The following is a 109005-nucleotide window of genomic DNA, read 5'->3' as shown; positions in this document are numbered from 1 at the left end:
TAAAAGAAAAAGCCCCGATATTACAGTAAGATGCTACTCGGTGCCCCCCTCAATTTTCTTAATGCCCCCCAGTTAATGTTGCCTGGCGCCGACTCTGGTACACAACCTCATAGTGTGGCCCAATAAGTGTCAAGACATTCTGATGTGGAGTTACAAAATGAAAACCCACCAAATATTAATCTATGAGACTGATTACATATGATTTTGGATTTATTTAAAATGAAAAGCCCTGATATCAACGTATTTTTCCACTTCAGGATTATAGTACACGGCCCCATTGTGTGACCCAATAAGTTTCAAGACATTCTGATGTTTAGTTTCAAAATAAAAGCCTGTCAAAGTGTCAAATATGAGACTTGTTAGATAGGATTTTGGATTCAATTTAAATGGATACGCCATAATATTACAAAATAATTCCACTTCACGGCTATAGTACACGACCCCATGGTGTGACCCAATAAATTTTAAGACATTCTGATTTGTAGTTTCAAAATAAAAGCCCACCAAAGATTCAAAAGTAGGACTTATTGCATATGATGTTGGATTCAATTTAAAAGCAAAAGCCCTGATATTACAGAAAAAATCCAATTCAGGGTTATAATACACAACCCCATAGTGTGACCAAATAAATTTCAAAACATTCTGATCCGTAGTTTCAAAATAAAAGCCCACCAAAGATTCAAATATGGGACTTATTGCATATGATTTTGGATTCAATTTAAAAGTAAAATCCCTAATTATACAGAATAATTCCACTTCAGGGTTATAGTACATGACCCCATGGTGTGACCCAAAAGTTTCAAGACATTCTGATCTGTAGTTTCAAAAAAAAAGCCCACCAAAGATTCAAATACGGGACTTATTACATATGATGTTGGATTCAATTTAAAAGGAAAATCCCTGACATTCAAGAAAAAATCAACTTCAGGGTTATAATACACAACCCCATAGTGTGACCCAATAAGTTTCAAGACATTCTGATGTGTAGTGTCAAAATAAAAGCCTGTCAAAGTGTCAAATATGAGACTTATTACAAATGTTTTTTTAATTCAATTTAAAAAGAAACGCTCTGATATTACAGAATAATTTTACTTCAGGGTTCTAGTATAAAACCCCATGGTGTGACGCAATGAGTTTCAAGAAATTCTGATGTGTAATTACAAAATAAAAGCTCACCAAAGATTCAAATATGGGACTTTTTACATATGATTTTGATTTCAATTTGAAAGGAAACGCCCTGATATTACAGAACCCCCCCACCCGCACCAACACCCCCGCACCCAACCCCCCGAGAGGATGGCCCAAAAACCCCTCCGCCCGAGACCGTAGTGGACGAGCCAAGGCTTACGCCCAGCAGACGATCAGAGCCGCACCGCCACACCGGCATATGGCGTGTGCAGCCCCGAGGCGGCAGAGCAGCAGACCCTGGCCTCGCAAGGGCACCGCCCAAGCAGGGGCCACCCCACGCACAACCCCAGACGGTGCACCTACGAGGCGGGGCCTCCACCGGCGTGCGAGCAACTGGCGGCCACCACCGCGGGGAGGAGGCACTCCAATGGCATACATCCGGTGCGGAACAGCAGCCCCCAGCCAAGGCCGGCTCGGACCCACCCACCGGTCCGCAGGACAGACCTACCCGGCAGCCAACAGCGACCTCAACCACCTTAACAGCTAGCACTGCCCCCCAGCAAACAGCATCATCCTGAAGCACCGAGCAACCCCACCACATCCCCGGTACAGATGCCAGCAACCCCCAGCGCGCTCACCCCACACACCGGCACAGCAGGCCACCCTGGGCCCGCACACCGCTGGGACCACCTCAGGGCAACCAGGAGACAAGACAAGCACCAAGCCACACCCAAAAGGGAAGAGGCACCCCCATTCACCACCAGGCCAACACTGCCCGAAGAGACCCCCCAAAAAAGAGCCCCCAGCAACAACCCCCCACGCATCCCTGAGACCCACCGCCCCGCCACACCCGACCATCCTGATATATTTGTACTCTACATGGTGGCCCAGGCATCAACAGAGGGGCCGGGCCCCCACCCAACAGGCCCAAATGTGTACACCTACTCACCACCCTGTTATCCCCTGTGTGAATGTGTGTGTTTAGTGAATGTATGAGGTGCAATTAAAAGAAAGGGGATGGAGGGGAGCAACGCTCCCCATCCAACCTTTGTGTATATATGTGTATGTGGTGCAATAGTTCCGGAGGGTGGAGGTGGTGGTCATACCCTCCGGGGGTGGTATGTTGAGATGTGATTAAAATTGGAGGAATTGATAAGGCAACGTGAAGTGGGAGTGCTGTCCCTGTGCCACTACTCAGTAGCACAGGCGGTGGCCCCCTCTACCACCAGCCCCACCATCCAGCCCCCCAAGGGTTGGGTATGGGTGTGTGGTGCACCAAGTGAGTGAGCCAGACCAGCTGGGAGTGAAGTGTCCATGTAGGGTCAGTGAAGAGGGTAGATGGCGCAAATGGGCACACGGCAACGCAGTTTCCAGGGACGGACTAAGCAGCACAGCCCACCCCGCACTCCCCCCCAAACCAAGTACAGTAGCACCCCCACCCCCCAGACGCACTCAGGCACCAGCCACACCCGCCGCAACAGGGAGCGACCAAGCAGGAGAGAAGCCCGCACCCGCACCAGGGCCAGCACAGTGGTAGTGGGTCGTCTTCTGATCGAGAGGTTTGGGGTTCGATCCCAGTCCCTGACTATGTGTCGAAGTGTCCTTGAGCAAGACACTGAACCCTAAGTTGCTCCCAGTGGTCGACTAGTGCCTTGCATGGCAGTCCTGTCCCACTGGTGTGTGAATGTGAGAGTGATTGGGTGAATGAGCTGATTTGTAAAGCGCTTTGAGACTGCTTCAATGTGGTGATAAAGCACTATATAAAATCAAGTCAATTTACCATTTACCACAGTCCCGCACGGCGCCTCATTACAACATCCTCCACAGGGTGAAAAGAGAGGACGCCAGAGAGGCCACTCCGCCAGCCACGGGCCGATGAGCAGGCGAACCCAAGCACTCCCAGCCAGGCACCGTCACCCCACATTAATGCCGCCAGAAGAGCCCCCTCCATGGAGTCCACCCCCGATCACCCACACGCCGACACAAGACCACCCCCGATGCCAGCACAGCGTGGACAACAGCGGGCCCCAGACCACCAACCCCACCACACCAAAGGCTGCCCATGTGAGGCCACCCACAGCTGGAATTCCTTCATGTGGAGGCATCCTTGGAGACCACTTTCCTGGGCATGACGGTGCCTATAGGCATTCCTTCCGCCAGGAAAAATGGGACGCGCAAGCGTGACAGCCCCGGCGCACTCGGTGTTGGTCACACCACTGGGACATGTGTCGGGACCATCACTCCGTGCGCCATGACGAACAGGGTTCAGCCCGCATGAGTTCATTCACAGTTGAAATATTTCCCTCTGATGGTGACCAAGGCAGATTTTGGGGATGGCAGATGACATCACCCTGGGTAACCGAGGGCATAATCTGAATGAAGACTTTTCCCAGGTGTAAAACCGCAAGGCATGCCCTGAAAGCTTTCACCTGGCTCACCAAGAGGCGCGTTGTGAAAAACATCGAGTGCAGAGATAGCCCCATGAGGATAATCTCCTACGTTGGGGACAATATGCTCCATCCTGCCTTTACCATGAAACCTGCAGTCAGGCAGGTGACATAATAAATTATCATGTGCACTCTGGCCATCGCCTCCAACTGTGCTAAACTCCCACCAAGGGTCAACAGCAGGTGCCGTCACCGTGCAGCTTATTGTGGAAGAATTTGCTTTCATTTGTTGTGCCCTCGGCCTTTGGCCTTGGTGCCACACTGGGACACACTTTATTATTTCTAATAAAATGTGTGTATGTGTGCGTGGTTGTGGATTGTGCACATATGAAAGCCGAACAAGAGTAGCTGGGGGACAGGGAACATCCAGCTGCTTCACCAGAGGAGAAGAGAGTGGTCAGGCTGTTCTCTTCTTTTATTTAAGCCTGGGTGTGCTTAAGTGGGCTGTGCCAGCGAAGCTGCAGCTGAGGCTGAAGGTTTTCCGGGTCAGCCGGATGAACGGGGTGATTGAAGAAAAAATTAAGAAACTTACGGAAGAATACGCAGCTAACCCATCTGAACTTTGATGGAAAAAACTCCCAAATACAAAACTTTATCTGGACATCATTTTATAAAAAAAAAAAAAATATTTTATTTTGCAGCAATTACGGTACACAAACTTTGGCTACAATAATAAATCATGCAAATATTTAACAAATCAGCTTAAACACAACGAAGAAAACTATTTCATCGTGGCAATTTCTGATAATTCAGGTCAAACTTTAAACTTACCTCAGGACATTAATAAGGTTTTTCATAAACATTATCAAAACCTATACTCATCAAACTTAAACCCTGACCCTGAAGATATTGAAACCTTCCTCAATAACTTAAACCTACCACAGCTCACCATAGATCAGAAAACCACCTTAGACTCACCATTAACCTTACAAGAACTACAAAATGCTTTGGATAGCATGTCGACAGGCAAAGTACCAGGTCCAGATGGATTCCCTGCTGAATTCCTAAAACACTTCTGGTCAATGCTGGCTCTGCTTTTTTACTAGAGTAGTGACAGAGATTAAAGATAAAGGTTACGTAGGAGGCCACATGAATACAGCAAACATTAAATTATTACTTAAACCAGACAAAAACCCCATGTTACCCTCAAGCTACCGTCCCATCTCACTTATTAACACAGACATAAAAATTATTTCCAAAGCACTCACTTCCAGGTTAGAGAAAGTAGTACAGTCAATTATATACCAAGACCAGACAGGATTTATTAAAAATAGACACTCCACAGACAATGATAGAAGACTGTTTAATTTGATCAACATGGCATAGAACTCTAAAAAGAAAACAATATTTGGCTTTGGACAATCGTTCATACAATAGATCTCCACCCTATACTCTAAACCTAAGGCCTCAGTAACCACAAACAAAATAACATCCCAAAGCTTCACACTACAGAGGGGAACCAGACAAGGTTGCCCACTCTCACCCTTGCTTTTTGCAATATTTGTTGAACCTCTTGCAGCAGCTGTTCGTCAGAATACTGTTATTAAAGGAATCCACTCATCCATTTCAGAACACATAATTAATCTATATGCGGATGATATTTTACTCTGTTTGGAAGAACCCCAATCCTCATTAGAAGAAGTATTTAAGCTAATAAACAGACTATTCCATTAACTGGTCAAAATCATCAATCCTTCCATTAACAAAAAATTAATGGAACCCAGCAATCCAAAACCCACAATACCTTTCCCCCACAAATACAATTAAATATCTAGGCTTAAATATATCACCAAACCTAAATGAATTAATTAAACTGAACCTAGATCTGCTGTTGGATAAAGTCACAGAAGATCTGCGGAGATGGAACAATCTCCCCATCTCACTCCTTGGCAGAATAGCTTCAGTTAAAATGAAAATCTTACCTAAAATAAACTATCTGTTCTCTATGATCCCGCTGAAACCACCAACACAATGGTTCAAAAGATTAGATTCTGCAATTACAAAATTCTATGCTAGGAATAAAAAACCATAAATAAGCCTTTCAACCCTTCAAAAAAATAAAAGCGAGGGTGGTTTAGAAGCCCCTAATTTCATGCATTATTACCTAGCAAACCAAATTCTATATTTAACAGTATGGCTATAACCAAAAGAATACAACAACACCCGGCTAGAAATAGAACAGCTAGACTGCAAACACATTAAACTCTCTGATCTCCCTTTTATCACTGTGACCCTCAAACGTCATAACTGCTTTAAAAACCCACTGATTGCCTCCACCCTGACTGTGTGGTGGAAAGCCCTGGACATTACGAATGTTCAATTAAAAACTAGCATGCTCTCTCCAATCTGGCACAACTCCAACTTTAGAAACAGAAAAACACCGCTTTATCTAAAAACATGGGAAGAAAGCGGAATTATTCATCTCCAAGACCTCTTCGAAAATGATAAGCTCAGGACATATAACAATCTAACCCAAACATTCAATATACATAAAAGTTATTTTCTTCAGTACTTACAAGTAACAGAGACAATTAGGAAAAATACGGCAATAGATTTAATCACCTTGCAACCTCCAGAACTTGCTATATATATGAAATAAATCTCAACAAAAACAAAAAAAACTCTCAAAAATATACAGAGCACTCTTAAACACTAACTCTAATCACTTACCAATGGCTAAATGGGAAGCTGAACTTTCAATCACTACGAACACTGATTTCTGGACAGAAATTTGTGTTCGTGTAATACCTTTAAGATGACTAAAAACACAAATCTTCAGCTAATTCAAAACAAGGTCCTCCACAGATCCCACATTACCCAACAGAAAATGTATAAAATGGGCTTCTCCGTAACAGACATCTGCTCTCAGTGCACCCAGGGAACAGCTGATTCATGTTTACATGCTGTATGGCTTTGTTCGCCTTTTGGTTTCTAATCACTGAAAAACTGTTTTCCATTTTGGACTGCAGGGTTCCTCTATCTCCAAATCAATGTCTGTTAGGAGACCTGACTATGCTTGATATTCCAGCAAACCAATCACAATCCATCCTCGCGGCACTCGTCATAGCAAAAAAAAAACAATATTAGTGAAATGGAAAGATAAAAAAATGTTAAGCATAAACCAATAGCAAAATCTCCTCATAGAATTTATTTCCATGGAAAAGATGTCTGCTCTCAGAAAAAATAAAATAACCTGCTTTGAGGAGCGTTGGACTCCTTTTCTAATTGCATTGAATCATGATTTTTCATTTTTAGCCTGACGATCTAGCCTGCAAGCAACTTCTGCTGGCGACGTTGGTGTGGGGTTGCGGTGCCTGGCTGGGGGTGCATAGGTTCGCCTGCCTATCAGTCCGTGGCTGGCGGGGTGGCCCTGCTTGGGTGGTTGGTGGCGACCTCTCTCGTCTAGATGGTGGGGCTGGGGGTGGAGGGGGCCGCCGCCTGTGCTACTAAGTAATGGCACGGGGGCGGCACTCCCACCCCTGGCTGCCCTACTAATCCCTCCAATTTTAATTACACCTTAACACACCACCCCCCGGAGGGTGGGACCACCACTTCCACCCTCCGAAGCTATTGCACCACATACACATATATACACATAGGCTGGATTGGGAGCACCGGCCGTGGGGTGTTGGCCTGGGGCTCCCTGGCCACCACTCTTTCTGCTGGCCTGGCTACAACTGCAGGCCCGGGGCAATTCCTGGGTTTGCGGTAACGGTTTTTGCACATATACTGGTATACAATGCACTGGCACACCTTGGGATGTGGGATAGAACTCATACTGGGCTTAACTTTAGACACGTCCCAAATACCTGCTTTAGGTACTACCACTCACTCATTCCCCCTGTCCACAGCCACCACTATTATAGCTAAGCTTCACACTTGTCACTATATTGGCTTGATTACACAACATAATAAGCACAATATATTCTACAACTTCACATCTCACCCTCACTGTAAAACAATCTATTCTTCCCCACCCTTTCTATTTCCTACCTTCAGTTTCTCCTCCCTACTCCCCCCCCCCCCCCTCCACTTAGGTGTAACACTGCTCTCCCTTTTTATATCCTCCCTATAATAAAAGATTTCTTACCCTTCCTTAGGAAGAGCTGGTGATGGTCACAATTAAACAATAAAATAAATCAATTTATTATATTGCAATAACAAAACATGCATTGCTGTCTCATAATGATTGCACTTCTTGTAGTGTTGACCTTTGACAGTATGTGCAGACAAATAAAAAAAAAAAAAAAACCTATTGGGTCACTGAAGTGGAATTATTCTGTAATATCAGGGTGTTTCCTTTTTAATTGAATCCAAAATCATACGTAATAAGTCTCCTATTTGAATCTTTGGTGGGCTTTTACTTTGAAACTACACATCAGAATGTCTTGAAATTTTTTAGGTCACACCACGGGGTCATGTACTATAACCCTAAAGGAAAATATTCTGTAATATCAGAGTGTTTCCTTTTAAATTGAATTCAAAATCATATGTAATATGTCTCATATGAATCTTTGGTAGGCTTTTATTTTGAAACTACACATCAGAATGTCTTGAAACTTATTGGGTCACACCATGGGGTCGTGTACAATAACCCTGAATTGGATTTAGTCTGTAAATCTCATTAAATTGAAAAAAAAAAAAATGAAAGAGAGAAATTGAGATGGAGACAAATGCAGATTGATTGTGTACATAGACTGACATAGAGATAGATAGGTAGATCATAAACCAACCATGTAGTGTTCTGGGACTTGTGAAGGGTAACGAGCCTCTCTGCCAAACATAAAGAAGTATGGGGAGTATTTGGTGGTCATCTGTTACTTGGTTCTGAGACCAAACATTACCGCATCCAGATAATCATCCCAAGTATCTGGATGATCACTGACCACTTTGCTCAGGGCTCTGAGAAAATAGGTGATTTTAAAGAAATGACATTCATCACTGAGAACAAAAATATAAAGCTGACTTTGACATAATATTTCTCCTCTTTTGAAAGCCACACAATAAAACACATATTTACATACATGATTTATGTAACAAAGTTTAAAATGTTACAATTGGATTTAATAGACACTCAAAGTGAAATGAGTCTTGGAATAACACAAGCAAATCAGAAGGGAACATCGCAATGTGCCATAAAGCTGTGAGAGTAACTCAACGAGCAAGCTATTCAACAGGAAATGCAGAAGCAAATTTAGAGTCATCAGTTTAATATTATAACAAAGAACTCACCTTTGGATTTTCTCCACCAACCCATTTGTTTGAGGATGATAGGGAGAGCAGAGGCTTCTTTTGATGTGGAGGACTTCACACACTTTTGAGTTGATCTACAAGCTAAAGTGTTTTTGACAAAATATATTATATGACATTAATAATAACATCCTGCAAAAAAATCAATTCATAAATACGGCTATATTACAGTAACAGAATTAATCTGCAACAAAATGAGAGGTTACCTGTATTAAAATATAATCGTAGAAATTGTTGCTGACTAATATTTAGGAAAGAGAAATTCTGCCAAGGATTTGAATACTTCCTGGATTGACAAATTATTTCTCCTGGTCTGTCAGAATTATTTTTGGGGATTCAAACTGATAGACAAACTTCATTATACACTGGGCCACTTCCTTGGCTGTCTTTGAGGTCAGGGGGTGAGCCTGTGGCCATTTGGTGTAATAATCTATCATCACACAAATATATTTATGTCCATTGTTTGTCTCAGTCAGTTTGCCAATAAACCTTTGATAGCAAAACATTTTCATGTTATTGTTACAGTATATTCAACAAATTGCAATGATGTATATTGTCTTATATGTTGATATACAATAACTTTGTGAACAAACTATTCTGTGATACACAACATGCACTCAGCATCTTTTTTGTCATTTTTTCAATACTGAGAACACTTTTTATATGGTTTCTATCAATTAAAAACATTTTCGCCTTCTTTGGCTGAACTCACCTTGATGGGAATGCATTCTGTGGTATTTTTAATTGAGTCACTGCTTGCCTGGCACACTGAGCACTGGGAAACCTTATAATGACATATTATGCATGAGAAGCACTTTTTAAATAAGCACATTTACAGTTAATACCATGATGATTTTTTTTAACTATGCAATTTCAGCAACAGAAAAAATAATTTATGAGAAACTGTTTTTTTTTTTTCTTCTAACCCTATTTTATAATAATTACACAAGGTTTTAATTTAGGGCTGACATACCCACTTGCTGATATCCCAGGCCAATAAAACCTCTTGGAGATAGCATATCTTGTTTTCATCTGGCCACAGTGGGCCCCAGTGGGACTTGCATGAAAATCAATAAAGATTTGATTGGCCTCATTAGCCCCACAGACCACTTGAATTTTTATTGCTTTAGGAGTACCTTTGTATCACCTATAATAAAGCTCACATGCTAAATAAAAGCCGGAAGCCAGAAGGGTGTGTGATTGGGTGGTGGAGCATTGGAGGCGCTTGCAGGTGGCTATGGATGTTACTCAGAGTTGGATGAAGGCTGCAGCAAAGCAAAGGAAGGAGAGGCATTAGACACTGTGTGAGTCACTGATGGAAGACCAAAGAGTGTACCTCTGGGGTGTGGGCACAAGACACAGAAAAATCCATGATGCCTGGAGTTCTACCATCTACCAGGTTGTAAAGGCTCCAACCCCTGGAGGTGTGGTCTCCTCAATTGTCCCAGTTGACAGGCTCGACCAAGTAAGGCAAGTGCACCGTACCGCCTTAAAGCCTGTGCTCCCTCCTCAAGACACTAACCAGTAGGTCTGGCCACAAGGACTACCTGCAGATGAGGATGCCAGTGATGACGAGTTTGAGTCAGGGCCTTGGCTGATGGTCAGAAACGGTCAGTGCTTCATCTCCGCCGGTTGAACCACTCACCCACGAACTGCCTCCTATTCCAACTCCTCCTGTTCTCGTCGTGCCTCACAGCTCTGGGTCTTTAACAAGGAAGTCAATCCGGAAGACTGCAGGAAAGCACTCAAACACACCCCTGTCCGGAGCAAGGAAAATGGGGTTGCTGCCTCTCGAACCCAAGGTGCTAACAGCCTAACGACTGTCATATTTCGCCCATGGTCATAGGTCATTTTATTAATCGGTAGGCCACCGATTCATTTAGGGGAGGTAGATGTAACCACGCAGTTAAAGTGTGGTAGTTTCCCACTGTCATATATCCCGTGAACCCATCATCCCCGTCTACCGGACGCTTTCTGAACCGCACCCTCTGATTAGAAGGACTATAAGCAGGTGTCACCCCACCATGACTGATCCAAAGACGGGCTGGAAAGAACAGGCCATATCTGACCCCCTCCATCCCGCGCAGCTGCCTCCGAACATCGTTAAAGGTCGACCGAGCATGGGCCACCGTTGCAGTATGGTCGGGGAAGACGGAGATCCTTGCACCACCGACAGCAATATGTTGAGCCTCTCTCACGCACCGTAGCACATCCACACAATCACCGTAGTAATGAAACCTGGCAATGATGGGACGTGGTCTATCCCCCGGTCGTCGCTTAGGCTGAGTGGTTCGGTGTGCGTGGTCCAGAAGTGGCTCTTTATCCAACTTGAATGCCTCCATGAGGAGAGCAGTGACGGTGGTGGTATCCGCAACCACTTCCTCCGCGACATCCACGAGCCTGATATTATTCCGAAGTGACCTAGACTCCAGCTCCTCACACTTACTCCCCAGCCTGGAAACCTGGGCTGCTAAACTCGCTAGCTTGGTGTTCAACTCAACAACATCATCCGTGCAGCCAGAGAGTGACACCTCCATGTTTCCCACAGTACCTTTGAGCGTGGCTAGTTCTGTATGCGTAGCAGTTTTATCATTTTCAAGTTGCATTTTCACTGTAAGTCAGTTTTTATCGTAGCCAGGTCATCACCTAATGCAGCTCGCAGTTCGCTTTTAAAGATAGCCGCAATGTCTCATCTCAAAGACGTTAATATCTCCAGTTTCAGTGCATCCAGTTGAGGAGGCGGAGTCCTCAGGTGAAGCAGGCGCACTTGGGGTCTTAGTGTGCACAGCAGGCCGCGTCTGCCGGGTAGTTTTACGAGGCTCAGTGGAGTCTTTCTGCATATCGACTCGGTCAAAAGTTGCAAACTACAAAAGTCAGTTCCAAAACTCACTGTGGCTTCAAAAATATTTAAAATAAAAGGCCAACAAACAAGGATTTTAAACAAAGTATGCGGGAGCTTCTACCCACTCTTCCTACTCCATTCCCTGCTCTCTGGCGCCCCCCAGTGACCCACTAGTTGAGGAGTTCTGTGGTGTGCTACCTCAAGTCTCTGCAGAGACCAACTCGCTGCTGAGCTGACCTCTACAAATGGAGGAGCTCGCTGATGCACTGCAGAACATGCAGGAGAGGCGGGCCCCTGGCATCGAGGGCCTGACGGTTGAGTTTTATAAGGCCTTCAGGGTCTTATTAGCTCCCAACATGTTGGATGTGTTTAATGAGAGTCTGGCGTCAGTCTTGCTACCACTTTCCAGTTGTAGAGCTGTTGTTACCCTCCTGCCAAAAAAAGGCAATCTGCAAGACTTAAAGAACTGGCACCCTGTGTCCCTCCTATGCACAGATTATAAAATCTTGTCCAAGGCTATGGCGAACCGGTTGAGGAAAGCTATGGAGCAGTTCATCCACCGAGACCAATTTTACTGTGTTCCCGGCAGGTCCATGGTGGTCAATGTCTACCTAATTCGAGATGTTTTGGAGGTGTCCAGCTCATCAGGTATAGATACTGGTCTTGTTTCATTGGATCAGGAAAAGGCTTTTGACCGTGTTGACCGTGTTATGGAGAGGTTTGGGTTCAGCACTGGATTCATTGCCAAGATCAGGGCGTTGTACTGTGGCATTGAAAGTATACTGAAGTTTAATGGCAGACTGTGTGCACCTTTCAGGGTACATAGGGGTATTAGGCAGGGCTGTGCTCTGTCTGGGATGCTCTATGCACTCTCCATAGCACCCCTCCTCTGTCAAATTTGTATGAACATCGACAGTTTGGTTTTACCTGGCTCCGGGAGGATCATTGTTTTATCGGCTTATGCAGATAATGTCATTATTTTTATTAAAAATCAAAAAGAAGTGGACACTCTATTTAACACTCTGTCTTCAGCACATGTGAATTGGGACAAAAGTGAAGCCCTTGCTGTCGGTAGATGGCTTGGCGGTCTTCCAGTTCTTACTGGGAGCCTATCGTGGAGGACTGATGGCCTAAAGTATCTTGGTGTCTTCCTTGGCAACGAGGCAATGACGAGGAGGAACTGGGATGGCGTTACTGAAAAAGTAGTACGGAAGCTTCAGAAATGGAAATGTTTGCTGCCATACATGTCATACAGAGGCAGAACCCTGGTGGTAAACAACTTAGCAGCCTCACTCCTCTGGTATCGTTTGGCCTGTATGGACCCTCCATCAGGTCTTTTAGCCCAACTTCAAACAAAAAAAAATTCTGGGATGGTTTACATTGGGTGCTGCAGGGGGTGTTGTTTTTACCTAAAGAGGAGGGGGGACATGGCCTCGTCCACTTGGCTAGTAGAACAGCTACCTTTAGATTGCAGTTCATCCAACGGTTCCTAAATGGATCAGTAGATCCAGTAGATAGATGGAGAGGTGGTCAGCTGCATTTTCAGACGGGTGGGGAATCTGGACTGGATGCTGCACTGTTTTTAACTGATTCTAGTTTTTTAAAGCTAAATTGGTTGCCTCGTATTTATCAGAGTGTTTTCAAGTCATGGGGTGTTTTAAATGGAGGTCCAGGAAAAGCTCTTCCTCTCTGTTCTGGCTGTTGAATGAACCTTTGATTTATGGGGCCGGGCTTAATGTTTGCAGTGCAGCCACGCCTGTGCCGAACTGGGACTCTGACTCTTCGGCAGTTGGTGGACAATGCAGGACCAGCGTTGTTGGCCTGCACACTGAGCATTCGGTCCACAAGGGTGGCTAATAAGGTGCTGGAGCTCTGGAAGCAAAGACTCTCTCAGAGGGAGAAGAACCTCCTTATGGATTACAGCCATGGGACCGAACCTGGCCACAGGGATCCTTTCCAGGAAATCTACTTCAATCCATTTCTCGGTGAGCTGAATTAACCCCTTTTAAAATACTGCAAGGACACTGACCTCCAGACCACTGGAAAGAACTTTCTCTACCAAAACTGTGTGAAGGCGATAAATAAAAAAGGGCTGTGTAACAGAGCACCCACCGTATGGACTGACAAACTTGGAGGAGATGGACTTGGTCCACAGTGGAGGGTGTTCAACAAACTCCCCCTCATGAAAAGAACAGCCGACATCCAGTGGAGAATTTTACATGGCGCAATTGCTATTGGTGCTTTTGTTTCTATACTTAAGCCTGCTGTGTCGAACCTGTGTCCCTTCTGTCTTGCTCGCTGAACAGTTTTCCATGTGTTCACTGAGTGTAAGAGACTTGCAGTGCTCTTCACTCTCTTAACAGACATTTTTGTTCTGTTTGGTGAAACTTTTAATGAAAAGAGTTTCATTGATGGTGTAGTCTACAAAAAAAGTAATCAAGAAAAGGGGAAGATTTTGAACTTTGTTTCTGGTGAAGCCAAACTGGCTATTTATGTGACACAAGAAAACAAAGTGGAAGGTAAAACAGCTTAGTAGGCAGCCATGGCACTCTGCTGCAATATCAGGTGTCGACTGAGACTAGAATTCAGTTTTTACAAGTTTACAAAAAGTTTTGATGATTTCAGGAACATTTGATGCTATGATAACATACTCTGCACTGTAATCAGAGACAAACTGAAAATTTCTAAGATTCTGTTGCACTGAATGTTTCACTAATGTATTTTTGGTTTTATTTATTTTCTAAATTTATTTATTCCTTTTTCTAGGTATGTAAATGTGAATAAATGCAAATAATGTAGTTGTAAATAAAATGCGTTTCGAGTAGTTTGTGTGGAAAAAACAGGCTCATTGAGCCCCCCCGCTGCTCCTGCAGCTTTTGGGAGATTGACAGAATGCACTGCGACCGAGCAAAAATAACCAATCAGAGCTAGGATTGTGTTTGATGGACTGTCTGACATCTGTTGCTCACAGTCCCCGCCTCTTTCCCGGGGCTGGAGCGCCGTCTTTTTTACAGTGTATGGTCTGGAGGAGTAGAAGATGGAATTAGCAACTTTTCTGCTTGAAAGGTAATTACTGTTGCTTGAGTTACATTATGTTTGATTTGTAATTGTTACACTAGAACTCTGTAGTGCATGTGTTGTTCATGTGTACACAGAATTCTCCGTGTGAGCTGCTGTAAGCGACACTGTGTTGTTGCTGCTGCTGATGAGGTGTGTGCACATTGAGAGAGAGAGAGTCGCTGCAATAATATGCTTTTAACAGAGCATTACTTTGATGTTGCTGTTGGGCTAACGTTAGCTTGTTAGCTCCTCTGAGGGAGGTACTTTGGAGTGTTTGGAGGCATGGCAAGAGAGCAGTGGGGAGGGAGTGGAGAGAGGGATCTGAGAGTTGCGGACTGCACCTTTAAAGACATGAAAGCAGAAGAAATACATAGTATGCTGACTGATAATCATGAGACAGGGTCCTAGTGAATTACGTAAGACCATGATGGTTCTTTATATTGTACAAAGGAATGCATGGAGTTTAATTGCAAATGGACAAGAATTCAAGAAATATATAACAGAAAATAAAGTTATGCCTGACATAGTCTGTATCGTCCTATTCTTGATTTTGTAATTCATTGATATGAGTCAGTATTATTAGACAGAAGTGAAAATTATGGTGGAGGATGTGCAACATTTGTAAGAGGAGGGACACGGTTTAGAAAATTAACAAGTTCAAACATAAATATGTAGTGTGTAATGTGTAGTTATTGAAATTTGTCAACCAAATGGAAATATAACTATTGTTTACATATACAGTATGAAAGAAATGCCCTGGCACCTCTCCAGTTACCAGAACAACTTCCGTTGTAAATAGGAAAATAGTTCCATGGTGGAATAATAAATGTACAGAAGCAAATAAAGAACGGAACAGAGCTTTAAAAAAGTTAAGAAATAACTTAAATTAAGAAAATGTGATAAATTATTAAAAGAAAAAGGCTCTTGTTCGAAGGATTATTAAGAATAGTAAACAAAAAGCATGGAGGAAAAACTGTTCAACTATCGGATGGGACGTCATAATAGGAGATGTGTGGTAAATCAATATTTTCTAAAAAAAAACCGGTAATAGAGGGAAATGGAAAAATGGCAATTACTGAAAAAGAAAAAGCAAATATGTTGGGAGAAAAATTTACAAGAATGCACAGCGGTGATCATCTACATAATAATAATAATAATACATTTTATTTGTAATGTACCTTACATTTGAGACCAAATATCAAAGTGCTACACTGAACAACAGAGTAAAAACAGTAATACCCAACATATACTAAAAAGACAGGACTAAAAATAAGCCGTTTGAGTTTGAGCCATGTCCTGGGCATGACCAGACTGTTGGCCTGACCGGGTCCTAGTTGAGGTGTGTGGTGTGAGCAGTTCACTGAGGTACGTGGGGGCCACACCATGCAGACAGTGATGGGTGTGCAGGAGGATGTTGTATTCTATGGGGGACTGAATGGGGAGCCAGTGCAGTGTACGGAGGATCGGAGTGATGTGCTTGTGTTTTTGCATCCTCATCAGGACCCTGGCAGCACTGTTCTGAACATACTGGAGCTTTTGGCTTTTGAAGACTCCTGCCAGGGATCTTGATGAAGAGCTCGTTACAGTAGTACAGCCTGGAGGAGACAAAGGCAAAATAGACAAATGAGAGAGAGAGTTTTTAATGAAAATTAAGATATGCTTAAAAAAGTAAATGAGGAAAGTGTGATGGATGTTGATATTAACATGAATGAATTATTAATAGTAATAAATGGAATCAAAAATAAGGCCACAGGAGAAGACCAAATGAGTTATGTCATGTTTCAAAAACTACCAGATAACATGTTAAAGAAGATTTTGCAAGAGAAAAATGCTAAAATACTGGAAAACAGCTATAGTTTTGCCATTTAATAAACCTGGTAAGGATCCCAAATATGCTGAGAATTATAGACCTATTGCTTTAACTTCCCATCAACAGTATGTAAGTAGATGGAGAAGGTTGTAGTCAGGAGACTAAACTTTCTCCTCGAAAGTCGTGGATTACTAGCAGCATATCAGTGTAGTTTTAGGAAAGGACGATCAGCAATGGATGCTGCTGTAGTGAGAATAAGTAATGAAATTGAGAAGACTCTCAAAATGAAGGAAATATAGATTGCTGTATTTCTAGATATCGAAAAGGCTTATGACTCTATTTGGCGAGAAGGCTTTTTAATTAAACTAATAAGGATGGTAATTAGAGGTAGGTTTTATAATTGGGTTCTTGATTTTCTAACAAATAGGAAATTTAAAGCTAAGATTGGAACAGAAATATCAGGTGAATATGTGGTGGATAATGGTATTCCACAACGGAGTGTCATTAGTCCAGTCCTGTTTAATGTGATGATTAATGACATTTTTATGAATATAAACAGAAGCATCGGGTCTGCGTTGTATGCAGATGGAACCATATGGGTTAGGGGAAGAGATCCCGTAAATGTGACAAACAGAATTAGAAAAACAATAAGAAAACTAGAACAATGGTCATATGATTGGGGATTTAAATTATCTACCAAAATAAGTATTGTTATATGGTGTTTACCAGAAAGAAAATAACAGGTAATCAGAACTTCCAACTATATGGACAAAATATAGAAAAAGTTGACCATATCAAATATCTTGGTATGTGGTTGGACCAAAAAGGAACTTGGAAAATTCATGTTGGAAAAAGTAGAAACTAAATGTAAAAAGGTTTTAATGAGAGCTATCGCTGGGAAAAATTGGGCTGCAGATAGACAGTCACTAATATATACTGTATACTGTATTAAGAGCCATGATGAGACCATCTATTGATTAATTAGGGGGCTGCAGCTAAAACACATTTAATGAAATTAGACAGGAATTTGTTTAGGCTCAATACAGGAGCAATGAAAACAACACCAATCAAAGCACTGGAGCTTGAGGTTGGAGAAGTACCATGGGATCTCCGAAGAGATAAGTTAATGCTAACATACTGGAACCGAATCAAGAGATGTGGCCATGAAAATATAGCTAAGCGTGTAACTCAGGAAAGCTGGGAATATAATACAGTTTTGGATGGATAATTAAAGACAAAAAAGAGAAAATTAATACTTAAAAAGTAAATACAATAGGTATCTTGGCATATCTACTGACTGGTCAAAAAATTATGAAGGGAAGGTAGGAATAGGAATGTATATACTGTTAATTAATTGTCATTGAGCAAGGAGATTGCCAGATCAAATATAAGTGTATACAGCAGAAATGACAGCTATCATAATTGCTTTACAATGGGAAGAGGAAACAAAACCTGTTAGGGTGGTGTGCTGTGTAAATTATCTTGCAGCTCTACATAGTATTAAAAACATGAAATCAAACCAAGAAGATTTAATGTTAGAAATTCATCAAAGTTTGTTTCAATTATGAATGCTTGAAATAAAAGTAAAGTTCTGCTGGGTATCAGCTCATGTTGAAGTGAAACGAAATGAGGTGGTCGACAGTATAGCTGAGGAAGCAACACGAAGAATTGAAATAATGAATGTACCATTTGGAAAAAGGAAATAAAAGCAATTTTAAAAAAAAGAAAGAAATTATGAACAAATGGCATATTAGATGGGATAATGATTATAATGGTAGGACGTATTATAATATACAGAAATCAATCAATGCACAGGGAGTGAAGAGGAAGAATAGAAGAGGAGGTTTGTCTAGATTGAGGTTTGATCATACAAGATTAAATTAAACACTGGCTTTAATAGGTAAATTTCAATCAGATGTATGTGAAGAATGCAAAGTTACTTTAAAATGTAAAAGATATAGTACTATCTTCAGTCTATCTTCAAATCTATCAGATTTGAGGGGGGGAAAGGTCTGGTATTACTTTGATGACATTAAAGTCACTTCTGTGTGTTGCCTGAGATCTGGGTAAAGTACACAAAAAAGCATATGTAAAACAGTTGAATTAGAAGTTGTAAATAGAACAGGAAGTAAAGAAATTAGTTCTTAGTTAGTAAAGTGTTGTTAAGAAAATTTAGGTACAGTCAGTTATCAGTGACTTAGAAAAATGTATTTTTAGCATATGTTTTTATGCTGTATTTTTGTATGTCTAATGTATTTTGTCCATGTATGTCATGTAATTGATTCATACCTGCATCCAATCTGTTCAACTACAAAATATTTTTGACTATACATCAGTCTTAGTATTTATATTGTATGTTTACTTATCATCACAATATTTGAACCTCATTACCGAAACCCATGTATCATTCCCGCAACAGGTGTTGATTTAATGTCAATTTAATTAATAGAAATTTAGTTGGAGCTTTAAAATGTGTGTGCATAATATATACTTTATGCCTTTCAGGTTTGTCAAATCATTTTGAAAATACTTAACTTACTGAAATAACAAAACTTTTAGGTTGCAGATTGTGGAAGGTGCTGCGGTAATGAGAGAAATCAGTCTAAATCATATAAAAGTGTTCAATAGTAACTGTGCAGGACTGTCAGAAATCAACCCTAAACAATTTGAAAATGTATTGTTTTTTCTAATTATCTTGATGTTTTTTGGACTTCTTTTGGAAAATATGTTCTAAATGGTTAGTAAATATTTTAAAATGAATGCCCACAAACACTTAAGACCTTGTTAATAATGCCTAAAAAAGAAATGTGTTTATTCTTGTCTTTTTAAAATTTCATGTTGTAACGCAATGAAATTAAAATTTCAAGAGAATCACCCTATTGGATTAGGGAATAGGTAGAGTTGAAAAGTGAAGTGGGAGAGATAGAGATAGTAAGGTTTGTGAAGGATGGGAGTTTGCTGATTGTTTGTAAAACAAAAGTACAAAAACATAAAGCAATAAGAATGGAGAGTGTGTGTGGAATTAAGGTGTTGGATGGGTTTGTGATTGGAGAGAACAGAGTATCAATAGGAGTAGTGTCTGGGATTGGATTTGAGGAGAGTTTGGAGACGCTGGAAAAGGATATTAGAGGAGTGAAAAGAATAAAGAGGCCCCCGCTCAGATGTTACAAGTGTCAAAGGTTTGGACACATGACAGCGGTGTGCAGAGGGAAACAGAGGTGTCCAAAGTGTGGTGAGGATCATATTGAGTTATGGACAGGAAATGTGAGGTGATGAAGGAAGAAGAGGAAGTGGAGAAAGTTAAAAGATTTAAATTACATCAGCTATGCGGAGGCAGTGAAAACTTTCAAGTTAGATGGGTCCTCTTAGTTTTTAAGGATCGCTCCGATACAGTAGGTGTCGGTAGTGCAACTGCAACACTAGGTGCCACTCGCCAAAAAACAAAACGAAGAAGAAGAAGGGTCTGAAAGGATTCGGTAGTGACAGGTTACACCAATAGTACATGTTTGCACAGCAGCAGGTTCTCCGTGACGCTGGGAAATAAAGGCAGAGTGATACGTCAGTTACTCCGTTATGGATCCTAACGCAACAGTCCTCCGAGTCAAGAGGAAACGGGGCACCGACCCCGCCGACGCGCTGCTGTTGGCCTGCAAACGTATTCGGCCTGAAACGTCACAGAGCTCCAGTGAGACCGTACCAGAACCCAACGAGGCGGAGGTGGAAAACTCCGTCTTTAAACTTGTGGCGACCGTACCGACACAGGTGAGAGGCCGCTCCGCCGCTTGTCGCCCGGACATTAAGAAGGCCGACCGTGCTCAAGGCTCAGGATTAGAGCGGCGACGTGGTGGTTCTATCCAGGGGTTTCATTAGAACTCCAGTACCGATGTGTCTACTCAAAATGTAAGGGAGGTTATTAAAATAAAGGCGTCTCTTCGAAAACAATGGGCCCTTTATGCTAGTTGTTGTTAGCATGTAGCGGAAACAAGCTAGTTTAGCTCACAACACGCAGCACTTGGCTCATTATGGTGATGCAACACTTAGGAGTCTGTAGTCTGCTATATCAATGATTTTAGCCGTTTAATCAGGTGTCTATTCTTGCTCCTGAGACATCCGTTCAGTTTTGAGATGAAACACCTTTATTCCACCCACGGTAAGGAAATATGGGTTATTACAGCTATACGCGACAAGAAATTAACCTTAAAAAGGTGAGAAAATTGGATTTTATATTGGCTTCGCGTATCATTATTAATACTAGTGTTCTAATTGTGTATATAATAGATGATACGCGATTCTAATATAAAACACGCATGACGTTCTCAGCTCACATGTCAATCCTAAAACTGCTGTTTCTTCGTTAACTCTTACTATTTCACTGTACTTCGTTTGTCTCAAGGTGTTAGATATGTTTGTTATATAGGTTAGTCATCAACTCTATGGCTTTTAGTATTTTGATACAAAATAAGCTATAATATATATATATATATATATATATATATATATATATGTAAAATATTTACAGTTCATATACAAGTCAACACATTGTATATTTACTGTTAATTTCACATTGCTTGTCATTAACTTTTAATTTTATTGCATATTTTCTTATAGTTTCTCATGCTCACTCATGTGGTTCTCTGGTATTCAATAATTAATTATTAGATAGATTTGTTGCTGACTTTACATCCTTTATTTACACAAGTTCTTTGTTTTTTTTCACTGGAACGTCTTCATTCATCCATCTCTCTTCTGAGTTTTTTCCGGGTTTGTTGCTGCTGTCGAGAACTGCCATTCAGGCCATTTCGGGGGGTAGTTCTCGCAAGGCTCGTGATAGCGTTCAGTTTAGTAAGGCATCTTTTAATTATTACATTAAAATACGGGACATTTATGAGTAAATACTAATACGGGACAATGGTGGAAAGAGGGGTAAAATACAGGACTTTCCCGGCTAAAACGGGATACTTGACAGGTATGCTTAAAACATGATGTGTCCTGAATTTCAATTTCTTGCGCCGCAACTGCCATGATAACGCTTGCTCCACCGACTGTAAATGATAGGCTAGCCTACACCAATCGTGCTCTCCTGGTGCCGACGCTCACGTCACTTGTGAGTAACGTAGTTCAAACAAGAGAAGGATAAATAGATAGCACCCTCTGCTTCTGTTTTTTTTTTTTTTTTTAGAAATATTTATCATTTTTTAAAGAATACATTAGTTTTTAACACTTGTGAGGAAACAAAATAAATACTAATAAAAAAAAACTAAATTAAACAAATGTATGTCAAAAATAAAGTAATATAAAATTAAAATGCAGATATAAATTGTACTGACATGGATTATTCTGACTGCTCCTTTTTAGTTATTTATATGTCGTAAATATGTATGAGAACGGCATTAATGTCACCCAATTTCCTCTCAGGGATCAACGGTTTACTGAATCTGAGCAGGTTTAATGATTAAGTTTTGATCAACTTAGTTTAAAATAACCTAATTTAAATGATCCTATCTTCTGTAGCTCTGATGAGATGTTGTTCGAATGTAACATTCTAATAACATTGCTCCAATGGATTTTTATTTTGTAAACCGAAAATTCCCACTAAAACAGTTGTACTTGAGGTAGCTTGCTGACTGTGAATGTGTAACAAAAGGCTGGAATAAAAGAACTAAAGGACAGCACGGCCTGAGTTATTCTTAGTTAGCCAGGTACAATAGTTCGAACACTGAGCAGAGGAAGATGATTAAAGCTGATCACATTTTCATGGAGCACCGCTGCGCTACACGAAAAGTGGATGGAGCTTTACAGGCACAGCAAAGTTAAACAGGCACTGGTGGCTCTGTATTTAGGAGTCAGTGATGATTTGCGCTGTTTTTAGGCAGAGTTTAATGCAGCCAGGACAGGAGGGGGTGGGCGGTGCATCTAATAAGCAGTTCTCGGAAACATTTCCTTATACAAAAACGTTCCTTGCCCCACGGCGACTGCGTTTCATGCCGATTCTGTCCATTTCCGCGTTTAACCGTTTTCATTGGTCGATTCTGTCTACGATTTCGTTAACGCAGATTTTATAGGGCCCTATGAACCGGAACACCTATGAATCGATTTTTAACTGCCTCATGATTAATCTTTACATTCCTAATCCGTACGGTTGCCGTATCAATATACCGACATTCCGTACGGAGCGCTAAACCTCACCCTAAACCTAAAAATTGTTGCAATATTGGGTGATAACCTAACCCTACAAATCTACGTACCGGGGGTTGTCTGTACGGCAACCGTTTCAATACTTTCATAAAAAAAATGTTATTCAACTAATTCATGTTGCTTTGAAATTTAAATTTACAAAAGGCTGCAATGCAGCACGAGATCTTAACATTTAGCTATCATGTGATTCCTTTTCTCACCAGGATGCTCCTGTCCACACCCATGTTCGCCAGGCCCTGGCCCGGCCCCGTGCAGCCCATGCACTGCGCCCATCCAATGCCAGCTCACAGCGGATAGTCGGAGGCTTACGGAGCAATAAGTGGAGCACACGCAGGGAGGACAGATACAGGATTCTCTCCAGCCATCGAGCCGGGCTGTCAAGTCCAGCCAAGCAGCAACCTGCCGAAAGTGAAAGCTCTGAGGGAGTGGAGAAAAATTGGAAAGAATGGGGTCTTGGGGAAATTCAAGTGGTTGACCTCATCCATGAGGATGTGGCAGATCAGGACAAGCTTGCTGGAAAGGTTGGTTCTGTTTTTACTCCACAGCTATTATATATAAATAAAAATAGCTGTGCAGTAATTCCTTAAGCGTTCATAGAATTCAAATGTCAGTCTTTCCTTTTTTATTTGAACACTTGAAATTGTCCTGTTTTTAACTGGTTTAGTTTTGATGTATTCAATTCCCAAGACCAGGTGATCACGAGTTCCAATTGGATTTTGTCCCATGTGAAAAACATAGATTTGTTTTTATTAGTTGAGAAAAATATGAATATATTTTGAAGTAGTTTTTGTTAACATGTTTTTTTCTTTTTTTTAAATAGTTATTGTTACTTTAAAATGCGGTGGACAAAAACCATGATGGAACATTTTTAGTCAACAAAATTAACACTACTTCCTAATCTGCTTTTGGTTTAAGATGAAGTCCTCAGAACCTGAGGTGATCCTGTGCAACAACACCAAAATGCTGCGGGAACATCTGAGCATATCGGGGACCAGAGTGGGGGATGAGCACTGCGAGCAAGAGGATGATTTTGTGTACGACCTGTACTACCAGGAGGCGATTGCACCAGGCTGGATCCAGGACATCCTCTCTGTCAGGGCCTATGCAGACGAGGGAGAACTGGTGTGTGTGGATGGATGGACGGACAGATGAATGAGTGCTGGATTCGGAGTGAGTGAATGAAGACGGGTGAAGTAGAAGACTTTGAATTTAGAGTCACTGGCACGCAGCAGGTCTCCACCTACTGCCTTAACAGCTATTTAATGAATCTAAAGTAACAGCTGCTTTCTTACCTATTAACAGCCAGTATTTACATAAGGGTTCCCGATGTGCTATTTTTCTTAGGTCCCTGACTTAGTTGTTCATGAAGAGGTGTATGAGGATGAGGATGATGAGAATGAGGAAGGCAACTGGAGGAATGACTACCCTGATGAAGAAAGTGATGCAGATAGTGATAGAGAGGAGCGTTATGGTGGTAAATGACCAAATAAATAAGTTATTTTCGCTGTTTTCTGCTTGGAAAGATGATTTTTGAAAGGGCATTCACTGGCTGGTGTTTGTGCAGGTTACTGGGAGGAGGAGCATTCATACAGCAGGAGGAGCTGGCAGCGTTATCAGAGGGAAGTGCTGCATGAGCTGGACCGCCACGGCCAAGAAGATGACGATACTGAAGACAGAGACAAATATGACTCTGATTAATCCAAAATGTTGGGACAGTCCTTAACAAACCTTTTGAACCTGCTCACTGCTGTAGTTAAGAGTCGGAGGGCAACACGTATATTGCTTGTGCTTGAAAAAGAAATATTAAGTTTTTTAATAATATGCTGGTTTCTGTGCCAAAGCATCAAACAGTCACCGACTCAGTTTGATCACTGCGTTTCTTTTGCCACACAGGGGCAGGTGCAAGAGGTTTTTCTAAAGGATCCCAAAACTTTTTTTTTTTACTGTAGTGGAGTGAATTTGTGTGTGGCTGTTTGTTTACGGTGGATGTGTTAGAGTTGTTGGACAGTGTGATCATGCCTCATATGCTTTGTCTCACTTTTTACCACTTTTTCTGTTAAGTGTGTCAAGCTTTGTGTGTTTGCATCTTGTGCATGATAGTGTGTGTTCGTTCAGCTGTGTGGTAGGTGTGGACATGGTGGATTTGGTGTGTATTCTACTTTGAGATGAATAAGGTTTCTTTAGGACGGCTGTTTAATTCAAATGTGTAAATATGTAGATGTGTAAAAAACAGAAGCTTTCAAAATAAACTTTCACTGTCACCATTTGCACTCTTGAATTGTCAATGATTTAAAGTCACAAAAAGCTACAAAAATAAAAGACAAGTTTACATAGTAAGTTTACATAGTTTTACTTCTGTAAGATTGAATTGTCATAGAACGGCAGAAAACATGCTTTGACATTTGGGCGTGATCCATGATCATCTACTCTAAACAAGTTGTTACAAAAATGTTACAGTTGATAGGTTTGAAAAATGTATATTGGAAGACAATGAAACCATAAATGTTAAAAACACCTTGAACTTAAACCTTATAAACTAAGAATAACATGAAAATCAAAATAGGTTTCAATCAACCTGGAATAATTTTTAATTTCCTTTTAATATCTCAACTTAATATTTACATTTAAACTGTCAGACATTGCAGTAAAAATGTCACACTATGTCATGTTTCCTTAGCAGCAGGTAAAACATCTCCCAATATTCCTTTTAAGAAATAGAAATGCAGTGTTGTTGCCTTCCCTAAGTCTGTTTTTGATCCTGCTGAATCTCACAGTAGTGCATACAGCACTGCTGTCTGATGAGCTTTATGAGGTGTGAGATGTCTAGCAGAGATCACCAAGTATTCAGTTGAAGAAGAGTATTGATATCCACTCTGGGCCAGGATCGTCTCTGCTAAAGGTACAGTTCTGAGGAGGCAGACCTGGTTTCCATTAGTGAAGGTGTCACTGAGTCACACATGCTATAGGTTTTTATCCGTCTCTGTCAACACACAGTAGCAGCTGTGCTGGGCGGTGTGGGTAAGGAAGCCTGAAGAGGAAAACGCCACATGTCAGCTGTTGGTAGAGTGGTGGATGTGTGAGAGGTGTCCAGCTGCAGCTCCTCCATGCTCAGCTGAGTGTTCAAGTCCAGGAGGAGCTCTCCTGGGCCACCATCAGACCCTTCCTCTGTGACCGCTCCTACCCTGCTCCCCTCAGAAGGAGATACAGATCAATCAAAGCTCCACCTCCAGAATGGCAAAAAGTTTGTATCCCTGGGCCATGAGAACCCTGAACAAAAAATAACCTTTTTCCTCCCATGACTCAAACTACATGTGCCAGAATCCACATTAAAGTGTAATACACTTAACCATATTTATTTATCTCCTAACGGGTCACTTTATATTTTTATATTGTGTGTATGGTAATGTATATAGTTTGCTGAGTAGTTTTTTAGTATTATATATTTATACGCATTTCCTTTTCTAGTTTTTTTTTTTTTTATTTAAGTGTGTGTTTCATGTCATTCTTGAAGAGCACCTTAATGTTGTACATGTGTACAATGACAATACAAGCTTCTATTCTAAAAGGGAGTTTTTTTTCTCCACTGTAGCTGATGCTTGTTTATGTGGAATTGTTGTTTTTTCTTAATTTTATATTTTGTTGTGAGCACTATGATGTGACTTTTTATTTTAGTTGGCTTTTTTTATAAATAAAGTTGAATTGAAATTAAATTTAATAAAGACACAAAACAAATGTCTTCCTTAAGTTTCATTGTGTTTACAGCCCTTTGCATTTGTTTAATATTGTTTTGTGTTGATCTTACATGACTTAATTTGTACTTTTTTTGACATTACTAAATATTTCCTTTTGTCAACCACTTACTTGTGTCTTTAGTTAGCACATTATTATCCATATTACTTGCTTATAACTTAAACAATACTGGTTTGATACTTCTTTGGAACAAAATTGTAGAAGGATTTCTGTAACATTTAATCAGGACTGCAGAAAAGATCATTGGTGTCAATCTGCCCTCCATCCAAGACTTATACCTGTCCAAGGTCAGGAAACGGGCAGGTAACATCACTGCAGACCCCTCACACCCTGCACACAATCTGTTCTAACTGCTGCCCTCCGGCAGACGCTACAGATCACTGTACGCCAAAACTACCCATCATAAAAACAGTTTCTTCCCCCAGGCTGTCACTCTGATCAACACTAAACAGTCAAAGAGTGTCAGACCTGTTTCTGTGAAATAACCATGGAACTAAACACGTAAAAACCCTGGATCAATCTGTCACTGTGAATGTTCATGTACATACTGTTTTATTTAAATGTTCACCTGCACTACTCATCACTGCACTACTGCACTATTATCTCATTATCATTATTATTTTTACTAGTATTATTATTGAGGATGCATTGGCATCCTCACTATTGTATTCATTCCCCTTTATTATTATTCTACTATTTTATTCTTCTTCCGTCCACTCAAACTCAGCCCACAATTTTCAACTAAATTCAACAATTGAGGTATCAAACTTTTCAGAAAATTCTGTACTTCTCTGCTTATATATCAGTGTTTTTTTGAGTTATTTCTCGTGGAACTTTTTGCTCTCTTCCACTCACATTGAAAGTTCCAACCTTTTTATCCCTCTTTGGAACTTTTAACCTCTTCATCGTCAGCCATTTTGTAACTGATCCAAACCATTCAACTTTTTCAAACTTTTTCAACCTTTTTAACCTTTTTCTACCTTTTCAAACTTTTCAACTTTTTCAAACTTTTCAACTTTTTCAAACTTTTCAACTTTTTCAAACTTTTTCAACTTTTTCAACCTATTTCAACTTTTTCAAACTTTTTCAACTTTTTTAACCCATTTCAACCAATTTTAACCATTCAAATTTTGAAATGTTTCAAAAATTCAGCTCTTCATCACCACCCATCCTCTTCATCACCAAACTTCCTCTTGTGTGGGGTTTGCAGGTTCTCATTTAACACCTAAACTTAAAACTTTAACTGTTTGGCCATTTTCCAACAGATTTTCACCATTCAAACTATGAAATGTTTCAAAAATTCAGCTCTTCGTCATCACCCATCCTCTTCATCACAAATCCTCCTCTTGTGTGGGGTTTGCAGGTTCTCATTTAATACTTACAACTTAGATCTTTAACTGCTCAGTCATTTTTTAACCGATTTCCGCCATTCAGACTTTGACATGTTCAGCTGTATGTTCACTTTCAGCTCATACTGGGATTTTTAAACACACTACTGTGTGAACTGGACTTCTAACTGGTTTAACTGGTTTTTCCCTTCAAACTGGGATTTTTACACATACTGCTGTGTAAACTGGACTTTTAACTGGTTACACTGCTTTTTCCCTTCATACTGGGGTTTTTACACATACTACTGTATAAACTGGACTTCTAACTGGTGGTACTGGTTTTACTGGATTTACTGGGTTAATGTTAATGGTAGTGTAATGCTAATGCTAGGGTAATGCTAATGTTAGGCTATTGCTAACGCTAGGTTAATGCTAATGCTAAGTTAATGCTAATGCTAAGTTAATGCTAACGCTAGATTAATGCTAATGCTATGTCAATGCTAATGCTAGGCTAATGCTAACACTACGTTAATGCTATCATTATGCTAATGCTAACGCTACGCTAATGCTAACGCTACGCTAATGCTAACGCTATGCTAATGCCAACGCTACGTTAATGTCAACGTTACGCTAATAGTAACACTGCGCTAATTCTAATGCTATATCAAGGCTAATATTATGTTAATGCAGTGCGACGCGGGCCAGCACATGCATCCTCACTTGCATTTTCTTCAGGAAATGCAAATATTCTAGTTATTAATATTATCTTATCTTGTTATTGTTATCTTGTTATATTATTTTATTTAGTTTTGCACATATTAGTCTCACTACTGTTTATATTTATGTTTATATTTTTTTTCTAGTTAATTGTTATTATTTAATGTTTACACTATTGGAGAGAGCACAGTCGCAAATAAAAAAAATACGTAAAACATTAGCACGAATTTTCTGTCTAACATAAAACCACGCCTTGAACGTTTTGATATTGTTTCATAAAACAATTAGCTCTGGACTGTAAGCTGTTGATCAATTCATAAGTTGTTGATGAGGTGCATTATACTTTATTTTTAAATGTAACACTGCTGAGGAATCCGGTTAACAAAGGTATTAAAATGCAGAGAAACCTAATGGAAATACCTAGCCAACATGGCTATGCTATCGATTTTATTTTGTGTTTTTTTCATTTTCTGATGTCACTTCCGGAGCTGAGCGTGGAGGTTCTGCAGCTGGACCCTTTTGTGGGATGTGTTGGGATGGAACTGTGTTTTACTCACACAGCAGCTTAGTGATGACCGGTGGTCGTTTGGACTCGGGCAGGTACACCCCCAGGTAGTAGGCAGGGACACCTGACAGGGCAATGGCGATGCCGATCAGAGAGTTGAGAGTGTCGCTGTAGAGAGGTACTGCCACCAGGAACACAGTACAAAGGCAGAACATCACCGGGTACAGCAAGGTCATCTGCAGACAGCAAGGATGTAACTTTTGAGCTCTTAATACATCTGAGAGTGGAATCATTTCCAAGATGGCGCCAGCGTGTACCGGCTGCCGTCTGCCAGCTCTGCTGGAACTTCTGTTTGTCTGTGTCCTGATCGTTCTTTTGTGCCAAAACATCGATGCAACAGTATTGACATACGATCGTCAGGCACTAATGGACCTAAATCATGCACATGAGGTACGTCTGAGCTGCCCTTAGGATCAAACCTCCAGACTTCCTCCACACTTGGCCTCGGTGCCTGCCTACCTGCTGCGTGCACCTGTCCCGCGTAGGAAGCGTGCCAAGAGGCGGGGCAGACGCGCTGGACTCCTGGTGAAGGTGAAGGCGTACAGGAGGTCTTGTCCTGGGACTGCTCCGGGACACCCGCTGTCAACTGGATTACGGTGGATTCAGCCTGTGGCTCCCGTGCGTCCGATCACCGGCCTGCGTCATCTGCCGCTCGTAGCGCAGCTTCACCGGCGCCTTCCCAGACACCGTGCCGTGGATTATGGTTGCCTTCGCCCGCTGCAGCGCGACTCTCCACGGGCCAACACGGAAGTGTCGCTGCGCCTTGGATTACAAAACGCCAGATCGCTGGCAAATAAAGCGCACATCCTGAAAGATGTTTTCATGTCCCGCGGGTTGGACCTGATGTTCATCACAGAGACATGGCAACGGGAGAACGAGTACGTTCACTTAAATGAGCTGCGCCCTGCAGACTGTTCTGTGTTTGGAACCCCACGGATCACGCGTCGCGGAGGAGGATTGGCGCTCGTTGGACACGAACGCGTTCAACTCCTTCGAGCTCCAGATGTGCAAGGTTGGAAACGAACACGCTTTCCACTGTGTTTTACTATACCGACCGCCTGGTCCTGCTCGTATATTTTTAGATGAGTTCTCTGAGTTCATGTCATCTATTATAACACTTGAGAGTGTTTTAATCCTTGGAGATTTTAACCTCCATGTTGATAACTCCACATGTCCTATGGCCACTGAGTTGATGACTCTTATGGACTCTTTTAACTTTGTACAACATGTGTCAGGTCCAACACACACCAAAGGTCATACTTTAGATTTAGTTTTTTCTTTTGGTTTAAAAATAGACAAATTAAGCATAAATGATTTACAGTTAAGTGACCACTGCTGTATTTTGTTTAACCTGTCAATCACTCTGACTAAAATCCCTTCCAATGTGAAAAAACAGCGACGCATCCTAAATGAAGCAGCTTTCAGTGGGTTTTCTGCCTCCTTTGACCCAACTTCCTTCGCTAGCTGTGATGATGTTGACTCTTTTATGGCTAACTTTAATAATCACTGTCTGACTCTGTTAGACACAGTAGCACCAGCTAAAAACGTTGTTAGCACTCATAAAAAACCTTGTCCATGGATGAATGAAACCATTTTTAACTTCAAAAGAAGCTGTCGGAAAGTGGAACGGTTGTGGAAAACAACTAAACTGGAAGTGCATCGACTCCATCTTAAGGAAAAGATAATGGAGCTAAATGAAATAATAAAGCGCGCCCGCTCTACTTATTTCACTAACCTTGTTCTACAAAATAAGAGAAACCCCAGAGTCTTGTTCAACACTATTGAACATCTTGTTACACCCCCACCGTCCCATGTCCCTGTACACACAAGGGATGATTGTAACATGTTTTTAAACTTCTTTGTAAATAAAGTAGAAGATATTAGGGCCAGTATCACGACTCCTTTGGTCAGCTTGTGCACTTCTGTAGCTCCCGTCAGCACATGGTCCTCCTTCTCTCCTGTCAGCCTACAGGATATTCAGGATCTAGTGAGAAAAATGAAACCCACATCGAGCCCTGTGGATATTATTCCAACCTCACTGCTTTTAAATGTTTTTGATGAAGTCGGTCCATGGTTGGTGAAACTGATCAACCTCTCACTTAAATCCGGCACAGTCCCCAGCTACTTTAAACACGCCCTAGTAAATCCCATTCTCAAAAAGCCTAATCTTGATCCAGGTCAGCCTATAAACTACCGGCCCATATCTAAGCTTCCCTTCATGTCAAAAATGATGGAAAAAGTGGTAGCCAAGCAGCTAACATCAATCATGGAAGATAATGATCTTTATGATAAATATCAATCTGGTTTTAGGTCGATCCACTCCACTGAAACTGCCCTTGTGAAGGTTTCCAGTGACGTGATGATGGCTGCTGATTCTGGTCGCTACACAGTTTTAACTTTATTGGATTTAACATCTGCTTTCGACACCGTAGATCACAACACACTGATCCATCGTCTCAAATCAGAAATGGGGTTTTCCGGTGCTGTACTACAGTGGTTTGCCTCGTATATAAATGGTAGAACTTTTAATGTGGCTTTTAATGATGTAATGTCCAATGTGTCCACCCTGTCATGTGGAGTACCCCAGGGCTCTGTTCTGGGGCCTGTTCTGTTTTTATTGTACCTGATGCCTCTTGGTCGGTTGATCCGTGGTTTTAAAAATGTTTCTTATCATTTTTATGCTGATGATATCCAGTTATACTGCTCTTTTAATGACTCAGAGTTTCACTTTTTACCTGAGTTCTTGGACTGTATCTCATGCATCAAAAACTGGTTTTCATCAAACTACCTCCAGATAAACCCCAACAAAACAGAAACTCTGATCATCGCCCCTGATAAAAAGATCCCACTTATTAAGAACTCTCTCGGTGATTTGGGTTCATCAGTGAAATCCAGCATCAGAAATCTTGGGGTTGTGTTTAACCAATCGATGTCTTTGGAGGGCCACTGTCGTCAACTGACTAAAAACTGTTTTTACCATCTGAGAAATATCTCAAAAGTGAGGCATCTACTGTCCAAACCTGATCGGGAACTGGTCATCCATGCTTTTATTTCGTCCCGCATTGACTACTGTAACTCAGTTTTTACCTGTTTTAATAAGTCGACCCTGTGTAAACTCCAAATGGTTCAAAATGCTGCTGCCAGACTTTTGACCGGTACGTCCAGAACATCACACATTACCCCGATACTTTCCTCCCTGCACTGGCTCCCTGTCAAGTTCCGGATTGAATATAAAATACTGGTTCTAACATTCCGGGCTTTGCATGGCCAGGCTCCTCTATACATTGCAGACATGTTGTGTCCCTACACTTCAGGACGCAGCCTTCGATCCTCAGGTCAGGGTCTACTAAGGTTCCCAAAAACCAAATTTAAAACCAGAGGAGACCTGGCGTTCCAGGCTGCAGCCCCCAGACTCTGGAATGGTCTGCCCCAGTCTCTCCGGGAGATGAACTGCGTGGACACTTTTAAAAAACATTTGAAGACTTCGCTTTTCAAAAATGCTTTTAGTTAACAAGATTTTATTTTCAATTTTTACTGCCCTTTTATGATGCTACACATGTGATGTAAATGTATGTTTATTGTTTCTGTGTACAGCACTTTGTGATTTTATCTGCGAAAAGCGCTTTATAAATAAATACTTACTTACTTACTTACTTACTTTTATCGTGAAATTTTACTGTGGCCGATAATTAGTGAATCATTTACCGGTATAATGTTTTATATGTATTTATTATTTATTTTATTACAATTTTTTGTAATTATTGTTTTAAATGCTGTTTAAATGATGTTATATACATATGTTATATATATAATAAATGTATTTTCATTTATTTACCAATAATTTTTATCATGTCAAACGAGTGGCGTGTGCTACAGATTAAAAATATAAGTCTTTGTGAGCTTTAGAAACGAGCAATTTCCTAGGTAAATTAACCTACATGATTTAATGATCAATATTGTTGGGTTTCATCTATGTATCGGAAAATAAAATTACCCCTCTTGTGACATTAATGCTCGCTTGCCTTTACATGTTACTCAGTGTAAATGGTGTACTCTTCTGATCCCTGAACTAATTTCCACAGTCCTGTTGTGAGAGTTTAATAATCTATCTAAAGCAGATGTGTTTAATTTCATTTTATTTTACCTTTTATTAGCAGAAGTGAAAAGGCAGGCCATGCAGAACAAAATGGCTTTGTTTTTTGGTTTGTATGTTTTATTTCTTAATATGTCAAATACAGTGACGTGCCATCAGGGTAGGCAAGGTAGGCAGTGCCTACCCAAGGGTGAATTGATATTTTGATTATTTGTTTTAATTATAATATAATTATTAATTATTTATTTTTCCATTTCCAATAGCCTACAGTACCTATGAGTTTGAAAGTGTCCACATTTTGTGCGTTTCATAGCCCAAATTACTAAACAGCGCTATTTCCTGGAACAGCTGCACAGTCTCACTCCGCTCCCAGGCCTGTGGAGTTACTTTAACATTTCCTCTGGAAGTTTAATGATTCAAGACTTTTTTTGAATTTCCTCTGCCTCCGTTTCCTCTGCCTCCATTCCCATTGCGTGTTTTTACATGTTTGCGCATGCAGGTCCCCAAGTTAACAACCATTTACATCCATAGGCATCGTAGAGAGCTGCCTTTGGACGTAACCGCGCATATGCTAGATGCTATGCGTAAGTTCACAGCGCATTAGTGAATCGATGCCATGTGACCGCTGCTGCTATGTTGTCTAGCTAGAGGGGGGGATAACACGACAGGCAGGATGACAGCACCAGAGATGAAAGAGAAACTTTTTTTGAGGAAAAAACGACAGCTTTTAAAAGATCGGATACCAACACCTGAGCTACCAGACCTTCAGCAAAGGTAAGGTCAGAAAATGTTTCATACTTTTCACAGTAAAAAGAAGGATTGGCTTTGTGGATGCTCCTCATTGAGGCTGTTCTGAGTTATCTTTTTATCTGTGTTTCTGTGTTTCCAACACAAACAACAGATGTGCTGCCATGTCATGAGATATGTCTTGTTGGGAGAGTATGGAGGCTATATTAATTAATTGTTTATGTTTCTTTAATGGTGTTTTATGATGTTGATTTTGTTAGATGGCTAAATGCTTGTTCATGTGGATCTTGTTGGGTTTTTTCTTTCTTTTTATGAATTTTATATTTTGATAAGCGCATTGAGATGACTTTGTTGGAAATTGCTTTATACAAATAAAATTGATTTGCATTGAATTAACACTTGCCAGCAGAAACATGAAATTGTGATTGGTGGTCTCGATTTGCAACGTGCCTACCCAACCCTAGTGGTCACGGCACATCACTGGGCCTGTTCCACCCAGCAGCAGGTGGATTCCAGCTCTACAGGGGTATGCTTTATCAGTTTCCATGACGACAGAAAACAATCACTAGACAGACAGGTGATTTTATTTGCGGTTACCTTGAGAGGTCGAGGCCTGTCTGGCTCCTTCCTGCGGAGGTAGATCTGCCCCATGATGGACAAGCCCATGAAGAACCAGTAGCTGAAGCTGTAATAGTTGATGAGCTGGAAGACGTCTTCCACCGTCAGGTAGATGAGAGACATGACACACTGCAGCACAAGAAAAGAAAAAAAAAGTATCACCGCTTCTGTGATTTCGGATATTTAATGCCATTTAAAACTATCCAATTTGACTAAATTAATCCAAAAATATGCCTATGGAAATTTTACTGATTACTTTGAGGGACTGTGTTTTCTGCACATTCTCTATAGCAGGGGTCACCAACCTTTTTGAAACCAAGAGCTACTTCTTGGGTACTGATTAATGCGAAGGGCTACCAGTTTGATACACACTTAAATAATAATTAGGGAGATTTTCAAAAGAGCGGCGGGGGGGGGGGGTGCTTTTTAAAGAGAAAATGAAATAATTCAATTTCACAGTGTTCTTTTATTTGAAAAACACATATAAAGTAAAGAACAAATTCCACAGTACCCGTGCAAATGGTAAATGGTGGTAGTAGTAGAATAAATAAAATAAATAACATAAAATTAAACCAAAAAGGCATACATTGCATAAATTATCCATCAATCTATGCAATGTATGCTTGAAATAAAAATAATCAACAAAAGGAAAATTAAACATAGCTACAACAACGGCTATTACCATAACAGAAACACTTCCCTACACATGGTTGGATTTGATTTTCTCCCGATTTCCTCACTGACATTGTCCGGGCGGACCATTCTTCACTGAGCGTCGTTTCCGGCCGGACAATAATAACGATTACACCTCTTCTTATGTGGTGTAATCGTTATTATTATTACAACAATATTATTATTACAATAATATAATTACACCGCATAAGAAGAGGAAGAAGAGTCTTCTTCCTCTTCTTATGCGGTGTAATCGTTATTATTGTCCGGCTGGAAACGACGCTCAGTGAAGGATGGTCCGCCCGGACAATGTCGGGCAGAAATCAGGAGAAAATCGGGAGGGTTGGCAAGTATGTATTAAACACAAAAAACACTTTACATTTTAAGTGTTTATATATATGTATTGTCATTTCTAAGTTACATGTAAGTGTGATTTAAACAAGAATAGCTAAATAGATAAATCTATATATATAAAAGCTCACTGGTAAGTGCTGCTATTTGAGCTATTTTTAGAACAGGCCAGCAACTCATCTGGTCCTTACGGGCGACCTGGTGCCCGTGGGCACCGCGTTGGTGACCCCTGCTCTATAGTTTAGAATCTAACTATAATATGTTCATACATTGAAGATCAGTGCAGGGATGGGAGTAAATCTCTCTATGTTGATCATGGACAGAGCGTCAGGCAGATGACCCTCACGAGAGCCCACGAAGAACAACCTAGACACAACACACAGGAGGCAGACTGTAAACAATGGCACATAATATTTTGAATCGTGATCTGTTGTACCTGGATGCAGCAATAATGGATGCATTGAGGCCTCCGTAGCAGGACAAAGCCACTGCGATGGGAATGGTCCAGCTCATCACACCCAGCGTGTGATCTGCAAAGGTCTGAACATGGAAAACTAGTTGGGCAGACTTGTGTAAACTTTAAGAAAAACAGGGGCTGTGTGTTTGCGTACCACAGCCACAGCGTCACTGGCTAGTATCGCACTGACGTCCAGGACAGCATAGTAGGCCACATTGGTGAGGATGTAGATGATGGTGACGATAGGCATAGAGATAGCAATGGCCAGAGGTAGGTTTCTACAAAAAAGTTAAGACTCAAGACTCAAACTTCCAATGAGCTCTGGTAACCATAGAAGAGGGAGGGGAAAAATAATTACCTTTCAGGGTTTTTGATCTCCTCTGTTACAAAGTTAAGGGTGTCCCAGCCGGAGTATGAGAAAAGGGCAGAGTACAGAGCAAGAGCGATGTTACCTGGATTCATGGCCGACCCCTGAAACGATGATTCAAAGTTGGCGGTGTAGCCTGAAGGGGAGACATGCAGTTAAGAGCAGCTAATCAAAACTAGTGTGTATGTTTAAGGGGAAAACACTATATATATTTACAGTATTTCCTCAATATTCCTAATTAGAACCTCTTTCAAAATATTAAACATGGGCCCATAAGTACTTCCACCATTAAATTGTGGAACAACATATTATGTAATTGAAAGCCAAAGCTAAAATGTCAACATAACTGTTCAGCTTGGTTTAAAGGTATAAATAGTTACTGTTGTTGCAGACACACAGAGAGTTCAACAAAACATTACAAATACATATTGTACATATGAAGTGATGAGCGTTAGGGTGTATGACTAAAGGTTGAGACATACAGCTTATCTGAAATTGCAATGCATATAAATCACCACATACCTGAGATGGTGAAGAACGAAAGATACGACTGTAACTAAGGTTCTTTGAATCCCGGATGACTGCCAGAGGTGGTGCTTTAAGTACTGGATGATCATCATTGCGCAGGTTCAGCAATTAGTAACAACAAAGTGTGACTCTTCCGGTGGATCACTCCAGTCATTATCAGTACCTGATACCGGAGGCTCAGTTCCTAGATCCCTTATCGCAAGCAGGAGGATTCCGAGGGACCAAGTTCTCTAGTTCTCTGGCGGTCATCCGGGATTCATAGAATCTTAGTTACAGTCGTAATCTTCGTTCTATTTTATCCATCTTGACCGCCAGAGGCGGTGCTTTAAGCACTGCATGATGAATATCAGCAAAGTCACGAGGAATCCAACCAGAAAAACCCATACCATATTGTGATGTAGATGGATGCTACCGGAGAGGCCCTTCCATAGGTAAAGCTGAAGCCATGTTCACCCTGTAGAACTTTACAAAGGTGTTCGAGGATGTCCATGACGCCGCAGCACAAATCACTTCCAAGGAAACTCCATTCATAGCTGCCCACAAAGTTGAAAGGCCCTTTGTGGAATGACACCTCACACCTGGTGGCAGTTGCGGCCCCTGTAAAGCATATGCTTTGGTAATGACCCCGACTATCCAGTGTGCAAAGTGTTGTTTAGACAGAGCCTGGCTTTTGTGTGAGCCCGCAAAGCAGACAAATAGGCTGTCTGATCTCCTGAAGGGCACTGTAGATCTCACATATGCCCCAAGTGCCCGTACCGGACACAGATACTCAGAAGAAGTCCCAGTGTAAAACGGGCCAGTTGCAGTGGCTGAACCTGTCCCGTTGCTGAGGAGACTTTAAGATCAAAAAACACATCAGGCCAAAGAGACACCCCAGATCTGTCCGGGTGCCTCCGGCAACAGGACTCCTCAACAGACAAAGCGTTAAGCTTGCTCATCCGCTTAGCTGATGCCATGGCCAGAAGAAATGCCGTCTTTATGGAGAGCCACTTGAAGTCCATCTGTGTAAGGGGCTCAAAGGGAGGTAACCCTAGTGCCTCAAGTATGATGGATGAGTCCCATGCAGGGACCACCCACCGGCTTGGTGGATATAAACGGCGAGTCCTTCTCAGGAAAAGCGACCCTTCACGGTTGTGGCCACATCTATCACCCCATCTAACTTTGCATGCCAGCAGGAGATGGCAGCAACATATGCCTTTAGGGTAGATGGTGAATGCCCCGGGCTAAGTAAGCTCTGTAGGAAGGCAAGTATGTTTGAAACGGAGCAATTAACTGGATCCAGCCCCTTCCCTCTACACCATGTGTCAAACAGCTTCCACTTGTGTGAATATAACAGGCAGGTAGACAGGGCCCACACATTGTTTATCGTGTGTCCTATCTCTCTAACATAGCCTGAAAAGATTCGACCAAACTCTGGACGGGCCACACTCAGAGCTTCAGGTGCTCTGCGTTGGGATGTAGGAGCTGACCCCCCAATTGAGAGAGGAGATCCAATCTGGAGGGGAGCCGTCTTGCTGGACCGCAACAAAGTTGGAGCAGCCAGGGAACCAGAAAGGAGCCATCAGGAGGAGGCTGTGCACTCCTTGACGGACCCGGAGAAAGGTCTGGTAAATCAGAAGAAGTGGCGGGAATGCATATAGAAGTCTCCTGGGCCACTCATGGGCAAGTGTGTCCTGTCCCAGGGGGCTGGTGCAGTCTGTCACTGAAAAACACAGTGGACAATGGGTTGTTCCTTGGTAAGCAAAGAGATTCACCCTTTCCCTGCCGAAGATCTCCCAAATAAACTCCACCACCTCTGGGTGAAGCCTCCAGTCCCCCAAGACAAGAAGTTCACAGATATGTTCTGAATTCCAGGAATAAACCCGGCCCTCAGACTGGCTAAACATGGGGTGGCCTAAGTCAGGAGTTGCTGTGCTATTATGAGCAAGTCCTTTGACAAGGTGCCGCACTGTTGGTTTATGTGGAAAACCACACTGGTGGTGTCTGATCTCACCATTACATGCCACCCCCGTAACTGTGGATGAAAATGACGCAGAGCAAGTTGGACAGACAAAAACTCCTGCACATTTATATGGAGTCTGCTCACCTGTAGGGACCATTTCCCTTGCACTATCCGGCCCAGCCACATGGCACACCAACCTACTAGGGATGCATCTGTATACACCACTTCCCTTCGGGAAGAGAAAGAGCCCAGCAGAACTCCTTGCAGCATGAAACCCTCGTTCCTCCACTGGGACAGGAATATCATGCACCGAGCAGAGACAAGTACTCGGCGCTGTCTGTGAGCATGACGCGTAGGGTCCAGGTGTAAGCTGTAGGGCTGTCAACGAATATTCAAAATTCGAATATATATTCGAATAGTAAAAAAAATATTAAAATTCGAACGTGAAAAATAATATTCAAAAATTACTAAAAACATTATATATATATATATATATTATGGGAAAAACACGCCCGCGGTTTTTATATAGTTCAATGGGTAGCAGGCGCAGCTTTCTGCTGTGCTCGCGCTGCTTGAGGGGTCAGAGACAGGTCGCAGGAGTGACGTCAGGTCCCGACAGTGCATATGGAAGATTGCAGAAAGTGCAGAGCCCAACTCAACCGCAGCAGTGAAAGTGATTTTAACCCCAATACATCTAAAAAGCCATGTCTGGATGTACTTTGGATTTTGGTCGGTCGAAGGATTTGTGGAGCCGCGAGATAAAGTAGTATGCAAGCTATGTAGCATACCATTCAACCACTAGCAACATGAGGTTACATCTCGAAAATGTGCATCCAAAGGAGCTTGGCATGATGTGTGGAAAACAGCCACGTCTTGACACTTATTTTGCACTGCCCACCACAAGCGCATTGTCCACGACACGACAAGAGGCCATCACGCGGAAATTAACATTGTTCATTTGTAAGGACATGAGACCGATCAGTTTCGTGGATGGGGCAGGCTGCGGAAAGTTTTGTCAAGAAATGGAACCGAGGTACTGCATCCCGAGCCGTGGAACATTCACCAATAGAATCGTAGAAGTGTATAACAGCACCTCAGACAAGATAAAGGAATCAATCAAAGACAAACAGGTGACTCTTATCACGGACGGGTGGACATCCCTAGCGACAGCATCCTATGTTACAGCAACGGCCCATTGGATTAATGATGACTGGGAAATGCTCAACAATGTGCTAAAAACAATAGAGCTTAAGCTAAGCCACACTGCAGAGAATGTAGGTGAATGCATTCAAGAGATCTTGGACTTTTTTGGCATAGAAAGGGCATCTGTAATTTCCATCACAACGGACAATGCCACTAATTATGTCAATGCAGTGGAGAGACATCTTCAAACAGTGAATATACCATGTGTGGCGCACACAATAAACTTGGCTGTGTGTAAAGGGCTCGGGATCAGAGCCATTGAAATCGCCGTTAGTAGGCTGAAAGTGGCGGCTTTTTGGGATTAAAAAATGAGAAGCTGATTAATGACTGTCCGACGCGATGGAACAACACTTATATGAAATGCCGTGCAATGGAGCAGCAAGCAGCGGTGTCTGCTGTCATCTTCGAGAAAAAACTGTCAAGAATGGAGCTGACCACAAGCGAATGGTCCCTAATGGAAAAGGTAAGGATAGTGTATGAAATGTACAGTAATAAGCTGAACAAATGCAAACCTGTCCTATAATATCAACACTTTATATTTACTTATTTATTGCAGGTGCAAGAGGCCCTTAAACCCTTTAAAGTGGCAACAAAAGCACTTTCAACTGACATATATCCAACGGCTGTGCTGCCTTTAATATATGTTCTTCCCGCACAAATGGAAAAGCAAACGCCAGACGGACCAGAACCAGCGTTATTGTGAGGAAAAGGGTGCATTTATGCTGCTTAACAAGGCGAGTTACCTGGATCCACGCTTTCCTCGCCTCGTTCATTTGAAAGAGGAGCAGAGACGGCAGGTGCAGGTGGCTATTCTGGAGGAGATGAAACAAGTGAATGTGGCAAAAGGCACAGGCAGTGAGGCCGCTTGCGAACAACCCCGTGATCAGCAAACGCAAGGAGCAGTAACAGGGCTCCTTGCAACAAGCACAGTAGCAAAACCAAACAGTTCTGAAACCTGCGTGCAAGAAAGTGAAAAGGGACTGAGCCTTCGGTGTGTGGTACTGATAAAGACTGGATGGATCCACCGGAGGGGTCACACGTGACTTTGTTGTTACTTATTTCTCGACCTGCGCATGTGCAAGGATGATCATCCAGTGCTCAAACCCCCCCCCTCGGCGGTCAGGAGGGATAAAATAGAATTAACTTTAACATTAATGACATGTTAAACTTTGTTTTTCTTTTTCCCCCTAACAATTCTTTGAAAGTTTAGACTTGGAAAACTAGGGAGGCACTGATAGGTAATACAAAAAAAAAACGCCTAAAAGTTTTGGTGTCGAGTCCTTGGACAGGTAACTTGTCCAAGGTGTACTTCAGTAATGGATCTGGGGACCCTAAACAATCAATGCCAAGAAGTAGGTATAGAAAATGTATGGTTGGAGAAATGTATTTCTGAATCTCAAGATGGATGGATGGAGTGAAGTAAACCATGTGTTTCTTTGGCTTGTTCTTACTGTATCATGTGTTTAATCATTACAATAAAAAGGCTCACCTTGGCACAGCTTGAAGATGCCAGTGATAATGATGACAATGAGGGCTGCTACTTTAGCATAGGTGAAGACATCCTGCACACGGGTGCCCCATTTAACGTAGGCGGAGTTGATGAATGTGAGCAAGCCTGAGGCAAGGGGAGAACTTAGTTTAAAATAGCACATTAGAAGACTTAAGATGGGACAGGGAGTAGATGGACAACATACATATGCACGCTGCAGCAATGAGCCTGGAGGCTACATAAGGCGGCTCACAAGTTGGAAAGAGCGGCTGCACCAGGTAGTTTGCGAACGTGATGGCGATGACAGCCTGGCTAGTGGGTTCAATGATCAACAGAGAGGTCCACAGGCGAATGAAGGCAAGGAAGCCACCAAAAGATTCCAAAATATAGGCGTAGGATGCCCCCGACTTAGTTATGGTGGTGCCCAGCTCAGCATAGCAGAGAGCCCCTACCACAGAGAACAAACCCCCGATGGCCCAGATAACCAGCGACAGGCCGTATGAGGAACTGTAGATGAGAACACCTTTGGGAGACACAAAGATGCCGGATCCGATCATGTTTCCTACAATCAGGCTGACTCCGTTGAGCAGTGAGATCTCCTTCTTTAGCTGCATGCTCTCTTTGGGTGGCTCAGACTGACTGGAGTGATTGGCACTGCTGTTCCTCTGCCCAGAGTGTTTTTGGTTGGCCATGGTGCTGAAGTTTCACTACGGAACCACCAGGAACTGGGGCTAGTTATGGATGCCCCACCCCTCGACTCGGACAATCTGTTATCAGACAACACAACATTATACTGAACAATTTTTAGGTGGGTTTAGTTTATGACCATTTTATGGCTGCCTCATAAGAACCCTAACAACTCAATTGTGTCTTTTTTTTTGTTGGTTATATTGTGTTTTTTAACTCTAGATTCTCTCTGCCTTTGTGTCAGAAAATCATACTTTATTACCCTTCAGTCACAGCTTCCTGAAACTGGTCAGCTAATGTTTTTTACTCACATAAATATGGTCTACAGGTAAAACACAAGAGCAGGTTAGATTTTGAAATAAGATAATAATTTATTCATCACCACAGGTGGAATTCAGGTGTTGCAGCAGTACAAGGCACGATATAGAAATAAAAAAAGATAAACATATAATTAACAGGGTACAGTAAATTGAGAAGTAGAATAAAGTTACCAGATAAAGCGGAAGCTATGGTAAAAAAGAAAAAGAAAAAAAATACATGGTATGCAGGATGGTGTTGATGCTGCAGTTCAATCAGTAGACTTTAGTTCGCCATGAACAAACTCAATCTGTCTAACAGCCAGCAGCTTAATCATCATTGGCCACGTTTACATGGGAGCTTTAATTCCTTTTTAAAGCAGAGTAAAAGTTAATTCCCCTTTAAACTGACCTTGTAAATTTAATTCCTAATGCTAATTTAATTCCAAATTAAACTTAAATCTGAATTGAGTGGCTGGTTTATTACGATTTTAATTCCGAATGAGATAATTCCTCTATCTTAAACACTTAATTCCCCTTTAACTTAATTCCATTCATTCTGCGCAACATGATGATGGCCGCCATGACTCAAACTGAGACTATTTATTTAATAAGAGCCTTAGAAGATATGAACATAATGAAAAGAGTGGATGGACGGAAGCATAAGCATTAACATTAAACACACACAGACCTCGATAAATGCGGTAAACGAAACAGGCTTCACCTGACGGCTGGCACTAGAACCCGGAGGTGGAGTTAATGCGGCCCCGTACTGCATTCACAGGCCGTAATATCACCAAGTTTATCATTGTATCAATTGTTAGAGCTACTATCTTTACCAGGGAGCAACTATTTACTGGGCTTTATTAACCGGTGTTGAGCTCCTATCTCCTTTCCGGACCAAATTGAAACCGTGTGTTATTGTCCAGCTGCTGCTTCAAAACTACAATCAAAATAAAAGTGAAAAGAGTTCTCATGTGGTCTTCTGTGTTACAGCCGACAATAAAAGGTTTGCTGTGTGTTTTTCCCAATAGACGTCATACATCACGTTCGTCCCCTGTCCAATCAGAGCCTTCCCAACCCCCAGGCCTTAAGCGGAATTGAATAAAGCCTAATAAACCGGTTTTCCATGTAAACCTTAATTCGGGAATTACTATTTCCATGTACACACAAAGCAAAATACTTTAATTCCGAATTAAAAAACATCATGTAACCACAGTTAGGGTTGAGGGACTTGCTCAACATTCCACAGTGATGGCCCGGGTGAGATTTGAACCACTGACCCTCCAACTGCAAGCCCGCTTCCTTAACCACTAGGCCACCACTGCCCAAACTACTTAGCAATACCTTAGCACTAGTATAGCATTAGCCTAGCATTAGTATTAACCTAGCAATAACAATAACCTAGCAATAGCAATTACCTAGCAATAACAATAACCTAGCAATAAGCCTTTTCACACTCCGGAACTGCGCATGCTCGACCTGGGGGGTCATAGGTGGAGTGGGATGAAAACGTAAACAAGCGCATTCTCACTCTGTTGATATTTCCAATTTAACAGCGTTTGTAATGTTATTCCAGAAATTGTTAGTGTTTTAATAGTGTTCATATTATCAATATTACACATTCAGACTAGAGGAGGTGACCAGGGTTTTCCGCTGATGCCCACTTTCAGCCGATCCGAGCACTTTTAAAACTGATGGGAGCAGCAGTATTAAAGCAAGGCCAGTCCCATCGCTTCCACCCCTGGTGAATGAAAACACCAACTACCTGGGTCTCCAGGTAGTTGGTATTATTATTAAAGAACACCATTTCAAAAAAACGTGCATGAGAACAAGACATGGTGTGGCTAACCTGGATAAATAAAATAAAATGAATGTCAAGGATGTCAATTTGATGAGGCAAGTGCTTGTGTCAATACATCTAATGTGTCAGAGCATCCAATAAAACATTTTCCAGTAAGAGCACAATTCTTATCTTTAGGAATCGCTGAAAGCAAGAAATGCATACAGTATGTTATAAAAAGTATATAAAACATTCTAGGTGGAATGTCAAAAACTTTGTATGCCTTTATGCATTTAAAACAAACTGTCTAATGAACAGACTACATTGATTATGCATAAATTGTGTATAAACATCAAGGATAACTTTCAAAACATGCCTAATGAAATTATGAGAGGTAATAGTGTTTGTGTCAGTGCAGACATTTTCAAGTACTCTGAACCATTCTTCAGGGGCCTCATTTATAAACACCGCGTACGTAAAAAATAAAGCATACGCCTCTTATAAGCAACGTTTGGGACTCTGACCCTGACGTACGCACAAAATCATGAGAAACGGGAAACTCCGCCCCCAACAGGAGAAGGATAAAATGAATGACAGCTCTGTGAAATAGATACATTTGTGTGAAATAATCAAACATTGCGCATTTCATAACACATATCATATAGGAAGGATATATTTGCCAAAAACAAAGGAGGGAGGGAGGACGAGGTGGTGTGGAGCCCCAGGCCTGCACTCACCAGTAAACAGGGCGACCGTGGCTCAGGTGGTAGCGGGTCGTCTTCTGATCGAGAGGTTGGGGGTTCGATCCCAGTACCTGACTATGTGTCGAAGTGTCCTTGGGTAAGACACTGAACCCTAAGTTGCTCCCAGTGGTCGACTAGCGCCTTGCATGGCAGTCCTGTCCCACCGGTGTGTGAATGTGAGAGTGATTGGGTGAATGAGCTGACATGTAAAGCGCTTTGAGACTGCTTCAGTGTGGTGATAAAGCGCTATATAAAATCAAGTCCATTTACCAAACATCCAGGGACTGATTAAAAATATGGTTTTACTTGAAATTAAATATTGTAATTTATGTAAAAAAAAAACAGGCGTGGGACAAGTGTGGAGGATTTATTTTACTCTGCAACAGAATCTAATTCCAATGTAGCAAAGTACTGTTACTTGAAACAAAATTGACTTGGGTGAAAGTGGGTACAAAATACAAAATACCCCCAGCCTGTGAGCCAGATAGCAAAATAATAGGTGACATGTAGGAGGTAGCAGCGCACCTTTGGATGAGAGATCATCCACCTCAGAGGGAGAGCGGAAAGGCGTTTACGAGACAGAGCTGACGTTCCCAGCAGAGCACAGCTGCGGATACTCGAGCAGAGCATGTGTGGAACTCATTGGATAATGTGGCGATTGTGAGATAAAACCATAAAAAACGGGGAACGCAGTGACACTCTGCATGTCGGGGAGGAAGAGGAAGTTGCGTGTGTGAAGACTGATGGGAGAGAAAGAAATACATTCAATTCTGACCCAGATAACATTTATATATAAAATTTAACATTTAGACTTAGATTTAACATTAAGATATAACATATAACATTTAGATTAAGATTTAACATTTAGATTTAATGCTTTTTTTACCTCTATATATGTGGTTAAATGTTGTGTTAAATGTAGGAAAATGTGCTAAATATGAGAAAAGTGAGATAAATAATGAAAATGTGTTAGCTATAACTTTTATACATTTTTACACTTGGCACCCCATAACGTGCATCCTCACTAATAATAAGCCTGTTCTTCCACAGAACCCTGTAGTCCTAACAGTGCCCTATAATGGAATAGTGATCATTTCTTTTTCACTTCTTCCATCCATATCGTCTCTTATATTTATACAAAGTAAGTAGTTATTGATATCGAGCACATTGGATGAAAGAAAAAAGACAAATTCTGTCTAAATAAGAGAAAATAAACTGAGAACAATGAATAGTTGATACTCACGTCCAATTTTCTTGGTTTCGATCTTATCATGGTGAACACTTTCAATAATCAAACAGTGATGTTATATTTTCTTCTTTTATTGGATATGTCTCCTTTCAGAATCAAAGTTCAGTACAAAATGTGTTTTTTTGTGTGTTTTGACTTTTATATTACCTGCGTGTTTTCGGTAATTGAAAGTGTGTTTAATAAAAGGAAAATTATTTAACAAACTTTTTTTTACTACCTCTCGCTTTTCCGCTTAAGAGTTTCGCAATAATGTCAAAACAAAACTGTTACTTGAATTATCCATGCTGGGTTTATTCGTAAACTCCAATAAAAATATTTTTTTAAAGTTGCTGGGACAAAAACAAATGGAGTTTCAGTAATTATTTGTTCACAAGTTCCATATAATGCATTTAGCACCTTGTGAGTGTGCTCGCTCTACTTTACTCTTAACATTAGCCAGTCATCCTTATTATGTAGCTCGTTTGGCATACATAGTTAATGCACTGTCAGACAGTTACTGTTACTGAAAATAGTGAGTATATTTTTGTACTTTATTTTGAGTGTAGATATGCAGCCTTTCCTGTACAACGCAGCTTGCCTGGAGGTAGCTTAACATCCACAAAGACTCTTTTCCGCTTTGTCCCGTTCATCTCTGTCCAATGTCAACACTCCAACTCCTATTAAAGAAAAACACGGCTAATGTTTTCGTGGAGTGTGCGGTCCTACCTGCGCCGGTTTAGGTTCCTCAGTGTTGGGTGACAGCCAGCCGGTGCGCTGCCCTCTAACCAATGCCACCTGCTGATAGGGGCGTCACGTGACATCCCTCCAGAGTACACACACGCACACGCACACGCACACACACACACACCAAATAAAACAAATGTCTGGGTAACCTTGCTTAACTGACTTTTCAGCTCCCAAATGTAACCTAATAAAACCAGGAGGGTTAAATGTGCTTAGCAATTCCAATCTATGTAGTAAAAGAAAAAGAAAAACGCCTAACATCAAACTAACTGACTTTGAAGTATTTTGCTATTATTTGAAAAACTTATTTTGTAGTTCTAAACATGTCCAGGGTATCATTTTACTCTCCTTTCCCCCACTTTTTTAACAATCTTAAACTTGTCCATTTTTCTGATTCAAAAGAGGAAAGGTGCTGCTTAATATATTCAAGCCTTCATAGGGAATATATCAAAGTTTACCAGTCACCTGTCATATTTTTAGAGCTTGCTAATGTGGCGCAACAAAGAGGTTTTAAGCCTGCAAGCAGTGAAACTGTGAAAGTGGCTTTTCATGTTGCTAAGATGCATATAATAAATAAACACAAAAACGACAAGGTAGAAGTTTACATTACAACATCAGATGAAACATAATTTTGTATGAATTATGCAATTGTGGGTTGTGACCCACTAGTGAGTCACAAAAAACTCTTCTTAGTGGGCCAGTGAGATTACCATAATTTGTAGTTCTTGTTGCCAGTTGTGTCTGACAGTAATTTTTTATACATATATTATGTAATATTTTTTTGAGAAATCTAAAAAATGTTGATACTTGATTAAAAGTATTATTTTAAGTTATTACGAGGAATAAAACTGATACTTTATGAGTGAGGATTCTTAAAGATGCTGCACTATCTCACACAGCTTTGTAAGTGTAGAAACTCAACCCTCTTTATCATTTCCACCGAGCATACTGAGCCTGATGCTGCCAGTGTGTGAAAAGTGGACATGTAATTAGAAAGCTGCTGTGAGATGTGAGGAGCAGAGGAGATGTGCCTTATAACAGTCTGCCATCTCTGTGTTACTGAACCAACATGTGCAAAGGAAACCACATTGGGATTAGAAGCTCAGACTGACAACGATATGTAGTTGGACCTAAAACTTTAGGTCCAACTAAAACTTTAGGTCCAACTGTAACCCCTATCTCTAACTGCACACTAATAAGCTTTAGAGGATTCTCTGTTAACAACAGGGAAATAAAGCCATTCCCATTGCTGGTATTGGTATCCTTATGTTGTGCATATTTGGACAAGTTCAGTCATCAAAGGAATAGTATTGTGACATTTGAAGCATTAGGTAAGGTGACTTTGTTCATCTTATCATTGAGACTTTGTTTATGTCAAGCTAGAGTGATGAGATTCCTTCAAAGTGTCTGTCATCATTCTTTCATTCATTCCACTTGGCATTGCTGCCATTGCAGCTTTTCTACGGGGCGTGATGCAGAGCACACCCCGGAAGTTTGTGTTTCTGTCTTTGGCAATCAGTGATTTCAACCAGGGTATGTGAGAAGATTGCTGACATACACATGGAAATAATCCAATCAATTTTTAATAAGACTAGTGCAGTGTCCTAGGAAGTATGTATTGCTATAGAAAAGTGGGAGGTCAAGTAGCTTTTTCATGGATGGCCAAATTAGGTTGTGTTTGAAGGTGTGCCTTTTGCTTTTTTAGCTATTGGGAAAAAGAAAATACATGCATGATATTTAAAAGTGTTTTGAAGGGTAAATCTGGTTAGATTTCTGTTTTGAGGATAGCTAAAGGGTACGTATGGTCAAATATTTGTAATAAGTACAAATTTGTTATCAATCATGGTTATGCTGTTGCATTGGTGTTAAACACAAACCCTTAGTATGTTTAAACAAACATGTTAAGTTTTGAATAATTCATTTTAGGACAGAAATTGGTAAGGTAGATAGAGAATGACAGACGCAGGTGCACGTGCACACACACACACACACACACACACACGCACACACACAGAGAGAGAGAAACTCACACATTTACACTGAGACAGTGTAGCTTACAGATGGGCGGAACAGAGTCGATCCAGACTCGGCATCCACAACTGTGAGTTTAGATGCACAGAAATGCACAGAATGGGAGCGAACCTCTATATACCGCTCCAGTCCGTGGGTCCAAATCTACGCTCGTGCGCAAATATGAATGTGTGAAGTACTTTACAGTTTTTCTTTGACACTAGTTTCAGAACCTTGATGTCATTTTTCACAACTCTAGAAACAAAACTCACAACCAATGATCAAAATGCACTTTTTTCAAAACTTTAACATTTTTTCCAATTTCTTGGATACAATTCACATAAACCTAAAATCATTTGTCCATTGAACTATAATCACCTGTTCAAAATGACGCAACTTAACATCAAAGTATAACCATTTCAAAATGCAATTCGCACATTACATTTCAGATGACTGTTTTTTCATTTAATTACAATAATCTAATTATCAATTGATACAACTGTCAAATTGACAAGTAACAATGGACGCTGCCCACCACACACTGGTATCGTCCTGTCCCTTTGTCGTCGCTCAAACACTGCCCGTTTTCCTTTTATTCCCTTGTGTGTGCTACTTCCGGTCCTGTCAGCAGACATGCTTAGCCAATTGTCCAAAAGGTAGTGATAGTGGGTTGGCCTCAGTGTCGTGCCGTGACCACTAGGGTTGGGTAGGCACGTTGCAAATCGAAACCGCCAATGACAATTTCATATGTTTCTGCTGGCAAGTGTTAAATCAATTCAAATCAACTTTATTTGTATGAAGCAATTTCCAACAAAGTCATCTCAATGCGCTTATCAAAAATATAAAATTCATAATAAGAAAGAAAAAACCCAACAAGATCCACATGAACAAGTATTTAGCTGAAGGTCTGGTAGCTCAGGTGTTGGTCTCCCATCTTTTAAAAGCTGTTGTTTTTTTTCAAAAAAAAGTTTCTCTATCGTCTCTAGCGCTGTCATCCTGCCTGTAGTGTTATCCTGCCCACTCGCTAGAGAACGTAGCAGCAGCGGTCACATGGAATCAATTCACTAATGTACTGTGAACTTACGTATAGCATTTAGCATTTAACATAGCACAGTTACGTCCAAAGGCAGCTCTCTACGCTGCCTTTGGACGTAAATGGTTGTCATCATGGGGACCTGACTGCGCATGCGTAAACACATAAAACCATGCAATGGGAACGGAGGCAGAGGAGCAACGTGCCTTTGGGAGGGGGCGTGGCCTCCCTCTGCCTTACAGCAGAGTGAGACTGCGCAGCTGTTCCTGGAAATAGCACTGTTTAGTCATTTGAGCTATGAAGCGCACAAAATGCGGACACTTTCAAACTTATAGGTACTGTAGGCTACTGGAAATGGAAAAATAAACAATTTTTAATTACATTATAATTAAAACAAATAATGAAAATATCAATTTACCCTTGGGAAGGCACTGCCTACCTTGCCTACTCTGACGGTACGTTACTGGTTGGCCTGCACTAATTAACAAAAAAAAAAGGTTTTAACAAAAACACAGCAAGAAAAACATGCAACGGAATTGCAATAAATCACGGCAAACAAATACAATTGACAAACAATATAACATATGCAAATAAAGAATTGAAAACAATCAAAATAAACAGAAACACACAGAAACCATTTTTCATTCACACCAGCCACTCACATCAGTCGTACCGGTGGTGGTGAGCTACACTGTAGCCACAAATGCCCTGTAGCACACAGAAACATAGCTGCCACTTCACTCCTTCGGCCACACTGACCACCACCAACTTTCATGCACAATTCATACCGATTTATACGAGGTAATGTGCCTTGCCGAAGGACACAACGTCAATGACTTGAACAGAGCGGGATTCAAACCCTGAACTCTTCTGTTAATGAGCGAGCCACTCTACCACTGAGCTACTTTGGTCAAGTGGGTCATCACATGGTGATGTAGTGGTTAGAACATCCGCCTCACATCAAGAAGGTCCTGGGCACTTAAGTCCTTTCTATGTGGAGTTTGTATGTTCACCCCATGCTTGCACTGGTTTACTCCCTATGGCATGCCCTTTTAACATTTAATAGCTAGTCTGGATATGTAATACAGATGTCCGCAATATAATTCTTCCTAGTCTAAATGATTCATATATCTACATGCTTCCTATCCACAATTGTAATGTCAGATATCCACAATGTAATTCCAGGATAAATGATCACATTCCCCATTGATGTGTATGGGGTTTGTCATAACAGATATCTTTTATTCAGTTATGGATAAGCGCAATGTGAGATGTGGATATCTGCAACTAAATTATGACTATCCATATCTCTATTTAGAGCTATCTACAAGTGCATTCTGACTAGTCACGATTCCAAATCAAGATATCTTCAACTCCCATACATTAAAGATATCTTTAGTGACATTTGTAGATCTTTAATCATGTTTTAACTAGTCAAAATGAAGGTATAGATATCTTGAACTGGAATTCCGCCTAGTCAGAATGCACTTGTAGTTATCTCTAAATGGAGTTATGGATCAAAATTTAGTTGCAGATATCAATTATCAAGTTAGAGATATCTTTAAATGAATTGTGGTTAGAGATATCTCAAATTCAAGATATCTTTAACTTTAATTGTAACTAGTCACAATGTACTTACAGATATCTTGAACGAGAGTTTCGACTAGGCGAATTGATATTGCAGATATGTTATGACAGATAGGAGGAGGGGCTAACGGTGCGCGGGAGGTCAAATTTGAGACAAAAAAGGTTCAATATGTTGTAGATTTCTTGCACAAATCTCAGGTGAACGTAGCTGTTGCTCCCCACAAAGACCTTGATTGTAACTTCTCTCTAACCCTAACCCGTTTCCTAAAGATGTTATCAATTACCGCAACTGCCATTTCTTCTGCTAACATGCTAATTATGTTTCCTCTCTCCTCCAGGTCAATTGGTTCGGTATCCAATGAGAAGCCTCGCACGAGCAGTAAATTATGAATCATAACCTCGATTTTGACAAGTCACAATGTAATTACAGATATCTTTAAACATACTGTAATTCCGACGAGTCAAAACTCAGTTACAGATAGCTGCATGTGGCATTTAGGATGCGTGACGAGGCGAAGGGCGTTTTTGGTGACGTCATTGCAGATATCTGTAACTCAGTTTTGACTAGTGAACATCTCAAACTGTCATTGTGACTAGTCAAAACTGAATGCAGATATCTGTAACTGTATTTTTCATTACTCAAAATTGAATTTTGAGCAGTCACAATTATGTTGTTGATATCTATAATGTTAATTCCGGATAGTCAAATGTAGCTATTAAATGTTAAAGGGCTTGCCATATTCTCCCACTATCTAAAAACATGACTGTTGAAGGAACATAGGGCAGGACCAAAAAACAAGACTCTATAGTGACACAATGGCCATTAGTGTAACTGCAGTCATCAGCCAAACTGGCGCAGGAGTGTGCGTGAACTCTTCATACCAGAGCAGCTGATGCTGTGACACAGTTATTTGTTAACTCGCCGTTCACGTGACTGTTTACTGAAACTAGAGGAATACCTGACAGGTCGGGCCGGGTTTGGATCGATATAGAACTGGTGGTCAAGTTTCGTCACATAGTGTCCTTGTGCACAGCGTTCTTGGCATTCCTGCCAGTAGCAGCAGTAGCAGTGAGCGCTGCTTCAGCGCTCACTGCTCAGGGGAGGACAGCTTTGAATCCATCCACTATTGAATCAATCCTTTTTCTGCACAAGAACATGGATTAGACTTGGTTTTGATATGTAGATCATGTAAATAGATCTACTGGGTCTCTTGCTCGCATTGCGCACGTCTGTGCTTGGTGTTCGCTTTTTACCCCTGTGCGCTGATCTGACCTGTTGACAGTTGTTTGTTGATAAAAGCGGGCTTACCACTATAACAAACATAAAAATGTCATTTGTAAAGAAGAAATAAATAGGTTTTAACTGTCGGTTTTGGGTCGGGTTCAGATAGAAATCTGAACACCTGTCTGAGACCCGTTCCGCACTCTAGCTGCAAGACCTCCATGCATAGCTCTGCATGCCTCCGCAGAGTAGTTTGGTCCACCATGCTTGTCTTCTTTCAGTCTCCAAGCCATCTTCTTCTTTATTTCCAGCAGAGTGGATGCCTCTCCAAGCCGTTGAAAACGTGCATCAGCGTAATTTAACGTCACATCCTCAAGACTCTGCAGGAAACTCAGGCCCGGAATTTCAGTACAAAATGCATCAGTCTGTTCAAGGCAATAGGGAGAAATGTGTGTGGGATCATTCTCCTTGGTTTTGAGCTCTTCATCACCCATTAGCATTAAAAGACTTAAAATGAATGTTTATTATTTCTCAAATCCAGCCCTATGCTTCTTTAAGTTAATTGGAGTCTCTATAGTACCCATAAGAGTGAGTGGTTGTATGTCAGTGTGTTCTGCAGAGACACCTGGTCTCTGCAGAAGCATGATAACGAACCATTCATTTGATGTGGTGTGTTGGAGCAATGACACATCTAAAAGTCTCAGGAATCAGGTCCTCAAGGAATGGAGTTCCCCATCCCTGCTATAGGCCTATAGGAGGTCCAATAATGAAGAGTTTGACAATTTGAGATTGTTGTTGAGATTCTTTCAATAAATACAGGAAAACCCTGAGCCATAAGCAGAACCGAAGCCTAAGCCATACTGTATAGTTCAATATGATAAATGAATAGCACTCATCACAGAATTGAAGTCCTTTTAAAGTAAATCGACACTTTCAATATTGAATAAAATAAAATAAAAATGAACACTGATGTGTAAAAGTTATAAAAAGTCTGACATTGGAACTGTCCTTTAAAAAGCACTGAGTAATAAACACTATACAGGTTATGGTTTGTGTGATAATTGAACTCTTGTTGATGTATTATTATTATTTAAAAGTTTGTACTATGCTTTGATACAAGTAGTGGAGCCTGTATTTGTATTCAACTTTTTTGTAAGATGCTTCATCCCTTTTTTTAAAGAAATCATTACTCCTTCCAGTAATGTAAACTTGCCTCTCTTCACCAGTGTCTATTTTATAATTATTGAATTTTTAAGGTCGCTATAAAAAAAAACAAAAAAAACAAAAAACCGCTGCACATTGTGGAAGAGGTTAAAAACAAGCTGCAAGGGAACATGAAAACATGCAATGGAAGCTCACGGGCTAGAAAACAGTTTGCCACACAGTCCGAGACCTCAAGTTTAAACAAAGTATTTCTTTATTACCGTTATATACATATAGCAGTCACATATACATTATATTTTAGATGTATATAAAAAATGATAACATAAAAAAGTGCAAAGTTCGCAGTCTCTGAATAAAATAAAACTAAACTCAGTAAAATGTACCAATCAGCCATACCATCATGACTACATATTGGAAAGACAACCGTTTGGGGATGGAGGATAAGTCATGATGCAGAGTGTATTTGGTCACCTTTGTCTCAGAATCAGTACAAAACTAAGCTACATACTGTGGACCTCACAAGCGTTTGAAACACGACCCTCTATAGGTCACTTCTGATTAATAGTAAGTACTGAAAACATGAAGTGTGTCAAAATGCACTATTTTGGAAATGCTCTGACTGTCATTATGTAATAAAAATGTAGTTCCTTATACTTGCACATTTTTCCAGCCTCAAAAATTTGGGTTTAAGCCTATCCCAACTACCAATGAAGTAATAATAGGTGTTGAGCACTTCACCTGCCAATAGTTTTAATGTTATGGCTCAATAGTTTATTTTGAGTTTGAAATGTTCTTCTCCGTATTATGCCACAGACAAGTCATTCAATACCTCAGTTACATTAAAAAAGTATTTTAGCTATAAACAAAATGAAAACTTCTCTCTTCTTAAGAAACATTTGAAACAACAGTCTAAAGTGCTACTGTACAAGAGATCTAATCGTCGGCATTAGAAATAACTAAGCATTTAAAAAATAATGTAAAGCTTAACTAAATCTAGGGAACTTTTCAGTATTGACAACAAAAAAATTTCCAGGCAAACTAACTCTGGACAGAAATAAAGGTTGTGACATTGGAGAAGCTTGTGAAATTGATGCCACAGTTGAATGCGGGCCCTCAACAAAAGCTAAAGGCAGGCATGAAATATATGTGTGTAATTTCTTTTTTTTTGGCCAGGCAATGAATATAACGAATTTCTCTTTGCACAAAACAGATAAACACTACAACAAAGTGACATGCAGTCATTCCCTGTGTGCTTCCCTGTCAGGGGAAAACAAAGCTTAATTTTACTATTCTCATTTCAAATTCATTATCTTCTGTGACTAGAGCCAGTCTAGGTTTAACACTGTATACAAACTCCAGGCATGTAAAACACTTTCTTTGTGATGAAAGTGTTCAATCATCATATCAGGTGTGGTTTGTTTCCTTGGTCATGGAGCAAATGAAGCATAGTAATCACATGAGTTTAACCTGAGAGGAGTGGAAAAGGAGATTCTGTGATATTCCACTATTTTTTTTTTATCAACCTTCATTCACCCTAAGATCAACAGTTATACAGCTTCAAAATGTCCTTTGAACACATGTTGTCCTCCTTGTCGCCTAAATTGACAAATAAACATATTGACCACCCAACATGAATTTGAAATAATATACAAAGCTGATATTCTAAAAAAAATAATCAGTGACATCATAAGCAAGCTGTACTTGTATGTCAGGATTTTAAAACTGATGGGCAATCAAAGAAATTAACCACCACTATGCTTATTTGAACAACTCCAGAATGCAAAGGTGCAGGATGTGTGGAAATTACTTGGGAAGCTCCAACTTTGTTTTTTTCCACAGTATTCTGCACCACACATTCATCTCTGCTCTTTAACTTTTCTCCTGAGACTGCAGCATGTGTTGCCTGGTGGATCCGGTGCTGGAGCTGCCCAGGGCTGAGCCACCAGCCTGGTTCCTCTTCCAGTCCAGCAGACAGAACCTCAGCATCAGAAGAAAACCTAAGGAGAAGAAGCATAACACATATATCATTAATCAAGGTTCCAGAAGAACTTCTGGACCTTTTTTTTGGACCAACATATGAAATACCAACAGCAGAAACAAAGCAAGTTCTTCTTTAGGGAGGGCTGGTGATGTTGTAATAATAGGAATGATTTCTTCCATGAAAAACATGCATAGTTGTTGTGAAAAGATTACCCAACAAGTAGTGTCACATTATACCGACGAATGCAGACAACCTTGGCAATTACATTGGTAGTTTATTGAGTACAAAGAGGAATAGAATGCGTTTCTGCCACCTTTTGATCGTGGGGTGTTATTGCACAGGTGTGGGGTCTGCGGGTGTCTTTCTGACTTGGCGTGGCTCGGCCGCGCAGCTGTGCTGGGTAGTTCATAGACCAGGGCCGCCCCGGGGCACAGTGGTTGTACCGGTTCCTTGAACTCATTCATACAGATTCAAGGGGTAATAATCACTCATACTATGCTGCCTTTTTTCACTTCATTCATGCAGCCCTTGTGGGTAAAGCTGACAGTTACTGCACACCTGCCTGACAAACGAGTTATCAGAAAAATGAAATAAGAAGTATTGTTTTGAATCTGTGCAAATAAGCTGCACCACAGGAGGATTACTAAGTTTCTGACAGCTACCAGCCCTATGTTTGGTAAAAACGCAGATGTTTAAAAAATGAAATGCTGGTGAAAACTAGAATTGTGTCTTCGATCTTCACCGGACCCTGCTTGCAATGAAAAACACCTCTTTCCCTGTAGAGCCAAGTCCGTTCTCTAAGGTGTCTTCTTCATATACAGCAGACTGAATTTTGAAATTCTATAAGACATTGTCATTGTTTTCATGTCCATCAGTGACGCTGAATGGTCTGTTAGCTTCTTCAATGAAACCAAATGCAGTCTCAGTCTGACCAGACTAACCTTGAAAGGAGGTGAGGATACAGGCGATGAATCTAATGAAGTCTATGAATGGTCCAAAGGTGAGGAAGGTCAGGCTCCAGGCTGTTCCAAACAGGCAGCTCAGGCCCCAGATGCTAAGGAAAGCCACACCATTTTGCTTCCACTCCTCCCTGTTGCGGATCTCCCTGTACACCAGCAGGAGCATCACTGTGCCTGAAAGCACCAGGACACCCAGAATGGTCCCATTGATAACATGGTGCGCCAACAAGGCCTTGGAAGAAAGTTTCATACCGCACCTTAAAGGAAAATATGTTGTGCATGTCAGTAAATGAATTCTTCTGAATTAACAAATCTGCTTCTGACTTGATAAAAAAGAGAAAAATTACAAAACATTTAGTGTGAAAAGGGTAGACACAGAGCTAAGTGTGCTCTGGTAAAACAAATTCACATTTCAAGTCAAATCTGATCATTTCAATTTGCCTCAAAGTTTAAGCAGAAAAACCAAAATAAGAATGTGGAACAGCAAACTAATGGAGAGATGAGGTTTTACCACCGACGGTCATCACTGAACCTGAGAAAATTATAAATTATAAAGGTCTGACCACTCACATGTGAACAGAGTAATCTAATAATCTAATGAAAGGTGTGATATACTTTGCAGGTAATAATGCCACAATAATAGGAGTGTTTGACAAGAGCAACCAAAACAATGATTCAATGTGGGCTTATAAATATCTTAGAATGCTTTATGTGAATCATTTCACTACTGTTTGTCTAACAAGATTCCTTAAAGAAGACTTGCATTTGATAAGGACTGTGGAGGTCTTCTGCTTGCATCACTTCTCTCAGCCCATAGACATCACCGACTGCTACCAGGATGATAACAGGAACAGCTGGGAGAACTACAGGACCACATGTAAATGTCACACAGGTGCTTTACTCTGGTGAACCTTGCAAACACTATCAAGCCTATTTCCTCCCACACACACACATACCAAAACCAAGCACATTCCACACATATGGCTTTGGCGAGGGGCTGAAAACCATGTAGACCAGCCAAAAAGTGTGAAAAACTTCAATGCCCATCCAGGCAAAGGAGCTGAGGAGGGCGTAGTGAAGAATGGCCCCCACCCAGATGCACACACTCTCCCCTCCAACATTGGCCAGGACACCAGTGAAGAAGAAGAGCAGGTTAAGGAATGCTAAGGACACAGCTAGACCCAGGTGGATGGGGTTGCATTGCCCCTTTGATCGGTGGCTGGAAAGTAGAGAGCATAGAAAAGAGAAGCTGCAACACTGGGGTGAAATTCACTTAACACAAAACTTTTGCTTTGACTTACCTTTTCCTGCAGAGATAAATAATAAGAGCCACACAACTGATAGCAGAAACGACACAGCCCAGAGATGTAATTACAGTCAGCTCCAGGAGGTGGCGCACTGGTTGGGTCTCCAGTTCCTGCCAAGAAATGGAGCAGCAAAAGGGAACACAGCTTTAAAACCAACACAAGTACAAACTTGAGTTTTCAGAATAAACATTCATTATCTGAATCCAAGCATTTTAAAGAGTACCTATTGTGAAATTGGATTGCAAGCTCCACCAAAAGATTATATATAATTGGAGTTTTTGTGGGCGACTGTGGCTCAGGTGGTAGAGGGTCGTCTTCTGATCGAGAGGTTGGGGGTTCGATCCCAGTACCTGACTATGTGTCGAAGTGTCCTTGGGCAAGACACTGAACCCTAAGTTGCTCCCAGTGGTCGACTAGCGCCTTGCATGGCAGTCCTGTCCCACTGGTGTGTGAATGTGAGAGTGATTGGGTGAATGAGCTGATATGTAAAGCGCTTTGAGACTGCTTCAGTGTGGTGATAAAGCACTATATAAAATCAAGTCCATTTACCATTTGTAGGGTAACTTTAAAGTTGTTATTTTTTATGTTACATATAATTCCAGTACAGGCCCCCTTTAAAGCTTTGACTTACTGCTGCTTTAACTCACCACCAGCACTGTGAAGTAGGTCAGATGATCACACAAACACTCTGTGTGTTTTTCTCCTTTCTGACGAGTCTTACAACCATCCACGATCCAGTTGACCAGCCAAGGATCTGCACAAAAAAGAAACACGTTTTGTCATTAAACACAAAGATTCGATTTTAAGAGATTCTTAACAATAAAAAAAAATAATAATTAAAAATCTCTAGAGTCTAGAAGTTGGTACCTTTTCTTGTGTCCCATGAAACACACCTCCTTGAATGTGTTTTCTGGAATACAGAGTAGCATTCAGTTATTTGTCTCATATTCACCAATTCTTAGAAAGTAGAGTGGGCTAAAATACTTCAGTAAAGATATAGATACTTCTACTAGGGCTGGACCACATGAAACAAAAACTAATTATTGGTATTTCTTTCATCCTAAAATAGCAATATACCAATATACCAAAATAGCAATATACAATATTTTGTTCTTGGTAAAGTCAAATTCAATTCGGGTTCAGGGACCAATGCAAAAAGGCACTTCTGTTAACAGTGAGCTGCTTAATGTTAGTCACTTCTGGATTTTTCTTTTCTAAGGGACAGCACAAAAAAAGAGTGAACAATTCTGTTCCCACAGTAGTGTGAGTGTATGACGGTGTAAGACGGTTCTTTGTGTGTTTGGTTGTTTATTTTTGGCGTGTTACTACAACCTCCATTAAATCCCATAAAACTGTGATCACGGCTCAAGTCACATCATTACAATACCCTTTGGGCACAGCTGCAGTCTCTATGTACTGTGTTACACTATTTTCTTTTCACTTGGTCCTCCTTTCCAGTCCTCTTATGATGAATAGCGTTCTAGGATCCATCAATATTCAATATAAGGGGAGGGAGAGATAGAAAAAAAAGGGCACAAGTCAAAAAGATAAGCTCACAAAAAAAATTGACATTTTATTTCTACAAGAAACACATAGTGAGTCAAATGAGGTGAACTGGGGTTTATGGTGGGAGGGTCCTCATGTTTTGAGTGATGGCTAAAACACCAGTGCTGGAGTGGCAATCTATTTCAGACCAACCACTAATGCAGTCATTGTCTCTGTGAATTAGGTGGTGAAAGGCAGGCTGCTCATTGTTAGGGCAGAAATAGATAATGTGATACTGTTACTTGTTAATATATATGCTCCTAATCAAGGTCCAGAAAGGATATAGCTCTTCAGGTAATTACAACTGGCTTTACGGAACCATATTCACGATCACATCGTCCTCGGGGGCGACTTTAACTGCACGTTAGATTACACTAGTGATAGGACCAGTGGGGAACCACATCCTCAATCCTCACAGTGTCTAAAGCAGGTTAAAACACAGCTAAATTTATTTGACACCTGGAGATTAAAAGTAGGGTATGTGATTTTTGAAAACTAGCATGATTTTGAATGTAGCTTCCCTGACGGCTCCTCCTTTACCCCCTACCCCATTCCCTATGTGCTCCGTCTCACTCACATGCATGCGCACAGCTGCTGCAGAAGAGGACCTAAGCTCATCGCTTGTATAGTGTAAAAACTTTGTTGTCTCATGTGTCATTCAACAGTAAGTAAACAATAATCTTCATCATCCTATATGTTAAAAAACGTGATCAAAAACTCTGTTTTAACTCTGTCAGCGGAGACGCGCTTTCAGTGTGAGCTCGTGCATACAAGGGATTGAGAACAAGCAAGTAGACAGGGAGACATGATTGGTTAAAAAAACTAACCGTTTTTTTTCATTGGTCGAAGTTATTACAGATTTACAGCTGCTACAGATGATGGATTTTCTTCGTTCCTTTTTCAGAGCACATAAGATCTTAATTTCTGTCATGACATGAAGACAATTTCAAAATCACCTACCCTTGCTTTAAAACAATCATGTTCGGCAATATACTGTACATGGTAAATGGTAAATGGACTTGATTTATATAGCGCTTTATCACCACACTGAAGCGGTCCGAAAGCGCTTTACATATCAGCTCATTCACCCAAACACTCTCACATTCACACACCAGCTGCTAGACTTGATTGGTTTTACTTGGTTTTACTTTTCGCAGAACCTTAAAGCCAAGTTAGTTGATAGCACGATATTGCACCTCACTTTTACAGATCATCACTTGGTTAGTGCCAATTTACTCATAACATTATAACAAATGACAATTTCTTATTGGCACTTTAATAATAAACTGTTGCAAAATAATACTTTTTACAAACGCATGGAAACTTTATAGCAAAATTGGAGGATGAAGAAAAGTAGTTTTAGCTCAATAACATTATTGTGGGATCTTGGAAAAGCTCAAATTCGTTCCTTCTGTCAGCAATACACATCATACACTACCACTGCTATTAAGACAGCTGTTCAGACTCTTGAGGACAACATCAGTGACACTAAGCTAGGAAGCAGCAGGGATAGAAATTCCAACACTGGAGAACTTCTACGTCAGAAAAAGCTGGAGTTCAGGAACTTTATGAATCATAGGGTCATGTCACGCTTCATCCAATTAAAGGACATGGATGCTTCCAGCTCTTTCTTCTTTGGTCTTGAACGAGATGCTGGACACAAAAAAACGACTACTTGCCTTAGACTTCCGGGAGGAAAGATCTCTTCAGACCAAAATGAAATGAGGTCTCACACTGTTGACTCTTTGAAACTGAATCCGGTGACGCGGAAATTCAAAAGCGACTTTTGGCAGGTCTGCCCAAGATTACAATGGAAAAGAAAGTGAGACTTGACTGTGATCTTACCCTTGAGGAGCTGTCGACAGCCGGTTGTGACTTGCTTGAAGTAATACAAGAGTGCTTTAAAGCTGGATGACTTCGAGTTTCTTGTCAGCGAGTGGTTATCTCACTATTACCCATAAAGGGGGATTGAACCCTTCTTAAAAACTGAAGACCTGTGGCCCTTCTTTGTACTGATTATAAGATGATGTCTAAAACCCTGTCAAACAGACTGGGAACTTTGTTGGATAACATTGTTCATAGAGACCAATCATACTGTATACCTGGGAGGTCAATGATGGATAATATTATAAAGGGATTTTCTTCACACATGCAGACTGTGAAAGGTTGATGTTGGGATTGTTTCTTTGGATTTGGAAAAAGCTTTTGATTGGGTAGATCACAAGTACTTGTTTTCTTACGCTAGAGAGTTTTGGTTTTGGTAAAATTTTTGCAGCTTGGAATAAACTGTTTTGCAATGGAGCGCAATGCATAGTTAAAGTAGGAACAGGGTTAAGTCGGCCTGTCCCGGTAAAAAGGGATATAAGGTAAGGCTGTCCCATTTCAAGGCAACTTTTGAGAACTCTTTTTATGCAAATTAAGAGATAAACATTCTGCTCCTTTCATCTCTGCTACTATTAATGTTTCTTTTGTTCTGCCTTCAATATCGGCTTATGCAGATGACAATATTTTTGTTAAGAGTCAAAGTGATGTTGAATGCCTGCTGGAGACCCTCTGTATGTATGAGAGGGCTTCAGCTGCAAAGTAAACTGGGACAAAAGTGATGCTTTGCTTGTGGGGCAATCAAGCAGTGCCCAGGTTACCAGGTAGTCTCCAATAGGGCAAGGAAGGGTTGAAAGTGCTTGTTTTTTTTTTGTACTGAAGGTTTTGGAAAAAAAAGAATTGTGAGGAAGTAAGGGCCAAGGTGTATGCTCGGTTATCTAAATGGAAATGATTGCTGCCCCAGATGTCATATAGGGGGAGAGCTCTGGTTGCTGCGAGCTCGGTTGCTTCGACTCTTTGGCACAGGCTTATTGCCTTGACACCACCAAAAGGCTTACTTGAAGAGATTCAAAAGGACATTGTTAACTTTTTCTGGTCTGGCAAGCACTGGTTTTGCTCCTCTGTCATTTACCTGCCAATGGTAGAGGGGGGTCAAAATTTGTTGGATCTACAATCCAAAGTTGCTTCTTTCCATTTCAAGACTGCTCAAAGACTGTTGTACGGGGGTCCAAGTTGGCACGACACGGCTGGCCTGTTGTTGAGGAAAGTGGGAGGTTGGTGTCTGGATAAACAACTTTTTTTGCTAAATCCAGGAGTCACAGATTTTTCAGAAGCATCCCCTTTCTATGGATCGGTGTTGAAAGTCTGGAGCATAGTGAAAGCTGAGCAAAGTGGGCATCCTTCCCCTGGGATGTGGTTATTTGGTGAGCCGCTATTTCACAACACCTTTATAAAATCACAGCTGTTGCAGTCTGCCAGCTTGTCAACCAAGCTTCAGAGGGCTAGGTGAACCAAACTGGGACACCTCATGAAGATGACCAGTACATCAGAGGATTTGGAAAGTCTACTTAGGAAAAGTGAAATCAGTTCTTAAAGACTAATTCACAAATTGATAAAGGGCATCTGTGCAGGACTGCCTCATCCACTGATAACCTTTGCAAAGAACAGTACTCTGGCTGAACAATGGGACGGTGTATATAAGTATGTATTTCAAGTGTGGGTGAGTTAGTACCAGGAGCAGGAGGGGCAGTTGCTCACTTTTACATGGACAGCTTGGAGGTGGTGGGAAAGAACATATTCTATCCACTTTGCGTCAAGGTGATAAACATACGACCTTTAGCAGGGCTTGGGAAGTCAAAGTGAACAGTTTTTTTTTGTGGCCCAGGCTCTTCCCCAAAATGCAACTGGTGGGCCCTGTACAAGTCTCCAATAGAAACAAGGACGGCAGACCTCCAGTGGAGGATTGTAGATGGGAGCACCTGTTTGCCCAATGTCCCCGGTTGGCATCACTGTTTGTTTTACTCAAGGAGTAGTTTGAGGGCCTTGGAGAGACTTTCTCTATTGGTTTGTTCATCTTTGGGCAAAAATATAAGTTAAAAAAGAAAAAAAAAACACCTAAACACTGTTAAACGACATTGGTGGTGCTGCAAAATTAGCGATGTGGAAAACATGGAAAAATAAGGCTTTGGGCAGAGGCAGTATTGGAATTATTCCTGTCTCAAAAGGTTTACTCAAAGCAAGAATAATGGTTGAACATAATTACTATAAAATGATGAATGCACACTTTCTGTGGAGTTTGGGCTGTGCAGGGAGTTTTATGCTCTACAGCCTCTCCAAGCCGTCAGGAATGGGCATCGTGTGCCGGAACTGCGCAGGAAATTTGGAACATGAATTGCAGTACAAAATGCAGCATACAGTCTGTTCAAGGCAATAGGGAGATATGTGTGTGGGCTCATTCTTTTTGGTTTTGAACATGTCACGGGGTGACTTAAGACTGTATGTGTGTAACCAAAGTGTGTGTGGGAGTGTGTGCGACAGCGACTCAGCCCACAACATCAGAGATGATTACAGACAGGTGTGTGTGACTGAATAAAGGAGCATGGTGGGTCTGGAGACGGAGAGCAGCAAACGATCGGACACGAGTGGCTCTGTGGCATGCAAAGTTGGCTCTGTGATAGAGTGGGTTGTCCAGCGACCGAAGGGTTGGGGGTTCAAATCCCGCTCTAACTGAGTCATTGTCGTTGTGTCCTTGGGCAAGGCACTTTACCCACATTGCCTTGTATGAGTGAGTATGAATTGTGCATGTATGTTGGTGGTGGCCAGAAGGGCCGTAGGCGTGAAATGGCAGCCACGCCTCTGCCAGTCTGCCCCAGGGCAGCTGTGGCTACATTGTAGCTTACCACCACTGGTATGACTGTGTGAGTGACTGGTGTGAATGAATAATAGTTTCTGTAATGTGCTTTGAGTCTCCTCGAAGAAAGCCCTATATATAAATCCAAGCCATCATTATTATTATTATGTAGGCTTCCCTCCTGGAGCGGCGTGATCGGAGCAGAGGAGGGGCTGACTAAGGACGCACCGTTGGAGCAGTGGAGGGGGCGACTACGCCTACCCTCCTCCTTCCAGCTAAGTGCTCATTTTATTGAGCTGTGCATGCAGGGCTTTGGCTTGGGCATTGTGTGTGTTTTACTGTAACGTGCGGTTGCAAATAGCCCTTGCCTGCTCAGCTGATTAGCCCACTAGTTAGCAAGCCTTGACTGTTCGCTGGCCGTGGTGCTGTTGGTCGGTCCCCCACGTAGGCTTCCCTCCCTGGGCGGCGCAGTCGGAGCAGCGGAGTGAGGACGCACAGTTGGAACAATGGAGGGGGAGAGTTCCCATCCCCCTCCTTTCAATTAAGTGTTCCTCTGCATCTTATGAATACTACTGGCAGGCACACAAAAACACCATAGTACTTTGGCCAATGGTACTGACAGCCACTGTCTTATTCCCAGACATCCCCACTGGAGCACACAACGGAGCGGAGCGCTGGGCAGCATCAAGGGGACCGACGCACCGACTGACCCACAGAACACCCCTCATTTTTTTAGACATAGCTTTAACACACAAATACAACACTGTAGTGCATTGGGAGTGGTGGCCTAGTGGTTAAGGACGCTGGGCTTGTAATCGGAGGGTTGCCGGTTCAAGCCTCACCGGGGCCGTCACTGTGGGATGTTGAGCAAGTCCCTTAACCCCGAACTGCTCCCCAGGCGCCGCAAAATGGCTGCCGACTGCTCCTCAGGGATGGGTTAAGTGCAGAAGACAAATTCCAATAATGTACTAACATTACATGGCCAATTAAAGGCGAAAGCCCGATTTAATCTTAATCTTAATTGTTGTATTTAATAGAGAAACTCCTCCTGGACCAACTTTTTTTTTAACGTGGGACACTGTGCCCAGTTACAAAAGCTTCATCGCACATTAGCATTAAAATACTTAAAATTAATGTTTATTTTTTCACAAATCCTGCCCTAAGCTTCTTTAATGAACTTTTATTGCGTCGGTTAGTTCATATACTGTTGCAGGCTTGGCGTCACCTTAAATGATGATGCATTATGGGAAGTGGAGGATAAACATCTCTGGGAAGTGTAGTTTTGTTGTTTTTACCCCGTGCTCTTAAAAAGATGCAAAGTGTGTGCACGCTATGACCGGCATTGAAGTGCAGCATCCACTGTGTGTCAGAAGAGGAAGACTACCATTATTCTGCAACTACCTGCAGACACAAGCCAAGGCTGAGACTTGGTTATAAACATTCAGACTTTTTACCAGGTAAGAGGTAACAACACAAACATCCGTCTAAAGCAGTCACAGAAAGTGGGGCAATCTTGAGGATGACTAGTTGGTGGAGTAACGGAGATAACTCAAAGAAGTCTACTCTTCTAATACCTTACATAGTGTAGTGTTCAAGACCACACTATCCGAGACCAAGACTTGCCCGTGACCAGAATGCACTGAGACCAAGACAAGACCAAGACTATAAAAAAATATATAAATAAATAAAATTATGACACGGTTCGACAGTTAAATAACATTCTCTCTTTAATTTTAGTTTATTGTAAATACATTTGATGGACAAAAAAGGTGCTTTGTACTAAAATATTAAAACTACTACTGCTACTGATAAATTCACAATTATTCTACATATTTGAAAACAAGATTTTTATGTCTGCTGAATGTACAGCAAGTGTTTAAAAGCATTTCTGCCAAGAAATAATGATTCTTGATTCTGATTCTTTGAGTTGTGCAGGTCAACAGGTCACAGATTTCATAAGATAATTTTTTAGTTTGAAAAAGCCTTTACACAGGTTTTTTTTATTAATTCACTTAGTTGATATAGTTTAATTTGGTTGCTGTAATGTAACTAGGATATTCAATTAACAAAGGTTTCCAGCTGTAACTGTAAAAGTGAAACTTTCTGAAATAAAACTACAAACAAGTTGTCAGCAGTGTAAAAAACATAGAGCTACAGGTAGATGTGAAACTAAATAAAACAAACTCAAACCCTGGAACAGTCATGTGACAAATTAATCAATAGTTCTTGTTGAGAATTATTATTATTCTGGATACAGTGGAAACAGAAACTATAAAAAATAATTATATTGTGAACCTGTTTATATTGTAGGGAACATATTATATACATAAATGTGATTGGAGTCTAAAGACACAAAAAAACACCACTAATATAAGACCTCTTTACAATTATTTGAGTCCAGGCGATGACGCGCTGGTGACGACATAATCCAAGATGGCGGCGGCCCGGACTACAGCCAAAACTATGTAATAAAGCCTTAAAAGACATGGATATAATGAAAAGAGTGGATGGACAGAGGCATAAACATGCTGACTTTCACACGGACACACACAGACTTATTAAACACACACGGACCTCAGTAAACGGAACAGGCTTCACCAGACGGCTGGCACTAGGACCCAGAGGCGGAATAAGTGCGTCCCCCATACTGCTGCACACACACACACACACACACACGAGTGTGTCACACACGTCACTCAGTTACATTAAGGAAGGTTGTGGTCATTATACGGGGTGGATTAAATAATGAATAAAGGATTGTTTTATCCCGTTCTTCTCCGTGTTATTATCACATTATAAAAAAGTTTAAAAATAGCAGGAATTAGTGCTGGTCTCGAACGGTCTTGACGGATAATCCCGAGTCCGAGACAAGACCGAGTCAAAATGCTTCAGAGTCCGAGACGAGACCCGAGACCTTTAAAATTTGGTCTCGAGACCGAGACCGGTCTCGACTACCACAACACTAACTTTACAATCTGTGCAAAACAGTAACTGAAGGTGATCTACTTTGCAAGATGTGTGGAAGGAAAAGAAAGCTACAGTCTGTGTGGCGGAAGTAGGAAGCATACAAGTCGACTATACAAGGAAATGATAAAAGGGATCTTGTTTTTAGCAGCACCTGCACCAACTTCCTTTTCAGAGTCATAACCATTACTCTCATTAAAACCAGCAGATGTGTATTCTTTAGGTCTAAATGTGCTTCACGTATCTGATATCAAACAAATTAAAGAAATAGTTCTTTCTAACATATGTTCCCACCATTCTCATCCAATTATTTTAATTCAAATGAATCAATTGAAGCGACACTTGCCGGTATGATATCATGATTAAAGCTGATCCTAATTGGTTCGGGCAGATCTGTGATGACCTCGTTCCCTACGATGATTTCCACCACATCACTGAGAATCTTTGCTTCTTTGTCAACCTCCTGTAACATAGACACAGACACACGTTTACCTTCCTGTCAGATTAACTGAGGTTACACAATTGAAAAGTGGTATAAAAAAAAAAAGCGTTACCTGAAACACAGAGTTGTCTTTTAAGAAAGTGCAGATAACTTTGTTTGTCGTCTTTGCAGCTTGTTTAAGGGCGGAAGGAAGGTAAACGCTAACAGTGTGCTCTCCACTAGAGACCTAGGTAAGAAGCCCATTGTCATCAAAAGGTGCAGAGCAACATGATTATTTCCAAACACGTAAAATTGATCAGGAAAATGTATTTTTATTCACGTCAATATGCAGAATAAGATGAAAGCAATGCTCATGACCAAACCTTTCTCACTAGTCAACTTTGCTAGTTAGACTGCACATCATCCCACACATATAATGAGAAGATGTTGAGAAAATCAGTGGGTAATTACACAAATTGCCCTATTTTAAGATGCTTTAGAGGTCAAACTTGAGATTTGAATATTCACCCTCAGTAAACTGCAGCTATAATTCACTGTAATCTGGCTAAGGTCTCGCTTATTTCTCTTAACCAAATAAACTCTGCCCTCAGTTGGAATGTGAGACTGCTCCTATAAGGAAACTCCTAATTACAATAAATCATAGATGGGAAGTCATTTATTACAGGCAAAAGATTAAAAAATCCTAAAATAAAATAAAAAAGGTACATAAGTAGTATAGTAGTTAGGGCTGTTACTTTAACGAGTTAATTGCAATGAATTAATTATATATGACGGGCTAATTTAATCGCTTTTTGTTTTAGCACTTCAAACAGCGTGGAACCTTCATTATTTCAAGAGTTCCCGGTATACCCATAATACTGATGCACAAACTACAATACAAGACGGGAGACTGCCGAGCTGCTCAGCTTCATTTGCGTTCATTTTGGCTAACTGCTACATGCTGCGCGCCGTGTCAAACAAATGAACAAACTCACTGGATAAATATTATTATCTGAAGAAAAGAAAAAGAAACAAGTTTGGTGTCAGAAAAATGTTCTTACTGTTTATGATGTACTAACTTATAGCACTACATATGACTTTTTATTTCATTTGTATTTTCTATTATTTTGAAATTGACAAAAGTGCACAGCAATATGACAATATGCCCAAGGGATTAGTCTCAAATACAGCAGAAAGTAAATGGCTACGCCTGTATCTGTTCAAGTCTGTTAAAAACAATAAATTATTTTATAAATACACTTTGGTATATATCAATCTTTTGAACTGGCACAACAATGTAACGTAAATGAAAGTATCTCAAGTTGAGGGTGTTTTTCAGCAATTTTTAGGTGCAATTAAAAAAGAGATTAATTAGATTAATTAATTACAGAGCATGATTAATTAATCACACATTTTTTATATCTCTTGACAGCACTATTAGTAGTATAGCATATAATACTTTCCTAAGTACTTCTACCTAAACATATTCTATCAATACATTTTGGTAGTTTAAAATCATTAGTATGGGTTTTAAATAAACACATGGGAAAAACATTTACAATTGTGTGTCTGTCCAATGTATCTACACCGTTTGAAAATCATAAACATAAACTTGTTCTAAGACAGTTTGTTTAGCAGACCTCAATGCAGATGTGCACAAAGCACTGTGAGAGTAGAGTATATTATGTTGAGATATCAACATAATTTCAATAATAAACAATAAATCATTGTGCTGTGGATTATGTCCAGCTTTTTTTCATACATTGGATGTAATGTTGGAGCCTTTGTAATCCTCCTTCAGCTCTAACTCCAGTTTCTGAGGACAACAGGGAGCTACCTTCTGCAGCTTCTCCATCTCTTTGAGGCTGAACAAACACATTAGACACACCATTATGAATTCAAGTTAGTACACAATTTAGCATCCTGTTTGTATTCAAAGTTTGTGTACTTGATGAACAACCACAACCACAGTGGTTATCTGCAACACTATGCAACAGTGACTACACAAATTAGATTGGATGAAAAAGAGTAAATTACGTTGAGCCATTGAGAGAGCCACTGCCTTGATCATATAAAGTCTCTGAAAAAAAAAAAAAATTAAGAAAAGCTTTTTATTTTGCAGGCTATATTTCCTTCATTAGCAGACATGTTATTTGGCATCCCTCCTTTCTTACTGCAGTTGGCGTGATGTCCCTCAAAGTTGTAGGCAGTCAGTATTTTGTTGGTGACCAGATCATCTCCGATTCTTCCATCCTTGATGCCGTACTTTGCTTCAGGCGTATTGGACCCATGGCTAAGATCAGTACAACAGGAGTCACGCAGAGTGGCCGGTTGGCAAAGAATGAGGTTTCGTCCTCCAATCTGGAGACATTATTTACAAATATCTTATTCAGCTTGTTGTGCCCAGCACTTTGCACATGCTTTTAAAGATGATAAACAACCTCGAAGCATGGTCTGTGGACCACTGGAGACCTGTGAGCAAACACTGTAACTTATCCTGTTTTAAAATAACTTGTTTCTCACATCTCTTTAGTGTGGCGTGTTGGTTTTAAACTATTTAAAATTTAAAATATTCCAATCTAATACCATTTCATATGTTGGAGTCTTTTATTCCTAATGCTACTTATTCTGTCCAGCACACTGACCTGTAACTTCAACTGGTCCAGTAGAGGCTCCCAGTACAGACAAAAGTGAGTGTCCACCTCTAAATCTACTCCAAACTGGTTCAGTGGAATCACTTCAGTCATTCTGCACTGCGCCGTGATCGCTCCATCAATGAAAAGAGTGCTCCTGTTGGCTGATATGGAGATGCCATCACAGCCCGTTGAGAGGTTAATGTTCAGGTTCAAGGCGGTTTTGCCATGGCACCAGGTTCCACAGAAGTTGAAGTACAGGTCGTTCTCACTAAAACCTGAAAATGCAATAATCTTACAGGAAGAAACAAAGCCTTTGATTGAAAGTATGTCTATCATGTTTGAAATGTCCTATTTGAATTTTGGGGAAGATCTGCAGGAACCTTTACAATGCTTTAAGTCTGGCGGAGAATGTGGCAATCTTCACCAACCACTATTAAAATCAGCAAAATATGAATAATTGAGGAAATTAATTGACAGTTCATAACAGATGCCAAGTTAACAAACAGAAGTCACATCAAGGTTTACACCCAGATATTTAGTTTCTGAAAGCATCTTGACAACTGCAAAAGTGTAAAGCAGCCAGATTGTTTTTGCAAGGTTGCCTAATAGTAACATCACTTACCAGCAGAGAAGTGTACAACCAATAAGATCACAACGCTCAAAGACTTAGCCAGCTGTTGCTCCATTTGTAACAACTGTCAGAGAAAAAAACAGTTATATAGTAGCAAAAGAGAAGCATGTGTGTAAAGCATTTTAGCACATAACCTACAAAGAGTACAGCAACCGCACCAGCAGCTGATAACATGTGGCACAGTAAAAGTGTGTAGCCTACATCCACACAAGGGGCAATTTTATTCAACACAAATATATCCATTTGAAAAGTGCACATACACATCCAAATAAAAACAGAAGTTATCTGTATTCCTATCCTGACACCTGGTTTCTATCTGCTCACTATCAATGAATACAAATGACTTAGTACTGAAAATACACACTGCAACACTTCTATGTTCTTATCAATGGAAACAGTCTTCCCCTTTAACTAACACACATGCACATTCACACATTTTGAGAGGATGTGAACTCAAGCTGATACTGAAAGTTCAACATGGCTGGCACTGTTAGGGTAAGAGAATTACTTTGACCACAGTGGAAGAGCAGACAGAATTTTAATTATTTAGGGTGTATGCAGATCAGATTTTCTTTTCCTGACAAGTGGGAACTCTTCCTTATTCATCTCTGATGCACAGCCTGATCCAAGTGTATAATGTAACCTTTAACCTAATCGTTAACCTTTATCAGTGTAAGTACACCCTAAAACCACTTTTTTCTGCTGAATACATATATGAATAGGAATGAAGTCAGTGTTTCCCCTATAGTTTATTTGGCAGGGCGTCCCACCCCCCCAAAGGACACCCCCGCCCTGCAACAGGATCTCACACAGAAATTCAATTTGTAGATTTAAGAATAAATAAATAAATATATATATGATTGGCTGACATTAGATCATATGTCTTTTAACCGTCACTATTGGCCCCGCCTCTCCTATAAAAGATGGGGGAGAGGGACGAGTTTCCTCCTCTCTCAGCCTTCAGTGAGCATCGATTGACAGCTCCATGCAAAACTGTGCAGTGCTGCAAGGGTGGGGCTGCTGTGACTGGGCGTGTCTTAACTACTCACGAAGGAACATCTATAATCAAGGCATTTTTTTAATTTCCCCCTAGTGGCAGATCAGCAAAAACCTGGGGGTGTACTTACACTTTAACTTTAAAACTTTTAATAGCAAAATTGCCTTTTTGCTATTTGTGCTAATGTTAAAAAAATCAAAGTACCAAAAGAGCAACATCTCATTGGTAGTAGGCAAGTTTGCTAATTGACAGATATGCACTGGTGATTTGAGTGACCAAAATGAATACATGACACCTGCTTGTGGTCATATAATATCTTTTGGTGTTTATCCTGGTGTTTTACATCTGAAGGTGAAGATTATCACTTACAATAGGCAAGCCTAGCTAACCTTTACTTCAAAGCACTGTCCACACTGCTTCTACTATTCTGGATATTTTTTTGCTCACCAGAAGATAATTTACCGAAAGCAATGGAGGATTTAACTGCTTCAATTAAAGTAATTACTTCAATAAATCAGAATCCTAATACGTTAATGTTGATGCAACACTGTGCTTGGTTGCTGACACCACCAGCATGTCCTTCACATCCTATGGCTAATTACATTTTCTCACCATTGATTAGCCACACGATCAACAGGGTTCTTATTAGTGCTAAAGCAATACACGCTGATGTCAAGTAAGCAAATAAAAATTGGTCCCCAAATTATAACAAAACTTTTGAAAAACCTGTATTTATGAACACCTTTTTTCAGTTGATTAACCACACGTGCATGTTTTTAAATTAAACTCATCACAACAGACTACAGATTGCAGATCTTCAAAACGCTTGACAGCAAATACTATCAGTATGAGTATGAGGTTATTGTACGCTTCCTGAATGTAAGAAAGAAACTTGAGGGAAGGATACATAAGCCACTGAAACTGGAGGTGTATTTCAACAGTTGCAGTTCTCCCCAACATCACAAGACAGACAGGAAGTGGTTGGATCACAGACAGATTGAGTGAGAGAGATGAAAACATATCTAAATGTCCTGTCTGGATGGTTAGGAGGTTATTTATAACTCAAAGACACACAATACTAAACTAGGCCATCAACAAACTCTAAGTGATACTCAAGGAAGTTGCAACGAAACATGTGTAATGTATAGTAAGTGACAGAAGCTCAAAGTTAATTTTTAAACTTCTTGTACAGGGATGAGTCATAATATTTGCACCCCCAGCATATGTCGTTTCAGTCCCCTGTATATGCTGTATTGTCTGTTCTCTCTGATCGAGCATCACCTTCTTCAGTAGAAGGTAGCTACAGTCGCTCGCCTTTTTGATTATTAAGAGCATTAGAAGCTCATGATCTTGTTATGCTTAGTGTGATGCACCAAAATTCCGGCCATTCTCATGACCAAACACTCTCTGCCCACCACTGAAGATCATAGCTACGCAGAAAGAATCCATGAGATCAATTTTCATGTGATGACACAGCAAATTGATTTATTCTTTGAAGCATTAATATTCATCTGTACAATTGCAATGTTTTAATTTGAGTGAAGTTAGTACACATTCAGAGACATAAATGCAATGGGACTATATTTAGCATAATAATTTATTTTGGTGTTTCAGTTTTCAGCCTTGGTTTTTTAATTTTCGTTTTTTGGTTTCGGCCAACAATTTTCATTTCGGTGCATCCCTAGTTATGCTCACAGACACTGCACCATGAGACGGTTCTACGATCTCCGTGATTTGGGAGATCATCGTCATGTTGTAATCCTTAACAATCCAATACTGTCAAATCGCACACCCTTACTTAACAGTAGCATTACTTAGCATCTGCATTGCTTCACCCAATGGAATTAAATTCAGAGGCTCCAGCTCTGATAGTGGGGTCTCCTAACCCTCTTCCCCTGGTCAGGGGTCTGCAACCTTTACTTTACAAGAAACCATTTTGCCTCATCTCACCTGGATTAAAGTCCTCCAGGAGCCAAATATAACCTTCTCAATGAAGACAATACAGTGTATTAAATTCTATACAGTTAAATTATATAGAATAAGGTTTGATTTAACTTGATGTGAATTATGATGATCATGTAAATGGAAACTTAAATCTGGCCGTAGACGACGATTGGCAATCCTTATCTCTAAAAACCTTAATTTTGAAAAGTCATTTGAAATGAAAGATAAGGAAGGGAGGTTTGTATTAGTGCGGGGGAGTATAGATGGTAATTTAGTCACACTCATGAATGGTTCAGTTATCTTAGCAGGGATTTAAAACTTCAGGTGCAGGAAAGTAGATGGTCTGTAGATGTTGCAGGAAGTGAAGTAGGAAGGTGCTGAGTCATTGCACAATGACAGCACAATGATTCATTTTAGGTTAACAAATTGTTATGTCTTCATTTTATTTGTCATTAATCATGAATAGCCTCTGTAAAAAATAAAAAAACTATTTATTTTGTTAGTTTTTTTTTTTTTTTTAAGCTATATGGAGCCATTGCAAAAGAGTCAAAGGGCCACATTAGGCCCCAGAGCCGCAGGTTGCAGACCCCTGCCCTAAGAGAACCACAGCTGAACATCTGGCCTGGTATCATAGTCCATCAATTCTGGTCCTCCATGCTGATTCTGATGAGCGTGTACGCTCTATCTCTGAGCTCAGCACATTTTTCCTTTTTACTGCTGCCCTCAATGTGAGCGCGCTCTCACTGAAGGGCTCGTTATGCCTGGCTACGTTCGCGTACTGCACACACGCCAAAGGAGCACATTGGTGCTTATACTCTGTGTATTCACTGTTGCATTACCCGCAGCCAAGTTGCATGAGCGTGCACCGTCTCCTCACCCGCAGCACCGCGGTCAAGCCAGCCTCCACTCCGAAATCCTTGGTCAACCTAGCCGCCAGCCAATTTGCACTGTCTGTTTATAGATGGTTTTAAGGTAATCCCGCAGCACGGAGAGAGAGAAAAAGAGAAGTGCACTCTGTGGGACGTGACCGAATGCAGAGCCGCTCCGTATAAAATAAGATCACCCCATACGCACTAGCACAAAAGCGACCAGTTAAAATTTTCACTCGCACACATTGAAAATATACTCGCATATGCGACCATTTTGGTCGCAGTCTCGAGCCCTGCATCATAGTCCATCAGTTGTGGCCCCTACATGCTGATTCTGATGAGCGTGTACGCTATATCACTGCGCTCAGCACGTTCTTCCTTCCTTTACTGCTGCCCTCAATGTGAGCACACACTGGGTGAAGGGCTCATTATGCCTGGCTCTGTTCATGGACCGCGCGCACTCCAAAGTAGCACATTGGTGTTTATACTCGGCGCATTCACCGTTGTATTACCCGCAGCCAAGTTACGTGAGCGTGCACCGTCTCCTCACTCGCAGCGTGGAGCGAGCGAGAGAGAAAAAAGTGCACTCTGTGGGATGTGACAAGGCACTCAGCCACTCCGTCCAAAATAAGGTCACAAAGCGTTGGATCGTTCACCCACTATTAAATCCGTTTTATTTTTTTTCAAATTCCATTTTGTTTTTTTCCAATTCCGTTTTTTCCACTTTGATTTTTTTAATTCCGTTTTTTTTAGAAATATTTATCATTTTTTAAAGAAATTATTAGTTTTTAACTCCTGTGAGGAAACAAAATAAATAATTATAAATAACAAAAACTCATAATTAAACAAAAATGTATGTCAAAAATAAAGTACACACAATTAAAAGGTAGATATAAGTTGTAGTGTCATGTATTATTCTGACTTATTCTCCTTTTTAATTATTTATATGTCATATAAAGATGTATGAGAACAGCATTAATGTCACCTTATTTCCTCTCAGGGATCAGTGGTTTACTGAATCTGAGCAGGTTTATTGATTAGGTTCTGTTCAATTTAGTTTAAATTAACCTAATTTAAATGATCCTATCTTCTGTGTAATGTGGAATTTGACGTTGACTAGATGTTGCACTTTGTTACTTTTGTCCCCCATAGTCAGGACGAAAGTAACACCATGCAATACAATGAAATTAAAAAAACAAAAGAAAACGAAACATCCTTTTGAGGAAAACAACAAAACAAAACAATGTTCTGGCTAATAAGCCATGCACTCTCTAAATAGAAAAAAATTTAAAAATTTTCATTGCTTAATTAAGAAATAAAATCAATTAAGTATAAACTTTGATTGTTTTCATTATTGTGTTTCATTAGTTAATTTTTTATTAATTCATTATTTCAAAATGCATTTTACTGTAGCTCTGATGAGATGTTGTTTGAATGTAACATTCTAATAACGTTGCTCCAACAAACTTTTATTTTGTAAACCGTAAGTTTCCACTGAAATGGTTGCACTTGAGGTAGCTTGCTGACTGTGAATGTGAACCTACGAGACACGGACAAAAAGCTGGAATAAAAAGAACAAAATTACAGCATGGACTGAGTTATTCTTAGCTAGCCAGGCACAACGGTTCGAACTCTGAGCAGGTGCAGTTAACGGGCACTAGAGGTTCTGTAGTTAGGAGTCAGTGATGATTTGCGCTGTTTTAGAGGGTGTTTGTGGTGGTTTAAGATGAGTTTAATGCAGCCAGGACAGGAGGAGGGAGGGTGTTGCACCTAATAAGCGGTCCCTGGAAACATTTCCCCAAAAAAAAACGTTCTTTGCACCACGATAACGGCGTTTCATGCCGTTTTTGTCCATTTCCGCGTTGAAACTTTTTTATTGGTCGATTCCGTGATTCTGCCCGCAAATTTTATAGGGCCCTACATACGCACTCGCACGGATGCGACCAGATTAAATTTTCACTCGCACACACTGAAAATATACTTGCACATGCGACCATTTTGGTCACAGTCTCGAGCCCTGTCCTGGGAGCAAGTGTGAGTGGGTAATATCTGGTTGGATTAGATTAGATTAAAGAAACTTTATCAATTACCGATGGGGAAACTAATTTGCCACCAAGTCGCACGGTTCACACATACAGTCCACAACATGACATTAACAGTTGATACAAATATAAATGCTACTAACAAGATTTAGAGCTTCCACAGAACAGACGTAGTAACAATTCAAAGATGTTCTTTAAAATAACAGACTGCTGCCAGAATAAAAACACCTTCTGAGCCATTCAGTGGAACACTTAGGCATCACCAAACGCTCACTAAGAACTTCTTAGCCCATTAAAAGTGTTGTGAAGAGGATGGCCTTCAAAGTTTATCACATTTTTCAATTTAACTCCAGTCTCTTTTCATAGGTGACCTCAAGTGAGTCTGGGGTGCAGCCAATAACTGAAGCAGCCTTTTTGATCAGTTTGTTGCTTCTGTTTTTGTCATCAACATTGATGCTGCTGCCCCAGCACAGAACAGCATAAAACAATAAGCTGGAAAGGATCCCCTGATAAAAGACATTAAGAAGCATCCTGCTAATATCAAAAGATCTCAGCTTTCTGGGGGAAAACAGCCAAGACTGAGCCTTCTTAAAAACATCCTGTGTTCTTTTTCCAGTTAAGTTTGTGGTCAATGTGTACACTGAGGTACTTGTAGGACAGGTGGTAGAAAACTTGCACTTTTCGCTCTCAATACAACCATGCATTTTTGCACAGCTTTTCTTAGTGAATAAATTAAAGGAGATTTTGAAACTGTCAGAATAAAGCAAAATGTAAAAGGGCTGCAATGCACTTCTTTTAACCATGAAGCAGCGCTGCTAACCTCTATCTCACTAAGCAACCATGATATAATCCAGCGCATGTGGGACATACAAAGTTTTGGTAGTGTAGACGTTAACCTTCTTACATTTGATGAAGATCCTCCAAAACCCCTGCAGCCATGTGTGACCTTGAACCTATTTTCAATATAGTCACAAAACCACTTCCTGGAGAGAACATCCCATTTAGCGGATGTCTGTACTTCACTGCCAGTGAGTGTTAATTTGGGCTGAGTATAGAATGAAGCTGCAGTTTGCACAATAGTTCTGTGGTTGAGCTCAGATCTACAGAAAGCTAAGTGATTGTTTGGCATTCTTCTTTCTCCTCTTGCAGTGATTGGTTCTGTCCCCCCCCATACACACACATTTCTACCAATGGCAAGGAATGTGCGTGGCTGAGTAATCCCGGGAACAAAAGCTGCTCTTTGTTGTCAGGCTTTGGAGCCAAAGTGACAGTGAGCATTAATAAGGGTCAAAGAGCACTGAGCTGCTTCGAATGCTGTTCAAAAAGATACACATGCAGACAAACAGCAGCTTGGTTTAGGATTTGTTTCCCACAAACATGAATGACAAAACTGTGAATGTGTGCGATACTGTACTTTGGAATCTTCCCACCAAAAAAGCTTTGTCACGTATTCACATTACCCCACAACTTTGACAAAATTACACTGCACTACATTGGCCACGTTTACATGGGAGCTTTAATTCTCTATAAAGCTGAATAATAAGTTAATTCCTCTTTAACCTGACCTTGTAAACCAGGGGTCTCCAACTCAAATTACCTGGGGGCCAAATCAGGCAGAGTCTGGGTGAGGCTGGGCCACATCAGGTATTCCCGACGGCACCGCCTTTACCCCCTCCCCTCTGTGCTCCGTCTCACTCACATGCATGAGCACAGCTGCTGCAGAAGAGGAACTCAGCTCATCTCTTGTATTGTGTAGAAACGTCGTTGTGTCATGTCTCATTCAGCAGTAAGTAAACACTAAACTTTACCATCATATATGTTAAAAACATGACCAAAAACTCTGTTTTACTCTGTCAGCGGTGACACGGTTTCACTGTGAGCTCGTGCATGCGAGGGATTGAGAACGAGCAGGGAAACAGGGAGACGTGATTGGTTAAAAAAAAAAAAAAAAAACGGTTTATTTTTTTCCAATGGTTGAAGTTATTACAGGTTTTCAGCTTCTACAGATGACATATTTTCTTCATTACTTTTTCAGTGCACATAAGATCTTAATTTCTTTCAGGACATAAAGACAATTTCAACCCAAAACTAAAAAGTCTATCTGGAGAAAATCGCCTACCCAAGCTTTAATTTCAGGTATTCCACAAACAACTTTGGTAAAAAAGAAATGAAATCTTCATAAATGTCATTACTAACAATTCTTTAATTTCAATGGATTCTTCTGAACATGAACTGCCCTGCACATGAATGCAACATTGACAAACATGAACATTTCTTCTGAACATGGCTTCTCTTGCCTACTTCCTGCTCCCAGAGACCTGGCAGTGCTTCCTCTCATATAGCTGAGCTACATTTAGCTTGAGGGAAGAAATAGTCTGTGCACATCACCAACCTTTCTCTTCACTGCAGGCTTTGAACATGACATAATAATAAATAATAATAATACAGTTTATTTGTAATGCACTTTACATTTGATGCCAAACCTCAAAGTGCTACAGGATTAAAACATTATAACACAACATTAATTAAAAAAACAGGACTAAAAGAGGGATTAACGGTTAAAATAAGTTTCTGGAAAAAGGTGATATTTAAGTTTTTTCTTAAAAATGTCCACCGTTTGCGGGCCCCTGAGGTGGTCTGGGAGGGCGTTCCACAGGCGGAGGGCAGCGGCTTCAAAGGCCCTGTCGCCCATTGTTTTGAGCCGTGTCCTGTTGGCCTGACCAGGTACTGGTTGACATGTGTGGTGTGAGCAGTTCTGTGAGGTAAGTGGGGGCCACACCATGCAGACAGTGATGGGGTGCAGGAGGATCTTATATTCTATGCAGGACTGAATGGGGAGCCAGTGCGGTGTACGGAGGATGGGGGTGATGTGCTCGTGTTTCTGCACCCTCATCAGGGTTGCTGTCAGTCTCCTAATAATGTTTTTTTTTTTTTTTCAAGCAATAAAGTTCAAGTAACGTGTTTAGCCAACTAGATGCACGGAGAACGTCATTTCTGGATTTTTTTAATTTTTATAATAACCCCATGGAATCAGCTGTACGTTCCAGCAAACACCGATGTTTTGTTGACTATAACCGAGGCGGGTAGGCCCATATGAGCCCCAGCCTCGAAAGCGGGATGGCGGGTGCGAGCTGGCTTGGGTGGGTAGCTCCGTCGGAGGTGTGCTTCCCTTGGTGACATCGTCAATGCACAATGCTGTAAAATCCCATTCTATTGTAACAGACTGTGTCCTATTTAACTGAGTTATGAGTTAGGCTAGGGAAGGGCGGACGTAAACGGAGAATGAGGGGTACATAATGTTTTAAAGACTTCCATTAAAGGCTGATAAACCTTTGATAACGGCTCGAGTCACGTCATTACAGTACAGTATAAAACACACGGGCCGCACTAACATTACATTTTCACATTGTCCCGCAGGCCACAAATTATCATCCTGCGGGCCACAATTGGCCCACGGGCTGCGAGAATGAGACCTCTATGGTAAACACTTAATTGCTAATGCTAATTTAATTCCAAATTAAACCTAATTCCAAAGTAGGTGGCTGGTTTATTCCATTTTGAGAGCCGACACTATTTAATAAGAGCCTTAAAAGACAGATATAATGAAAAAAGGGGATGGACGGAGGCATAAACATACAGACATTCACAAGGACACATGGACTTATCACACACATGGCGATCAGCAAAAGGAACAGGCTTAATCGGACGGGTGAAGCCAGTTCTCCCAGAGACGGAGTAAATGCGTCCCCATACTGCTGCACAGGCTGTAATATCACCAAGTTTATCATTGTAACGGTTGTAAGAGCTACTATCTTTACCAGGGAGCAACTATTTATTCCTGGTAATTGTTTTCCGGAGTTTTACTGGGCTTTATTTACTGGTGATTAAGTCCTATCTCTCTTCCGCTCCGTGGACAAAAGTGTGTTATTGTCGAGCTGCTGCTTCAAAACTACAATCAAAATAAACATGAAAACAGTTCTCCTGTGTGGTCTTCTGTTACATCCAACAATGAAATGTTTGTTGTGTGTTTCTCCCGATCGACGTGATACTTCATGGTCGCCAACCCGAGCCTTCCCAGCCCCCAGACCTAAAGCGGAATTAACTAAAGCCAAATAAACCGGTTTTCCATGTAAACCTCAGTTCGGGAATTACTATTTACATGTAAACACAAAGCAGAACACTTTAATTCTGAATGATTTAAATCAAAATAACTAATTACGAATTAAAAAACATCATGTAACCGTAGCCAATGTTATCACCAGCTCAGCAGAGAAGATGCCAGTTTAGCTTGCTGACACATAACCACACTGGCACAATGCAAGTGCTGCTTATTTGTATATATCTCAAAAAAGATATAGAAAGAACAGATAATAACTTTGGGATTCATCACCTCCAGCAGGATAAGCCTTGCATCAAAGTCAGCCAGACTGAGTCAAACTAGGCTCTTTCAAGTTGAAGTGAGGGACCGATATGTGGAATGATCCCCCAGGGCTACTGCAATACAGGAGCTTGCATACTTGATAGCACCATAGCGTGTTTGCGTGCTCACATATCTGATTTGGAGGTTTCTGTGAGGAAATTGGAGGAGCAGGTGGAATGTTGGCGATAAGTGTTATTTTTTTGGGGGGGGGGTGGGTGGGGGGTTATAAATCAATAAAACAACACAGACACAAAGGCTGCATATCATCAAAGGCTTCATCACACACATGCACACACTGCCCCCAGTGCAGCCTGAGGCGTAAGTCACACGTTTTAGTTTCTTTTTATGAGCTTCCCTTTCTCAATATAAAAAATAAACGAAGAGGAAGGGTTTTCTCCAATGACTCACACACCCACTGCCATATTGCATTTCAAGACAATACATCCTTCATTACAAGAAAAACCGCCTCCTGTTTACATGAGGTGGATTACATTTTTCTTCTCTGAGTGAAGACTTGTGATTGTACACCTTGACACAGTCAACAAACAGACACTACAGTTAAGTGCAGTTAGGTACTACAGTACAGATATCACTGCTGCTTTTGAAGCCTTAAACAACAGCATGAATCCAAGTATATTCGTTCTCAAGATCCCCATCTTAAATATAATTCTAGAATATACAAACTAAACTAAAATCAAGACAAAGACAATAATTAATTATTAGTGTGAATAAATACATGTTATAATAAGAAAGTGAAATTAATTAATATTGTTGATATGAATCAATCAATAAATCAGTTCATAAACGTAAACTAGGAGTCTGACAGACAGTAGAGGTAATATTACAGAAAAATTCAATTTTGAAGCGGTATTTTGCAAACAGATAAACAATATGATAGCAACATGAATGTCTATTTCAAATGTATGTGATCAAAAAATAAATAAAATAATAATAACAACAACAACACGATTTGTTTTAATATGCCATTTACTACAGTTTACATGAAATAGTATTTATAACCGACCAAAATCCGGTTGTATGACTTCATGTATAACCTTGTTGTTAGCATTGATATTTCTTGTTGCTGTGTGGACTTACCTGATGTGCTACTGTCAGTTGATGAAGTTTCTCCTTAGATCTCCGAACCACACTGACCGAAACAATATTCAGTATCGCACAACTTCGGAGAGACGCCCAAAACCAATGTGAACTACGGCTTCTGAATGGAACGGCTGAAAAAAACCTTTCTTGATAATTGCAGTTGTTTATTTCCCCAAAGTGTGTAAAGTCAAAGTGCCGTCGTGGAGGACAAGGCACGGGGAACAGGAGACGTGCACTGCCTGCGGTACGGCTGCGCCGCTGTAAAGTAACTGTACTGATAGAGAATTACTTCCGATCAGGACTGTCAAAATAAAAGAAAAGTGCAACAGCAGATCAAAAAATTGCTGCACAGATATTTTATTAATCCAAAATGATTGTTCACTTTTCATTATCTTTCTGTGACTATCCTTTAATACTCAATCTAAATTACAAAGGCAGCTCAAACTGAAATAGAATAGAATAGAATACACCTTTGCAGCAACACAATAGAATAGCAACTGCGACTGTGGGACGGACATAAGTTGTAAAAAGATAAAAAATGAAATTCATTAAAAGTAAAAACAACAACAACAACAATGGCATAAAAAAATACAACAATGTGCAATGACAAATGCAAACAAACAGCAAAGGGTTATTATTCAGCTTTAGACCTATAGAAGTTTTGTGATGGGTTTGGTATACTGTAGCTTTATTGGTCAATCTTATTCTCCCTCTAAAAGAAAAGTTTTTAATTTGAAGCTAAATCAGCATCTAGTATCTCAACTCATTTACCTTGCAGGTTAGTATCACGCATAAGTGTTTAAACAAGAAACATGGGCTGAAACTTGGAGCTTTGAGGGTAAATAACAAACATCAGTCTCACTATAACCATCGTGCTCAATTACTCAAGTTGACAAACCTCCGCAACAGCATTCAGTTTTCAATTACTGAGGGAAACAAATATGCTCTTAATTTGATCAGGCTTTTTATCGAAATATTTTCATGTTTCTTGGATTGAGCAGACAAAAAAGCCAAACTCAAATTTTAAAAACTTTTTTTCTCAAATTAACTTCATCAGGATCAAGAAGAGAAAAACATACATTTAAAAATCGGTGAATTTTTATTTTTTCTTTCTAAAACCAATAAACGGAAATACCACAGGACAGAAACAAAAAAAAAAAAAAAGAAGAAGAATGGTGAGACCGGAAGTTGGTCTTTTCAAAACAAGAGCACATATATGAAGAGGCTGCTTTTTTTCTGGCACCAAAATATATGAATTATTTCTATAGTTTCCCTGCTGTGTAAAATGTCTTTGGAACCGTAATCCAAAATCATTTTTGTAATGGCAAAACAAGGCTTGCAAATATATCTCACCGCAGTGGAAGTGGAAGGGGTTTTTCAGCAAAACATGAGGAAATATTGCACTATCAATTACATAATTTAACAAAATCTGTATTTTAGTCAGTTTAAACCTCACTACGAATACAAATCCTATATAACATTGTATTTTGACAAAATCTAGCAGACAAAAGTATATAAATAATGAAACAAGTCAAATACAATGTCAGCCTCAGGGTAACCCTCAGTCGGTTCATCACTCAAAGTTTAAGAGCTGAATGATAGATATTTTCAAATAAAATGGTCTGCCTTCTCTTCTAATACTACCCACACCTTAGACCACATTAGATATAACATCATATGAAAGAACTGGTCAATCAATAACATTGGTATAGCTTTAATCAGTAGAAATTGTTATCTTTAATTCAACTGTGTAAAAAGTGATCATTTGATTTTGTGAATGTATACCGCCTTGTAACTAAAAAGCTAATCAAAATAATCCTCATATTTTAACAAGGTTAGAAGTTTTGAAAATGTGTGTATGTTTTTATCTCCTGCCTTGTTGTAAGACAGGCTTAATGTTTTGACTTCTTCAATCAGAATAAGTTCACACGCATAGTGCACACCCCAGGGGGTGGCTGAAGATTCAATGTCAAGGAAAAGAAGGGAAAATATAACAACTGATGGATAAATTGCTGAGGAGAACTATGATTGATACTGTAGGTGGCTGACACCGGGGCCTGTTGGTTGGACAGTGGTCTTTGCCCGTTTAGATCAGGGCATCAACTCCAGACCACAGCTGTGCTATAGATGAGTGCCATGTTTTCCTTATAGACTTGTTCCCGTTGATTCATATTCTGTCTTTTATTTTAAATTATTTATTGACTCAAAAACATAAAAGCTGCAGTATCGAGAATCACAACACTGGAATGGAAACACCCACGCTCCCCTTCCTGTTTCAAATCCACCGGGATCCTCGCGAACGCGCACAACTGTGGAGCTATTTGCAGTGACTTTCTCTCTAAATTTTACAACTTTCGAATTCCTTGTACCAACTTTTTTCTCAAAAGCGACTACCGACAAATCTAGCGACTGTTTCTTGTGTTATTGGAGTTTTTTGATGTTTTGACCTCTACGAAGTCCGTTCTGCGTACAATCCGCCCGAGTATGTTAGGGCCTTTAGATTGTTGCTACTCCATCTCCTCTTTTTTTTTCACTTGCTTTGCTATGTATGCTGTTGTGCCTCACTCCGTTGCACATTCACTATCGATAGGACGTGAACTCTCATCAACTTTTTTTCGAGCAGCCAATAGTCATGTCCAAAACAGCTCATGGAGCACTTTGCAGACCCTCCAGGAATTTGCAATGTTGCGATTCCAACTATTAATGCAAATTCAGTAAATCCCGCAAATCCAGCGCTGCCCCGCAATTTTGTCCAATCACCGCGAATTTCCCGCAAATTTGACCAGTCAACTTTCGCCAAACCTCACTACGTAATGCGTCACATATTTACTTCCTGGCTGTTGGTGAAGAAGCTAGCCATGTGCGACACAAAGCACTCACATCTACCCACAAATATCACCGCCAAAGACCGTGCTAGTCAGTTTGAAGGTAAACTATTCTGCACTCCCAGCAATATTGTGGTGAAACACAAATGGAAATTGTTGCTTGACAGACACTTTTCAACGGCAAAACATGCAAGGAAAACGTGTTAGATATGTGCGTGTGTGTGCGTGGTCACTCAATTAGAGCTGGACGATATGGACAGAAACTCAAATCAATATTTTTTTTCTCACAATGGCAATATACGATATAAATCTGGAATTTTTAACTCTATAAAGACTGAACAGAAAAACAATTATGGGTTAAATTTGCGGATGCACAATGCCTCAAAGGCACATTTATTAATACACAGCTGCACAATATGTGCTACTTTTGTCTTTTTTTAATATATGGGACAGCACGTGTGAGTGAGTTCTGTAGTGTGTCTTGTTTAGGTGTGCTTTTCATGCTGCTCTGAGGAGTATAGCCAAAGTAACAACTCCTAAAACCATTCATCAGCTTCAAGAAAAATACCTTGGTGCAGTTTACAGAAAGAAAAAGAGGCACTTAAAACCCATCTTGCACAAAAGCCTGTTGCTGTGATATTTGATGATACTCCAGATGTGAAGGGGAGATGTGTATTGAACATCCTCATTGCACCCCTGGAAAAGGATGATTCGGGGAGGCCTGAAATAGCGTCTTACACAGAACTTACATATGTATCTTATTTAATATATATTTTACCTAAGTAACATATTTGACAGTGTTACTGCCTTTTTTTAATGTTTATATTTACACTTGAAATGCTCATGGCTTTTTGCAAATAAAGTGTATCTTGCTTAAATTATTGCATCCTGGAGTTTATTAAGGCTAAAAACTAACAAAAAAACTGTTTTTGATCATTTTCAAACATCCTGGATCACATGGTGTTAGAAAAAGAAGCCTAAAAGTATCGCAATTTCTTTTAAAAGCTGCCACAAAATCAGGCATTTTTGGCCACAACAATCACAAAAATTGGCCGCGAAATCCTGGAGGGTCTGACTTTGTTTTTAAAAAGGTCTCTGATTTGCTGAAACTGAGCGTTATGCTCCTTGTTTTGTAAAGCTTGAATACAAAGCTATGGGAAGGCGTAGAGTCCAGTGTCACACTTTAAATTACAAAATTGATTTTTTAACACTTTACTTGAAGTTTTATACATAGGGCTGACATTACACTGTCATTGTTATGATATGACACCTGTCATTAGCATGAATAATCAGAATCAGAATCAGAATTCGATTATTGATCCCAGGGGGAAATTGTATAATTAAATAAAGACTGTTAAAAATAGGGGTCAGTAACACACACATTACAGTAGTAGAAAAAAGTAGGATAGATAATAATAATAATAATAATAATAATAATAATAATAATAATAATAATAACACAAATATATACCAATATGATTCAGATATTTACAGAATAATACAAATATACAAATATGATTTAGATATATACAACAATCAAGCTGTGTAGTTATAAAGATAAATTATACAGTTTGATCGCTACAGGCAGGAATGATTTCCTGTGGCGTTCTGTGGAGCACCGTGGTTGGATCAGCCTGGTGCTGAAGGTGCTTCTGTAGTTGGCCAGCACATCATGGAGTGGGTGGGACACATTGACCAAGGTGGATTTCACCTTGGACAGGGTCCTCCTCTCTGTCACCACTGTCAGAGAGTCCAGTTTAATCCCCACAAAGTCACTGGCCTTGCGGATGAGTCTGTTTAGTCTGTTGGTGTCTGCAACCCTCAGTCTATTCCCCCAACAAACAACAGCGTAGAGGATTGCACTCGCCACCACAGACTCATAAAACATCCTCAGCATTTTCGTGCAGATGTTGAAGGACCTCAGCCTTCTCAGAAAATAGAGGCGGCTTTGGCTCTTCCTGTATAGGGAGTCAGTGTTCCTCCCCAGTCCAGCTTATTGTCAATCACCATTCCCAGGTATTTGTACTCCTCCACAATGTCCACACTGACCCCCTGGATGGAGACAGGGCTGACTGGCCTTTTGGTTCTCCTCAGGTCCACAATCAGCTCCTTGGTCTTTGTCACATTGAGCTGTAGATGGTTCTGCTCACTCCATGTGACAAAGCTGTCCACAGCAGCTCTGTACTCCACCTCATCCCCCTCCCTGATACATCCAACCACTGCAGAGTCATCTGAGAACTTCTAGAGATGACAGGTCTCAGTGCAGTAGCTGAAGTCCATGGTATAGGTGGTGAAGAAGAAGGGAGAGAGTACAGTCCCTTGAGGGGCCCTGATGTTGCTGACCACTTTGTCAGACACACAGTGTCGCAGGCATACATACTGTGGTCTGCCAGTTAAGTAGTCCACAATCCAGGACACAATGGAGGAGTCAACCTGCATCTCTGTCAGCTTCTCACCTGGACGGATGGTGTTAAAAGCACTGGAAAAGTCAAAGAACATGACTCTCACAGTGCTCGCCGGCTTGTCCAGGTGAGAGTAGACATGGTTGAGCAGGAAGGTAAAGGTGTCCTCAACTCCAATCTTGGGCTGGTAGGCAAACTGTAGTGGGTCCAGGTGTGGTCTTATAGATGGTCGGAGCTGCACCAGGATAAGTCTCTCCAGGGTCTTCATGATGTGGGAGGTCAATGCAACTGGTCTGTAATCCTTGGAGCCGCTGAGACGTGGAGTCTTTGGAACAGGAACCAGGCAGGATGTCTTCCATACCACAGGGACCCTCTGCAGACTCAGGCTCATGGTGAAGATGTGCTGGAATATTCTACAGAGCTGCAAAGCACAAGCCTTCAGTGCTCTGGGGTAGACTTCATCAGGTCCAGCAGCTTTTCCAGCGTGGAGTTTCACCAGTTGCCTTTTCACCTGGTCAGCTGTGATGTTTATTGTGAAGGGAAGTGTGGGGGGAGGGGTGTCAGCGCAGTCCAAAGAAGTGTGGGTATTCAGGGAGCCAGGGGAGGAGGTGAGAGGATGGTTCACACATGGGTGTGAAAGGTTAAGAGGAGGGGGGGATGATTGTCTTTCACTGCAGCCAGCAGAGGTGTGACTAGGGGTGACAGCAGGGGGTCCAGTAGCCACAGTATCAAATCTGTTGAAAAACAGATTTAGTTCGTTGGCCTGGTCCACATTACTGTCCAACCCTCTGTTGCTGACTGACTTAAAGCCAGTGATGGTCCTCATCCCTTTCCAGACCTCTCTGGTGTTATTTTGCTGAAGCTTCTAAGGTGTCATTAAGGCTGCTAATAAGTGTTGTTTGTTACCCTAACCCTAACAGTGTCATAATTCAGCGAACGATGACACCTTTTTCATGCTAGTGACAGATGACAGCTTAATGTCAGCTTTATGTATACAATTACCAAAAAAAACGTACCTACTGCAGCTTTAATGATGATCATGCTTTTCCAGTCCTCAAAGCTAGCTGCTAATAGGTGGTTGCAATTTTATAGTGAGTGTCCTTGCTGTAAACCTTTTATTATCTATGACAATGCCTTTAATTTTATTGCCCCCATGCATCAGCAGCTGGTGTAAAAGAAAGTTAATGTTTAAACGTCGAGCTATTAATTCTGGTGCCACTATTGCTGTTCTGCAATAAAGTACACATTTCCTCAAAAAAAAAAAACTCTCAGTAAGTTTTTTTTTTTTTAAATTTTTTTTAAAAGGAAATTAAGCAAAGGGATGATGAAGGGTGTGTGTGCATGTGTGAAGATAGATGTACACTGCACATCAGATAAAATGAAATGTGACACACCAGGGAAGGCCGAGACAAGTGGTAACATGGAAGTAAGTCAGACAATCTTTGGTCTGCAGTTTGCTTATCTTATCACTCATCTTTATGCAAAACCACAACAGCCTCAGAAAGCGACTTAGGGCCTTATTCAATAGATTAGCTATTAGGAGGCGCGTACTAATGTGGTAGTGTGACAGAGCAGAGTATTTGCAATGGGTGTAGATGGCAGTGAATAACAGCCTCCTTTGTTAACTGGTCCCTGAATATATAGCATTGCATCATAACTCCAAATATGATCAAAAACATTAGCTATAACCCTAATAGCGCTGTGTTCTTCCAAAAAAAAAAAAAGAAAAATCATCCAGTTGGCTGTTTGCACACTTCATCCCATAATTCATTTTTCTTTTGTGTAACAGTGGATATACAAACCCAAACCACAAGACCTTCTTAAACCTATTAAGCATTGCATAATAGTGAGAACATTTGTACTTGGGTATGTGTAAAAATATCAATGTGCTTTGAATTGTTTGGTTCTAATTAAACATTGAAATCTGGACTTAATTTATTTTAATTCTTTGAGTTTCTAAAATGATTTAGACTCCAATGTTATGTTCACCCTGAAAAGGAGTTGGGTCATTTTCTGAGCTGTCATTGGGCACTAGGTGAGGGCTCTGGACAGGGCGCCAGTCCATCATAGGGGAACACACACAAAGACCACCACTCACACTCACTCCTAATTTAGAGACTCCAATTAACTCCATACAGAAAGGACCCAAGTGTCCTCCCCAGGGCTTCCATCCACTGTATGTTACGTCACCGCCGCACCACCGGAACTGATAGGTTTCCACTTTAGACTGTGTTTATTTCCACCGGGTAAATTAAGCACGTGTTCCGCAATAAATTACTGGGTTACTTCAGATTAGATTTCAAGTAACTATAACACCAAAATGTCATATTGTGTCAAAACAAAATTCCATTCACTATATTGATTCTTCTCATACTGTAACTGCACTGTAAACTGCAGCAACTTTGATTTAATTCATGTTTTACTGGTGCAGTTTTATCTCTTTTCTGTTGGCTGTTGCTAAAAAATGTGGCTATGACAAATCCAGAGTCCAACCTTCTTGTTCTCCTTCATTAGGAAAACTGACCTGTTTACTGTATCTGTTTATTGTTGCGTTTATAACACATACTTTTAACTGCGTTCTCGCGCGATTATATAAATATCGTGAGAACTCCTCTGTATCGTGACGTCACAGTCGTCCAACCAGAGTTCACCGTGGCACACTCAAAACGCAACCGGTGTGGATTACCGGACGGCAGACAGTGGGGAAAACCCGGATCGGAGTCGTGGCGCAGCAGACGCAACCGGTGTGGATTACCGGACGGCAGACAGTGGGGAAAACCCGGATCGGAGTCGTGGCGCAGCAGACGCAACCGGTGTGGATTACCGGACGGCAGACAGTGGGGAAAACCCGGATCGGAGTCGTGGCGCAGAGGAGACGTATCCAGTGGAAACCCCCAAAACAGTGAATGCACCGAGTATAAACACCAATCAATCAATCAATCAATCAATCAATCAATCAATCAATCAATCAATCAATCAATCATCAATCAATCAATCTTTATTTGTATAGCGCCAAATCATAACCAATGGTATCTCAAGGCACTTTACAGTAGAGCAGTCTTAAGGACGGACTCTTCATTTTATGGATACACACATATGCATATATACGTATATACACATACATATGTATCCCACACCCAACATGAATTCATCATGGCGGCAAGGAAAACCTTCTGTTAAGCTGCAGGAACCTTGTGTGGATCCCATTCCTATGATGAACAGCCATCCACGTTATGCTGTGTTGGGTGTGTGCAGAGGAAAGGGTGGAGACAGAGCCGCTGAGACTCTGTAACTCCACACTGAGGATCCCACGGACCTGCAAGACAAAAGCCAGAAGGAGTACAGGAGCAAACACACAAGGGAAGAAGCAGACATAGAGGGAGTGTTTGAGAGAGGAATGGGACCCTCTCCGGTCCCTCTCTAGCCTAAATGACCTCTCTCTTAATGCCCTCTCCAACCTCTCTCCAACCGAGCATGCCAGACCCCCCCGGCAGTCTATGCCTTTTGCATCTTAACTATGAGCTATGAGCTGGTTCCTAACTAAAAGCTTTACCAAAGAGGAATGTTTTGAGCCTAACCTTAAAGGTAGAGAGGGTGTCTGCCCCCCGAACCGTGGTTGGTAGATGGTTCCAGAGAAGTGGGGCCTGATAACTGAAAGCTCTTCCTCCTATACTACTTTTAGAGACAAATGGAACAATGAGTAGTCCAGCATTTTGAGAGCGTAGTGTTCTGGGGGGATTGTATGGCACTACAAGCTCCTTGAGATAGAATGGTGCCTGTCCATTTAGGGCTTTATAAGTGAGAAGAAGAATCTTGAATTCTATTCTATATTTTATGGGAAGCCAATGCAGAGAGGCTAATACAGGAGTAATGTGATCTCTTCTCCTAGTTTTAGTCAGTACACGTGCTGCAGCATTTTGAACCAGCTGAAGTGTCTTAAGCGAATGCTCGGGCAGCCTGCTAAAAGAGAATTACAATAATCCAGTCTAGAGGTAACAAAAGCATGGACTAGTTTTTCGGCGTCGCCCTGAGACAGGATAGATCTGATTTTAGCAATGTTACGGAGATGAAAGAAGGCAGTTCTTGAAGTTTGTTTTATGTGAGAGTTGAAGGATAAAACCTGATCAAATAGAACCCCAAGATTTCTAACAGTTGTGCTTCGTGCCAGAGTAATGCCATCTAGGGCAGTTAGGCTAGCATAGGTTTCTCTAAGGTGTCGTGGGCCCAGTACAATGACCTCAGTCTTGTCTGAGTTGAGAAGAAGAAAATTTTGGTCCATCCAGGCCCTAATGTCCTTTAGACAGACCTCAAGTTTAGATAGCTGATTTGTCTCACCTGGCTTCATTGATACATACAGTTGGGTATCATCAGCAGAGCAGTGAAAGTTAACAGAGTATTTTCTCATAACATTACCAAGGGGGAGCATATAGATACAGAAGAGGATTGGACCTAGCACAGAGCCCTGAGGAACCCCGTAGCTTACTTTAGTGTACACAGAAGACTTATTATTCACGTGTACAAACTGGTATCTATCAGATAGGTAGGACTTAAACCAGTTTAGGGCAGTCCCTGTGATTCCAAGTAATTTCTCTAATCTCTCTAGTAGAATATAGTGATCTATAGTGTCAAAAGCTGCACTAAGATCTAATAAAACCAGCACTGAGAGTCGTCCTTCATCTGAAGCCCAGAGTAGATCATTAGTTACTTTAACTAAAGCAGTCTCTGTGCTGTGTTGAGCTCTAAAACCTGACTGGAAGTCCTCAAACAGGCTGTTGTTTTGAAGAAATTCACAGAGCTGAGCCGCCACAACTTTCTCAAGAATCTTTGAAATGAAAGGAAGATTAGATATAGGCCTGTAGTTTGCTAAAGTGCTGGAATCAAGAGTAGGTTTTTTGAGAAGGGGTTTGATTACAGCTACTTTAAAGGACTGTGGCACGTAGCCTATTGATAAGGATATATTTATTGTCTCCAACAAAGATGGGCAGACTAGGGGAATAACTTCTTTAAACAGCTTAGTTGGGATCGGATCTGAAAGGCAGGTCGATGATTTGGAGGATGAAATAATAGAGTTAAGTTCCTGAAGTCCTATATGTGTGAAACAGTTTAGGTTAGGCCTATTTACATTTAATGGTACAGCAGGCCCAGGTGAAGGCAGGGAGTGGCTAATTTTATCTCTAATCTTATGAATTTTATCGTTAAAAAATGTCATAAAGTCCTCACAGCTGAGGACCAATGTGCTCCTTTGGAGTGCGCGCGGTCCGTGAACGGAGCCAGGCATAACGAACCCTTCAGTGAGAGCGCGCTCACATTGAGGGCAGCAGTAAAAAGGAAAAACGTGCTGAGCTCAGAGGGTCAGGTATTTTTTCGGCTCCAGGAGGACTTTAATCCAGGTGAGATGAGGTTAAATGGTTCCTTGTAGAGTAAAGGTTTCCTTTATTAGTTTATTTGACAGGTGCCATGCAAAATAAAATTGTCAAGCCAAAGTAGGCTATGAAGCTAATTTCCATCTGTGGTCCCTGGGCAGGAAGATGTAAAAATAATATATAATACACATGATAAAAACTAATATAATAGCATTTTAAAAAACACATATTCAACAACAGTCCATCATGAAAACACCTTTTAAAATTATAGCTCATTGGGATTTATGCATTCAGAGGATTAATCACTGATCACATGATTGTAATTTAGTACTGGCAATGCTAAGAGACATCATCATTAATTAAAATAAACCCAGAAGTTTGCATTTGTAAGTAACTGTATGTTGAGGTTTGTCCAGTTTGGCATAAAAAACTAACCCTGCCAATACTAAATCACAATGAGTACACAACATCAGCTTGGGGTGTATTTCATTCATGTGAAGTGAGCTTAAAAGAAGCAAATTTTACCCAAGCCATCTCTGACCACGATAGCTGGGTTTCCAATACAGATATTCACAAAATAATAGCGATGTTTCTAAATGTTAAAAAAGTATAAATGCGCTTTGAACGTGTTTCCATTGAAGTTTGTTTCTGGACAGGAGCCTCTTAACTCCTGCGAAATCTCATCCTGCGAGACTTTGCTGCAGGAAGACGGATGCTCAGAACCTCCTTAGAACACTACGTATTCCTTTGTTGTTTCACGTCTAATGTGGCAGCAATAATTTTCAAGTTTAATGCTAATGTAACGGGTGTGCTTGGTCTCTATCAGCTTTTCATTTCAGTTCGATGCACATCCGTTAACCCTAGTCTATTCTGCGTTGTGTTCTATGTTGTGGTGAAATCAAGAAGGACCACGGTCAGCTGCTGGTTGGTCTTTTAAAACAGGCAGAGTGATGTTGTCTATACAAATGAACAGAAAAACACATAAGGCTCTGTAACATGCAGTCACTTCCACACACAGTGACAGCAAACAGGCCTCAAGCTCCTCCTCTCAGCTCAGTGTTGCGCAGACTGACATACATTATATACAACTAATACAATCTTCAGTATCATAAAACAGAAATACATTTAAATACAAATGTGAAAATGAATTAAATAAATTGTAAAATCTCTTTCACATGCTTAATGCAACCAGTGTGAACAAAATGAACAACATACCAGACATTATAATGAGCTTAAAGGGGACATATCATGGTTTTAAATCCTTCCTTTTTAGATATAAATCATACAGTTGTGGTCTATATAAAGCGGAACTGCAATGCTTGGGTCTGAATTCCTCATTATTATAGCTCCCCAGACCCCTTTTCTACCCCTTTTCTGATGTGCTTCTAAGAGCAACTCGTTTTGGTGCGGTCTCTTTAAATGCAAATGAGACACTTCATACCCCGCCCCCTCTCCAGTTTCAACTCCACCCTGCTCGGCCATTTTTGTAGTTTGATAGAAGAGATACGGCTATGTAGCGGCGCAGAAAATGTTTATTCACACGTTATTTACACAATGTCAACAACGGAATACTTGTCCATCCAGCCTTACATGTTCGAGCCAGAGTCGGACCCGGCGGAGCGAGATGAAAATGAAGATGATGAACCTACAGAACCCTAACAAGTGAGCTAACACAAGCACCGAGCTAACGCTAGCGCCAAGCTAACATCACGAAATGCATTTTAATATAGTCTTTTCAGAGACAAAAACGGCAAAATGAAATGACCTTGAAAACTTTAGACTTAAATTAAACCACGTAGGCCATATCATCAAGGATCTAAAATGAGCACACAGCGCTAACATATAAAGACGGTGCAACTGCTAATGCTAACAAAACAATGACAGGGACGAAAACAACATTTATACATACATACTGCCAATACAAAACCTCTTAACCATATACAAACAATATTAATCAGGATTTGGTGATATTTCAAACATAAAACAAATATATATTTTCAACCTGGTTACACCAAGAAATGTCCCGGTATCCTCTTTAGTCTACATGTGCTGTGCTATGTTTACTCGGAGAGAAGTGGTCATGTGACCAGGTCCGTCACATCATGTGACCATGTACGTCAAGTTCTGTGACGTGCATTTGCGGAAAAATTGTTTCCATTGTGCTTTTGTGATACATTTCAAGATCTAAACTAAAATTTCTCCTCATAAAAGCGTAAAAACTTTCTAGCAATATTTGAATGTTTTTTCGAAATTGAGGTGTTTCCATTACCAGTTTATATTGCACTATTTAGATTTTGCGCATTTTCAAGGGTAATAGAAACCCAGCTATTGGCACTGACGTATGCGCCATAGATTTGTTATGAGTAAACGTCATTAGAAACAAATGCTGAGACAAAGAGGACTTGACGTCAATTATTATTATCAGTGAGCGAGAAAAAGTAGTAGAAAGTAGTAAACAGTTAAAGTTGGTGTTGTCCTACTCTGGTGTTGGATGTGATGTCGCAGCAGAGGGCACACTTACTGCACAGCTTCCCTGTTAAAGTACCTGGAAAAATACCGCTTTTTTAAACAAAAGTAACAAATGAAGCTCATTAGCGTACCTACCAAACACAATATGCTATATGAGCCAGCATGCTGCAGCAGTCTTGCTTTCACAGAGGAGAGGCTACCGTAAATGCCTTGACAGGTAAAGTAACTCAGTATGTGGCTGATGACAGACCTGTTATGTCAATGAAAGAGGAACCACAGCACAGCAGATTTTTTACTGGTGCTGGTGTCTCATACCAGTTCACCTCTCGAAAACATTTCATTATGCTGTGATCTTCACTTGCAAATACCTCACAAATTTAAACTTTAACACTACAAATAGTAGTGTTACACACACTGTGACACTGCGGACACACCACAGACACTATTTGCTCTTATCTGTTTAATACAGCTCTTTGTCTAGAACACAGACACGGAAATGGGGGTGGCTGTGACACTCACACAAACGCACACATGTACAGGTCTCCCTTTATGCATTATTAAAGCATTGTTAAACCCACACCACACAGAGGCAATAAACCACACTCCTAAGCCCTCCTCTGCCAGGCTTTGTCACCATGGTAACAGCTGTGTGTCCTACTGAGGGACCAGCTGCTGGACGATGCTGACATCAGAGTGATGATGAGAATGGGACAAAGAGAGGACACACACTGCGGACTCCCATTTATCACACAGTCCATTTTGGATTTCCTTTTCATACATTATATGCATGAACACACATCAGAACCCCAAGGAAATAGAAAAGTGCACAACACGCATCTAGACTTTTGACTTTGCTATTGATTACATTTTCAAATGAGTATTTACTCTGCAATTCATTTAGTCGGTCTTAGGGTGGTATTAGTGCTGATGCTTTAGACAGAGTGCCATCTGTTTTCTTCTCTTTGCTACAGAATGTTAGCAGCATGCTGAGACTTGCCTGGTGTCTGCTTGGAGTTATGTGTTTGTATCACTTAACATGATTACAGACTTTCTACTACCAAAACATCCCTGCCTCTTCTCCCTCATTTCACACTCGCTGACTCACCCTATGTATTGACTTTCTTTTCCCTCCCCATTCTTATACATTCCAACCATATATTAACCGTTGAGACTTTCTGCTCAGGTTCCAGATGAAGCTGGACCATTGAGAAGATGGAAACTTGATTTTTACTCTTGGAGAAAATGGTAGAGATTTCAAGGCTGTCAAAGAATCAATCAATCAATCAATCAATCAATCAATCTTTATTTGTATAGCGCCAAATCATAACCAATGGTATCTCAAGGCACTTTACAGTAGAGCAGTCTTAAGGACGGACTCTTCATTTTATGGATACACACATATGCATATATACGTATATACACATACATATGTATCCCACACCCAACATGAATTCATCATGGCGGCAAGGAAAACCTTCTGTTAAGCTGCAGGAACCTTGTGTGGATCCCATTCCTATGATGAACAGTCATCCACGTTATGCTGTGTTGGGTGTGTGCAGAGGAGAGGGTGGAGACAGAGCCGCTGAGACTCTGTAACTCCACACTGAGGATCCCACGGACCTGCAAGACAAAAGCCAGAAGGAGTACAGGAGCAAACACACAAGGGAAGAAGCAGACATAGCGGGAGTGTTTGAGAGAGGAATGGGACCCTCTCCGGTCCCTCTCTAGCCTAAATGACCTCTCTCTTAACGCCCTCTCCAACCTCTCTCCAACCGAGCATGCCAGACCCCCCCGGCAGTCTATGCCTATTGCATCTTAATTATGAGCTATGAGCTGGTTCCTAACTAAAAGCTTTACCAAAGAGGAATGTTTTGAGCCTAACCTTAAAGGTAGAGAGGGTGTCTGCCCCCCGAACCGTGGTTGGTAGATGGTTCCAGAGAAGTGGGGCCTGATAACTGAAAGCTCTTCCTCCTATACTACTTTTAGAGACAAATGGAACAACGAGTAGTCCAGCATTTTGAGAGCGTAGTGTTCTGGGGGGATTGTATGGCACTACAAGCTCCTTGAGATAGGCTGGTGCCTGTCCATTTAGGGCTTTATAAGTGAGAAGAAGAATCTTGAATTCTATTCTATATTTTATGGGAAGCCAATGCAGAGAGGCTAATACAGGAGTAATGTGATCTCTTCTCCTAGTTTTAGTCAGTACACGTGCTGCAGCATTTTGAACCAGCTGAAGTGTCTTAAGCGACTTGCTCGGACAGCCTGCTAAAAGAGAATTACAATAATCCAGTCTAGAGGTAACAAAAGCATAGACTAGCTTTTCGGCGTCGCTCTGAGACAGGATAGATCTGATTTTAGCAATATTACGGAGATGAAAGCAGGCAGTTCTTGAAGTTTGTTTTATGTGAGAGTTGAAGGATAAATCCTGATCAAATAGAACCCCAAGGTTTCTAACAGTTGTGCTTCGTGCCAGAGTAATGCCATCTAGGGCAGTTAGGCTAGCATAGGTTTCTCTAAGGTGTCGTGGGCCCAGTACAATGACCTCAGTCTTGTCTGAGTTGAGAAGAAGAAAATTTTGGTCCATCCAGGCCCTAATGTCCTTTAGACAGGCCTCAAGTTTAGATAGCTGATTTGTCTCACCTGGCTTCATTGATACATACAGTTGGGTATCATCAGCATAGCAGTGAACCAATCTATTAAACTCTGGTTTTAAACAATATTGTCCAGCTGCAACCAAAAACCGGCGTTCCAGCCGCACACAGCAACACCCTCTTTTGAAAACAAGAACACCCCCAAACATCCAGTCTGAATAAATATTTCGAAATAAGTTGACTGGTGATTACGATAGCCAATATTAAATTGAGTTTAATCTAAAATTAGACTAAGACCAAGTAGGCTAGAGATTGCTCCCGTCTGTTTACCCTCTAATAAGCAAAGTATAGATATTGTTCACATCTGTTGTGTAGTTTACTCTCTAATAAGCTGAGTTAATTCATGTTATACACTTCATTGTTCAGTGTTTGTGTAACCACAAAGATTATGGAGCCGTCATCTGGCTCATTATGATCAATACAGCTAATCACACTCCTTGAGGTTCTATACTTTCCAGTCTGTAAATACTCCAATATTAGGCTATGACACAGTACTTGTGCCCCATTGCTCCTCGCTTCATTTTTAAAGAAAAGACTTGAAGTAAGACAAACTGTTTAGCATTATAAACTACGATGAACTTTATTAACAGACAGAACATTTGTAATAGCGGTGGTCAAAGTGATCGAGATACAATATCTCTGGTGTTACTTGCATGAAAGTGTAGTGCCTAAAAGTATTTTCTGTAAAAAAAAAAAAGATTTAATACAATACTTATATGTAAGTAAATTTCTAAAATCAAATATAAACTTCTGCAATACACCCAGGTGTATTACCGATAAACAATCAAAAGAGGGAAAACCAATTTTTAAATTAAATTTTTATTTGTATATATTTATATGTTGTTATTTTTTTGTTTGTTTGTTTTTTTTTTTTTCAAAATTTCAATTTACTTAACATAAACTTTCACCTGGAAGCAAAAAAAATGTAATTCAATCTTCACAACATGTTAAACTACCGTTCCTTACTTCATGTGTCTCCATAGCTTTAAAAGGGATGTTTGTCATAAAACGATTGATACATCAAATCTTGATTTTACATAGATGGCTAAGCCACCACCTTTCTTGGGCCTGTCCATACGATGAACATTGTATCCAAGTATGTTGATGTCATCATTAGAAATCGACTTGAATAACCATGTTTCAGAAATGATCACAATATCTGCATCTGTCAATTTCACCCAAATTCTGACCATATCCATCTTGAGTAATTAAGATGGACAAATTTTAACCCAGGCATTGATTTGAAATCAGCAGGGGTCTGAACACATATCAACTCAGGTCCAGGGTTTGGTTGCACATTTCCAGATATAAGAACAATCATCAGTCTTCGTTTCACATTACATTTTGAAACAGTCTCACATGTTTCAAATGTTGAGGCCAGGCATTGCTTTTTATCAAGTGAGAGTGAAAGGTTGTACAAAGCAAGAAAACATTGAAGTTTTGGTAAACCCCTGGGAGATTGAAGCTGGAGACCAAAACCAAATGAGTCAGTGGTGGCCTGCTGCACTAGATGCTTTACATATTATTAGCTGTACTCACCCAAGAGCACTGCTTGGTCCCAAGTCCCAAACAGTCAACACACATAGTAAAGCTATGAAAAATGCCATCATCTTCATGTTGAAAAACATCAGCAGAAACAATTATGTTATAGTTTGTGAGTAGCACAGCCTCAGCTATTTCTCAGGCTCCGGCCTGTTAGCCCAGGTTCCAGGTGGAGGTAGATGTGGCAGGCTCAAGTCTGTTAGCCCAGGCTCCGGGTGTGGCAGAGGCTAAATCAAACTCATTTAAAGTCCACAATTCTCAAGAGCTTGTGAAGAAATTTCAATAAAAAACATTTATTGAAACAATAAAAAAGCAGTAAAATCCATTAAAACAAATTAGTCCAGGGAGAGACATTGAGCAGACAGTGGAGATGCTGCCATCTTAGATTCTAAAAATTAGCTTAATTAATTAAGTTCATAGGACATTCTTAATGTCTTTTTTGCATTGGAAACTGAACATCCTCTATCTCATACTTCCCATGGCCTCTGAACTGAAGAACCACCAGAGCCTTCTTCCAGTTTTTGTTTGTAGAGAATAGTTGACCGCTCCCCCAGCCCATCATTCCGTTCATCATAGCTCTTTTACTTTGCTGAACAGCGGAAATTACATCTTCTCAGCGAAATCCTTGTTCAGATCGGTTACTGAAAAACTACAGGAACTCCCACTAGGGTGTTCTGGTAGCCTATCAGCCCAACCCTCCTTGTTGTAAACTCAGAAGGGTAAGTGCTTGCAAGTTTGGGATCTTAGATGGTCAGAGCTCACCAGGATTCAAGTGTTGCATATTTGTGTTGCAGATGATACAATTAGAAAGGTAAAATAAGTCTTACTGACCATGCACTTAACATAAAGCAAACTGTTTATTATTAAAGCTGTTAACTGAATTTTTCTTTAACTTTATCTCCTAAATCTAAATCAGTTTACAAAAATATGTAATAAGAAGACAAAAGTACACAAGCAAAAAGATTGCACTACATGTATAGTGTTGACCTTCGACAGCATGTGCCGTCAAGGTAAAAAACAAAACAAAACCAAAAAAAAACAAGTGGCAAGTAAAACCATGGAAAATCTTCAAATTCTAACCTTTATTTAGTAAAACAAAGGAGCAGAGCACAGCAAATTTCTTGCAGCAAATATTACGTGACAAGGACATAACCACTTTTACTATCAGCAGAAATGAATACAGTAATATTAATATTAGATATTTAACATGATTATGAATAAGTAAAAATGTAATATTAAAACACAAAGATAGGTGGCAGTTTTCACTAATGATAAAAACAAAAAAAAAATGGCAATTCAAATTATAAAAGAATGATAGAAAATGAATATGAATAAGTATTAATCGGTAAATAGTCAAATATTGTCAATAAAAAATGTTCCGATACCCCTTTTTGTCTCGATGCCGATACTGAAACTCAGTTGCATAGTATCGGCTGATGACGATACTGCAGAGTTTAAAAAAAGAATTGCCCTGTTTTTCATCGAAAATCAGGTTCTCGAAATCGCCAATATTTTCTCTCATGTGTAGAGACGTTCGCTTGTTTTTCTGCAACATGAAAACACGGCCCCTCTATTGGTTCAGAGTGGCAGCTCCGGGCCAATAGCAAATAGCATGCCTTGGCATGCACTGAACACGTAACTACAGTTACAGTACATCTAAAAAAATTATGAAAATGTTCAATATTTTTTGTCACTAATTTCAGAAAGTCAAACCCATATACAGTATGATAAAGGCTCATGACACATAGAGTGAAATATTTCAAGCTTTTATTGATGGACATTTTGATGATTATGGCTTACAGATAATGAAAACTTTTGGTTACTCTAGTAACCCCGGTAATATGAGTGAGAGTCTCACTATAGGATGTGACCTCTGTCTACATTCCTCAGAAGCACTCTATTTCACTATGCCAATCCTGATTGGCCGGTGAAGCGCGACAGTCTGCTGGGAGACCCTCCCACCTCCTATAAAAGGAGGACACGGACAAGTGCGCACCATTCAAAAACCTCTTCTCTCAGTTATTTTGCGTGGTTAGTTCTGTCCAGTTCAACTTTCCACAGATGGGATCGAGAAGTGGTTAAAAACAGCTCTTACCTCGCCCTCCAACGACCAAGCTGTTGTTCGAAAATCCAACGCTGTCCTTGATGTCTTCAACATTCCAGCTCAGGTTGGCTATCCTTGCTTGCACCAGTGCTAGCCACCACGTGGTAACGCAAGCTAATCCACCTGCTTTCATTATCTGCATCAAGCAGAAATGGAGGCCAAGACTCCTATCACCGAGGGAACGGAATGCACTGTGCTCGCCTTTGTCCATGTGGTGGGAGAATCTCCAACAAGGACGGGCACGAAGCCTGCTCGAGCTGCCCGAATGGCGGTCAAATCTCTGGGCTCTTGCTGGCACTGTGCGGTGTTCATCATTCGGTGCCTCCACAGGAGACTGGCACGTTTTTTGGCGAGGCCCAAACAGGGCCCCTTTCCCTCCCCGCACTGCGCTCCTGCCGCGGTAAAAAGGGAACCCTGAGCAACGCTGCTGTTGCTCAGGGTTCCAACGGATGTCCTCGTGATAGACTGTGGAGAATTTGAGGAGGACTCCTGCGACCCACTCCTCTCGGGTGTGGACAACGAGGACAAGCTCTTCATCACCCAGGCTCGGGAAGGACTGTCGGCCGCCTTCGCTGCCTCTCAGGAGGACATGGAGGGCTCCAAGCCCGTCTCCCATCCACCGAGCTTGGATACGGTGGACGTTTGCAAACGTGCTGCTACACATTCCTTGGCCCGCCGTTGTGACTGAAACCATCAGGTCCCGCTATGAAGGGAAGAAGCTTCCTGTTTCCAGGAGCGCTCCTCCCTGTATTCCCCGAGCTGCTTGTGGAAGTAGCACATCCCTGGGATAGCCGACCTTTCACCAGGAGGACCCCGGTGGCAGGTTCATCGACTGCGAGGCCATGAAGAGCCGCGCTTTGCTCAGGATACTGCCGGTGGAGCAGCTCATACCGGTGCACCTGCTTCCGCGTCAGCCTGGCGTGTCCCAACAGAGACCCATGCTGCCGTCAAAATCGGACCCGCTCCAGTCGGACCTGTCCTGTAGGACCTACACGGCTGCTGCCCTCTCGGTCAGGGCCATGAATGTCCTCTCCCTCCTCACCGCCTACCAGGCAAAACTCTGTGAGAATTTTGCTCTGTCCCAGGACCCAGCAATAATGGAGGAGATATCCACAGTCGCCAATGTGTGTCTTCGCACTTTCTTCTTTTCCCCCAATGTTACAGCTGACTGTTCCTCGTTTGCCAGCTCTGACTTTTCCACTTTCATGCATACTCCCACAAGCATCTCACATCCCACCCCCCTCTATAAAAGCTCGGCTCCCTGATGATTGTGTAAGACAGACAGCTTCTGCAGAATCTTGCCTCTCACTGCATGTCCACAAGCACACCTCACATACCTGTGCAGGGTGAGGGAATGCGGCCACTCTCTGATCCTGGTAGCTCCGCATTGGCCGGCCATGCACTGGTTGGTGGAGATTTACCAGCTGCTGAGTGCTGGCCCCGGCAGCTCCCGCTGCGCAGAGATCTTCTGTCGCAGGTGGGGGGCACAGTTTTTCATCCACGCCCAGAGCGTCTAGTGCTGTGGACTTGGCCCCTGAGTTATGCAATCTGTCGACCATAGGGTTTTCACAGAGTGCGATCTCTGCCATACAGAGCGCCTGTCACATGGGTTGGCATAGTGAAATAGAGTGCTTCTGAGGAATGTAGACAGAGGTCACATCCCATAGTGAGACATTTCACGAAATATTATGAAATAGAACCCAAAATTCAGTGTCTTGGACAATTTGAAAATTACATAAGGATATTTTAAATGAAAATGTAAGGCTTCTGAAAAGTATGTTCATTTCTATGCACTCAATACTTGGTTGGGCCTCCTTTTGCATGAATGACTGCATCAATGCGGCGTGGCATGGAAGCAATCAACCTGTGGCACGGCTCAGGCAGAATGGAAGCCCAGGTTGCTTTGATAGCATCCTTCAGGTCATCTGCATTGTTGGGTCTGGTGTCTCAGATCTTCCTCTTGACAATACCCCATAGATTCGATTCTCTACGGGGTTCAGGTCAGGCCAGTTTGCTGGCAAATGTCAAAATGCATTCAAGAATTTGGGGGAGCTTCACAAGAAGTGGACTGACGCTGGAGTCAGCGCATCAAGAGTCACTACGCACAGACGAATCCTAGACATGGGATACAAATGTCGCATTCCTCGTTTTAAGCCACTCCTGAACAAGAAACATCAGAAGTGTCTTACCTGGGCTGTGGAGAAAAAGAACTGCACTGTTGCTCAGTGGTCCAAAGTCCTTTTTTCAGATGAAAGTAAATGTTGCATATCATTTGGAAATCAAGGTCCCAGAGTCTGGAGGAAGAGTGGAGAGGCTCAGAATCCACGTTGCTTGAAGTCCAGTGTGATGTTTCCGCAGTCAATGATGATTTGGGCTGCCATATCATCTGCTGGTGTCGGTCCACTGCGTTTTCTGAAGTCCACAGTCAACACAGCCATCTACCAGGACATTTTACAGCACTTCATGCTTCCTTCTGCTGACAAGCTTTATGGAGATGCTGATTACTTTTTCCAGCAATACTTGGCACCTGCCCACACTGCCAAAGGTACCAAAAGCTGGTTCAATGACCATGGTGCTACTGTGCTTGATTGACCTGAACCCCATAGAAAATCTAGGGTGTATTATCAAGAGGAAGATGGGAGACACCAGACCAAACAATGCAGATAACCTGAAGGCTGCTATCAAAGCAACCTGGGCTTCAATTACCCCTGAGCAGTGCCACAGGTTGATCGCCTCCATGCCACTCCGCATTGATTGATGCAAAATGAGGCCCAACGTATTGAGTGCATAGAAATAAACATACTTTTCAGAAGCCTTACATTTTCGTTTAAAATATCCTTTCTTTATTGATCTTATATAATATTAAAATTTTCCGAGACTGAATTTGGGGTTTTCATTATCTGTAAGCCATAATCATCAAAATTTAAAGAAATAAAGGCTTGAAATATGTCACTGTGTCATGAGCCTATATCATATAAGGCTTTGACTTTCTGAAATGAGTGACAAAAAATATTAAACATTTTCATGATATTGTAATTTATTGAGATGTACCTGTATAAGTGTTTCTGTGATCAGGAGTCAGGGTAGCAGTGAGAGTCGGGAGAGAGAAAAACACAAGGCTCTACGTTTGAAGAAGTGTGAAGAGTTTGATGCTGTAAATGGCATCGGCGTGCTAATGGTTAGCACTTGCCAATACCAATATCAGCCTTTTAGTGCCGCATCGGGGCCACTTGCGATACTAGTACTGGTATTGACACTGTAGTTTTTTTTTAAAAGACTTCCCCTAAATAATAAAACCATGAATGCACCCCAATTACAATAGATCTGCAAAAAATCTTTGGGTCCTGACCGACAAGTTGAGAACCTATGCTTGAAATGAATAGTAGGGCCTTACCTAGCAAATCAATGCTTAATTGTATACAATGAAAGGCGTTTTGTAGAATAGCATGATGTAATCTTGGTAGCCAATTGAAGATTTAAATGTATCAGTAATTATTTTGACTTATTGAAGGTGTTTTATTTCTGTCTACAGTTAAAAAAATTCTGATTTATTGAATACATTCACTTTTCTTTCCTCCAGGAAACATTTAAAATAACGTGTAACACCATTCTTAAGGTTAAACACCAGTGGAACACCAGTAACTAATACACTAATATCTATAATCAATTCCCAACTTAAAGTGTTAACAGGTTCCTTATGTAACGGGTGAACGGAAGTCAGTGGGTGGGAACCACGGAGGACGTCCGTGGTATTGACGGACCTATTTAACCGACGCACAATCAGTCCATCTCCCTCTCTGCTCCTCACTGAAAGCACAACACGGCTGCTGTGCACGGAATCCCGAGATAAAGCTTGTAAGTTTCTTTAGCCTTTTAAAGCTCATTGCACTAGTCACTTTACATGCCGTCCTTTTAACCTAAACAAATGCACGTTTGTATAATTAGGCATGATCAAAGCAGAACGGGATTGAATCTCCGGCCAGAACGAGACAGTGAAGCTCCAGTTGAATATTTATGGGTTAAATTACCATAACTATCTGGATGTGTAAAGGGCTGTAAAAGGACCCGTTTTGGCAAAGGTATGAATTCCACTTGTAATAGATTTGTTTAATTCTGTTTGATTGATTGTCTAATAACTTGTATTTTCTCTAGGACTGTGAGTGAATCTTTTTTACCTGTCACTGTTTTTATCCCACCAACCTTTTAACCATTTGTATATGTTTTAATGTAATCATGTCACCTTAATTGGTAATTATGTATTGCTGGTAATCATTATATTTATCTATCACTGCGGCCGTATTTTAAGTTGCTGTGGTTTTGTTGGTTTGCTGTGTGCCCTGATTTTAAAGTGATAGTATACTTATCGTGATTACTGGGCTTATATTGTTTGATGTGTCAATAAATGTATTACAACCTACCTCCAGCCCTTTTTCAGTTAATTCTGAACACCTATTGTTAATTCTAATTGCTACAGAATTTGGCGCTGCGAGCAGGGTTGGCTGGTTTTGGGTTTTGATTAGTTTTGGTGTGGTGGGATAAAACAGTGATAGGTCGGCGGCGTCGGGGGACTGCTGAAGGAACGGCTGAAGCTGCACCATCCTCCTCGGGGTGACTGGGCAACATGGAAAATCTGCATGAACTTCTGGAGCAACTACAACAACTCAAAGCATCCAATGAACAACTGAAGGAACAGCTCCAACAGACTCAAGAGAGCCAGGTATCTGACTCCAGGCCTGGGCCTTCCACCCTGAACATGGCTTCCACTAGCACTGGTATTTTACACAATGAAACTGAGATACGCTATGTATATGTGCCTAAAGAACGCAAGTGTCCAAAGTTTACTGGTAACATGAGTGTTGATTTGCTTACTGTTGACCAATGGCTTGAAGAGGTACGTAGGTGTTTGGAGGTTAAATACATGCCTAGGGCTGAACAAATGTTATTTGTTAGAGACCACTTGGATGGTAGTGCCAAGGCTGAAGTTGATTTCTGTTAACCGGGATACTCCAGACAAAATTTTCACCATTTTAACTGAGAATTACAGTTGCACACAGTCTTACATAGCCGCACAATTACAATTATTCCAACGTAGACAGCGGGAAGGCGAAACGCTTCGTGATTATTCACATGCATTAAAGTCATTAATGGATGTAGCCATCCGTAAAACGCCGGGCGGTATTCCAAACAATGATTTGATTCTGCGTGACCAGTTCGTGGAACACATCTCGGATGATACCTTACGTAGGGAACTAAAGCAGTGTGTCTCCAAAGAACCTAACCTTTCCTTTATTGAACTTGGCCATAAAATGGACAGAAGCCAGTAGAACCTCTAACAAAAGTCGATCTCGAGCATTTTCCTGTGACTCCCAGTTTGCGGAAATGGTTGAAGCTAGTGCTAATCTAGTGGCCATTAAACCAAGTGATGAAATAGCAGAGATAAAAGAATCACTCCGTAAACAGCAGTCTCAATTAGACACCATAATGCAGCATCTCACGGCACAGCTTCCTCAGCCCAAGGTTGATGATGAACCTCAGAGCTTTGTAAAACGGCCCCGTGTACAGGGCGATGGTAAGCTTATCTGCCATCGTTGTAATAAAGTAGGACATATTGCAAGGTTCTGTAGGGTTAATTTAAACATTAACCGTCGTGCATTGTCTACTTTAGAAGCTGTCTCATGTAGTCAAGTGGTTGGGGGGGGGTCCTGACTCTCAGCTGTCGGGAAACTAAGCCCCTCTGGTGCAGAGAGCCAAGCATCAGAAATGGGATCTGTGGGCTCACCCAAAGAACAAACCAGGCTTTACTCCCACCTGGTGGGAAGATGTCCAGTGGTACAGGTCAAAATGGGGGATGTCATGGTCCCTTGCCTACTGGATACTGGATCCATGGTCACCACAATTCGAGAAAGTTTTTTTGAAAAATTCTTCAAGCCTGAGGGGGTGGGATTGCTAAAAAAATGCCATTGGTTACAACTTAAGGCTGCTAATGGGTTAAAAATCCCCTATAAGGGCTATATGGAGCTTGAAGTTGATGTCCTGGGAAGAACTCTGCCTAATATGGGAGTTCTGGTGGTTGAAGATCCCCCCAATGAGTCCACAGAACCACAACTTGCGGTGCCTGGGCTCCTCGGAATGAATATCATTCATTGCTGTTATAATCGTTTGTTTGAACAGTTTGGCCCTGGTCTTCTTCAAGCGCCTGTCATTCAAGCTGCTGACAGAAGTTGGGGGGAAGCACTAGTGAAATGCCAAAACATAGAAGCTCTGACCTCAAAAGGGTATCTGGGAAAAGCCAGAGCCCCAGGCCAAGCCGTGTGTGTCCCAGCCGGCTCCCTGACGTGGATCCACACTGTATGCACTTCTGCCTCCCAATTAACACTTCCATCTGTGTTATTCGAGCCACCAGCAGCAACAGTTACACTGCCAGCAGGTCTCCTGGTCTCATCAGCCCTCCTCGCCAATCATCAAGGAAATGTGGAGATCCCTGTTGTTAATGTGGGCTCCGAGGATGTTAAAACAATCTAGAAAGGCTGTTGTGTTTGAAGAGGTGGAAGACCAAGACGCTGTTGTAGTTTTCCGACAGGTAGAAGCGGATGAGTTGCCTCTTGACCTCCCAAATTTCTCCTGGTCAAACCTTTCCCCTGAGCAGAGTCAGCAGGCGGCTAAACTGTTGGAGAAGCATAATTCAGTGTTCAGTCAGGGGGGTGGGGACCTGGGGTGCACTGAATTAGTGGAACATGAGATTCACTTGCAGGATGACGCTCCTGTGCGGCAGCGCTATCGACGCCTCCCCCCATCCCAGTATGAAGAGGTAAAGACTCACATCCAGGAGCTGTTAGACAAAGGGGTGGCGCGACCAAGTTCAAGTCCATTTTCATCACCGATTGTGCCTGTTTTTAAGAAAACGGGGGAAATGAGACTGTGCGTAGATTACAGAATGTTAAATGCCAAAACCAAGAAAGACGCGTATCCATTGCCGCGAATAGAGGAGACTTTAGACTCTCTTACTGGTGCCCAGTGGTTTTCAACACTAGATCTCGCAAGTGGTTATAATCAGGTGCCGGTGGCAGAAAGGGATAAGAATAAAACCGCCTTTTGCACACCATT

At 41.0% G+C, this 109005-nt stretch overlaps 4 protein-coding genes and 2 long non-coding RNA genes across 8 annotated transcripts; 4 read left to right on the top strand and 2 right to left on the bottom strand.

Annotated features, from left to right (window-relative positions):
* The first annotated feature begins 1740 nt into the window (after positions 1-1740).
* Positions 1741-3312, top strand: LOC114458657 (extensin-like). The gene is made up of 3 exons (XM_028441072.1): positions 1741-2063; positions 2496-2661; positions 2956-3312. Exons 1-3 carry the CDS (start codon positions 1741-1743, stop codon positions 3310-3312), a joined length of 846 nt encoding a protein of 281 aa, XP_028296873.1.
* A 16653-nt stretch (positions 3313-19965) lies between these two features.
* Positions 19966-24955, top strand: slc7a6os (solute carrier family 7 member 6 opposite strand). Its single transcript, XM_028441975.1, has 5 exons — positions 19966-20299; positions 22936-23253; positions 23648-23854; positions 24077-24206; positions 24297-24955. The coding sequence occupies exons 1-5, from the start codon at positions 20111-20113 to the stop codon at positions 24428-24430; spliced, it is 978 nt and encodes a 325-aa protein (XP_028297776.1). The 5' UTR covers positions 19966-20110; the 3' UTR covers positions 24431-24955.
* A 597-nt stretch (positions 24956-25552) lies between these two features.
* On the bottom strand, positions 25553-47112 carry slc7a6 (solute carrier family 7 member 6). Its single transcript, XM_028441986.1, has 10 exons — positions 47023-47112; positions 41765-42326; positions 41560-41685; positions 36389-36533; positions 36185-36308; positions 36010-36113; positions 35843-35939; positions 34530-34679; positions 29085-29268; positions 25553-25760 (listed from the first exon to the last, which is right to left on the bottom strand). Exons 2-10 carry the CDS (start codon positions 42249-42251, stop codon positions 25693-25695), a joined length of 1485 nt encoding a protein of 494 aa, XP_028297787.1. The 5' UTR covers positions 42252-42326; positions 47023-47112; the 3' UTR covers positions 25553-25692.
* Positions 47113-54311: 7199 nt separating this feature from the next.
* Positions 54312-82792, bottom strand: LOC114459803 (adhesion G-protein coupled receptor G5-like). 3 transcript variants are annotated; one of them, XM_028441960.1, is made up of 16 exons: positions 82543-82792; positions 71164-71236; positions 70551-70816; positions 70080-70266; positions 69943-69985; positions 69668-69770; positions 68039-68152; positions 67831-67947; positions 59171-59213; positions 58951-59057; positions 58298-58413; positions 57953-58215; positions 57760-57859; positions 57249-57253; positions 56979-57170; positions 54312-56053 (listed from the first exon to the last, which is right to left on the bottom strand). In XM_028441960.1, the coding sequence occupies exons 2-16, from the start codon at positions 71225-71227 to the stop codon at positions 55926-55928; spliced, it is 1848 nt and encodes a 615-aa protein (XP_028297761.1). In that variant the 5' UTR covers positions 71228-71236; positions 82543-82792; the 3' UTR covers positions 54312-55925. The 3 variants fall into 3 exon arrangements, 2 of the variants coding, with proteins under 2 accessions (XP_028297761.1, XP_028297756.1); XM_028441955.1 differs by having other exon boundaries at positions 54313-56053; positions 56979-57253; XR_003673475.1 differs by lacking the exon at positions 57249-57253 and having other exon boundaries at positions 55917-56053.
* On the top strand, positions 60678-79145 carry LOC114459839 (uncharacterized). The gene is made up of 3 exons (XR_003673480.1): positions 60678-60774; positions 61872-61876; positions 79087-79145. It is a non-coding gene; the product is annotated as an uncharacterized LOC114459839 (long non-coding RNA).
* A 22898-nt stretch (positions 82793-105690) lies between the features above and the next one.
* Positions 105691-106098, top strand: LOC114479354 (uncharacterized). Its single transcript, XR_003675976.1, has 3 exons — positions 105691-105756; positions 105847-105980; positions 106054-106098. It is a non-coding gene; the product is annotated as an uncharacterized LOC114479354 (long non-coding RNA).
* The last annotated feature ends 2907 nt before the right edge of the window (positions 106099-109005 follow it).

This window comes from Gouania willdenowi, chromosome 3 (assembly GCF_900634775.1).
Source record: "Gouania willdenowi chromosome 3, fGouWil2.1, whole genome shotgun sequence".
Classification (NCBI taxonomy): Eukaryota; Metazoa; Chordata; class Actinopteri; order Blenniiformes; family Gobiesocidae; genus Gouania; species Gouania willdenowi.
The sequence above is the reverse complement of the archived record's forward strand: the minus strand, read 5'-3'. Positions and strand labels throughout refer to the sequence as shown.

What these genes read in the sequence shown, in the direction of transcription:
- slc7a6os (XM_028441975.1), top strand. Translation starts at nt 20,111, where the DNA reads ATGGATCCTAACGCAACAGTCCTCCGAGTCAAGAGGAAACGGGGCACC. An exon ending in AGGACAAGCTTGCTGGAAAG is followed by an intron (nt 23,254 to 23,647) that starts GTTGGTTCTGTT and finishes TTTTGGTTTAAG; the next exon opens with ATGAAGTCCTCAGAACCTGA. An exon ending in TAGAGAGGAGCGTTATGGTG is followed by an intron (nt 24,207 to 24,296) that starts GTAAATGACCAA and finishes GTGTTTGTGCAG; the next exon opens with GTTACTGGGAGGAGGAGCAT.
- slc7a6 (XM_028441986.1), bottom strand. Translation starts at nt 42,251, where the DNA reads ATGGCCAACCAAAAACACTCTGGGCAGAGGAACAGCAGTGCCAATCAC. An exon ending in GAGATCAAAAACCCTGAAAG is followed by an intron (nt 36,309 to 36,388) that starts GTAATTATTTTT and finishes ACTTTTTTGTAG; the next exon opens with AAACCTACCTCTGGCCATTG. An exon ending in TCCCTGCACTGATCTTCAAT is followed by an intron (nt 34,680 to 35,842) that starts GTATGAACATAT and finishes CTTGTGCTGCAG; the next exon opens with TGTGTCATGTCTCTCATCTA.
- LOC114458657 (XM_028441072.1), top strand. Translation starts at nt 1,741, where the DNA reads ATGCCAGCAACCCCCAGCGCGCTCACCCCACACACCGGCACAGCAGGC. An exon ending in CACCCAACAGGCCCAAATGT is followed by an intron (nt 2,064 to 2,495) that starts GTACACCTACTC and finishes ACGGCAACGCAG; the next exon opens with TTTCCAGGGACGGACTAAGC. An exon ending in GCACCAGGGCCAGCACAGTG is followed by an intron (nt 2,662 to 2,955) that starts GTAGTGGGTCGT and finishes CATCCTCCACAG; the next exon opens with GGTGAAAAGAGAGGACGCCA.
- LOC114459803 (XM_028441955.1), bottom strand. Translation starts at nt 71,227, where the DNA reads ATGGAGCAACAGCTGGCTAAGTCTTTGAGCGTTGTGATCTTATTGGTT. An exon ending in TGGACCAGTTGAAGTTACAG is followed by an intron (nt 70,267 to 70,550) that starts GTCAGTGTGCTG and finishes TAATGTCTCCAG; the next exon opens with ATTGGAGGACGAAACCTCAT. An exon ending in GGCTCTCTCAATGGCTCAAC is followed by an intron (nt 69,771 to 69,942) that starts GTAATTTACTCT and finishes GTGTTTGTTCAG; the next exon opens with CCTCAAAGAGATGGAGAAGC.